The 140331-nt window shown below is 47.4% G+C and overlaps 6 protein-coding genes and 1 long non-coding RNA gene across 30 annotated transcripts in view; 3 read left to right on the top strand and 4 right to left on the bottom strand.

Moving 5' to 3' along the window:
* The window catches only part of XIRP1 (xin actin binding repeat containing 1), a 9375-nt gene extending 5085 nt beyond the window's left edge, over positions 1-4290 (top strand). Inside the window, exons 2-3 of one of the 2 annotated variants that reach the window (XM_084986517.1) lie at positions 1-1514; positions 1942-4290. The exon at positions 1-1514 is cut by the window's left edge and continues 1832 nt beyond it. In XM_084986517.1, the coding sequence (XP_084842643.1) occupies positions 1-1514; positions 1942-1950 (1523 nt within the window). In that variant the 3' untranslated portion in view covers positions 1951-4290. 2 annotated transcript variants of the gene reach the window in all.
* Positions 4033-11127, bottom strand: LOC146397263 (uncharacterized). 3 transcript variants are annotated; one of them, XM_084987820.1, is made up of 2 exons: positions 10725-10863; positions 4033-8431 (listed from the first exon to the last, which is right to left on the bottom strand). In XM_084987820.1, the coding sequence occupies exon 2, from the start codon at positions 6750-6752 to the stop codon at positions 6282-6284; it is 471 nt and encodes a 156-aa protein (XP_084843946.1). In that variant the 5' UTR covers positions 6753-8431; positions 10725-10863; the 3' UTR covers positions 4033-6281. The 3 variants fall into 3 exon arrangements, 1 of the variants encoding a protein (XP_084843946.1); XR_014822765.1 differs by lacking the exon at positions 10725-10863 and adding an exon at positions 11088-11127 and having other exon boundaries at positions 8190-8431; XR_014822764.1 differs by lacking the exon at positions 10725-10863 and adding an exon at positions 10963-11040 and having other exon boundaries at positions 8190-8431.
* An 8561-nt stretch (positions 11128-19688) lies between these two features.
* Positions 19689-23610, bottom strand: LOC106505568 (uncharacterized). Its single transcript, XR_002338214.2, has 2 exons — positions 23520-23610; positions 19689-19906 (listed from the first exon to the last, which is right to left on the bottom strand). It is a non-coding gene; the product is annotated as an uncharacterized LOC106505568 (long non-coding RNA).
* A 3098-nt stretch (positions 23611-26708) lies between these two features.
* On the top strand, positions 26709-38707 carry CSRNP1 (cysteine and serine rich nuclear protein 1). 2 transcript variants are annotated; one of them, XM_003132123.5, is made up of 5 exons: positions 26709-26843; positions 33311-33557; positions 35389-35648; positions 36137-36451; positions 36547-38707. In XM_003132123.5, the coding sequence occupies exons 2-5, from the start codon at positions 33347-33349 to the stop codon at positions 37525-37527; spliced, it is 1767 nt and encodes a 588-aa protein (XP_003132171.1). In that variant the 5' UTR covers positions 26709-26843; positions 33311-33346; the 3' UTR covers positions 37528-38707. The 2 variants fall into 2 exon arrangements, with proteins under 2 accessions (XP_003132171.1, XP_084843942.1); XM_084987816.1 differs by having other exon boundaries at positions 26709-29254; positions 32082-33557.
* Positions 38708-41502: 2795 nt separating this feature from the next.
* Positions 41503-74661, bottom strand: TTC21A (tetratricopeptide repeat domain 21A). Of its 13 annotated transcripts, none has more exons than XM_013981474.3 (29): positions 74474-74661; positions 73083-73212; positions 72179-72289; positions 71319-71485; positions 69332-69454; positions 65292-65449; positions 62332-62416; positions 60341-60439; positions 59188-59377; positions 54784-54881; positions 54430-54630; positions 53799-53928; positions 51533-51690; positions 51110-51325; positions 50067-50305; positions 49248-49320; positions 49045-49155; positions 48583-48721; positions 48310-48413; positions 46634-46822; positions 45623-45733; positions 44571-44652; positions 43655-43805; positions 43266-43427; positions 42941-43133; positions 42627-42851; positions 42037-42157; positions 41800-41867; positions 41503-41701 (listed from the first exon to the last, which is right to left on the bottom strand). In XM_013981474.3, exons 1-29 carry the CDS (start codon positions 74498-74500, stop codon positions 41624-41626), a joined length of 3939 nt encoding a protein of 1312 aa, XP_013836928.3. In that variant the 5' UTR covers positions 74501-74661; the 3' UTR covers positions 41503-41623. The 13 variants fall into 13 exon arrangements, 10 of the variants coding, with proteins under 10 accessions (XP_013836928.3, XP_084843933.1, XP_020927338.2 ...); XM_084987807.1 differs by having other exon boundaries at positions 45623-45697; XR_014822760.1 differs by having other exon boundaries at positions 44571-44887; positions 49045-49320.
* Positions 74662-74706: 45 nt separating this feature from the next.
* On the top strand, positions 74707-85884 carry GORASP1 (golgi reassembly stacking protein 1). Of its 5 annotated transcripts, none has more exons than XM_084987818.1 (10): positions 74707-75371; positions 76761-76982; positions 78703-78783; positions 79351-79554; positions 81254-81340; positions 81485-81615; positions 81838-82045; positions 82790-82940; positions 83369-83536; positions 83795-85884. In XM_084987818.1, exons 4-10 carry the CDS (start codon positions 79426-79428, stop codon positions 84046-84048), a joined length of 1128 nt encoding a protein of 375 aa, XP_084843944.1. In that variant the 5' UTR covers positions 74707-75371; positions 76761-76982; positions 78703-78783; positions 79351-79425; the 3' UTR covers positions 84049-85884. The 5 variants fall into 5 exon arrangements, with proteins under 5 accessions (XP_084843944.1, XP_013836932.3, XP_003132169.3 ...); XM_013981478.3 differs by having other exon boundaries at positions 74707-75762; XM_003132121.5 differs by lacking the exon at positions 76761-76982 and having other exon boundaries at positions 74707-74860.
* On the bottom strand, positions 85885-136713 carry WDR48 (WD repeat domain 48). Of its 4 annotated transcripts, none has more exons than XR_014822761.1 (19): positions 136630-136713; positions 124984-125124; positions 122736-122814; positions 120740-120822; positions 120493-120622; positions 118201-118289; positions 117439-117540; positions 111684-111908; positions 109928-110002; positions 108627-108729; positions 106992-107089; positions 101291-101398; positions 100865-100961; positions 97486-97581; positions 94654-94759; positions 93631-93718; positions 90940-91841; positions 88438-88630; positions 85885-87908 (listed from the first exon to the last, which is right to left on the bottom strand). XR_014822761.1 is itself a non-coding variant. In XM_084987815.1 (19 exons), the coding sequence occupies exons 3-19, from the start codon at positions 122791-122793 to the stop codon at positions 87813-87815; spliced, it is 1824 nt and encodes a 607-aa protein (XP_084843941.1). In that variant the 5' UTR covers positions 122794-122814; positions 124984-125124; positions 136121-136713; the 3' UTR covers positions 85885-87812. The 4 variants fall into 4 exon arrangements, 2 of the variants coding, with proteins under 2 accessions (XP_084843941.1, XP_003132167.3); XM_084987815.1 differs by having other exon boundaries at positions 90940-91016; positions 136121-136713; XM_003132119.5 differs by having other exon boundaries at positions 90940-91016.
* Between the last annotated feature and the right edge of the window lie 3618 nt (positions 136714-140331).

The raw sequence follows: 140331 nt of genomic DNA, 5'->3' as shown, positions 1-140331 counted from the left end.
TGGCCGAGAAGCAGGGGTCAGAGGTCACAGATCCCACAACTAAGGACAAGGCACGGTCCTGCACCTGGATGTTCATGTCCCAACCCCCAGCCAGGCCAGAAGTTTCCCAGGAGCAGCACCTTCAGGTTAGCCAGGTCCAGGCTGGGGAAAGACAGACAGACAGACACGTCTTCGAGACCGAGCCTCTGCAGGGCTCAGGCCGTCCCAGTGGAAGAGGGCTGATACGATACTGCAGCAGAGTGGACATCCCTTCAGGGCAGGTGTCTCGCCAGAAGGAGGTTTTCCAGGCCCTGGAGGCAGGCAAGAAGGAAGACCAGGAGTCCAGGGTCATCCCTGAGCCCATTCCAGTGGGCTCTGTGCACAAGTTCACTTGGCTCTTTGAGAACTGCCCCATGGGCTCCCTGGCAGCTGAGAGTATCCAAGGGGGTAACTTCCAAGAGGAGCAACCTGTGGGCTCCTCGGCCGACAGAGCTCTAGAGAGACAGGAGACTGCAGCCGAGGGGACCCTGCGGACTCTGCATGCCACACCTGGCATCCTGCACCATGGAGGCATCCTCATGGAAGCCCGAGGGCCAGGGGAGCTCTGCCTGGCCAAGTACGTGCTCCCAGGCCCGGGGCAGGGCAGTCCCCAGGTTCGGAAGGAGGAGCTGGTGTTTGGCGAGCTTCCCAGGATCATTCGCCAAGTGCTGCGCCGGCCAGACATAGACCAGCAGGGGCTGCTGGTGCAGGAGGACCCAATGGGCCAGCTTCAACTCAAGCCGCTGAAACTGCCAGCACCAGGCAGCAATGGGAACCTTGAAGACATGGACCTTGAGTTCCAGCAGTTGCTGGCTTGTGGCCTTGGGACCTCGGTGGCGAGGACTGGGCTAGTGATGCAAGAGACAGAGCAGGGCCTGGTGGCACTGACTGCCTACTCTCTGCAGCCCCGGCTAACCAGCAGGGCCCCGGAGAGGAGCAGTGTGCAGCTGCTGGCCAGCTGCATAGACAAAGGAGACCTGAGCAGCCTGCATAGCCTGCGGTGGGAGCCCCCGGCTGACTCAAGTCCAGAGCCAGTCAGTGAAGGGGCCCAGAGGCTGCCCCCAACAGAGAGCATCATCCATGTCCCCCCACTGGACCCCGGCATGAGGATGGAGAATCTGAGGAGACCGGGAGCCACCCCCTGCCCCCCACAGGCCACGGGAAAGGCAGTCCCTCTGGCTGGGGCAGAAAAGCAGGAAAGCAGGTGCACGGGACAGAAAGGGATGGCAGCTTTGGGAAAGTCAGAAGGAGCCACCACTGTGCCCCCAGGGCCTGGGGCCTCAGACCTCCAGGCTGCTATGCAGAGTCTGCGGACAGCAACAGCCGAAGCCCAGAGCCTGCACCAGCAAGTTCTGAGCAAGCACAAGCAGGGCCCTGCCCCTGGAGTTGCCTCTACACCCACTCAGAATGGTCTTCAGCAAGCCACTGGGACTGCCCAGAGTAACACCAAGCTTATGGCGGGAGGTGACCCCAGGATCCCAGCAGCCCCTGGAAAGGTCAGTGGGGAACAGAAAGCACTACCTGGAGAGCTGCCTGGGGGGTGGGTGACTATTCAGGATGGCATCTACACTGCTCACCCTGTGAGGACCTTTGACCCACCTGGGGGTGTCCGGCCTTCTGAGAGAGGACCCCTGCCAAGGGGCAGGGAGACTGCCCCCACATCCCAGCCTCCCAGCCCATTCTTGGAAGGCCCAGTTCAGAGTCTCAGGCCTGAGCAAGAGGAGCCTGGGGGCTACACACAGAAGGCCTGGGAGCCTCCAGAGAAGGTGATGGCAGAACATGGCCCAGGGGGCCTCCGAGCTCCAGAGACCACCCTGAAGGCTGCCCCTTTAGCCCACCACACACTGGCCTCTGGGCCTGGGGCTGCAGGTGCCAGCCTGCACTCCCATAATGCCTCTGTTCCTCCTCCTCCTCTTCTCCCAGCTGCTGTGACGAGACCTGACTTTCCAGCCCGAGCTGGCCATGATGAGGACTCCAGCCAGCAGGCCTCCAAGCCCCCACAGGACCCCCTTCTCTACTCCCACAGCAGCCCTGCTGGCCAGAGAAGCCCTGGGGAGTCACAGGCAAAGACCCTGAAACTGGAGCCCACTACATGCCCAAGGAAGAAGCCCCAGCTGCCCCCCAAACCTGCACACCTAAGCCAGATCCCTCTTCCTCACTGGCTGCCCAAGCCCTTAGCCCCGTCTCCCAGCACCTCTAAGGAGGAGGGGCAAGGAAAATGCAAACAAGGTGAGACTGGTACAGCTGACCATGATACCCAGCCAGCCAAGGCCCCCACCACTGCAGGCCAGGGCTGCATACCTCTGGCTAGATGCCCCACTGGACAGAGCCCACCCAGCCCCCCATATGGCCCCAGCACCACAGCCTTCAAGCCCACCAAGAGCCAAGCTATGAGCAGCAACAACCAGAGCCCTGAGTCCCCCAAGCTTTCAGCTCCCGGAAGTGACCCCACCTCACTGCAGCAAGGCCTCAGCTCCCCAGGAGAGAAGTGCATGGATGGCTCCCAGCAAGCAGCCCCTAGAAGTCCTGAGATCCTGCAGGGAAGCCAGCAAGAGCTCCAGGGCCTCCTGAGTCAAGTGCAAGCCCTGGAGAAGGAGGCCAAAAGCACTGTGGATGTGCGGGCGCTTCGGAGACTCTTTGAGGCTGTGCCCCAGCTGAGAGGGGCCCCTCCAGCTCCCGCTGCCCTCCACAAGCCCGAGGCCTCTGTGGAGCAGGCCTTTGGGGAATTGACGAGGGTCAGCACGGAGGTGGCCCTGCTGAAGGAACAGACCCTGGCCAGGTTGCTGGACATTGAGAAGGCCGTGCACAAGGCCCTCAGCTCCATGTCTAGCCTCCAGCCTGGGACTAACACCAGGGGCCATCCCCAGGGACCCCCAAAGGACCATAGTACCCACAAGGTCAATGTCTCAGACAGCAGTAGAGCTAGGCCCAACTGCCCAAGCCAGGAGGTCGGGGGTCCAACTGAAGTTCGGAGCCAAACCGATGGTACATGCCCTACTGAGATCTGGAGTCAAGCCAAGGTCAGAAGTCCCACTGAGGCAAGAAGTCAAACAGCCCTGCCCACCTCTACCACCAGGAGGCTGGACACATTGAGAGAAGATTGGGGCCTCCCTCGAGTATTACCTCCCAGCAGACATTCACCCTCCTCCCCAACCTTCATCTCTATCGAGTCAGCCACAAGGAAACTTCCAGAGGCTCCCAGACCTCAGGGCAGCCCTGAGGTCTCAGTGAAAAGCACACACCTCAGCCAGGATGTGGGCCAAGCTCAGCTCCACCAGAAAGATGTCCAGGACAAGGCCAGGAAGAGGGAGGCCACCGAGTGCTCTGGACAGCCCCAGCCTGCTCCTGCCTCAGCCAGCCCCCTGCCCACTGGGCGGCAGAAGAGCATTCTGGAGCTGCAGACTGGGCCAGGTGGCTCCCAGTGCTACAGAGCCACAAGAACTGTGAATGAGCAGCATGAGAGGGTGAACCAGTGTGGGAACACAGCACTCACATTCCCCACCATGGTCACGGAGCCCACAGAGCTAACCAAGGGCCCAGACCCCCACCTCGGGCTCCACACCTCCCCCTTGATGAGGCAGTTCCTGCGCAGCCCAGCCGAGCTCAGCGGGGGCCTGGCAGAAGCAGGGATGGCGCCTATGCCCTGCAGCCACTTCCAGCCAGCAGCTCAGTGAGCCCCTCAACCTCCCACCACCACCTCCCACCCATCCCCCGGGCTCCGGACGGAGGTGGGTGCCTACCTTTTGCACACGTGAGGAAAGGACCAAGAAGAAAAGGCATCTGCTGAGATTGTGGGCAGTTTCTTTTTCATCGGTTCCGTCCATCATCTGCATTCTTGCAAAAGAGGGAAAAGAAAACTGCAAAGATGCTCCCTGAGTTGCCCAAGCACAGGAACAGGACGGGGGCTTATGGCTACCAGTGGAGGCTATGATATGTACAGACAGGCGTGCCAACACCAGTGAGTCTGCAAGCCACTACGGGAGACAGTCCTTGAGTCACCCTCCACTTTCAGCCTTTTTTTCTTTTACTATGAGTCTTCTCCTCCTTAATTCCTGGAGAGAAGAAGGACAGCTGGACAAGGGATTGGTCTCTGTTTCACATTGATCCTAGGGCCCCTTCATCACCATCTTCACTGCTCCAAAGCTCACACAGAAAAGGCTGGCAATCAGCAATGTCCCTAGAACCCAAAGCTTCCCTCCACCCCCACTACCCCTCACTCTGCCCCTCAAAAGGGAAGGACACGGTCTGAATAAACCCAAGTTTTATTCCCTCCTCCTTGTGTCTGAGTGTGTATCTGTCCCAGAGTCTTGGTTCTCACTATGAGAAGGAAAACATCCACATCTCCAGGTGCCCCGTTTTCCTGGCAACAGTAGTACTGGAAGGCTCTGAAAATCCACTCCTTCCTCTACCATCTTGGTTGGGAACCAGAAAGGCCTAACTGTCCCCCATTCTCTTTGCTCTCTACACCACCACACATACATACCATGCTGCCCCTCTACACCTGGCTTCCCCCTGGAGGTTTTGAACATCACCCCAGAGGGGAATTTGAACAGACTCCTGCTCCAGAGTGGAAGAACGGCCCTGCCAGGCCCAGGAAGGAGGAAGGGCCATAAGCCAGGAGAACTCCAGTGGCCAAGAGAGCTGGGCCACTTCCTCCTGGTCAAGCCAGGTGCAATGTGCAGAGCAGGGGTTCCTGGGAAGGGGAGAGCACACACCCGGAACTGGAGAGCCAGAATGAATTGGTGAAGGGCCCTTTCCACACTTTCAAAAAGCACTGAGCGCCTCCAGCCTGCCAGGCTTGTTCTAGGCAGCAAGGGACACAGAGGTGAGGTCTAATAGGGTCAGTCTCTCAGGGAAATGACTTTCTAGAATAAAGAGGCAGAAAGACCATGAATAAACAGGAAAAAATTCAGATCAGGAATACAGGTGATGCACCTGACTAGGCCACTCTCCATTTGGGGATAGAAGTCTTAAAACATGATGATGTGACAGTGATAGGTGAGTGCCTTATAGAATGTGGCTAAGGCAGACCTTTTCACCTGAGATCTGAATAACAAAAAGCAAATTATGGGAAAATTAGGGGGAAGCATCTGCTAGGAAAGGGGAGAGCACAGACAAAAACCCAGAGATGGGAGTGAATGTAGTTTCTGGATTTCCTAGATACCCATCCAAAAAGGAAGGGGCTTTACCACTTACAGGGGTTACTCCCCCAATACACACAACCTGCCCCCCACAAAGTTAGATGGGAACTTGTGCACACTTTGCTTCAGTTGAACAGGTAGACTCCCACCCAAGCACCAGCCCAGGGCTCAGCCCGCCACACCCCTCTCAGCTCCCTCATTGCCCGATCCACTGGCAGATGGGTTCCCCTGGGGCAGCAGAGCTGCGAGCTGGAAGCAGCCTGTACTCTGGAAGACTGTGGTGTGTGGAAGCAATTAAGATAGCAAATCTACCTACCTGGGCCTATTACACATATCGCTATAACCCCCTCAGCACATGTCCCCCTCCTCTACTGGCTGTGGAATCTCACTTGATTACAGGGCCCGGCAGCTAATAATATGACTGTTCTTGGTGTTCTCATTTGTATGGGCATGATCATATTGTGAAAATTAAATGAATTAATATACGTAAAGTGCTTGGAGCTATGCCCAGCATCTAGAACACAAGGATGTTCACTTTTAGTCTTGTAATTATTAGCTTTAATCTCTTTTCTCACCTCCAGGTGGAGTCCCTGACTTGTGCATCTCAGTAATCTTACCGTTTATCGTAAGTGTCTAGAAGGCACTGCATAAATGGCAAATAAATGAACACATAGATGAATGAAATGATTCAGTGAATTCACTGATTCATCCAGCTAATATTTACTGAGCACGTACTTCTTGCCAAATTCTGTCAGGGTGCTGAGAATAGAGATGAACATGGCAGAATATATCCCGGACTTCGTGGAATTTAGGGAGGACAGTAATTTATAAGCGGAGAAGATAATTTTAGAAAGGAGAGGTACTGTGAAGGAAATAAAGCCAAGATCAGTCCACGAGAAGACAGTTGGCAGTTACTTTAGCTCAGATGGCTGGGGAAGCATCTCGGCAGAGGTGACCTGAATGACAGAGGAGTCAGTTCTAATGGCTAGAGGTGGTAGCCTAGTGGAAGAGTTGGGAGAGGCTGGTAGGCGGGTGGTGAGCGCGCACCAAGGAGAGCTGAGGCCGCTCATTGCGGCCTGGCCCAGTGCCCTGCACACCTGCTGTCACACCTGCCGCCTAGACCTAGGCGGTGCCTCTCCCCTCGCGGGGAAGGGGCGGGGCTTGAAGCAGTGCCGGCCGGAGGCGGAGTTTAAGGCGCCCAAGCCACGCCCCGGCGCCCGGAGTAGGCGTGTTCCCATCCGCTGTCGCCAAGGTGACGATGACGTTACCCAGGCTGCCTGGTTCAGAATGTTTCCGGCTGTGGTAGCCGTTGCTTGGAAACACCCGGCAGGCTCGCAGCCAGGGGCCGGCTCTGCACTGCAGACGCTGGACGCCAGTACGCGCCGTCCTGGCCGGCCCTTGCTCGGAGCCGCCCTCCCGGATTCCAGAAGGATGCCGGTTCCGGTCCTCACCCAAGTCGCGGCCTCGCCCCGGGATCGTCCCTCCAGCCGGCGCCTCTCCCTTCTCCTTAATCCTTGTCACTGTCTCCGTTTCCTGAATTTGTCTACCAGTCCCCATCTTCACCGCCATCACCCTGCCCAGGACACCATCCATTCCCCCTTTCCTGGACCACTGCCATAGCCTCCTAAGTGGTCTGCATTCCTTTGCCCTGTCTTTACAGGCTGTCTCCACCTGGTACCTAAAGCTCTTATCAAAAGTTTATCAGACCAAGTCACCCCCGTATGACACCCTCCACAGGCTTCCCAGCTCACCCAGTCTGAAATCTAACTCTTCTTAGCGGACTGTAAGACCAGAAAGACTTGCCTCTGCCGTCCAACTTAATTGCCCTACTCTCCTCCTCACTCAGATCCCCCTAGTTACACTGGCTTTCCAGATCTTCTCAGAACACACCAAGCTGATTCCTGCCTCAAGACAGCCTTTGCACTTGCTGAACCCTCTCTGCCTGCAAGTCCCTTCTCGGTGCTCTTTAGTGGCTGGGCTCCTTCTCTTTCAGATCCCAGTTCAAATGTCTCTCCAGCATGGTCTTTCCTAATCCATACCTCCCCTGCGTCCCCCCACCTATCCCAACCACCAATCCTACTCCCCCATCTGTAGAGGTCTTCCTCCAAATTATCCTGTGGGGTTTTTGTTTTTTTTTTTTTTTTCCTGAAGACAATATGAAATTATCTTGCTCACATATTTGCTTGTTTAACGTCAGTGTTCTGGATGCTATTCTTGCACAGCAAACCACCTAAAATCTAGTGGTTAAAAAAAATGTGGAGTTCCCACTGCGGGGCAGGGGGTTAAGAATCCAACTGCACTGTACAGCAGAATTTGACAGAACATTGTAAATAAACTATAATTAAAAATTTTTTTAAAAATAGAATCTGACTGCAGTCGCTCAGGTCCCTGCAGAAGTGCAGGTTCTATCCCTGGCCTAGCACAGTGGGTTAAAGCATATGGTGTTGCCACAGCTGCAGCTGGGATTCAATCCCTGGCCTGGACACATCTGTATGGCTGCCCGGGTGTAGCCATAAAAAAAACAAAACAAGATGCAAACTATTGCATTTGGAGTGGATAAGCAATGAGATTCTGCTCTACAGCACAGGGAACTATACCTAGTCACTTATGATGGAACATGATGGAAGATAATGTGAGAAAAAGAATGTGTATATATATATGCGTGTGACTGGGTCCCTTTGCTGTACAGTAGAAATGTACAGAACACTGTAAACCAACTATAACAGAAAAAAATAAAAATCATTAAAAATATTTAAAGAAAAAAAATAAGTGTAATTATACAATGATCGACTCAATGATAATAAAATACTATCCTAACAGTGAAGAGAAAAAACAAAACAAACAAAAAACCATTTTATGATGTCCATGAGTTCTGTGGGTCAGGAATTTGGACAGAACACAGTAGGAATGGCTTATCTCTGTGCCATGATGTGTGGGGCCTCAGCTGGGAAGTCACAAAGGCTGGGGGTAATTTGACAGCTAGGGTCTGCAAACATCTGAAAACTCACTCATTCAAATGTCTGGCAGTTGATGCTGGCTGTAGACTGGGACCTCAGCTGGGATGTCAGCCAGAACACATACGCATGGCCTCTCCGTGTGGTCTGGGCCTCCTCACAGTATGGTAGTCTCAAAGAAGTTGGACTTCCTGAATTTCATCTCAAGATTCCAAAGGCATGTGTCCCAACTAAAAAGGCAGAAAGTGTATTGCCTTCTATGATCTAGCCTCGGAAATCACACAAAATTACTTCTGCTGCATTCTGTGAATCACAAGTCTGCAAAGATTGAATGGAAGGGGTATTAGACACCTTTTGATGAGGAAAAGGCAGCATTCTAGAACATGTAGCCATCTTTGGAAAGTGCCATCCCCACTGCCAAGTCTTTCGCCACTGGAATATCATCTCCATGGCAACCACTTCTCATTTGTTAATTGTTGCATCTCCAATGCCTAGGATGGTACAAATGTACATAGTAGGTGCTCAATCTTACTAGGTGTTTTAGAGTGAACACTAAGAAGGTTTGTCTTTCAAGGAGTCATTTGAACCCAGTTCTTCAATGCTTAAGTACAGTTCCTAGAGTTCCAGTTGTGGCTCAGCAGAAATGAATCTGACTAGTATCCGTGAGGATGCAGGTTCGATTCCTAGCCTCACTCAGAGAGTTAAGGATCCAGCATTGCCATGGGCTGTGGTGTAGTCACAGATGCAGGTCAGATCCCGAATTGCTGTGGCTGTGGCGTAGGCCAGCAGCTACAGCTCTGATTCGACCCCTAGCTTGGAAACCTCCATATGCTGTGGGTGTAGCCCGAAAAAGACACACAAAAAATTCTGTTAAGTATAGTTTCTGCCCTAACCCTTGATTTTGGCCTGGTCTGCTCTGGAGGAAGCCCAGTGTTTGCATTGGAAGGTGGGAGTCAAGTTTTTTGTTTGTTTTTTGTTTTCTGGCAGAAATTGGAGGGTGGGGGAGAAAGGGCAGTTACTTGGGATTAAGAAACCCATAGCCAAATGAGACTCTGGAACAGTGTTCTACTGTAAGGGGTGTTGAAAACCCAGTCTGTTTTTTCTCATCCTAGACTCTAGAAATGTCCAGGTGAGGATTGTGGTTTTGTCCTCTGGGCCATGGGGAGCAGGAAAGCAGCCTAATGGGAATGGAGCTTTGGAGAGGTGCCTCAGGCAGCACAGAGAGGGTTGCATTAGCTACAGGAGCCATTGCAGAGATCTGGGCAAGAGGTAGCCTTGAAACAGCCCACATTTCTATTAAGGCACAAAAACTCTCCCTGGTTTGTGACTTACTGAAGGACCTTCCATTTGATCTTCCTGAAGTCCTAAGGCCTGCACAGTTTCCCCTCTTGTTTTCTCCTCTAGGAAGGGAGAGCCAGAGAAGGCAGCTCAGGCTTCTCCCAGCCCCACCTCCTCTCATCAACCAATGGCTTCCCTTACCCCCTCCCTTCTATCTCCACTGTGGCTCACAAAGAGTTTGAATGTCATCCTCGCAACAGCCAACCCAATGCCCTTCCCACCTCCAGTGCCACCCCCAAACTGTCAATCCTGCAGTCCAGCCCTGCAGTGGCTCCACACCACCTCCACCATAAAATCTACACTCCTCAGGTCATTCAAGCCCCTTATTGTACAGCTGCAACCTGTGTTTATAACCTCTCCAGCTCCATTCTTCCAGGTCCTTTAATGCTCTATCCAGGCTGTGTCGCACAACCCTGGCTTTGTCCAGGGCCAGCAAGAATGGATGGAGCCTCAGGTCTACAATACTTCAGAGGCCCATGAAAATGTTTTAACTTCTCTTAAAATCAGAAGAAAAAAAATTCTAGGTAGAAGAAAATGGCTTAATATATAACATTAACACATTCATCTTTCACCACAGTTATAAAATACATTTTTTTTTTTTTTAGGGCCGCACACATGGCATATGGGGGTTCCCAGGCTAGGGGTTGAATCAGAGCTACAGCTACCAGCTTACACCACCCACAGTAACGCCAGATCTGAGCCGCATCTGCGACCTACACCTCAGCTCACGGCAATGCCAGATCCTTAATCCACTGAGCAAGGCCAGGGATAGAACCCGAAACCTCATGGTTCCTAGTTGGATTTGTTTCTGCTGCTAGATGCATGGGGTAGTTCCCGAGAGGAAGAATCAAACCTGCCACTGCAGTGAAAACTGTCAGATCCTTAACCTGCTGAGCCACAAGGGAAATCCCTATATTCTTAAAATATTTTTTTAAGGAGGAAGGAACCCATGAAGGCCAAAGTGCCAAGGGCTTGCAAGAGTCTTAATGCAGCCCCCTTATTTCCCCCTGTTGTCATTTCTGGAATACTTGATGTTGAAGACACCTCTTTGCGAGACAGCCTCTTTCTGAGGCAACCTCTTCAAGGAAACAAAAGTCACGGAGAGTGTCCTTCTCTGACTTCTTAACCTTACCGCAGTTCCGTAGCTTGGAAAAACGCCTTTGCCACCTTTCCATTTTGTGAGTCCCCTCCCCCACCCCTTCACTGCCGGTACCTGCTACTCACGGATCCCCACACACCCTTCATCTCAGTCTTAATGGTACCCGCTCCCCACCTGTGGCACAGGTGCCAAATCAGATGACTCCCTAACTTTGGAAGAAAACTCTGGCAGAGGCTCAGCCTGGCAACACTCCGCCAATTGCCCCCGGTTCCAAACTGGGAGCTACAGACGCGGGGGTACTCCGACCCGGCGAGGAGCGCGTGCGCGACTGCGCGACTGAGGGCCGAGGGGGCGGGGCCTCGGGTCTCGGGGGGCGGCAGCTCAGCCTCGAGCCGCTGCCAGCTCCACCTACCCGGATCAGAAGGAGGAAGCTGGCTCAGCGCGGCCGTTCCCTCCCTCCAGCCTCCAGGAGCTCCGCCCCTCCCTCGACGCAGCCTCCTACTTCTCCCCTACCGCCTCCCCCGTTAGTTTTCTTACGAAAAAGTGCGGCTGAAAATTCCCAGAAGGTCCCGGATGTGAAGTCATCCCCGTGAGGTCACCGAGCTTGGTTCCAGGAATCTGAAGTTTATGGGGGAGGAAGGAAAGCGCCGAAAACAAGGGAGCCGGGGAAACGAAGGAGCCGTGGGTGTTGTCGGCTGGCTCCCTGGCTCCGCTGAGTCCGACGCTCCGTCTCCAGCCGGGTAGTCTGACCCCAGGAGAGGTTCGATGAGAAAAGATGCTTCACTTCTTGCATAGTATAGAAATGCCAATTGAAACCAATATACTGATCCAAAGAGTATTTATAGCCACTGTTGGGGAGCGAGGTAGGGTGGAAGAGAATGGGAGAACAATTTGGTAATAGGACCAGAATTTTATTTATTTTTATGGTTTTACCTTGTGGCATAAGGAAGTTCCCAGGCTAGGGATTGAATCGGAGCCCTACGCCACAGCACCGCGCCAGATCCGAGCCGCGTCTGCGACCTACACCACGGTCAGGGCAAGGACGGATTCTTAACCTACTGAGCAAAGCCAGGGATCGAACCAGCAACCTCATGGTTACCAGTCGGATTCATTTCCTATGCGTCACGGATGGGAACTCCCAGGATCACAATTTTAAATAAACATCCTCTGACCCAACAACTGCACATGTAGTATGCACTAGCACCTTTTCTAACTTACCTTGGAAATCACACTGTATCACTTTTTCCACATTTTGTTTATTACACGTGGTTAAGGCTGGCCTATATGCGAGGAGGAAGGAATTAGATTCCACCTTTTGATAAGAAGAGTGCGAAAGAATGTGCACCCAAGGAAGTTCCTGCCATATCGGGTTAAGGATCCAGCAGCATTACTGCAGCTGTAGCTTAGGTCGCAGCTGCACCTGCTATTCGACTTCTGGACCTTCAGTATAGTCCGGTCTGTATGCGGGTGGGGAGTGGGTTGGGGAATGTGCAGACATGTTTTAAACCATCACTAGGTTATTATTTTGGCCTCTTAGTATACTCTAGCTTCTAGTAAGTTAATTATCTTAGTAACTTACTAGCTTCTAGTAAGTTAATTATCTCACTTCTTACCTTTCAGCTCCAGCTGGGAGGTCAGAACTCCATTGAATTTGGTAAGGTCCCGCCCCCTCACCTCTCCCAGTGAACCGAGGGCCCTGTTCACTGAAGACCTCAGTAGACGGTATAGAAATGAATTTACTCTTGCAGGAGCTGGCCCTGGACATTGTGCTCCTGTTTATTGGATGACATCCCTGTTGGCCCCATAGAAACCACCATCAGAACATGGGAGAATTGTGAGTGTGAGAGGATAGGAGTAGAGCATGGCAGGGTCCGCTACATAGACAAGCAATTTTGTTCACAAATGTTTTATAAATGTGAAATCAATGATCATTTCCACAGAAATACCATCATCACGGCCTGTAGGTGCACCTGTACTACCAGAAGTGAACTGGCTCTTTCAGGTCAGCTCATAGTAAAGAGAATGCCATTGATTGTAGTTCAACTTGCTAAGAGAGTTCCACACCATTTTCATGTGATTGTTTACATGTGTTTTTCCTTCTTCTTTTTGTCTTTTTAGGGCCACACCCTCTGCATATGGAGGTTCCCAGGCTAGGGGTCAAATCGGAGCCATAGCTGCTGGCCTACGCCACAGCCACAGCAACATGGCATCTGAGCCACATCTTCAACCTACACCACAGCTCATGGCAATGCCAGATCTTCAACCCACTGAATGATGCCAGGGCTCAAACCTGCATTCTCATGGATACTAGTTGAGTTCGTTAACCCTGAGCCATGACGGGAACTCCTTATTTCCATTTTATTGTTAATGTTATATGACAGTATGGCCCCAAATCATAAAAATGGATCAGTAGTTCCAAAGAAGTTCATTAAAGCATAAAAGTAATATCGAAAATAGCTGTAATATGAAACATGATCGCATATACCAGGGTAAATGAGTTTGTAGAATGAGATAATTTTACATAAACAGAAAAAAAAATGTGACTCAGAAAGACAGATATGGGAATTAATATTAGAAAATGGGATTTTGTTAGTTGGTAAGTATTTCCTCTAGTCCTGAAGGCATCATCTCTTATGAAACTTTGCCAAATAGTGGCAGGAAGCCCACTGAGACTTTTGCATCCTCTTCACGTCGGAGCCTGTAAACTAGTTAGAAAACCAATGAAGTCTTTCCATGATATGGGCAAAATGATAATGTCCAATATGATTAAGATGCATTTGTCACTAAAGACAGAGAAAAGATCAAAACAAGAAAGGCATCATTAAAACTGTCCCACTTGGGGGAGTTCCCGTCGTGGCGCAGTGGTTAACGAACCCGACTAGGAACCATGAGGTTTCGGGTTCGGTCCCTGCCCTTGCTCAGTGGGTTAACGATCCGGCGTTGCCGTGAGCTGTGGTGTAGGTTGCAGACGTGGCTCGGATCCCTCGTTGCTGTGGCTCTGGCGTAGGCCGGTGGCTACAGCTCCGATTCAACCCCTAGCCTGGGAACCTCCATATGCCGCTTGAGCGGCCCAAGAAATAGCAACAACAACAACAACAAAAAAGACAAAAGACAAAAAAAAAAAAAGAAAACTGTCCCACTTGGGAGTGCATGTTGTGGCTCAGTGGTAATGAACCCAACTAGTATCCATGAGGATACAGGTTCCATCCCTGGCCTCTCTTGGTGGGTTAAGGATCTGGCATTGCCATGGCTCAGATCCTGTGTTGCTGTGGTCACCAGCTGTGGTGTAGGCTGGCAGCTGCAGCTCTGATTCAACCCCTAGCCTGGTGACTTCCATATGCCATGGGTGAGGCCCTGAAAAGCAAAAAAAAAAAAAAAAAAAAAAAATCAACTTACAGTGAAAACCAATACAATCCAAACTATGACATGTAAATTCAGTCATAGGCTACTGAGGAAAACCAGAGCAAGCTCCTGGCAAAGTTACTTTATTAAACAACACTTTGATGTCACATAAAATCAATAGCAGATAGTGTGAAAGAACACTGGCCATCCTTAGTGAGTGCTAGCAGACAATCAGCTTTATTGTTGAATACAAACCACTTGTAGCAAGTCTTGTTCATTGTTGATCCAGAATTTATTCCATCCCTTCTTTTGTTGTTGTTGTTGTTGCTGTTATTGTTGTCTTTTTTAGGGCTGAATCCAAGGCATATGGAAGTTCCCATGCTAGGGGTCAAATTGAAGCTGTAGGCACAGGCCTACACCACAGCCACAGCAACACAGGATCCGACCTACACCACAGCTCATGGCAATATCTGATCCTCAACCCACTGAGCGAGACCGGGAATTGAACCCGTGTCCTCATGGATACTAGTTGGGTTTGTATGGATGACCCACAATGGGAACTCCCCATCCCTTCTTTTTTGATAATAGATTTCTGATTTTGATCTATGCACCAAGGTCTCAGGCAACTAATTAGAAGTGGTCTAAATCAATCATGACCAGCCCATTTCCCACTTTCCCTTGCTGCTACATGAGACCCAGCTCTGGCCAATGAAACAGGATGGAAAGTCTGCTGAGGATACATTTATGAAAAAAAAATTTTTTTTAATGAGTATACATGCTAACCTTCTTCCTAACTTAACCATGGTCACGATAGCTGGAGCTGGGCAGCCATCATGCAGATATAAAGCAACCAGCACAAGGTTAAGGCTGAGAGAATTCCAGAGACACTAGCACTGACATTACTGAATGTCAGTGGCTGCCTACTTCCAGCCTTCCTGTTAGAGTACACAAGTGAACTGTACTGTCTAGATTCTATTACTGGCCATTGAAAGCATTCCTAATGAGTGTACCACTGATGTGTCAGCTTACCACATATTTTCCAAAAACACAGGAGAGAAATGTATCTGATGCTTTATTTTCCTTCTTCCCCTTCTTTTTCCTTTTTTTTTTTTTTTTTTTTTTTTTTTTGCTTTTTTAGGGTCGCATTTGCAGCATACGGAGGTTCCCAGGCTAGGGGTCGAATCAGAGCTACGGCTGCCGCCCTACACCACAGCAATGCCAGAGCTGAGCCGCGTCTGTGACCTCTATCACAGCTCATGGCAAGGCCAGATCCCACTGAGCTAGGTCAGAGATCAAATCCACTGAGTGAGGCCAGGGATCAAACCCATATCCTCATGGATCCTAGACTGAGCCAGGATGGGAACTCCTCCATCTTCTTCTTCCTTTTTTTTTTTTTTTTTTGGTCTCTTTGGGGCCACACTCGTGGCATATGGAGATTCCCGGGCTAAGGGTCGAAATGGAGCTATAGCCAGATCCAAGCCATGTTCTTCTTCTTTTTTTTAACTTGATGATTTTTTGTTCTATTTATCACTGAATTCCTTCGCAAGATTAGATGAATGAGCTTCCGCCTTCTAGTTGGGTTCAGCCTTCAGGAGCCCCAACAGGGAAAGGAGAGGGAACAGAATGACATCAAGGCCTTCAGTCGTTTAGTTTCCTGCCTTGAATCTCCGTGGGTTGGATGCATCCTTCAACAGGGGATACTGACCCTCCTGGTGCAGCCAGCCCACTCTACTCAGTTCTTTTCTTTCTAGTGCCACCCTTCCCCCCTCCCCATTTTCCCTTCAAGCCTATGGGTGGTAACAGCTCTGCTGCTGCTCATCTAGGTTATTGCACCAACCCTTAGTGTGCTCCTACACCACCACATGTTTGTAAATAGTCCCTTTGTAAATAAGCTTTCCTAAAATGATCCTATTTTGATTGTGCCATTATCTGTTGGTATGCTGACTGATCAGATTTTAAAGAAAACACACACACACAGACACAAGCTTGCATCTGAACACCAACCACACACCACTGTATTCACAAAGACCAGCTTTCAAGAAACAATCTGGCTCCTAATCTTGATATGTGTAGACACAAATAGCAAGAAGAGTCAATGCCCTCCATTCATGCCTCTCCAACTATGCCTTTTCAGATTACTGTGCAGAGAAATTGACAGCAAGTAAAAGACACTGTTGGGCAAAGTATGGTGGCCGCTGAGGGAAAGATATTCACATGAGGTTTGTGGCATCAACAGCTTTTTGCTGTACATGGCCAAAACTTCAGGGTAAGACTATCATCATTTTTCATGTTGAGGATATCAAGGATTTTGTTTTGTTTGGGGGTTTTGTTTGTTTGTTTCTGAGGCTATCAAAAATTCGAAGAAAAAACTGTGGTGCCAAGGCTCAGCCTTTGAGAATATGACTTTTTCCCTATATTTGAATGTTTTCTTTTCTTGGTGGAGAAATAAATCAATATAAAGGCAACCACTAGAAAAATTAAAAACAGACTATAAACCATCAAATCATCATACAAAAATACAAACACATGTATGCACACACAGAGATATATTAAAGAAACCCAAAATATACATATGTATAGTTCCTGTCGTGGCTCAGCAGTAACTCGACTAGTATCCATGAGGATGAAGGTTCAATCGCTGGCCTCACTTAGTGGGTTAAGGATCTGGCATTGCCGTGAGCTATGGTTCAGGTCACAGAAGTGGCTCAGGTCCCGTGTTACTGTGGCTGTGGGCCAGCATGTCCAGCTCTGATTTGACCCCTAGCCTGGGAACTTCCATATGCCATGGATACAGCCTAAAAAGACAAAAACAAAAACATATAGAAAACAGAGGAAGCATTAAAATAGAAAAAGCAGAGTTCCCATCATGGCTCAGTAGTTAACAAATCTGGCTAGCAACCATGAGGATGCAGGTTCAATCCCTGGCCTTGCTCAGTGGGTTAAGGATCCGGCGTTGCTGTGAGCTGTGGTGCAGATTGTAGGTGAAGCTCGGATCCTGCGTTGCTGTGGCTGTGGCCAGCAGCTACAGCTGTGATTTGACCCTTAGCCTGGGAACCTCCATATGCCGCAGGTGTGGCCCTAAAAAGCAAAATATAAAATAAAATAGAAAAAGCAACAGAAGATAAGATGACAGAAATAAGTGTAATACATGCCATATCAGGAAATGTAAATAGGATAAACCCATACTTATAGTAGGATCATAAAACAGATGATCATAAAACAAGGTTCTCTTGTATGTTGTATAGAAGAGACACATCCTTACGAAAATAACTCAGAGAAGTTAAAAATAAAATATAAACCAAGGTATACAAGAAAATACTGAACTAAGGCTTCAATGTTACCATCAGTCAAAGGCAAATTCAAAATAAAAATGCTGGGAGTTCCCTGGTGGCCTAGCAGTTAAGGATTTGGCATTCTCACTGCCGTGACTTGGGTGGATCCCAGGCCTGGGAACTTCCACATGCCACAGGTGCTGCCAAAAAAAGAAAGAAAGAAAAAATAAAAATGCTAAATGAGGAGCTCCCACTGTGGCACACTGGGATCCATGGCACCGAGGCATTGTAGGTTCAATCCCTGGCCTGGCACAGTGGGTTAAGGATCCAGCATTGCTGAGCTGTGGCATAGGTTGCAGATTCAGCTTAGATTCAGTCCCTGGTCTGGGAACTTCATATGCTGCAGGTGCAGCTGGAAAAAAAATGCTAAATGAGAGAAGAGGACGTTAAACAGGAGAGACAGCAGTTTTTAGAACTCTCTAGGCACCAAAGAGCATAGCTTCAAAATCAAGAATAAGATATGTAGAGTTCCTGATGTGGTGCAACAGGAATCGGTGGCTTCTCTGGAGCAGTAAGACACAAGTTCGATCCCTGGCTCCAAACGATGGGTTAAGAATCTGGTGTTGCAACAGTGGCAGCTAGGTCACAACTGTGGCTGGGATCTGATCCCTGGCCTGGAAATTCCATATGCTGCAGGGTAGTCAAAAAAAAAGAATATGATATGAGAGTTAAGGTAAACCAAAGAAAAATAATATATATACAATATATGAAAAGCAAGCAGAAACTGAATGAAAACAAGAATGCATTTTAATCGACCTCATCAGCTTAGGACCTATCAAGAAATAAAAGGAATGTGGATAATCTGAATTGTAATTCAATGATAGAATGCGAGGTACAAAAATGTCAAAATACTAGCAAATATAAATCAACAGTACCTTCAAAGAATCATTCATTATATACAAGTAAGTTCATTCTAGAAATACATCTGGTTCAATATTAGGGAATCTCTAATAAAATTGACCATATTAATAGATCAAATGAGAACTATATATAACATCTCAGTAGTTGCCAAAAAAGACATTTGACAAATATCCCACATCCATTTCTGCTTAAAACAAACAAAACCGTAACAAAATAGCAAAATTATGAATAGAAGATGTGACTGAAAAATGCCCAACTATTAAAGACAATCAGAGAATTCAGGATAATAGAAGTTTCTAAGGCTAACATACACAATTCAGCAGCCTTCCTTTACCTTAAAAAATAAAATTTATCAGAAAGAAACTGCAGTTACAATAGCAATAAAAAAGACAGAATATTCAGAAAAATATTTAAAAGATTATAAGGGCTTTGATGAATATTAAAATTATACAGAGAACATTTTATACCGGAGCTGTTGAATAGAAAGACACAATACAATAAAAATGTCAGCGCTCAATTAAAATATCAATTCAATGTGATTCTTTTTTTTTTTCGCTTTTTAGGGCCGCACCTGCGGCACATGGAAGTTCCCAGGATAGGGGTTGAATCAGAGCTGCAGCTGTCAGCCTGCACCACAGCTGGTGACCACAGCAACGCAGGATCTGAACCGCATCTGTGACCTACACCACAGCTCATGGCAATGCCGGATCCTTAACCCACTGAGAGAGGCCAGGGATCAGATTTGCTTCCTCATGGACACTAGCTGGGTTCGTGGGTTCTTTACCACTGAGCCACGAGACGGGAAATCCCAATGTGATTCTAATTAAGATACTCATAGGATTTTTTTTTTGCCACATGGGGAGCTTGTCAAAAAATGATATGTAACTCAAACGGGGAATTAAATAAGGAGCCCAGAAAACCCTGAAAAAGAAAAATAACACGATGGGACTACATACCTCAGATTATAAAACCTATCACGAAATTGTAATTTGTAAAGTAATTTGGTGCCCAGAGATGTAGTAACAACCCAGTGGACCAAGGTAGAGAAACAGAAACAGATCCCAGTACACATGAGAATTTAATTTCTGTTTAAATCAACTATAATTTTAATACAAAAAATAAACAAAGCACATTTGCCATAAAAATAAAATAAAAAACTTTAAACAAATTTCTGTTTAAGGTGACATTTAAATTAAAAGAGAAGGGAGTTCCCCTTGTGGCTCAGTGGTAATGAACCCCACTAGTATACATGAGGACCCAGGTTCGATCCCTGATCCCACTCAGTGGGCTAAGGATCTGATGTTGCCCTGAGCTGCAGTGTAGGTCACAGGTGCGGCTTGGATCTGGTGTTGCTGTGGCATAGGCTGCAGCCTGATTCGACCCCTAATCTGGGAACTTCCATCTGCCTCCAGTGTGGCCCTAAAAAGACAAAAAAAATAAAAATAAAAACAATTTTAAAAAATAAATTAAAAGAGAAAGGTGGTAGGAAAATTAACATCATTTGAGGGAAAAGTAAAGTGTAAAACCTATATCATTCCTTAAGTCAAAATAAATCCCAAATGGACAAAGGATTTTATATGTTAAAAATAAGACCATAAAACTCTTGAGAAAAGAATAGGTGAATTTATTGTAATATTATGATAGGGAATGCAGCACACAAAAACCAGGATCCCTAAGGTAAATATCTAAGAACTTTGGCTACATAAAACTGTTAAACTTTCGCATGATAAAACATACTATCAATCAAGTTACAAAGCAAACCAGGATTAAGTTCCACATGTGTGACTGCCAAAAAGGCTCATCTCCTTCATCCTCAAAGGCCTAAAAAAACACAAAACAAGAAAAGTATATAAACCAGTGGTTTAGAAAGAAATGCAAATGGATTATAAGAGCCTCAACTTCACTCATAATTAGAGCAATGCAATTACAACAGTAAGATCTCTTGGTTTCTCCTAACAGATTGGCAGAGATCAATAAATTTGATAACCACTCAGTGCCAGGGAGGGTGTTGAGCAACAGGCATGCTTGAATACTATTGGCTGAGAGTAAAACTGGTATAACTTTGGGAAAGGCGATTTGGCAATATCTGTCAAAATCCTTTGACCCAGAACTCAACTGCTCAGATTTTCAATCCACAGATCTACACTAAAAAGTCTTCCAGTTTAGGAGTTCCTGCTGTGGTTAAAGACGCAGCATTGCCGCAGCTGTAGCACAGGTCGCAGTTGTGGCTTGGATTTGATCCCTGGCCAGAGTTTCTGATTCAGGGGGTCTGGAGAGGACCCAAAAATCTGCAAATCTTACAAGCTGTCAGGTGATGCTGATACTGCCACAGCTTTAGCTTGTTTCAGGGACTAGGTTGGGTGGAGGGATGGGGCCTTAGAGAGGTGAGTTCCTTCGAGGGAAAGGAAGAAGAGGCAAAGTGGAAAGGAACAGGACTCTCCCCCGGATTTGGGTGAGAAGAAGGTAGTGGGGTGGGGTTGTCCCCAGAGGGATGTTTGAGCCACCAAAGGAAACAGGACCTTAGTCCCTGTTCTCAGCCTCACTGAAGACTCCTCCCTTCCCTCCCCACAACCAAGCAAACATCGCAGCGCACTTACTCTTGGTGAATCCACAGGCATGCTTAGGGGCATGTTAGCCATGATCAGAAAACATGGGCTGCAGATCAGAGAACCAAGCCGTCCTGGACAGAGGAAGGCATCCCCATTCCTCAGACAAACCTCAGAAGTGGCATATGGGAGAGTGTCCCTGCTGACTGAGGGTGATGTTCTCCTGGGGATTTAGCTGCTTTGATTTGGTTTTGAAACCAGAATTGGTGCTGGGAAAACTGGATATTCACATGCAAAAGGATGAAGCTGGATCCTGACCTTAACACTATACACAAAAATTTGCTCAAAATCAATAAAAGACATGAATATAAGCGCTAAAACTATAGAACTCGTAGATGCAAAAAAAAATCAACCTCTTTGCACCTAAGAATCATGGTGGTGGAGTTCCCATTGTGGCGCAGTGGTTAACAAATCCGACTAGAAACCATGAGGTTGCGGGTTCGGTCCCTGGCCTTACTCAGTGGGTGGTTGGGGATCCGGCGTTGCAGCATTGCCATGAGCTGTGGTGTAGGTTGAAGACGAGGCTCGGATCCCGAGTTGCTGTGGCTCTGGCGTAGGCCGGTGGTTATGGCTCTGATTAGACTCCTTCCCTGGGAATCTCCATATGCCTCGGGAGTGGCCCTAGAAAAAGCAAAACGACAAAAAAAAAAAAAAAAAAAAAAAAAAAAAGAAAAAAAAAGAAAAAAGAAAAAAGAAAAAGAATCATGGTGGAATAAAATTCTTAGACTCATTGAAATGGAGAGAAACCTGAACACAACCTGTGAGCCCCAGGTATCTCTTACTGGTCAGGAGGTAGAATTACTGGTGGAAGGCTGAGAACAATGGCATTGATTTCACACACAATGATCGTCATCCCTTCCTCTCCTTCTTTTATTAAAGACTAGCGTAGTGTAGTGTAGTGATTCAACCTTAAGTGTAGAACTTCAAATTTTTTTTTCTTTTTAGGGCCACACTTGCTGCATATGGAGGTTCCCAGGCTAGGGGTCGAAAAGGAGCTACGGCTGCCAGTCTACGACACAGCCACAGCTCATGGCAACGCTGGATCCTTAACCCACTGAGCGAGGCCAGGGATCGAACTCGCAACCTCATGGTTCCTAGTCAGATTTGTTTCTGCTACACCATGACGGGAATCTAGAACTTGAATTTTTACATATGTATATGCTTGTCCAAGCATTGTCTAGTAAAAGACAACAGAACATCTCCAGTACCCTAGAAGTCTCTTTTAAAAATTTTTTTTTAATTAATTAATTATGTAGGAGTTCCTGTCGTGGCACAGTGGTTAACGAATCCGACTAGGAACCATGAGGTTGCTGGTTCGGTCCCTGGCCTTGCTCAGTGGGTTAACGATCTGGCGTTGCCATGAGCTGTGGTTTAGGTTGCACACACGGCTCGAATCCCGAGTTGCTGTGGCTCTGGCATAGGCCGGTGGCTACAGTTCCAATTGGACCCCTAGCCTGGGAATCTCCACATGCCGAGGGAGGGGCCCAAGAAATAGCAAAAAGACAAAAAAAAAATTATGTATTTACTTTGGTCAAGCCCATGCATGCAGAAGTTCCCAGGCCAAAAACTGAACCCATGCCACAGCAATGACAATGCCATATCCTTAACCCACTGTGTCATCAGCAAAGTCCCCCAGAAGCCTCTTATTGCCCTTCCTCATCAATATTCCCAAAAGTTAATTTATCTATCACTATGCTTTAGGTCCACCTGTTTTCAAACTTCATATAAATAAATGAAATCATAGTTATTCCTCTTTTATGCTTGGCTTCTTTTATTCAACATAATGTTTTTGATATTCATTATATGAGGCAATTAGTTTTTTTCTTTTTCATTGTTGTGTAATACCGCATTGTATGATAAATCACAATTGTTTTTTCTTTTTTTAGGGCTGTACCCACAGCATATGGAGGTTCCCAGACTAGGGGTCTAATTGGAGCTACAGCTGCCGGCCTACGACACAGCCACAGCCACAGCCATGTCAGATCCTAGCCACATCTTCACCACAGCTCACGGCAATGCTGGAATCCTTAACCCACTGAGCAAGGCCAGGGATCGAACCCACAACCTCATGGTTCCTAGTTGGATTCGTTTTGCTGCACCATGACAGGAACTCCCAAATCACAATTGTTTTTACTCATATTGCACATTGTGTTGTTTCTAGTTTTAGGCTGTTACAAGTAAAGCTGCCATAACATTGTCTTTCAGGGCACATAAGCACTTTTTTTTCTCTTGGGAATATACTGAGGATAGAATTACAAGATCATATGGGAGTTCCCTTGTGGTGCAGCAGGTTAAGGATCCATCACTGTCACTGCTGTGGCTCAGGTCGTTGCTATGGCGAGGGTTCAATCCTTAGCTGGGGAACTTCTACATGCCACAGGCATGGCCAAAAATAAAAAAATAAAAAAATAGAATTACAAGATCATGGGGTTTGGCCTTAGTAGGTACTGCCAAATTATTTTTCCGAATGGATTGTATCAACTTACCCTTCTAGCAACAATGTTTGATAAATGTCAGTTTTCAATCTTGTCATATTTGGTACTTTTTTAAACTTGTCCTTTTAATTTTAGTCTTTTGGGTGGAAATGCATCATTAATTTTTAATTTTTACAAGTAGTAGTAATTTTTTACTTAAAATTGGGTGGTCCACGGATGGTGAATGTTTGAGAAACCTGTCAGACTCTCCTAAGTATTCAGAAATTCCCTGAGGCTGTGTGGGTGTGTTTCTGCCTATGTATGTGCCCACAGTCACAGATGGATGCTGCTCCAAACCCCACCCTCCTTCCTTGGAACAGACCCTGAATTTCCCCACCAACAGGAAGAGCTTACTTGGGATCCCAGAGGAAGATGTTTCTCATCACCAGCAACATCTGGGGAACATCTGGTGAGCCCATCCCAGACAGGAGATGCTTTTCTAGAGAAAACACATCACTTATTTGATTCTTTTTATTCCTCTATATTTTCCCTAATTCTCTCCTTCTCTTCCTGCCTCCCAACCTCCATCAACCACTGGGCTCCCTATTCTAAGCCCCCACTCCAGTCCCTGCCAACTCCCTGCCTTGGTCTCCGTCCTGTCTGGTTTCCCTCATACACAGCCCACAGGATGCAAAGTGAGGCAGCCTGAGAGACTCTCATTCACGCTAGTGCCCAACACTGCCCAGTTCCTTGATGAGCGGGCAGCATCTTCTAGAAACTAACTCAGGGAATGTTGAAGGTGGTGGAGTTCTCTGGTCCAGTGCTCCCATTTTACAAATGGAAGACTTAAGGAGAGAGAGAGAGACAAAGAAACAGACAGACCAGAGAAAACTAGAACTTCATTATAGGTCACAGAGACCCCCTTTGTCCAGGGGACCTGGCGAGAGGATTAGAGGCAGGAATTCGGAGGCAGTGGAACAAATGATTCCTTGGGACCAGAAAGCCCTACAACCCAGCAGCCACAGGAGACATCACAGCTGAGTATTTGAAGGGGGTAGGAGCAAGTGGGTGGCCACCCACCACATAGCCCTAAGGGCTGAGTCACCTCTAGCAAGGGACTTCTGAGCTGTCAGCCACACCCAGGGCTTCAGTGTAGAAGCTGTATATGCTGATGACCCTTCCATCTCCACTTCCGGCCCTGCCCTCTTCTTGAGTCCCAGATCCTTGCACACATTTACTATGCAGACCTAATTTATTCAATACGTTCTCAAGGAGCACAGAGGACAGTCAGTCACAGCCCCTGCCCTCCTAATGCTCAAGGACAACTCACAAAGAAATGCACTAGGAAACCATACAGCGAAGTGGGATGCAAGGCAGGTACAGGCCGGAGATTAGCATCTTTGGAAGTTTAAACCAGGATGAGCAGAACACACCCCCAAAACTGACTGCCGGCAATCAGGACTGGAGTGCAGTTTGTGTGTGTGTGTGTGTGTGTGTTTGTGTGTGTGTGTGTGTGTGTGTATCTTTTTGTCTTTTTAGGGCTGCACCCATGGCACATGGAGGTTCCCAGGCTAGGGGTCGAACCAGAGCTGTAGCCTCCAGCCTATGCCAGAGACACAGCAATGCCAGATCCGAGCCGTGTCTGTGATCTACACCACAGCTCACAACAATGCCAGATCCTTTACCCACGGAGCGAGGCTAGGGATCAAACCTGCAACCTCATGGTTCCTAGTGGGATTCATTTCCACTGCGCCACGATGGGAACTCCTGGAGTACAGTTATCAAGGGCGTGGGCTGGAGCACAGAGGTAAGGATGCAAGAAACTTAAGGAGGTATAGAACTGAATATCTCATGTGTAAATTAAAACTAGTGTGGTTGTACCAGTATTACAAGCACAATGTACAAATAAAAAATGTGCACACATTAAAGACATTATCGTTAAGGAGCAGGGAAAGGAGTGGGACAACTCACAAGGAAATGCACAGGCATTTTGAAGAGAGAGGTGAGGTTGCAAAGGTAGGCAAGGGCCTGATTATTCCAGCTTTGTAGGTATGAAGTTGAGACTTCATCCTGAGAGCACTGGGAAGTCACTGGAAGGTTGGCTTCCGCTGTCCAGCCACCTCCCCCAGAAGGCCCCCCCAGGTACATACATTCAGTGCATCCAGGAAGAACAGGAGCAGTAGCTTCCCCCTTACATTCTTCCTAGGAAAAGGAAAGGGCAGGCAGACCCCCTCTTGACCCCCTCTATAGACACACCTGTGGCCGTTAAGGGAGATCTTTCCATCATCTGTACCCCAGATGCCAACCAGGCAGAACAGGTCACCCCCACTGCTCACCTGGAGTTAGGTAGAAAGCAACCCTGAGGGCTGGACTAGTCACAGACAGCACTCATCTAGGACAGTCAGAGAAGAACCCAGAATGCAGCGGGAGCCAGACTGGGAGGGGGAGGGTCAGGAGCCCACGAAGTCTCCCTGGAGGAGGCAGTGCAAGTTGAGACCTTAAGGGCGTTGGGATTTTGCTAAGCAGTGAGAGAACAAGAAGGCATTCGAGGTGAGAGGAAAGGCTGCTGCAAAGGTGTGAGGGTGGAAACGCTCAAGAGACGTGGTGGGTGGTGGTGGGTCGGATCTGACCAGGGGTTGGGAAGATGGGTGGAGGGTGGGCTCCTGGGCCAGAACTCGCCGCGGAGACATGCACACACTTTCCCAGGCGCAGTAACATTGGAGGAATTGGCCCTTAGTCAGGAAAGGCCTTGGCGGGAGCAGAGCAGGCAGTGGGCCATTTTAAGTGGCCAGGGTCTGGCTCAGAAGAAACTACCCTTCTCTCTTCCTTTTTTTTTTTTTCTTTCTTTTTTTTTTAAGGGAGGGATGGGGTGGCGGTGGGGTGGGGGTAAACTGGTTCCAGGAATCCCTAGCTTTGGGCTTCTGCAGGGTTTCTCGCCCGTGCGCAGAGGTGAAGGTCAGGCCCAAGGATGACCTTCTCCCCCACCCTCCCCCCCCCCCCGCCCCGTCCCCACCTCCACTCCCCTCCTCTGGTTCATCTCCAGGTTACTTTCCAGGCGGATGGGGGCGGGTAGGGAGGAAGGAATATTTGATTGGATTATAGTAAACTGCCTCGGGCAAGGTGGGGGTAAGGATGTATAGGAGGCCTCGGCTCTGCCACCCACGGATGGCCTGAGGTACGCTCTGCATTGCTCTGGGCCTCAGTCTACCTATCCGTGAACTGGGGCCGTGAAGAGAGGTGGGGATCTTTACGATCCTGCTCTGCCGGCCCGGAGCTTCGGGGATTCTCCAAAAGTGTGTGCGGAGGAGAGCCCGCGGGATTGCGCCGGAGGGGCGAAGGAGGGGGCTGGGGGTGGAGAGCGCCAGCGGCGCTGGCGCGAGGTCAGAGTCCGCAGGGAGGCCTGCGGCTGCTGCGCCGGCTCGGGAGGGGGAGGAGGCGGTGCCTCCGGGGCGGGGCGGGGCGGGGCGGGGCGGGGCGGGGCGGGGCGGGAGGCCCGGCGTGCGTCAGCGCCGTGAGCCCCGGAGTTTTCCACTGACGAGGAGGGCGGAGTTGCGGGCGGGGCCGGGCGCAGCCAGTCTCCCGCCGCCGCCGCTGCTGCCGGACGCACAGAGAGAGAGGGGCTGCTGGGCAGATCGCTGCCGGCTGAGCGAGCTAGCGAGCGCGGGGTCGCCGTGTAGGGGGCGTTCCCAGCCGGGACGCAGGTCGCAGCGTTGCCCTTGGCGAGCATCCGGATCTCAGGTCAGTGTCGGGGGCTTCAGACCGGTGGGACAGACTTTAGGAAGGGGGCGTCCCGTGCGGGGGGCGCTGCTCCCCGGCCCCTGCCGTTTTCTCCAGCCACCTTTGCTCGGGCGCCAGGACGAAGACAGCCTGGCCCCGGACCGCGCGCCACGGAGGAAGTCCGGGCCGGGAGCCGGGGAGGCGACAGTCTCAGGTTTTCCGCTCCCCTCCCCTCCCCCGCCCCGCCACTGGGACCCCAAGAAGTCCCTGTGCCCCGAGCCTGGGGTGAGTGGCAGCCGAGCCGGGATAGCGCGCGGGTGGCGGGGTGGCGGCGGGCGCGCGTCCCGGGTGAGTTCCCTTTTGACCCAGTTGCCTGAGAACTTTTCAGAAGTTCCTCGCGTGGCCGGAGCAGGTGACATTTGTCGCCTTCCTCCTCGGGCTCCCCCCGGGGGCGGGTGCCGGGGCTGCGGCGAGTGCCCGGCGCCCGTCAGGGAGGGAGTGGAGAGAAGAGCGAGGAGTGAGGCTCCGTGAGTCACGGACCCCTGGAGGGAGGGAGGGATTATGTCGTATGCTCACCTGTTTGTCAGTCACCGTCACACGCAGAGGCCACCGCTGTGAGTCACGGGCGCAGCTACACTGGCCACCCGCGGGCACACGTAGGCTTCTCCCACTCACGGCTCCCTCCCCAGCACGTACTTCCTCCTGGTCCTCAGTTTACCCTCCCCGGGGGCCCCGTTAAGATGCCCACACCACAGAGCCGTCGCACACACTTAGTCACTCCTACTCCCTGGCACAGTCACGCACAGCCCACACTCATGACACAAGAGGGTCCCTGCCTGGCTCCACTGCCCACCCGACACCTCCACTCCGATGCCTCACAGTCCTCTGGAGCGCAACTCATCACTTACCCCAAATCCTCAACTTCACTGGCCTCTTTGGTCCCCAGCTCCAGAGGTCACCAAGTTCCTGCCCCCTTTCTCCTAAGCCTTTGGCCTGTCATCTCTCACCTAGCTCTGGTCCAACTGGTCACACCCCCTCCAGTCCTGAGCGGGAGCCATCTTTTTAAAATGCAAATCTGGTATGTCACTCCCTACTTAAAACCTTTCAGTGGCTTCCTGAGCCCTCAGGCTAAAGCCTGCTGTAACTGCCCAGGCTCCTGAAGCCCCCTCGCAGGCTGCCCCTTTCCCCTCACCTCCCTAGCTCTCCCTCCTCTAGCCCCCACTCTGGTATTTTTCCTACTTCCTCTCCTTTCCTTGGAGATACCTGACTTCACCTAACCAGGGATATCTTGCCTTAGTGGAGTGGAACAAAATAAATACCTAATTTTAACTTCAAAAAAAAATATCCCTCCCACTCTCCATTCCAGCACTCAACACAGTTTGTAACTCTAATTATACTCCATACTCCGCCCCACTAAACTCACAGCTCTAAGGGGGCAGCACTAGTGTATGTCTTACTCTGTGTATGCCCAGGTGCCTGACACAGTGCTTGGCATGTCCTAGGCGCTCAATAAATATTTGTTGATTGAATGAATAAATGAATGAGAGTGAAGGGGCCCCGCTTAGGTGGAGGAAGCGTTCACTGTCAGGTGCAATTTCCCTTCTGCAGGAGCAATTGCCTCATGTAGCCAGCAAACTTTTGGCACCTCCCCAGTGCCAGGCCCTGGAGGCCAAGGCTGAGGAACTGTCCCCTCCCCCCGTCACTTTCTGAGGGTTGGGTGGGGGAGGGGTGTGCCAAGGCTTCCTATCTGCTTTCTTTAGGCTGTCCTGGGTGTTTTCTAGCCAATTCCCTTGGGGGCATGAGCTGCTCAGAGGTGCCCTCCCTTTCTCCCAGGAAGTAGTTCCTGAGGGTCCAAGGTCATGTGACCCCAGGTGTTGAGGGGAGCTGGCTTGACCAAGGCCTGGGGCTCTGAGGTTAAAGGACACATTCTTCAGATTCCTGAAAGAGGTTGGAGGCAGATGAAGGTGCCCCCTTCCCAATAATAGCTCTGACTGGGAGCTGGAGCATTGGGACTGCAGAGGTCGAAGAGGAGTTAGTGTGATTTTTCAGAGGCCTGGGCATTTCCCCCGCCCCCCAAACAGTCTTTGTTTGCTTGGTATCCAGGGTGAGTTGGCCTTCCCTGGGTTGACAATAGTGTGGCCTGAGTGTGCAGTTAGTTGTGGCAAGTTGGGTGAAGAAGCGCCCCCCCCTCCGCTGGCTTGGGCTCTGGGCTCCTGTGAGTGGTGATGCAGGGCGGCCTGATTCTCAGGGCCCAGGCAGATCCCGGAAGAAGCTTGGTTCTCTTTGATTCAGGGCCTGTCTCCGGGGCTCCAGGGGGTGTGGTATTTCTGTCTGAGCCAGCTCCTGGGAATTGCTTTTCCTTCCTACAGGACCCTTGGAGGGGGCTGTGCTCACCCTGGGAACGGTGCCATGGTCAGGATCTTGATTCCTGGGTAGCTGCTGGGGGCCCCTCCCCCACCCTCTGACTCACTGTCTGACACTTTTCTTGGACTCTTTCTCTATCTTTCATTCCTTTTCGACTTGGCCTCTCCTTGTCTCTTGACTGAGTCTTTTTGTCTCATCTGCCTCTGCCTCTCTCTCTCAGCCTCTGGGTTTCCAGGTGGGATGGCAGATCACAAGAGCCAGGGGCTCTTCCTCCTCCCACAATATCAGGGAGGAGATAATTTCTCATTTTCAGGTCTGCAGATTTTGCTAGGGGCTCATCACCAGAACCAGCATCATGGCTGTAGGTTCCCTGTGTCCGTTTCCCTGTCTGAAGCCTTGAAGTTTATAACCCCCTCACCTGAAGCTCCCATTCTGTAGACATCCCTGAGGTAGAGACAGGCTGTGTGGCTTGAACCTGCTTCCTTCACTCTGTTTACTCTTGGAGAATCTCCTGACATGCCTGTGTTGGCACCTGCCTGCAGCCTGAGCTTCCTTTTCCTGCCTTCAGAGCTGCCTTCTTCTGGGTACTATTCTTGCTGAAACCCTCTGGTCCAGGCTGGGGGATGGGCAAGGGCAGCCTCCTCCCCCCCACCAACTTAGCTGTGGCAGGAGTGAGAGAAGGGCACACTGACCAATGGCCTCAGAGACCTCATGTGCCTAAATCTTCTTTCTGTTTATACCTGGTCTGCAGCCAGGTACCTACCTCAGTATATCAGACTCTATTCCAGGCACAGGCACAGTGCTGGCCATGCAAAAAGCCCTCAGCCTAGCTTGAGGGAGATGAGTAGTGAGGTGAGGCCATTGCAGGAAGGACCATATGGGCTGTGATGGGGGAATCCCAGGGCCCCTGGGAACCCAGAGAGGCCTGTAGTGGGAAGAGTGAGGGCTTCAGGGAGGCTCTCGTGGAGATGACTTCTAAAGGGAAGTGAGGCTGGGTTCCAGCTTGTGCAAAGGACAGGAGGTGAGCAGATATTGGCCATTGTGGCAACTGCGAGTTCAGCTGGAGTATAAAGTAAGGGGGCTAAGGAGAGTCTTGCATGATGAGTCTTGGGGGGGGGGGGGCAGCAGCCTGGTCTGCTTTAGCCTTTCTTGGGGCAGGCTCCACTAAAGGGAGCTGTGGATCGATTCTCCATAGGTGGGTGATTCTGCGTGTGTAGGTAGATAGGCCTTTAATCAAATCACTTTGGCTGCAGGGTAAAGAATGGCCATGGGGAGAGGGCAGGAGCAGGGGCAGGGGACATGAGTAGTAGCAGTGGGACAGAGATACAGGGGTAGTAAACTTTCAAAACTGAAGGTGACATAGGTAAAGTGCACAAAGTACTTGAATCTTATGTGTACAGTGAGATGAATTTTTACAGCTCTAGCACCCATAGAACCCCCACCCAGATCAATATAGAACATTTCCAGAGCGAGAGCCCTCTCCCCACTGCCGAAAATTCCCTCATAACTGTCCTCAGTGCGTGCCCTCCCCACCGTCAGAGTAACCATGATTCTGCCTTGTATCATCACTGGTTGGGTTTGCCTTTTCTTGAACTTCATTCACATTTAATCTTGTGTCTGGCTTCTGTCACTCAGTGTGCTATCAGTGAGATCCATCTGTGTTGTGTGTATCCAGGAGCTCGTTCTTTTTTTCTCAGTGTAGGATGACACATTCATCAAGCGTTTACCACCATTCTAAGAACTTCTACATGTATCGATTCCTGTAAACCTGCCAACCCTGTGAGATTGTAAGACAAAGAACTGAAGACACGGAGAAATTAAGGAACTTGCCTAAGGTCACTCAGCCAATTGCTAGCCAAGCCAGGGTTCAAATGTAGGCAGTCTGGTTCTGGGGCCACAGTTCTTAATGCCACACTGGGTGGCCTCCGTGATACCCACTGAGTCTGTGTCTGGCCTTGTGTAGATCAATGAGCTAATGTGTACTTCCAGGACGGGGGAGGGGTGGAGGTTGCTGGATGTGGACGGAGGGAGACAGGAAGGAGTTGAGGATGACTGCAGGTTTCTGGCTTGAGTAACTGGGTGGGTGGCAGTGCTGTTACTAAGATAGGGAACACAGGAAGAGGAACAGATGGTACAGGGGGTGGGGAGCAGAGACAAGGGGTTCGATTTGGGGCCTGCAGGATTTTATGTTTCTAAGGGATGGCCAGGCAGAGAGACCAAGTGGGCCCTTAGTTTGGGTGGGGGATGTCTCAGGCTTAGGCATACAGTTAGGGAGGCATTTGGCACCCTTGTAGACAGCCTCTGAGGTGTGAGAAAGGATGGGGTCTCCCAGCAGGATTGTGGGGACAAGATGCATGGGTGTGGTCTGTCCCTGTGTGTTTCTGTGTCTGAGTGCCTCTGTGCTCTGTCCCCGTGTGTGTGTGTGTGTGTGTGTGTGTGTGTGTGTGTGTGTATGCCTGCCTCTGGGCCATGAGTTCCCCCATCTCCTGGGAGAACGGGCAGCTGAGAGCTGGGTTGTTTTTGTTTGTGGTTTGACCCCGGGAGGTGGGGGGTGGGTGCCAAGCCTGAGAAACTATTTGCTGAGAAGCCCCCGGAAACACCTGTGCGTCCTCTTCCCCTGGGCCCCGCTTTGTTGGAGGGTTGGCAAGTTGGGGAGTTTCTCTTGCTGCTCTTGTGCCTGTGGGGAGAGGCTGTCCCTGGGATGGATTTCATCCACTAAGTTGGTTGACAGCACCCCGCCTGGGCCTAGGGTCCAGGCACTTGGTGGGAGGCTAGGCAAACGGGAATAGAGGTATTTCAAAAGGACACCTGAGTAGGGGAGATTGCCAGCCTTCTGGTTGGTTTTTCCTGTTCTCTCTCATTTCCTGCGATGGTAGTGGGGGAGGGGCTCCCCAGCACTGGGGCCTCCGCATCGTTTCCCCTTCCTCCTGGTGACCTCCTGGGGCCCAGCCCCGAGTGCTCAGGACACGCAGAGAGACAAGGTAGCTGGGCTCAGCCCTAGGGACCGAGTCCTTTGGGGATTCCCAAGCAGTGGAAGGGGATGTTCTTTGCAACAGCATTTAGGGGAAGGAACCCTGAGTCCTCTTCACTCCAGGCCAGCCAGGCTGTGGGAATCTCTGGTTGCATTCCCATAGAGAGAAGGCTGAGACCCTTAAAGGGGAGACACTGCCAGCACTGTGCCCTGGGTGCTTTCGATCACCCAGCTACAGGAAGGAGAGAGTGTGACATTGTCTTGGCTGGTCATTTTCACTAGAAGAGAGCCCTTTTTTTTTTTTTTTTCTCCCCCAGAGCAGGGTGAAAAATAATTTCCATAGAAAGTTAATTCAAACAAACAGGGTTAGATATTAGGAGTAGACGGCAAGATTAAGGTGAATTTTGAAGATCAAACAGGAGCTATTCAAGAGACATGAAGCCCAGGTGACTCTGACCCCACAGTTAGGCCTGGAGGCAGGGGACTTCTCCTGTGTGGGGGGGTTTCTGAGGGAAAGTCTGAGCATCTCCATCACAGGAGAGAAAGGGCTCAGAAAAGTTCTACCTCTAGGAATTGGAGCCAGTGTCAAAGCCAGCCTGTTCCCTGGAGTGCGCTGGGTCAGCCTGGCCCCGAGTGAGGGCCCACTGCCAGTGTGTGCAGGGTGGCGTGTCTGAGGGTGTGCTGGGGGCAGGAGGAGGAGGAGGAAGCAGAGCCACTGTACGAGGGCTGTGCAGACGGCTTCACACACACACACACACACAAAGGCACACAGATGCAGCCGTGTGAATCACCCAGCCAGTGAGTCAGCCCCCAGGATTCCTGTCAGGGAAAGAGCAGGACAGGCTGAGGTCTGGTGGTCCATCTGGCAGTCTGGCGTATGTGTGCGTGTAGGTGGGCTGGAGGAGCTAGTAGGTCAGGTGCCTGGTGCTGTCCTGGGAAGGCTTTGGGCGGATGTGGCGGGAGTCTGCAAACGCCAGGATGAAGATCTGGACCTGGGTGCTCCCTTTGTGCAAAGAAGCCCCCTGGAGACGTGGCCGAGGCACGGAAGTCTCCCTGGGAAGGCCTGGGCCACCTCCGAGGGTGGATAGGAGAGGCGGGCACCCATCTCCTGCCCTCAGGCCTGCCGCCTAGAGCTTTCCCCTTCCCATTCCAGGCTGTCTGTGTGGACCCCAGAGCGGCCCTCACCACCATGACGGGGCTGCTGAAGAGGAAGTTTGACCAGCTGGATGAGGACTCCTCTTCGCTCTGCTCGTCCTCCTCTTTGTCTTCCTCGGGCCGCTGCTCTCCTGCCTGCTCTCCGAGCTCTTCAGTCTCGCCGGCCTGGGACTCGGACGAGGAGAGCCCCTGGGATCAGATGCCCTTGCCTGACCGTGACTTCTGTTGCCCCCGAAGTTTCACCCGTGAGTCCCTCTGCCTGGGCACCCCCATCACCCCACCCCCCCCTTTTCTTCCTGAAAAGGAAACGGGGGGCCTTGAGGGAAGTCATCCTGACCCCTGGAGGTCGTGTCCCCATGGCTTTGGCTCCACACCTCATCCACTTCCCATCCTACAGGGGTCATCAGCAAATGCCCCCTGTCCAGAGGCCCTTGGGCCCAGCCAGATTCACCTCTGACCTTGGGACTCTGCAGCCTGGAAGTTGTGATGTTCAGGGCAGGGTTCTCCAGTGGCCCTGGGGCCTTCCCACCCAGCTCCGTCCCTCAGTTCCAGTTTCGTTTCTCCAGCTGGCTCCCTGTCCTCTACCAGCTGAACTGCTTGAGTCCCACACCCCTGGCTTCTGTGCTGTGGGGCTTGTCAGGCCGGTCCCTCGCCCGGCAAAATGCTGCTCGGCTTTGCCTGAACACAGTGAAAGGGTTTTTCCCAGTTATTTTTCAAGCTTGTGTAACTCCAATTCCAAACTGACAAAGATGGCCCTAGAACAGTATTTCTCAACCTTGTTTCTCACTGTTGCACCCCCAACCCCAAGAAGCCCCTTTAGACATTTCCCCCCTAATCATCCCCACCACGATATCTTAATACCACAGATGTGTCTACATATATACTATATGCATATCTGTGCACTGTACACAGAAAAGTATACTTTTTAGGAGATAGAATCTAACAGTACATTAACTAACTAAACTACTCTGGGTTTACTCTAGAAATATAAGGATGATAAGGATGGTTTAAAACTATAAAATCTAATCATATCGTTTACCAAATGACTATGTCAGAGGAGGAAAAATATGAGCGCTGCTTTAGATACTGAAAGAATATTTGACAATATGTAATATTCTCACTAGATTAGACCCTTGATATAAGAATGAGTGGATTCTAAATGACAAATATATATATATGTCTCAACCCGAAAACTGGCATTACAATTTATGAGGAAATATTGGCAGCCATCCCACTAAGTCAGGAACAGCACGAGGATACTGTCTGTTACCACTGTTTGTTAACGTTGTTCAGGAAGTGCCTGCCAATCCAATTACAAAAAGAGTGAGAATTATATGTATTGAATTGGCACCAACAGAATTGCCACCCTTTATAGGTGGTTGACTACCTGGTGAATTCAAGAATCTGTATATAGAAAACTTTTCAGAAGGGAATTCCCTCAGGTAGCTGGGTACAAAGTTAAGATAGTGTTTAAATAGATGAAACTGCCAGAAGTTGACTATTTTATGATCATTTCTTATGGTTCGACCTAATAAAAATCAACCCTAGACCACTGTATATACTGAATATGCCAATACATACCTTACTAATCAACATATTTATAAGGGGTAGACCTTTCTAAGCTTGTTGGCAAAGTGCAGAAGCTAAAGATCAGTCTGCCTTTGGTTACATAAACCTTAGAAATTATTTTGTAAAAGGCCATATAAATACAAAAATAAAAGACTAAAATAGTTTCACATATAGGTTAGACAGATGATTAATGTCTAAGCTATATAAAAAACTCCTATAAATCCATTTTTAAAAGCTATAGAAAACTGTACAAGGGACCTGTAAATGGCCACTATAGATGGGAAAGAAATTTAATCTCATACATGCTCTCATTTGAACTGGTAAATTACCAGCGTCAATAAGGGTGATGTTGGATTTTACCAGTTCCAGTCTCAGCCAGGTTGGCTTCTAAACTCAGATGCATTTCTTTCTGGAGGGTGGGTAGGGTATGAGGAGGCCCCACCTCCTGGGGGTGGGGCCCTGCCTCTGGGAGAGCTCATGTCCGCCTCTCCCCTGCCTGCCTTCCAGCCCTGTCCATCCTGAAGCGGGCCCCCCGGAAGCGCCCAGGTCGTGTGGCCTTTGATGGCATCACCGTCTTCTACTTCCCTCGGTGCCAGGGCTTCACCAGTGTGCCCAGCCGTGGTGGCTGCACTCTGGGTATGGCCCCCCGCCACAGTGCCTGCCGCCGCTTCTCCCTGGCCGAGTTTACGCAGGAGCAAGCCCGGGCACGGCATGAGAAGCTGCGCCTACGCTTGAAGGAAGAGAAGCTGGAGGCACTGCAACGGAAGGTGGGGAGACCCTCTCCTTCCCTGGCCCTCACCCTGGGGCCACTCAAGTTCTAGCCTTGGGCAGGAGGGCGGGCCTCAGGGTGAATGTCGATGGGCTTGTTGTGTATTTGGGGAAAGAAGCCCATGGGGCTGTGATAGGCTTGATCAGGGTCTGCTGCTGAATCATCTGCAGGCAGTTGAGTGTGGAAGGGTTCCTGTTTGCTGCAGGCTGAGTGCTGTGGTGCTCGAATCTGTCTGACCTCACTGGGGAGGGGGAGTGGATGGGACTTGGGGAGGGGGTTTGTTCATGAAGTAGGGAATGACATGAACAGGGGCTCTCTTTGCCACTGCCCTGAAGGCGTGTTGTTGGCTCTCCTGTTCCCTATGGCATCCACAGTGCCCAGCCCAGAGTAAGCATGAGGGGGCATTTATTGAGTGACCGATGCTACAGGAGCCAAGACCACATCCGTGTCTGCCTCTCACATCCCTCATCTCTCCCCTGGACACAGCTTTCGGAGGCTGGGGTACCCAAGACGGAGGCTGGCCTGTCGCTTACAGTGGACTCCATAGATGATGCTTCTGTGGAGGAGGACTTGGCAGTGGCCCTGGCAGGCGGCCGGTTGGAGGAAATGACCTTCCTCCAGCCCTATCCAGCCCGGCAGCGGCGGGCTCTGCTGCGGGCCGCGGGCGTGCGGAGGATCGATCGTGAGGAGAAGCGAGAGCTGCAGGCCCTCCGCCAGTCCCGGGAGGACTGTGGCTGTCGCTGTGACAGGGTCTGTGAACCTGAGACCTGCAGCTGTATCCTCGCAGGCATCAAATGCCAGGTATGGAGCTGGGCCAGGCTGGGAGGGCAAGCCTGAGTTTGGGGCTTCTCCGGGCTTCGCCAGATCCTTACCTCGCACCTCCGCTTTCTTTGCAGATGGACCACACAGCATTCCCCTGTGGCTGCTGCAGGGAGGGCTGTGAGAACCCCAAGGGCCGTGTGGAATTTAATCAGGCGCGAGTTCAGACCCATTTCATTCACACACTCACTCGCCTACAGCTGGAGCAGGGGGCGGAGAGCCTTAGGGAGCTGGAGGCCCCTGCCCAGGGCAGCATACCCAGCCCCAGTGATCAGGTCCTGGCCCCCTCATTCCCACTGGCTAAGCCCCCCATGAGCAGCAAGCTGGGAGACAATAGCTGCAGCAGTGACATGACCGATTCGTCCACAACATCGGGCACCAGCGAGGCCCCTGATGGCCCTGCCCACCTGACCCTGCCTGGCCCCGGCCTCCAGCCCAACATGGAGGATGACAGCCTGGCCCGCATCCTGAGCTTCAGTGACTCCGACCTGGGTGGAGAGGAGGAGGAGGAGGAGGAAGGGGGTGTGGGCAGCCTGGACAACCTCAGCTGCTTCCACCCAGCTGACATCTTTGGTACTGGTGACCCTGCTGGCCTGGCCAGCTGGACCCACAGCTATTCCAGCTCCAGCCTTGCATCAGGCATCCTGGATGAAAACGCCAACCTGGATGCCAGCTGCTTCCTCAACAGTGGCCTTGATGGGTCAGGGGAGAGCAGCCTCCCCGGCCCCCTGGTGCCAGGCAGTATGGACGCCGGCCAGAGCAGCTCAGTGGACCTCAGCTTGTCTTCCTGCGACTCCTTTGAGCTGCTCCAGGCCCTGCCCGACTACAGTCTGGGGCCGCACTACACCTCCCGAAAGGTATCTGACAGCCTGGACAACCTGGAGGCACCCCACTTCGCCTTGCCTGCCTTTTCTCCCCCTGGGGACACCAGCACTTGCTTCCTGGAGTCCATCATGGGCTTTTCCGAGCCAGCTGCAGAAGCCCTGCCTCCCTTTGTGGACAGCCAGTTGTTCGAGGACACTGCCCCGGCGTCGCTGGTGGAGCCTGTGCCTGTCTGAGGGTTAGGATGCCTTTTCCGAGCCCCAAGAGCCCTGTTGCTGCTTCGTTGTCATTTGGGGGCTCCCTGAGGTCTGTCTGTAACGGTCTCCCGTCGGCTGGCTCCCATGCGGGCACTCCTAATTTTTGTGTAACACTCTGGATTGATTTATTTATTTTTGTAACTTTCTATGCTAAAAGGGGGCTGTGGAGGGGCTTTCTCTTCCAGCCACCCAGAAAACCCCACCCCATCCCCTCCTGGCCTCATGCCCACCCCATCTCTTCCACTTCCCGTCTCTTCCACTTCAGTGGCACATGCTAGAAGCAGGAAGGAATGTGGCTCCCCTGGAGCTTTGCAGACTCCTTTTTGGTCTTGTATGATGTTCCTTAGCCCAAAGACAGCCACCCAGGGCTGAAATCAGCCACTTCTTATGGCTTTTCCTGCCACCCTGAGCCCTAGACCCATGGGTGGCTGAATCCTCTGGACTGTGAAGACTATAATTTATTGCTGTAATTTATTTGAGACTAGGTGGCTGGTGGGCAGTGCTGGGGTCAGGGTAGGGCAGAGACCCCTGTGAGTCCCTGGCGTCCCTTCGCCAGGGCTTTGGTTAGACAAGCCTTCTGTCTAATGTGGCAGCTGCCCGGCTCCGGATGGCCGAGCAAGCAGGGGCTGGCCCGGGACAGCATCTGGGCAGGAGGAGGGGCGGGGCTGACCAACCGTGACCAAAATCCTCTTCTGCCCCACGCAGCCCCTTTCTTTCCTGTCCTCTGCTCCCTTCTGCTCCCCTCCCCAAAGGCCGCAGCCTTTATTCTGAGCCCATCAACGTAGGAGAGGAAAGCAAGAGGCCCAGAGAGGGCAGGGGCTGCCTCGGGGCCCACAGCCCCGACCACTCTCAGGGCTTTATGGGCACTGCAGTCCAGCCTGGTCCACCTGCCTGCACCTTAAGGCCAGTAGGCCAGGGGTGAGAGGTGGCTCCTTATGGCTTTCATGCCCTTTGTTTGCTGATGTTAAATTTTGCATCATAATTTCTATATTGTCCCTGAGTATTAGAGCTATAATTTATTCATTTTTCTCTGTGTCTGTGCCAAGAAGCCCAGGCTCTGGGCCTGCCCTCTTGCCTGGGAGGCCTTGCCAGCCTGTGAGCTTGTGGGAACACCTTGTACCTGAGCTTACAGGTATGAATAAAGAGGCTCTATTTTTAACAGTGTGGTCTGCGTCTGTGGATATGGGAGCACATTTGTGAGACCAGGAGCACAGGTACACCCTCAGGAGGCAGTGGGGAGGGAGGGGGAGATAGGCCCTGCTGGGCAGTCTGGACACCGAGGCTGTACTACAATGCACTGGGTCTCTTCCCATGCCAGCCAGTCAACTTGGAGACAAGACGCTGGCTAGAAGAGGCTGGCCAGGCCAATGGAGCAATTTTCCCCTTGGATGAAGCCATCTCCAGCAGTCCGCTGGGCCAAGGTGGGAGCAGCAGCAAGGCAGTCTTGGGACAGGGCTGTCTGCTTGGTATGGGTATGGGTATACTTCCCACTTACCCACACTCAGCTGGGGCCTAGCCCTGAGGGTGAAGTCATCCCCTCTAGGTGGGGGAGGCTGTGGGATGTGGCTGGTGCAGGCCTTGTGTGGGACTGAGTGGCCCTGGGGACTTGAGTACCGGAAGCTGCAGAACCTCATCCATCTGCACCCGCCAAACCTGTCTGACCTGTCCCTGGCAGCTTGGGCCAAAGGCCAGAAGAGCAGGCTGCACCCTGCCCCCAGGAGCCCCAGTCTAGGGGTCTGAGGAGCAAGGTTGACCTCCTCGCCAGAAATAATGATTGATACAAGTGCTGGGGTGGGGGCGGGGGACCAAAAAGAGTCCTGACTGCACCCAGCATAAGGAGGAGTGCCTGAAACACGCAAGCCTCTGGTGCATGTTTCTGACTTCCCATTCTGTTTTCATGTGTCTGCCTCTATTTCCACATGCTTTATCCTCTCCTTTTGCTAGTTCTGTCACCCTTTAGGTATCTATCCCTTGCCTTGGGACATGTGTGGACATGGTTAGGTGACCATGTTGTCAGTGGCCATTAAAGAATGCATGGCTTAGAGTCTGGCCTCTGGTGGGGGTGGCCTGTCCCTGGAAGTAGCTTAGGTAGGGACAGCCTAGTCTTCAGCATCTCAGGGTGGAGTACCCAGTATATCAAGTTGTCTCGTGTCCCCTCTCACTGATCCCTGGGAGCCCTTTTGTAGAGGTCACTCCAGCATGCAGACTCTCCAAGGGTCCGGAGACTCTGCTCCGATCAGCCTGGGGGTCTGGGTGGCAGCTCCCCACAGCTTCAATATCCTGGCTGGAAGTCCTGCAGGCTCCTACCCCGTGGGTACAGTGCACGGCAGGACTGAGCCTGCCCACTCCCCAGTGAGGGCCATAGGGTGACTTCCTGGGGTTTTTCTCTCAACATAACCCACCCCAAGAAACTAGGTTGTAAAGCAGATCATATAATAAAGGTGGCTGGCTTCCCACTGGTATGGTGGTGGAAACTTGGGGAAAGCGTTCCACATCACTGACTCATACCAAGGGACCATGCATGTGACCAGCAGTATGTTATAAAAACAAGGCTTGCAGCCATCAAGGATGACATGGGCTGTTCTAGAAGGGACCCTTACTCATTCGCTGTTTCCAAACCTTAGTCATTGGGCAAATTCTCTTGAAAACGTTGCCATATCTGCATTTTACTTATACTAACTATCGTACTTTATATCAGTTACAGCAATATGCTTAAAAGTTAGAACAATTCTAGGTAACAGCATGTACAAATTCATAGGTTTGTTGTGCTGTTTTTCTCTATTATATAATGATATTTAAACAGTTATTAAACTTTCAAATGTTTGCTGTATATCATAGGCAGGGATTTGTACCATGATTTAGGAACACACAGATCTAGTCTAGTTTCCTGCCACATATGGGGACACAGACACGGAGGAGAAGGTCACATGGGGAGGTTCTAGGCCTCCTGACTCCCAGTTCAGAGTTCCTTCCCCTGAGGTCAGACTGGCCTATTACTGCCATCCCGAAAAACAGGAAGAGGGGTATTGGGAGCACAGCAAAGGTGACCTCTGTCATCCTTTTGCAGTTACAATTAACATTATTCATCTAGGAGTGCCCATTGTGGCTCAGCTGAAGCGAATCTGACTAGCATTCATGAGGACGCAGGTTCGATCCCTGGCCTCACTCAGTGGGTTAAGTATCTGGCGTTGCTGGCGTTAGGCCAGCAGCTACAGCTCTGATTCGACCCCTAGCCGGGGAACCTCCATATGCTGTGGGTGTGGCCCTAAAAAGACAAAAAACAAAACAAGAAACATTATGCATCTAAATAGAAACTGCTATCATCTAAATAAAACTAAATAATAACAAAATAAAACAAAACAAAAAACATTATGCATCTAAATAGAAACTACTGCTTTTGTCCCCTTAGGTGTTAAAAGGGATTCAGGAGGATGGATTCATCTTTTACTAAAGCTGAAGTGGGAACTAGTTTTTCATGGGATAGATTTTCTTACTCGAGGCAAAAGTAATCAGGTTTGTCCCAAAGTGGTAAGGACCAGCAGTGGCCTACTGAAGCCTTGGGGAGGAGACAACAGAGTGTATGGGCAGAGTGGGCCTGTCTGAGCCCACTGCCAAGGAGGACGTGTGGGTAGCATGGCAAGGAGCAGCAGTGACTTCTCTAATCCAGGATTGTGGGGACTAGAGGGGAGAGGGGAGGCATTAAAGGGCTGACATAAAAATATTAAAATAGCTGTAGGGTATTTTTTCCATCACCTCTTTGCTCTCCTCTGCCCCCTGAAAGTCTAGGATAAAAGTGTGGCCCATCAGAAGTTGCCCAATGAGGCCAGCAGAAGCTAACCTGGTTGATAATCTTTCCTTCCCAGAGCAAAATTACTTCTTGTATCTTAAAAACAGAAAGTTTTAGGATATCCCTTAGACCAAATTAGGCATGATTCAAATAAACCACACATAATATAGAAATGAGAAATAATATCTTATTTTCTGAATCTCTTCTCCGCTGACCCAGTTCCCACCCCCGCCATGAAACTTCTGTAGGTTGACAGCTTCCACTTGCCCTGGCTCCCACTGACCATGGCTAGGGCCTCAGAGAACCTTGGGCCTTTTTCAAAATTTCTTCTCTGATTTTGGGGTAGCTGGGGTGCTCTCTGAGGACCTGGGACAAGGGAACAGAGACAACAGAAAGGGTGTGGAACATACAGCAGGGCTCCCTGCCACTGCACCAAGCACCCCCTGCTGCTGTCGGGGGCTTACGCTGTGGCAGACTTCGATGGCCTCCACGAATCTCTTGTCCTTCAAGTAGTTGAAAGCAAGTTTGAAGCCTGTCCAGGGGCAGGGAAAATACAGACAATGGGTGGCACCCTGATGACCTGAGAACCCCTCTGGTTCCCACAACAGCCAGAATACAATCCTTAGGTTGTAGGGTCAGAGGGGTTGTTCTTTGGCCCAGCTCCCTCCTGCACCCAGGAGTGCCTTGCCTGGCTGCCTTACCGATGGCAGGGTTGGCATGATGACTGTACTTCCAGGCCAGTTCATAGTTGGTGGCTGCGTCCTTGTAGGACTGTTCCCTCTCCATGATGAAGCCCATGTATTCGTAGGCCTTGCAGCAGGACTGCAGGGAAAGCCGGTCAGAGCTTCCCAGGAGGGGAAGCCACATCCTGTCCCAGTCCCCAGGTGATACCCAGAGGGGACAAGGCATGGGCAGAGGTTGCATTAACCCAAAGCACTCAGGGTCTCCAGAAGAGGTCTCCTCTTCTCAGCAATTCAAGGCTGCCATGACCCCTTTCCTCCGCAGCTCTCCTGCTCCAACCACAAATACCGCCCCTACCTCATGAAGCTGTCCCATCTTTCTTCCCCAATCTGGGGTCCCCTTCAGGGCTGCAAACCCCCCCTGGGCCTCCTCTTGCCTTGCTTTGCACTCTCATCCTGCTCTGTAGTCCACGGGCTCCCTCTCCACCCATCTCTTCTCATTTTGTTCCTACCCGACATCTGTTTCCAAAGTCCACATGCCCCTACCGGGCCTCCTGCCCCTGGTATCCCTGGCTTCCCCCCCTCCACCCTGACGGCGGTGGACCCCTCACCTTGTTGTACTGCACGCAGCGCCGCAGCAGCTCCGAGGCTAGGTCGAACTTGCCACCTTGGCAGTAGATGTCAGCCAACAAGAGCCAGCTCTTCTCCAGGTCGTCGGCCTCAGCCAACGCCCACGGGGCCTTGGCCAGGCGCTTCAACTGTGTTCGCGCCTTGGGGACCTGCTTCAGCAGCGAGTAGGCCTGCGCCATGGCCAGCAGGGCGGGGACGCTGTCCTTCTGCGCGGGTGGGAAGCAGGCGTCGTCGCGTCTGGCCCTCCCTCAGCGCCGCCCCGCAGCCCGCCCTCGCGTCCTGGCAGCCCGCGCACCTCAGCCTGGGCCATATCGATGAAGGTGCCCAGCGCAGCCTCCACATTAGCCTTCTCCCGGGTGGCCAGCAGGCATAGGCTCTGCAGCAGCCGCAGCTGGGTCTGGCCCGAGGCCGACTGCGGGTAGAACTCCCGCAGCAGCTTCTCCGCGGTGCGCACGCCGTGCCGCTCTGACTCCTTTCTCTCCAAGGAACTGTGGGCATCAGAGGGCGAACCAGCAGGCCTGCCTGCGGGCCCCTGCCCGGCCTCCACCTAGAGGCCGCAAGCTCTTCCCCCCTGCCACGCACTCCCACCCCTGCCCCCCACCAGCCGGCCAGGCCCTCACTTGCTCTCAGGCACCAGGCTCTCAAAAGCCTCTCCGCCCACAATCTCGTTGTCTGGGTTCAGACAGATCTGCACCATGCAGTAGGTAGCGCTCTGGCCCCAAGTGTTGTCCTTGCGCGCTTTGTTTAGGAACTTCAAGGCTTCGTTGGGCTGCCCTATGTGCCTGTAATGGAGGTGACGCCACAAATCAGATAGGGAAACTGAGGTCTGGGGAGTGTGGGGGACATACAAGGATCACTCTGTGAATCTGCACAGAGCAGGGGCTGGATCCTTGGTCTCCCTGCTTCCTGATAGGGAAGCTGAGTTTCCACTTTCAGGGAAGACATGCAAAGCCCAGCATGTCTTAGGGAGAGCGTCCTGCGCATAACGCATCCGACCACACCAACTCACCAGCAGTAGATGCCTCTGCAGTAGTTGAAGCCTGGCTCCAAAGGCACCCGGCTGGACATCTTCTTGGCCAATTCAAAGAAGGCAGGGGCATCCTCAAGTTTGCCACTTCTTCGTAGCAGATCAATTAGTTTGTTCAGTACAGGAAAATTGTCTAAAGAGAGCAGAAACTTCCAGGCTGTGATAACCAGTAGCTGAATCAGGCAGAGAGAGGCAGGGAGGACCAGGAGACACTACCCAGCAGGGGCATCCCAGTGTCTCCAGTGTCTCCAATGATCTCCAGGGAGACACAATGAAGTAGGTACTCTTACTGTTCCCATTTTACAGATGAGGAGACAGGACACAAAGAAGTTAAGTCATCTGCCAAAGGTTACAACTGTTAAGTGGAAGACCAAAAATCAAACCTAAATGGTCTGGCTCTGGGACTCACACTCCTAACAGCTATGATCTGCTGGGCCTCTGGGCAACTCTGCTGTAGGCTTGGCTACGACTCCAGCCTGAGCCTCATGTCTGGCCCCCCTTCCCTAGCAAGAAGGGGTGGTTTTATGTTGCAGTGAGTGGGAATGAGCTACATATCAGGTGAGAATTTCCTGTATTTCTTTTGAGGTGACCTCAAAAGAGGACTTATGTTGAGCCCCAGTATCTGTGATTTGGGGACAGACAGGCTGTCTTGGGTCCAGTGCCAAGCACTGCCCTGCCTGAGACCAGGAACTGGCCCCTTGGACTTGGGAAGGGCCAGCACGTTCCACTGGGACTTTATCAGTTTCCTGCCTCTCTGGGAACAATCAGAGAGGAAGGGGCTTCCTCTGCCCGGTCAGGAAGGAGGGGAGAGGGCCCACCCTTCTGGGGAAGAGTGGCCCTGGCTTGGTGGGAACTGACACAGGCAGTCTCAGTGGGCAGGCTCGATATAGGCAATTACCTGGCGCTTTCTCCAGGACTTGGTGGTAGAGGTTGATGGCAGCTTCGTATTTCTGCTTTCTAAACATCAGGTCAGCCATCATCTATCAAAAAACACGATGAGGAGTTCCCGTCGTGGCGCAGTGGTTAACGAATCCGACTAGGAACCATGAGGTTGCGGGTTCGGTCCCTGCCCTTGCTCAGTGGGTTAACGATCTGGCGTTGCCGTGAGCTGTGGTGTAGGTCGCAGATGCGGCTCGGATCCCGCGTTGCTGTGGCTCTGGCGTAGGCCGGTGGCTACAGCTCCGATTCAACCCCTAGCCTGGGAACCTCCATCTGCTGCGGGAGCGGCCCAAGAAATAGCAACAACAGCAACAACAACAACAACAGACAAAAAGACAAAAGACAAAAAAAAAACAACAAAAAAAAACCACGATGCTGGGATAGCAGCTTGCATGGACATGGCAGGGAGGCAGAGGGGGCAGGGTGGGTAAGGAGGGAAGGTAGGAGTGGACTTCTGAGTTAGCCTTGCTGGGTACTGGGAGAAGCCACCATGGGAGAAGCCCAGAAGGTGGGGCCTGCCTAGGGAGGGGGAGCCTGGGGGTGAGGAGAGAAGTGGGAAGGAAAAGCCGGGGGTAGTAGACACATGGAGTTAGCCCCTATACCCATGTCTGAGACCTGCCAGCTCCAGGCAGTGAGGAAGAATGGGGGTTCCACACCTCTGCTGGCATGGCCCTGGAGGTGGTCTGGGTGACAGGGAGGCAAGGGGTAGGTCTGGGAGAGCTTTTCCCACACACTTCCTGAAGCCCCAGGAACCTGTCCCACCCTGGCCTTCACCGGTGGGTGTGGTTTCCCCTGGAGTGAATCAGCCTTGCCACCTCCCAGCAGACTGGCCCGGGAGGTTGCTGCTGCCCCCTGCTGCCAGCCCACTCCTGCCGTCTGAAGGGCATGGGTTCAGTGCTAAGTCCCCTCAGGGGCGGGTCAGCTGGGCACCTGAGGTTATGGGGCTGGGAAGCAGCCCACATGTGGCCTCTGGGACCCTGGGGAGCACAAAGAAGGCCCAGAACCTCTTACCACAGAGGCCATCTCATGGTTCTTCTCGGTCTGCAGCAGGATGTCACAGTGCTGCTCGCACAAGTCCAGGTGACCCTGCAGCAGGTAGAGGTGTGCCAGTTCCAGCACCACCTAGACAAGACCGGATATAGTAACTAACCAATGCACATCATGGGAAACTCGGGGACCCATGCCTCGGTCCTCAGACCCCATCTCTTTCAGCTCTGCCTGCACACTATGTCTCTGATCCCCTGCCTTTCTCTGCCCCTCCATTTTTCTCACCCAATACTCCAGGCATACCATGCCTTTGACGAGCCATCCTCTGAGAGTCTGGACCTGGTTAACTCATACTAGTCCTTCAGCTTCAGCAAACTCGTCTCCTCTGGGAAGCTCTCTGCACCCCAGACTCCAGGAGAGATACTCCTCTTCTGAGTTCCCGTAGTGTCCTGACCCCCAGGGGGGTATCACGTGGTATTAGAACTGCATATGTACTTGTCTTTACCCTGGGCCCAGGGGGGAGACTATGGGTAGGGACAATGTCTCCAGGGCCTAGCACCTGGCTTGCACAAACTGGGAATTTGTTCAATAAGAGCACATTAGATAAATGAATGGGTCACTAAACTCTTCATGCACCCTCCTAACATAAACTCCAGCCCCCATTCCCTATTTGGAGCCACACCTCCTGCATGACCTAGTCCAGGCTTCATGCCCAAAGAGCCTCCAGCGGCCACACTCTTGTTGTCTCTCCACCTGCATGGGGGACCTGAGAACGCCAGAGTAATGTGCAGCATCTTTCAGCAATGCCTTTCCCACTTTACCCTCCATAAGTGGTTGTCCAAAATGAGGCTCTGGTCTGGCTCTGAGAGCTGCAGTTGTTGAGGGCCCTGGGGTCGGCTGGAGCAGGTCCCCCACACCAATGGTCCGTGCCCCTTGCAAGGAGGTACAGAGAACTGGCCTCTGCCCCTGGTTAGGGAGTTCTGCAAAGCTTCATGCCCCAAGAGAAGGAACAGGGTCTCGCTCTGAGGACTCCACCTTATTGTCAGTGGGCGAGTAGGAGAGGGCGTCCTTATAAGACCGCACTGCCTTGGCATACTCCTTCTCTGCCAGGTAGTACTCTCCAAAGTGGATGCAGATGGAGGCTGCCAGTTGCTTCTGGGAGGGGATCATTTCCGGTTGCTCCAGGGGAACACGCTTCAGGATCCGAGACTGAAGGTCCATGGCCTTGAGAAACCAGTAAACTCAGCATCAGAAACCCAGAGCCCGATGTGCCAGATCTCAGGCCTATCCATAGCAAGTTCCCAAGCTCTCATCTCAGAGTCGGCCATCTTAGAAAGGGCATCTCAAGTGTCCTTGAGGAAATCTAGGTCACTCTGGACAGGCAAGGCCACTAGCTGAGTACCCAGGAGGCAAGCTGGCACTGCCTCTGGGGCAGGAGTAGAAGCAAAGGCACTCAAACAAAATACTCTAATGTATTTGACCTGTTTACCAGTTTCCATAACACATTGGCACTCACTGTGTCATATCTGCTTCGGCTGCTCTACAGGCTAGAACAAGCACACAGTAGGGATTTGACACAGGCTGTGTTTTGTTTTGTTTTGCTTTGTTTCTTTTCAGGGCACACCTGTGGCATATGGAAGGTCTCAGATTAGGGGTTGAAACAGAGCTGCAGCTGCCAGCCTAGGCCACAGCCACAGCAATGTGGGATATGAGCCACATCTGCGACCTATGCTGCAGCTTGCAGCAATGCTAGATCCTTAACCCACTGAGTGAGGCCAGGGATCAAACCTACATCCTCATGGATACTAGTTAGGTTCTTAACCCGCTGAGCCACAATGGGAGCTCCACACAGGCTGTGTTTTGATGGGTGCTTTCTTTCTGAATATTGCCCTGCTGGGAATTTAAGGTGGCTCCCACAAATGTCTATGACATGCAGTGATCAACTGAATAAACAGAGAGCATCGGGGCAAGAGGAAATGATGATGCCAGGGTTAGGTTTTGGGAAGTGGGCACAGATCAGCCCTTGGTGCCCCAAGGGCCAGAAGGAAGAATGGAGATCCAGAGGGAAACGAGTGGATAAGTCATCTGAAGCAGTCAGAGATGCTCTACAACTACAGAATGCACCTCAGAGGCAAGTGCCAGGCCACACCTTTGGATAGGAAGCGTGAGGAATGCACGGAAAAAATAGGCAGGAGTCTCCCATCAGGGGCAATCCACTGGAGAGAGTTTGGGTTGGGACAAATCAAATCTTAGCTTCACCATTTACTAAGCAGTGTTACTTTGGGTACTTTTCTTAACCTCTTTGAGCTTTATCTGTTACACAGGAGTGCCACAGTGCTTATCTCAAAGAGCTACTGTGAGAATTGAATAAGAAAGCAAAAAGCCTAGTACAGAACTCAGCACAGAGCATTCAAGGCCTGGGAGCTGCTGGCATTGTCCATTATTATCACCACCAGCATCCTTGAGGACAAAGGCACTCTCTTACTCCCTGCCTTCTCCAGCCCAGCCCAGGCAGGCTTAGAGCACTTCCTTGCTCCATCAATCAAAAAAGAGCAAGGGTGGGGGAATAAATGGAAGGTGGAGATCAGAGGTGTAACCTAGATCCTCTTTCGAAGACCAGGCTTCAAGCCTTCCAGACCTGCAGTCCTTTCCTATCTTCTGCTCCCATCAGGAAACGGCAGATAAAGAACTGGAGTCTACTTGTCAATTACCTTGTTCAAAGTTTCCATCACGTCTTCCTTTTTATGGCTCTTATAAACCTTTGCCAGCAAGAGTAAGCACTTGACATCATTCATCATGGACGGGATGTCTTTGACTGCAAAATGGAAGCTCAAATTAGTACGTTCTGGCCCCTGGGAAGTGGGGGATGGGGGAGCAGGGGGCCGGGCTCAGAGCCCCAGTCAGTGCCCACTGCCTGCCCCATTCTCCTGGAGGCAGTCTGTGTGCTCGGGAGGCTAGCAGAGTGAGTGAGGATGCTACTTCACCGAAGTCATGATCCAGTGCCTGCTTCAAAACTTTTTCTGCTTTGCTGAACTTTTTTAACTTCAGGAACAGTTCAGCCAGATTACAGCATAGAAAGTCTTGTCCGCTGATCTTCTGGGCAGCCTCATAATAATTAATTGCCTTAGTGCAAACAGGAAATATTGGCATCAGGTCTGGTTCTACACGGGAGCACCTCACACCATGTGCCTTTCTGTGGCCACCACACCTGTGTGTCCCTCCAGAACACAGAAGCCTCAGATGCAAAGGCCTCCCAGAAGGCATGGCGTAGGACTCAAGCCTTAGCCTCAGCAGGTGGGGGTGGGGTGCAGAGTTGGTGAGACCTGCTCTTGGCACCCCATTCAGTGGGGTCTCCCCTCCTGTCTAGCCTCCCATCCATGCATCCTCCTCCATCTTCCCTGCTGGGCCACCCCTCCCTACCCTTTCCCACCCTAGCCCAGCCTGACCTTGGTGTACTGGTGGGTCTTCACATAGGCTTGCCCAATCCTGCTGACCAGGGATGCGTCGTGTGGGTTTTTTCTGTAGGCCTCGTCGTAGACCTCCAGGGCCTTTTCAGGCTGGTGGGGAGAGAGTCAGGGGTCTCTCTCCTCTCTAACTGAAGAAGTGAGATTGGGGGGCCATCTGGCAAAGCCATGAGGCCTTCACTTACCTCCTGAATGTTCATGAAAGCATCACCCAGTAGCAAGCTAGTTTGGGGCCCAGGCAGATGTTCACAGAGTTCCCTGCAAAAGTAACCAAAATCTTAGCTCAGTCCTGTGAGTCCTTCCTATTCCTGAATCCATCTCCTCTTCTTTCCCATTTATCCTGGCTGACATCCCTCCATCCATTCATTCATCATCCAATACTTACTGGCTCATAAGAGGCAAGCGCTAGCTCCTTTAGTCCAGCCTCTGCTCATCTGCCATCTGGACCACTGCCAGCACTTCCACCCACTCCTCTGGCCTCCACCCCCAACACCCCCGGGTCCTTCTTCATGAAGCGGACTGCTCTTTCTAAACCTCCAAGGTGACCATGTCACCTCAATGTTTATTGGTTTCCCACTGCTTGTGGCATTGCCTCCTGCCCCTGATCTAGCACTTCCTTCCACTTGAACTGCTCAGATGGGTTTTGCCCGAGGAAGGGGACGAGGAAGGTACTCTTGAGGTCACAATGTCGAATCGTAGAGACAGCAGCTTGGGGCTTCCCGTTCGCGCTCTCTATCCTCCTTCACGCATGGTCACATCCGAGTCACTGAACATTTCCTCGGGGACAGGCAGAGCCAGGAGCCAGGGCAGAATCACTCCTCTATCCTCAAAATCCAGCAGTCAGCCAGCCTGACCGACATATCAGACTCAAATTCTAACCAGAGGAAATGCCCTCCTTTCATCAAACACACTCGGAAGAGCCAGGCTGAAGAAGACAATCTGGAGACAACACTCCCGAAGGTGCCACTGGGGCCGAGGCTGTCTGTGTACAGCCCGGAGCTCACCGGTAACACCCGATGTAGAGGCGGATGTCCTTGTGGGTCTGCAGGTAGATGCTGGCCATCTTCTCCTTGGCCTCCATGTAGTAGGGCTGCTTGGGCGTGATGTTCCTCAGCATGCTCAGTGCCAGGTCCACGTTCCCTTTGCTCAGGACCAAGTCCACGTTGGCGATGGTGATGCGGATCTCCTCCGGTGTGCCGCTGAACTCGTTGATGGCGTCCTGCATGATCTTGGTGGCCTCGTGCTAAGACACGGGAACCCAAGAGACTCTCACTTGCCATCACTCACCACACCAAGGAGAGGATGGGCCACCTCCACCTCAGAGGGGCAGGAGGGAGAGAGCCCCTCAGCATCCAGGGCTACAGTTCCTGGAGGGCAGGGCTGGCTGGGAGGCACGAAACCCCCGCCTGTAAGAACTTGTTCCAGGGCACTGCAAAGTCTCTTGGCAAGTTCTTCCTATGGGAGACCTACAGAGGCATCTCTTTGTCCTTTCCTGCTTTCAGCCAAAGATATGTTAATGTTATGGTACAGTGTACACAAAGGTCTACATGAATTATATCTCCATTATATTTGTACCCTTGATTATTCTAACAGAGTTACTCTCTTTGCTCACTTTGGTGCTTCCAGCCTTTGCCCAGCTGGCCTTCTAAGGCCCCAGGGCTGCCTCATACAATTGAGAAGGGTGGACACTGCAAAATTCCAAGGGGACATAACTGGAATCCATTGGAGCTGTGCATTGCCCAACCCGCACAACCACCTGTGACAGCCCTGGTGGGCCTATGTGCTCCACCTCCCTGAGATCTTCCTGGGGACAGTGAGATTGGCAGGGGACAGATCCTGTAGGACTCAGTAGGGTTTGGGCTTTATCTTGAGAGCAATGGGAGCCACTGAAGCCTTTTAGGCAGGGGAGAGGGATGCTCCCAAATGAATAAAGGCTCAAATAAAGCACAAGAAAATATGAGCCAGAATTACAAGGCCTGCTGCCCAAGCCCACCATAGACCTCCAGCATGCTCAAGCACTAAGGAGAGGGAGCATGGCATTTCTTACCAGCTCCCCGTTCATCCGGAGGGCATCCACCAGTTCCAGTAAGATGGACACCCGCTCGCTGGGCTGCACTGAGGGCCCTCGGAATTTCTTGTTTTCTTCCATCTTCAGGGTTGGTACATTTATGATCATCTTCAATGCCTTTATGGCTTCTGGGTAGTCCCCAGACTTGTTGAGGGCCCTGGCCTTGATGAAATGGTAGAGGGGGTGGTCTCGGACCTAAAGGAGCAGAGCAGAGTGTGGGGTTCGAGCTCCTGGGGGGAGAAAGCCACAGGCACCCCCTTGAGCCCGCCCTTCCCTGCCTCTGGGGCTGAAGGAGGTGGGCAGCTCCTAGGGCTCTCGACAGAGTACAACCCATACAACACAGAGCTGTAACAGGCTGGGCTATAGGATGCTGAGCAGGTGACAGAGCACAGGGACCCCCACCTGGAAGTTGTGGCTGATGCCCAGCTCCAAGCAGTGGGAGCACATGGCAAAATTGCCCTGAGTCAGGTAGATCTGGGACACAAGGAGGTGGGCGTCCACGGAGGTGGGGTCCAGCTCCAGACAACGCTGCAGGGTGCTCTGGGCATTCTCAAGCTCTCCTAGAATAATAAACAAACCTCAACATCCAGAGATTCCCTGGGGACTCTCAGGACCCGCTATATAAAGACAGAAGGAATTTTACACATTCTGTCACCCAGAAATACCCAAGGTGGGCATTTTACCCAGTTCTTGACAGGGCAAAGAATTTGACTCAGGGGTCGCTTCCTAAAATTCAAACTACACAGTTTTTGTCTTGACCCAGACAAAAGCTAGGAAATGCAAACCTTGGTGTGACACCTCCCTTCTCTCTGTACCCTGAGGGAGATGGCTAAGTCACTTCACTGCTCCATCTGGAAGCTCAGGGGAACACTTAAGTCTCAATTCTCACACTGAAGAGCAGAACAAAACCTAATAATAACAGCAACTGTAATAGCCACAACTTAAGAAGCACCTGTTCTATGCCAATGCAGGCAAAGCACTTTAGAAAGGCTGGTTGAATACTTGCCCAGCCCTGCAAGGTTGGTTATTATTACACTTGTCTTTCAGATGTAGGACTTGAAATTTTAGTGATGTAAGTCACTCAGCTTGGAGGAGACAGAATCAGCATTGAAATCCAGGGCCGTCAGCTTCTGAGGCTGAGCTCTGAATGCTGAGAGGCCTCCCTGCAGTCAGGCTGGCCCATAGTGGGTGGCCATGGCAGCCCAGGGGTGGAGTACAGTCCCCTGGTGGGACAGCGCTCCTCCCTCTGTAGCCAGGCCCCTCAATAGCTCCTGCTCAGGGTCCATCACCTGGCAGGTGGGAGCACTGGGTTCTGGGTCCCAAACTCCCTGCTCCTTCCCTTGTGCTGCAGAAATGGGAAGATGTCACCATGACAACTAAAGTAGCTGGAGACCTTGCTTTGTCCCTAAAGCCACTGGCAGCTGCCAGCACCCCTGTGCATTTGTGTGTATGTGTTGGGATGGGCTTTCTGCCCTCGCCTTGTACCCTGGAGACCTTGAAGTTGTGGGAGAACCTGGCCCCCAGATGAACTGGAAGCACCGAGGATGAAGACTGCAAAGCTCTGGACAGAGTACAACCCATACAACACAGAGCCAGAGAACATGCCACGGCATTCTGGAGCCTTTTGAAGCCTCTGGACATCAGAGATCAGCCTGGCTTTCAAGCAGATGGGGGTAAAAGGCCGCAGGGGGCAAGTACTTCAGAGGACAAGTACCCACGGAAGGTTTCCCCCTCTTTCCCTTCCCAGGATTGGGGATTTGAGATGGGAGAGGCTGGATGGGGACCATTCGAGCTGCTGGAGGCTGTGAAATTCTAATGGCACAGGGTCTCCCCTCCCCATGACGCCTTCTGGACCACCTTTTATTTATTTATTGGCCACACTGTGGCATACTGAAGTTCCTGGGCCAGGGATCAAACCCGTGCCACAGCAGTGACCCGAGCCATACCTGTGACAACACGGGATCCTTAATCTGCTGAGCCACTAGGGAACTCCTCCTGACTACTTTTTTTTTTTTTTTTTTTTGCTTTTTAGGGCTGCACTCGAGAAATACGGAAGTGCCCAGGCTAAGGGTCAAATAGGAGCCACAGCTGCCAGCCTACGCTACAGCCACAGCAACATGGGATCTGAGCCGTGTCTGCGACCTACACAGCTCATGGCCATGCCGGATCCTTAACCCAATGAGCAGGGCCAGGGATCGAACCCACATCTTCACGGATACCAATCAGGTTAGTTACTACTGAGCCACAATGGGAATTCCTTGACCACTTTTTAAAAACTAGAACCTGCCATCCAGAACCCCTTCCCTGGCTCTCATAATCTCCATTTTTGCAATCATTGTCCTAACGACAATACTACGTTTATTGTCTACGTCCCCTTACAAACTCGGGGATGGAATTTTTGCCTGTTTTGAGTACTGCCGTCCCCCAGGATCAGAGCAGCGCCCCCAGGATCAGAGCAGCGCCGGCATGTAATGCAATTTCAGTGGCTATTACCTGGCACAGATCAAGTAAGCAATTAGCAAAAGGCCAGGTGGGAGAGACCCCTGCTGGTGAGAAGTCAGGAAGGTGTCAGGGGTAGTTGGGTGAAGCCACAAGGAGTGGGCCAACCTGGTGAGGGTGTGTGTGTGTGTGCGTGCGCCCCACCGACCACAAGGACCCACAGGCTCACCTGAGAGATACTTGACCTGGGCCATCACATACAGCGGGTCGATCAGAGCTGGTGCTACCTTGACTACAGGATTCAAGATTGCAGTGACTTGTTTGAGAAGCGGAGACACGATCTGGCCTGGAGACCGGGGCTATAGGAATATGAGGGTCTGCCTGTATGGTGTGCCCTATTCCAAGAGAGACTCCTGGAACGCTTAGAGAACACTCCTGAAGGAATCTTACTTTATTCCACATGTATTTACCATCTCTTTGGTACTACCTATTACTAAAGCCATTGTGCTTTAGTTTTGTTCACTGTTGGGTCCCCCCCTACCTAGCATGGCATCTGGTACATGGTAGTGCCATCAATAAATATGTGTGGAATGACATTACAAGGCATGGGGGGGGTGGTTACTAAGGCATGTAAGTAATGATCCTTGCTCACAAGAAATCTTGATTGGCTGGGAAAGCAAGACAAACAAAGACCAACATACTTCTTAGAAGACATCTGGAAAAAAGGGAGCCCAGTTCTTCTCTAGGATAAAGGCAGGGGCAGGGGCTGGTGCCCTGCTCCTCCAAGTGTGGTCCCTGGACCAGCCTCTATCCAGATCTGTCCTCCAGATCCCCCACAATCAAATGCCCCGTCCTCTAACCTGCTTGGGGCAGAAGAGCAAGTACTCCTTGGCGATGCAGACCAGGAAGAGGGGGTCAAGCCTTTCCAAGTACTCAGAGCCCAGGGGGAGGGCCCGCATGCTGGAGAAGTGCAGCTCGGCGGCCTCCTTCAGCAGCGCCGTGACCTCCTGCTCCCCCTTGTGCTTCCTGGATGCCAGGAGGGCTTGGAGGAAAACCAGCACCTGTGGGAGGCAAGCCCAAGTTTTGGAAGCAACATCTGCTGGGCAGAGGGTGAAGCAGAAGCCCAGGCTGTTTTGGCTGCTCTACAGGAAACGGTGAGGGAGGAGGGTGGGGACACCATCCTGGAACAACCCCAGCCCCCAGAGAGCTCTGACCTCAGACTTCCCAAGGGACTGCTGCACCTCCTTCAGAAATTCCAGCTGGTGCTCAGCCTCCTCTAGGTGACCCTCTAAGATCTGGCACCAGGTGATTCCTGGGATGGGACAGAATAAGGATGAGCAAATGCTCTGAAGCAGAGCCAGTAGGACAGTGGGCCAAGGGGAAGTGATGGGACAGCAGATAGCAGGGGACCTTTCCAATATCTTCATGAGGAGTAATACATGCTCGTGATAAAGAATTCAAATCGTGGAAGTTTCCTTGTGGTGCAGTGGGTTAAGGATCTGGCATAGCCACAGCTGTAGTGTAGGCTGCAACTGTCATGTGGGTTTGATCCCTGGACCAGGAACTTCCACATGCTGAGAGTGTGCAGCCAAAAAAATTCAAACCATAAGGCAGAGTTTGCATTGTGGCTCAGTGGATTAAGAACCCAACATAGTGTCCCTGAGGAAGCAGGTTTGATCCCTGGCCTCACTCAGTGAGTTGGGGATCCAGTGTCGCTGCAAGCTGTGGCACAGGTAACAGATGTGGTTCAGACATGGCATTGCTGTGGCTGTGGCTGTGGCGTAGGCTGGCAGCTGTAGCTCTGATTTGACCCCTAGCTGGGAAAGTCTGTATGCCACACATATGGCTGTAAAACGGAAACAAAACTAAACACAACAAAACCATAAGGCAAGAAAAAACATCCCTAAAGTTCATACCCTAGTTTTAACCATGTCTCTCTCTAGAAAGAACCAATATTAACAGTTTGGGGTATATTCCTTCAAACATCTTTTGAATTACTTATGTGTTATTAATACATGCCATATTCTCCCATCAGTTCACACAAATCTACCCCACTCTCTTTAATGACAATATAATATTCCACTCTGGTTGTAACTATTTATTTAGCCATTGCCCTACTGAAGGACTCCTCATTCCATATTTGGTTTCTTTTACAATGCCATGGTCAACATTTTTGTGTGTTCTAATTCCTGAAGTAGAGTTGATGGGTCAAAGGGCACGCATATCTAAAAACACTGATAGATAAAGACAGCCTGTCCTCCAAGGATATCTGAATTAATCCTACTGCCAAGAATTTGAAAGTGTGCTTTCCCCACAACTTCATAAACATGCTTACTCACTACCAATCTAAAAAGTGAAAAGTAAGCCTTTTTTTTTTTTTTTTCTTTTTTTTCTGCACCCACACGTGAGGAAGTTCCTGCGCCAGGGATTGAATCAACGCCACAGCAGTGACAACTCTGGATCCCTAACTGCTAGGTCACCAGGGAACTCCCATAATAACTTATTTTAATTCACAGTTTTTTATTATTAGGGTAATTAAACATCTTTTCATATATTTAATGGCCTTTATTTTGCAACAGTGAATTTCCTTGTTCACAGCTTTTTTTTTTTTTTTTTTTTTTTTTTTTTTTTTTTTTTTTGTCTTTTGTCCTTTTAGGGCTGCACCTGCGGCATGTGGAGGTTCCCAGGCTAGGGGTCTAATTGGAGCTGTTGCTGCTGGCCTACACCACAGCCACAGCAACGCCAGATCTGAGCTGCGTCTGCGACCTACACCACAGCTCAGAGCAACACCAGATCCTTAACCCACTGAGCGAGGCCAGGGATCGAACCTGCAACCTCATGGTTCCTAGTCAGATTCGTTTCCTCTGTGCCACAATGGGAACTCCTTGTTCATACCTTTGCCTGTTTTTCTTTGGACTGATAGCTCTCTCTCTGTATATATATGTTTTCATATACATTCATATTTTCTTTATATATACCCTTTGTTACCTTTTCCATTAGTTTGCTTTTGGCCATTTTTTTTCTTTTTAGGGCCACATGTGCAGCATATGGAAGTTCCCAGGCTACGGGTCGAATCGGACCTGCAGCTGCTGGACTACATCATAGTCACAGCAACTCAGAATCCACGCTATGTCTGAGGCCTACACCACAGCTTGTAACAATGCTGAATCCTTAACCCACTGAGCGAGGCCAGGGATCAAACCCAAGTCCTCATTCATCCTAGTCAGGTTCATTACTGCTGAGCCACAGTGGGAACTCCTCTTCTTCTTTACAAGACATTCCTTGGCCATTTTGGTGCATTTATTCCTGACTGTCTTCCTAATCACCATCTTGGTTTTCAATTGTATCCATTCTACAATTTGGCTCATCTACGGAATTTCTTACTTTGTAATCATATTTTTAATTTTCAGCAATTCTTTTTTGCTCTCTGTATTTTTTTCCTAGTAGCATGTTCTTTACTTACTAACATAATAACCTCTAGAGCCAGGCAACATGGGAGGTGTTTTGAGGAGGGAAGTCTTTTCTGTATCTGGCCTTGACTTTGCTCTTCAGAGAGCCACTGGTTTGCATGTTCCCCTCAGTGCCTTTTTCAAATTGCTAGCTTTATAATAAGACTAGAGGGACAGATATTAGCAACCAGGGAAGATTTCCCAAAGTGTTAAGGTCATTGATTTTTATCAGGCCAGCTAAGATGGGTGAGCCCAGAACACACTGGAGAGGGCTCAGCCTAGGCTGGAGTGTGTGGAGCAGACATTTGGACAAACTGACTTCCCTTCTGGCTGACTGGCCGGGGCTTCCCCTTAAATGAGGAAGTGGGAAAGGACTCAGCCTGGCAGAGGAACATTTGGGGGGCATTTTGCCTATGTGCCCGGCATCGAAGTCTTTTTGTTCTTCATGTCCCTGATGGTGGTAGGACATCACTGGGGGCTCTGTCCTGCTCCCTCCTGCCCCATCACCCAGGAAGAGCCTCTTTGGTTTCATTCTCTTGGTCTTTAATAACCCTCTCGTTATCTTGGTGACTGCCCCATGGCATGTTCTGTTCCCAGCCTTTGGGGAACCTGAGCTTATGTTTCTCAATTTTTGTTTTTTCCTTTTTTTCTCTCTCTTCTCTTTTTATGGCTGCACCTGTGGCATATGGAAGTTCCTGGGCCAGGGGTCGAATCAAGCTACAGATGAAGCCTATACCACAGCCACAACAATGCTGTATCCAAGCCACATTGCAACCTATGCTAAAGCTTGTGGCAACACCAGAACCTTAACCCAGTGAGTGAGGCCAGGGATTGAACCCACATCCTCAGGAGACAATGTCAGGTCCTTAACATACTGAGCTAGAACAGGAACTCCAAGTCTACTCATTTCTTGAGCTGACCCATCTCTGCCCATGCTGGCTTGTAGACTTCTAGAGCTGCTTGGAGCTTCCATGTACTGGGTGCAGTCTGCTTTCTATCTTCTAGATATGCAAAGTTCTGGTCCAGTAAAGGCACTTTTCCCTGTTTCTGGGCTGCAGTGAGGACTGATTATTATTGTTACTATTATTATTATTTTTTTTAGGGCCACACCTGCAGCATATGGAAGTTTCCAGGCTAAGGGTCAAATTAGAGCTACAACTACTGGCCTACACCACAGCCACAGCAATGCAGGATCTGAGCCATGTCTGCGAACTACAGCACAGCTCATGGCAAAGCCAGATCCTTAACCCACTGATCGAGACCAGGGATTGAACCCGTGACCTCATGGATACTAGTCAGGATCGTAATCTGCTGAGCCACAACGGGAACCCTAGGACTGATTATTTTTTTAAAACATCGCCCATGAGTTTTGTGGGATTTGGGGAGGGAGGAAGAGGCAATGACTGAGGAATCAGCCTGACACGCTGAATGGGAAATCAAGACCAACCACTCTGATTCCTTTTTTGATTGTGCTGACCACATGAGGAGCCTGGTATGTAGAGAGAAGTGACTTGCCCCAAAAGCCACAACTCCTCAGAGCCAGGGCAAGAGGCCAGCCTGCCTGGACACGGGTCATAAGGCTAGCTCTACTAAAATCAAACACTGTTGTGTCAGCTTACACTAGAAACCACAGGTTTGAGGGTTCTGTGTAAAAATGAAAACTGGATTCTGGAAAATTCATCTGACATTTATATAAAGTGTGTGTGTGTGGCGGGGTAGATGGGAAGCATTGGGATAGACAGAAAGTAAAACTGTCAAAATTACTCTCTCTGGTGGCCTTTCAGCTCAGGGGCCTGCAGAGGTGGATTCTACAGAGGGACAGCTGGAGGTGTGGGAACAGGGTATGCTAGGAGTGCTGCTGTCTCCAACACTGGCCTGGGGAAGCCTGAGAGGGGGAGGGGCCACCTCTGCATAATGGGTAGGGTGTGGATATCAAAGGTCTGATGCATATCAGAATGGCTTGGACCAATTTCAAGAATTCCTGTGCCTCTTAGGTCCATACTTGTGGATTTGTGGAAAGGCACCCCATCATACAAAGCACCCCCTAATTTGCACACCCTCTGGGGAGAATGCTTCCCAGCCACTGTCTTCTGGACCCCTGGAGGCCACCCTGCTTGGCTGACCACCCCCTCGCCCTGCCACACCCCACCCTGCCCAGCCTGCATTGACCTGTCATGGCCATGCCACTCTTGCTTAGTTTCATGGCCTCCGAGTACCATAGAGATGCCTCCTTCACTTGATCCCGCAGGATGAAGAGGTAGCCCAGCTCTGTGGCCACGTGGGCGTAGGAGGATGTGGCCCTGAAGGTTCGCTCGATGAAGCTACACACCAGTCGCAGAATCACCTGGTGCCTCCCACACTGCCAGGCACAGACAGTGAGAAACTGGTCAGTCCAGCCTGTCTGAGCAAGGTCGCATCACAAATGGGGGCCACTTTGGCAGCCCTGGGGGCGGGGGTTGCTCAGGAGAGCCCAAGAGGGACCCTGTGTCAGGCAGTCAGGTCCAGGTAGCTGTTCACCTCCCAAAGAACCCCCTGCTGGCCACACCTGTGGAACCTGCCTTCAGTCTCTGAGGGACCCGGCCCCTGTCTGGCCACAGCTGTTGTTCCAACAGCTCACCAGGAGGTTTCTCACAAAGTGGAGCTACATGAGAGAAATGTTTCGTGTCCCACTGATGGGAAGTGGCCTTGAAGGCTGCGAGCAGCCACATTCCCTGCCAGGTACAGAGAATGAGGCAGAGGGAATCAGACACAGTTGTGGAGGGAGAGATGATGTCCCAGTGGCCTCAACTCTCCAGAGCTAACCTGTCCTTATGGAGAGTCCTAGTAAATCTTGCTCTGGGCTGAAGGGTCTGACAGCGACAGAGTGTTTGGCCGTCTGGTCTGTTTGCACCTTGCCTGGTGTCAGAGTGGCCTAGGCAAGCCAGTCTCCCCAGGTATCTTCCACAAAATGAATATGGGAGTTGGGTACCCCAGCACCCTGAGGCTGAGAACAGATGTGGCTCTGCTCCACTGAGGCTGTGACGCTGCCCTCTCTCCCTAAATAGAGTGCCTCCCACTCAGACAGGCCTTCAAGATCTCATCTCCCTAATCTTCACAGCACCTCTGAAGGGCATGCGGGCACAGGGTACAGAGCCCACAGGATACAGTTACTGGCCAGAGGCAGGCAGGGGCCCCTGGGTCTGGGCTGCGAGCCTGAGAAGTCAAGTTTGAGCCAGAGACAGGAGGGGTGGGAGCCTTAGGGAGCTTCCAGGGGGATCTCAGGTGTCCCCGGAGGAACTCAGAGAGAAGCCTTAGTTCAGAAATTGGGGAGGAACCTTCTTACCAGTCTGCTCACCACAAGAATTTTTTTAAGATGGAGGCTTGGATTTTGGGGCTCTCTTGTCTCCAGTGCGTTAATCAGATTTCTAACGTGCTCGGCAGCCTGTGGGTACAAAACAGACAATCTCAAAGGCGGGATGGAAAATGAGAGTGGGGCAGAGGTTTTCAACCCCCGCTGCCCATGAGCACCTGCTGGGTTATCTTTTTTTTTTTTTCTTTTTTTTTTTTTTTTTTTTGCTATTTCTTGGGCCACTCCTGTGGCATATGGAGGTTCCCAGGCTAGGGATCCAAACGGAGCTGTAGCCACTGGCCTACGCTAGAGCCACAGCAACGCGGGATCTGAGCCGCGTCTGCAACCTACACCACAGCTCACAGCAACGCCAGATCGTTAACCCACTGAGCAAGGGCAGGGACCGAACCCGCAACCTCATGGTTCCTAGTCGGATTCGTTAACCACTGCGCCACGACGGGAACTCCCTGGGTTATCTTAAAAACACCGGTGTTCCCGGTGCCAGCCCCAGAGACTCAGATTCAACTGGCCTTGGGTGGACCCAGACTTCAGGAGTTCTTTGGAGCCCCACAGGCGGAGCTTTCAGGAACGTTCTTTACCCTGCAGCTGACACTGCCCCTTTGTTCATGAATCTGTGAAGAGCAGCTGTCCTCTCAGACACACGCAGGCAGGGCCAGGAGGGAGCTGTCACGGGGCCCTCATCGCAGCCCACCAGGCTGGTGGCAAACCACCTGGGTTGGCCCAGGAGCAAATGGTCAGGGCCAGCCCCTGGCCCCAAACCTCTGCTCTGTTTTGACATGAGTCACCGCACTGATGCCTCTCTGTCATTCTGTAAGTCAGTGTGGACTGCCCAAATTTTCCAGTCCAGCAGACGAAGGGTCAGAAAGGTTAGGTAATTTGCCCAAAATTACCCAGCCAAGGAGGTGGCTGACTGACTCCAAAGTGTGTGCTCCTTTCAGTGGACTTTTCTGCCCACTCTCTGCGGGGGTAGGGAGTTCTGAGGCCCCAGCTGCAAAGAAATGCCAGAAGAAAAAGATGGGGTGGGGTGGGTTCTCTCTGCTCAGTAAGCACGGGGCATCCTTCAGGCCAGGCCCTGGGAAGCTCTGCCCAGGGCTCCGTGGTCTTGGGGAGCTGAGCACAGGCCTGCTCTCTGGTTCCCACCCAGGGCCAGTGCTAGGGACCTTTTTGAGGATTCCTCCCACATACAGATGTCGCCCTCCACCTCCCTCCACCCCACGAGAGCCACAATCTCAGAGCTGGGCAGAGGGAACCAGAAACTTCCTCTTCAACTACGACCCCCAGGCTTCTTAATTTGTCACACTCCCTGTAGAGGCAATGTATTTATTCAAAAGGCAATGTTCTGGCAGAAAACACAAACTCTTTCTTGAAAATAAGAACCTGTCTGCGCATTAAGGTTTTCATTAAAAATTCTAGGTGTTTGTAACAGCAGTTAAGGACTATCTGGCATTTCTTTGGGAAACTTAGGAATAAGTTTGGGGCCAGGTAATGCCTGGTCAATACTTGAGCAGTTCCCACCCCCCAAAAAAAGGATTTCCTAAAATCTGAAATGCAACTGTATGTTCTATAAGTTAATACGGAGCAAATTAATGCAGTGTACCAGGCATTGTACCAAGTTGTTCCACCTGTCCTCTCATTTAGTCCTTATAGCAACCTCACAGAGTGAGTGGAGTTATTTCCATTTTACATATGAGGATCTTGGGGCTCATCCAGGTGGAAAAAACCTGCCCAGTGTCACACGGGAAACAAGCAGGAGAACCAGAGTCAGCCTCACTGCCGGCCTTTGGAACTGTGTGGCTTAAAGACCAAACCAGAGCAGAGTTCTTTGGCAGGAACTGGGGGAGGAGGGGAGGGAACTGAGATCCAGGGAGCCCCTCCAAGGGGTGGAGGGGTGCAGGTGCTATGAGGGGTCCCTCCTTGACTATGCTGGTTTCAAGGCTGAACTTCTGAATCTGGAAAGAACTTACTGTGGTTATGTTCCCTTCTCTTGCAAGCTCATGCACAGCTAGAATTTGGCAGGCATCAATGTTGCTTTCATCTTTTTCCAGGATTCTAGAAGAGGAAGAGGAGCCATGTGAGTTGAGCATGCTCAGAGGCAAGGCTAGGATGGTGGGGCAGCAACTTCTGATTGTCTCCTAAAATCTATTCTCCCCTCCTCTAAAAAGAAACTCCCTAAGTTGGTGGGGTATGGGGCTACAGAATAGAGACTACATTTTCACTTTATAGCCCAAGGGTGACCATGTGAGTAAATTCTGGCTAAGAGGTTATAAGAGAACGTGCCCAGTGTATATCCAGTGGTGCTCTTATGAAATACTTTCCATTTCTTCTCTTTCCTCCTTCTTGCTGGCGGGAATGTGGACCATGTGAGCAACATCCTAGGGACAGGCCAGCAGTGAGACAGAGGGGGGCCAGGACCCTACAGAGTTAAGCAGTTGTTCCAGCCCTGGTCCACCACCCAGACTTTTCCCTGAGAGAGGAATAACATTTTCTGTTATTTAAGTCATATATTTTCTGCTGTCTTTATGATGCAAACCCATTTATAGTCCAACAAACATAGACTTGACCATGGTACCATGGTCTAGGGGGGCTAGAGAGGTGTTTGGGGGCAGCTTACAGCTATAAGATGGAAAAGGAACCTTGGTTTCTCTCATGTATTATTGCAAAGATGCAGCTTCTGAGTATACTGTGGAGTTTTCAATATTCTGTTTCTTTATGGGGAATTTCACATTTTTCACCTTAGTCAGGGAATGGTTCTTCTGCTTAATAGAGGGTTACTCAGGAGTTCCTGTTGTGGCTCAGCAGGTTAAGAACTACACAGGGTCCTTGAGAATGCAGATTCGATCTCTGGCCTCACTCAATGGGTCAAGGATCTGGTGTTGCTGCAAACTGTGATATAGGTCACAGATGTGGCTCCTATCTGATGTTGCCATGGCTGGGCGAAGGCTGGCAGCTGCAGCTCCAATTAGACCCCTAGCCCAGGAACTTCTATACACTACAGGTGCAGCTTTACAAAGAAAAAAAAAAAGTAGAGGGTTACTCTAATTGACATATAAGGTTCCCATATGACTATGCACAGTCAAAGAATTCTAAGCATTTATGATGGCTTTGAAGGCACTGTGAACTTCCTAATTTGGAAATTTAAAAAAAAATTTTAAATGATATATGGACTAAAAAAGAATCAGAATGGACATTAGAGAATTCTTAAAACCAAATGAGAGTGAAGATAATACACATCCAAATGTGTAGATAGTGCTAAATGGTACCTCGAGAGACATCTACAGACTTAAATGCTTATCTTCTAAAAGAAGATTAAGAATGGATGAGCCAGGCATCCAACTTCAGAGTTAGACAATGACAACAGAGTAACTTCACAGGAAGTAGTTGGCAGAAAATAATAAAGAGCAGGAATTCATAAATTAGAAAACAAAGATATAACAGCATTAACAAAACCAAGAGCAGTAAAAGACATGAATTATTTTAACACCAGTGAATAAAATAAGAAAGAAGTGAAAATAAATGTTAGAGATGAAAAGAGAAACACACCTGCAGAGAGCAGAGATTTGAAGAACGATGAGGGGACTCTATGAGCTGGGAAAGCCTCCGTGAGGGAAGGCGTCCGGTGTTGGACTCAACAACCCCTTGGCACCAAACACTGTTTCCTCACAGGTGGGGGTGGCAAGGCCTGGGTGGGGAGGCCCCACACACCCATGGTCATGGCAATTAGCCAGGTGCTTCCAGGTATCCAATGGGCCCAAAGCAATGGGCCTCCAAAGCAAGCTCTTGACCCAGCTCCTGCCAAGAACACTGGCAGGTTGACACTGGCAAAGAGAGGGCAGCTGAGGGCCTGCCCAGGCCTGGCACAGGCTGGACTCACTTTCAGTTTCCTACCAGCGCCTCTTGTAAGCCTCAAATTCCAGTCATCATCAGAAGAGTTATCCCTCCACAGGGAAGGAAGAGGTTTGTTTGCATTTTTTGTTCTTTTCCAGACAATTTAGTAACAGTTTGTAGTGGGCACACAGAAAAAAAAAAATGCAGTCCATTAACTCTTTGGGGGAACAAAATTAGTAATACACATTTTAGGATTACTGTGATAAAAACAGTTAAAGCCAAAGAGTTTAAAGAGATATGCTTCAGTTATCTAGAAAATTCCACTCTCAAAAAACCCTCCATTAAACATGCCTCCCCCAAAGCCATCTTCATCTCTGTTCACAGTGAGTTTTGCTTCAGGATCACCATATACTTGGCTTCTGGCTTCTGCAAGTCCCCATAACTTCTGAACTCTCAGCCACCAAGGACCTTTGTCCCCTGAAGTTTTTGTTAATGTGTATCACATCCATAGTTTTAAAAATTAAATAATACAATAATCCCTCTCTCCCTTTACTCTCCCCTTCCCCCACTCTGCAGAGAACTCCTATCACTCTTGTTACTTTGGGCTCCTTTGGTAGTTCCTTCCACCTGTCTCCTGCATCCTCTTGCTTTTACCTCTTGATAGGTCTTTTTTTTTTTTTTTTTTTTTTTTTTTTTTTTCCACACCCATGGCATGTAGACGTTCCCAGGCCAGGAAATGAACCTACACCACAGCTGTAACCAGAGCCACAGCAGTGTCAACACCAGATCCTGAACCCATTGAGCTGTGAGGGAACACCAATAGGCCTATTTTTTTATTCTTCCACAGCAGGGCTCCACTGTTGGCTTCCTATTGTGACACGTAAGTGTCCAGTTCATGTCCATCCTCCCCCAACTCCCCCTCCCAAAAGGATCAGGTCACTATTCGTAACTCCTGTTGACAGTATTGACTTGCTTGATCCAACATGTCTTGCTCCATCCAATAGACAGTATCTCCCATCTCCCCACCGTGTAAGATGGGAATGTATTAGCCTCCTGGGCTGGCAAAGGAAGGAAGCAGCAGGTTGGCCCTGCCCCTCACCTGTGTCCTGTTTCTACAGTCTGTTCCCAGTCCTGCCGGGCCAAAAACAGCTGCATCTTTAGGACCAAGGCGGGCAGGAAGCTCCCCGAGGTGACAGTGATTTGATTCACCACCTCCAGGGCCCCCGAGTAGTTCTGCAGCATCATGAAGTACTTTGCCTGTGGAAAGCCAATGAGAAGAGCCCCGTCAGTAACCACAAAGGATGGGGGTGGGGTGTCAGTGTCCCTACCAAGACGGGAACCATCATCCAGAGTGACAAATCAGGGTCCACAGAGGTCTTGGGTTCCTGGACAGGCAAGGCAGGGGCTCCAAGAACCAGCTGAGCCCTGAGCAGGCCTGGGATAGAGCATGGTCATGGGGGCGGGGCACCCCTCCGGGGGGAAGCTGGGGTTGCCGGGAACTTTCCAATTCCACAAATGGCCCAGCATTTCCCATTCACTTTGCTGCAGTTCATCACTGAAAACTGCTCACTAGGGCCAGTGCAGCAACGAGGAGTCAGTTAGGACTTCAGGTAACCCCTTCCTCCAGAGCAAGGCTGTGTGCTTTTTCTCTGTCAAGGCCCATGGGGCTGGGGTCATGGCCTCTGCAGCCAGCCAGCCAGCAGGCTCTCCTGGGTGAGTCACGACACAGATACTAGTGGGGCAGAGGGCAGTGCTCCCAAAAGGCTTGAAATTGGACTCTGAAAGGATGGCTTCAGCCTACAGTAAACCTCCATTAAGAGACTTAATAAAAACAAGAGGAGGATTATTTGAAATAAAGATTCAAGCATAAATGTGTTCACTGTAGCACTCTTTTAAGAGTACAACCAAAAACAATCTCAACATTGGAGTTCCCACTGTGGCTCAGTGGAAACGAATCTGACGAGCATCCATGAGGACGCAGGTTCGGTCCCTGACCTCACTCAGTGGGTTAAGGATCCAGCATTGCCGTGATCTGTGGTGTAGTTTGCAGACATGGCACCGATCCCGCATTGCCATGGCTGTGGTGTAGGCTGGCAGCTGTAGCTCTGATTCGACCCCTAGCCTGGGGAACCTCCATATGCTGTGGATATGGCCCTAAAAAGACAAAAATTAAAAAATAAAAACAATAAAAACAATCTCAACATCCAAACAATAAGAGGCAGGCTTGGCAAATTACACTAGGCCCGCACAATAGGGGCCTGGCTTTATGTAGATGTTCGTAATGACAAGTGCGTATGACAATACCTCATATGAAGAGAAATAAACCAAACAGTAAGATGCCCTATGATTACAACTACATGAAATAACCACACTATCTTCCACCCCATTGTGGGTGCTGTGTGTTACCACCTTCAGGGCCAGGGGAGGTGGCCACTGACAGGTCCTGGGGCAGCCTCCCTCCTGGGGTCCCCAGTAGCTGCAAGGGGCAGCCTGGTACCAAGTCATAGCCCTCCCTGAGGGCAGCCTACAGCCAGCATCTTGTCAGTGAGGGGTCAGTGAAGGGCCATCCCAGCTCCACAATTCTAAGCAGAGCTGGCTGAGGCCTTTGCTGGGGATGCTTCACAGCCCCAACTCTCTCTTCACCCAGTCCTGCTTCTTTCACTTTCCCCCCAAGTGTCAGTCCCAAAGGCACAACCTGCTTAACCTCCTGCAGGATAACCACATGGCCTTTGCTCTGTAGAAAACCACCTCAGGCATTCCCTGAACCAATGCAGAAGAAAGATTATAAGACACTGTCCTAAAATGTTAACATGGGTTGCTTGGGGGTGGGAGGGTTAAGGATGCTAGGGTGTTTTTGGTCCTTTTAGGGCCACATTCACAGTATATGGAGATTACCAGACTAGGGGTCAATTTAAGCTGTAGCCACCAGACTTTGCAGCAGCCACAGCCACAGCAATGCCAGATTCAAGCCACATCTGTGGGCCCATGCCATAGCTTATGGCAATACCAGATTCTTTATCCCACTGAGGAAGGCCAGGGATTGAACCCACATCCTCATGAGTACTAGTCGGGTTCTTAACCTACTGAGGCAAAACAGGAACTCCTAAGGATGCCGTTTTAGTTAACCTTTTGACTTATTTTTATTTTTTTATTTTTTATTTTTAGAGCCACACCCACAGCATATGGAGGTTCCCAGGCTAGAGGTCAAATTGGAGCTGTAGCCACCAGCCTACACCACAGCTACAGCAACACAGGATCCAGCCCACATCTACAACCTACACCACTCATGGCAACACAGGATTCTTAATCCACTGAGCGAGGCCAGGGATTGAACCCAAATCCTCATGGATACTAGCTGGATTTGCTTCCACTGTGCCACAACAGGAACTCCCCTTTGACTTTTTTTAGACTTTTTTTTTAAGGCCGCACCTGCGGTATATGGAGGTTTCCAGGCTAGAGGTAGAATCGGATCTGTAGTCTGCTGGCCTACACCACAGCCACAGCAATGCCAGATCCAACCCACATCTGTGACCTACACCATAGCTCACAGCAATATGCAGATCCTTAGCCCACTGAGCAACGCCAGGGATCGAACCCGTGTCCTCATGGATACTAGTCAGATTCGTTTCTGCTGAGCCACGATGGGAACTCTGACTTTTTTTTTAATGAGAACGTACTCATTTTATAAGCTAGGTGTACATCATGACTATATACAAAATCAATCAGTAACAGGACCTAGTATACATATTAGGGAAATCTATTCAATACACTGAAAAAGAATATATATATATGCATATGTAATGTAAGGCTGATTCACTTTGCTGTATACCTGAAACTAAAACAATATTTTAAGTCAACTATATGCCAATAAAATTTATTAAAAAAAATGAGGGGGCGTTTCCATCATGGCGCAGTGGAAATGAATCCGATTAGGAACCATGAAGTTGCAGGTTCGATCCCTGGCCTCCCTCAGTGGGTTAAGGATCTGGCATTGCTGTGGGCTGTGGTGTAGGTCACAGATGTGGCTTGGATCCCGAGGTGCTGTGGCTGTGGCATAGGCCGGCAGCTACAGCTCCAATTTGACCCCTAGCCTGGGAACCTCCATATGGTGTGGCCCTAAAAAAAAAGACAAAAAAAGTCAAAAAAAAAAAAGGAGTTTCCATCATGGCTCAGGGGAAACGAATCTGACTAGTATCCATGAGGACTCAGGTTTGATTCCTGGCTTCACACAGTGGGTTAAAGATCCGATGTTGCCCTGAGCTGTGGTGTAGGTTGCAGACATGGCTCGGACCTGGCATTTCTGTGGCTGCGGTGTAGGCACAGCCAGCAGCTGCAGGTCTGATTGGATCCCTAGCCTAAGAACTTCCATATGCTGCAGGTACAGCCAAAAAAAAAAAAGAAAAAAGAAAGAAAGAAAAAAAGGAGTTCCCGCTGTGGCACAGTAGGTTAAGAATCTGACTGCAGCAGCTTGGTCACTGTGGAGGTGTGGGTTTGATCCCTGGGCCAGCACAGTGGGTTAAAGGATCTGGCGTTGCTGCAGCTGTGGCATAGGTCACAGCTGTGGCTCAGATTCAATCTCTGGCCTGGTAACTTCCATATGCTGAGTGTGCAGCCATAAAAGAAAGAAGGAGAGGAAGAAAGAAGGAAAGAAAGGAAAGAGGGAAGGAAGGAGGGGAGGGAGAGAGAAAAAAAGGAAAGGTGTATAAAAACAAGAGAACAAGAGGATGGTTTTTCTCACATAGACTGATTCAATAAGGATCAGATCAGAAAAAAGGAATAATTGAAATTAAGATCAGAAAAATACAAAGTACATAATATCCCCCCTCTCTTATGGCCAGCTAAGTGAAATTAACAGATGAGATGAGAAGGTGTGAAAGAAGGATGCAGAGAAAAGGGGCAGTGGGTGAAACCGAGAGGTAAAGAGAGAAAGCCCGCCAGAGCCCAGGGCGCCCAGCCCCCGAGAAAACATGTCGCAGGAGATGGAAGCAGACTGGGCAGGAAGCAGGGAGCACCAGGGCCACTCCATGACCCTGACCATCTCCAGGCCTCGGCTCCTCACCCACCAGGTGGGAGGCCTGGAGACTAAGGTCCCCGGGTGGGGACACTCCTGCTTCCCCCACTTCCCCCGCTACTGCCTACCTTTCCCATCAGCCCCAGGACATCTTTCGTGTCCTGCATGCCTTGCTCCAGGTACTTGATGGACTTCTTCACCGTGTGGGGCTTGTCTGAGCTCAGGTCCACCCAGCCTCTGAGCATGCAGCCCTGGCATGAGAACAAGGAGAAAGATGAAGTCCTTGGGCCTGCATCGCCTCCACCCAGCCTGCCTCTCCTGCCTCACGTCTCCACTCCTCAAGGCCTTGCAGGCACCACTGCTCCCAGATCCCAGGGTAGCCCTACTCTTTCCCAGCCAGGTTTTCATACCTACTGTTTCTTCCCCAGGAATGCCCTGGTGCAGGAGCCCCCAAACTGGATCCCTTCACCTGATTATCCATCACCAGTCTTTATCTATTTTTTTTAGTTTTTAGGGCTGCATCCTCCCTTGGCATATGGAAGTTCCGAGGCTAGGGGTCCAATCAGAGTTGTAGATGCTGGCCTATGTCACTGCCACAGCAATACGGGATCAAGATACATCTGTGATTTTCACCACAGCTCACAGCAATGCCAGATCCTTAACCCATTTATTGAGGTCAGGGATCGAACTTAGTCAGGTTCGTTACTGCTGAGCCACGATAGGAACTCCCACCACCAGTCTTTAAAACTCAGACTGGGAGGCTCCTCCTATAGCAGACCTTCCTTGACCTCCAGGCTGGGGTGGGGCCTGCCCCTTGACTCTTGCCCCTTAAGGAGCTGCTGCCACCTGTCTTGTCATTGCCTGTTTACTTTATACTGGGGTGAGGGCTCCAGGGCAGGGACACTCCTGCTCCCTCTCCTCCTGAAACCAGCATAGGACCTGGGCTGGACCAGAAGCCAGGAGTGCCCTCTGAGTGGGTGAGCAGCCATTCCCAGCTCACAGGCCTGGCTGGCTTCTCTCCAGCCTCCCCTCCCTACACCTCCTTCACCCCCCCCCCACCCCCACTGCTCCCAGTAGGTGTAGCAGACCAGTCCTGGGAGGTACGATCAGAGGGGCACTTGGATCTGCTCCGAATGATCCCTCATGGCCTAGAGCATGTTTCTCAATTCTTTTCAGTATTACCTTCCTAAGGAGTCTTTTAGGACATTTTCCCCCAATCATTCCCCCCTGCCCCGAAATGTTAATATCACAGATATACCATCTAACTTTTGTGAACTATGTGTGCCTCTGCGTTTTATATACAAACAGCAAGAATTTTTCACTCCCTCCTCCAAGAACCGATTTTCACTCCGTTGGGTGCCCTGCTGAGATGCACAGCCTAGACTGAGGCTTCAAATTCTACCAGATGTACAGTTCTATGGCACATGAGCTCCACTGCGTGTGAATCCACAGCATGTGAGATCTGCCCTGTGATGCACCATGGACACACAGTGGATCACTGCAAAGAGGGAACATAGGCCCAGTGCAGCCAGCTCATCTTATTTTTCAGAACTAGGAAATCTGGACTTTTAGATAAAAAAAAATTTTTTTTTCTTTTTGTCTTTTTATAGCTGCACCCACAGCATATGGAGGTTCCCAGGCGAGGCGTCAAGTTAGAGCTGTAGCTGCCGGCCTACACCACAGCCACAGCAACACCAGATCCCAGCCGCGTCTGTGACCTACACCACAGCTCACGGCAACGCCGGATCCTTAAATCATTGAATGAGCCAGGAGTCGAAACCACATCCTCATGGATTCTCGTCGGGTTCCTTAACCACTGAGCCACGATGAGAACTCCATAAAAAATCTTCTGATTTTTAAATGTCGGCAACTAATTCAAGATTTAAAAAATATATAGTGCAGGCTATAAAACACTTATCTGCAGATGGGACTCCATGGAAAAATGCCAATGTATACTTGGCTAAACCTGAGCCAACGTGATGTGGGCCCTGTTGGTGTCTGTGTGTGGTCCTCTGCCAGCACCAGGGCCCTCTGTGGGAGTAAGGGCCACCCTTCACAATGTCTTTGGATGCTGCTTTCTTTGGCTATTGACCCCACGATGCCCATGGCGGGTACCTCTCTGGAGCTGCTGGAAACCTTCAACAGGCGATCAGTGTATTCCTTGGCCTTGTCATGGCAGCCTATGAGCCAGAGGAAGAGGCCGGCATGGTACAGTGCAGTGCCGCTGGCTGTCTTGCGGATTTCCTTCAGGCTACTCTCAAGCTCCTGAATCGCCTCTCGGTCTGGGAATCCGAGAGAGGAGGAAGAGAACAAGTTAGGATGCGGAGGTCTTTCTGGTCCTGTAGGGGACACTGAGGACCCAGGGGACTGCCCCCGCACACTCTGGGCTCCCTCAACACATGGAGCCGACTACATGACAGTCGAGGGTCTGGGAACCAGCAACACTGGCTCCCGTGATGCCATGGGAGCTGCCCAGGCCTGGACTTGGGTTTGAGGTTTGAGATTTATTTTTTTCTCCTCTGTGCCCAGCACTTTGTTGTGCAGACGATTCCAACCTCAACTCCCCATCTCTACAATCCATTCTGGGTAGGGAAACAGCAGTGTGTACACGGTATCTCGGAATCGCTCCCTGACTTTAGAGAGGTGGAGATTAAGGGTAGAACTGTTTATACTGGCTTGGTTTTTCTTGATAGGATCTTGGCAAAAGAAAACAGGGTATCTCCCCAGCTCTTGGGTTCTGGAAGGAGGATTCCTCCCACTGTCATGCTCTCTGCCTGTGGCTCCCATTCAATTGTGTATTGGATCTTCTTTGAGGTCTCCAGGGGGAGGGGACCGGCAGCCAGTTATCACCAGCCAAGGGGATCTGCAGTCACAGGTGCACACACCTCTTGCAGCAGCCTGCAAGGGGCTATGTCTCTGGAGTGGGGCTCCTTTCCCCCGCTAGGCCATGCCAAGCTGAGCACAGCTTCACTCACCGATGGTTTCACAGCACTTGTGAGCATAAATGAGGGCCATGGTGGAGCACAGGGACACGTCTGGGTGATTCCGGATGCTCTCCAGGCTGCTGATGGCATCCTGGATGCGCTCTGCAAAGACAGCCCACATGGTTATGCCCTGGGCTCCATGCTCAGAGGGTAGGCGGCTCCATGGCAGACATACACTTGACCCAAGTCTTGGTACCATCTGACCCAAGGTTGGACTAACTGGTCCAAAAGTTCCCTAATAGCACAAGTTCCCTGAAGGCTGAAGCTTTCTGAAAGGGTTGCTGGCACCATGGCCCAGGAAGCCAGGGGATTGAGGGCTTGGAGCTGAGAGATGTATGTACGTGTAAGCGCTCACAGGGATACTTGTGGGTGGGTTCTGAAGAAGGACCCCTGGGAAGTTCCAACTAGCTGTTCAGAGCCACCAATTATATTTATTTTTTTGTGTCCACAGACTTTGACCATGGGCAGCTCAGCAGGCCCCTGGCCCAGGACCACTTTCCGAATGTCAGTGAGTCAGCACCTGCATCGGCCCCACTCCTCTCCCTGATCCTGTCCCATAACTGCCTGTGCCCACACCTATCACTTCTTCCCTTTCCTGCACTACCAGCTCTCAGCTTCCAAGCCTGGAATTGGTTCAATAATCATGCAGTCACCTCTCCACCCACTCCTTTTACAGACAGAGAAACCGAGGTGTAGAGCAGGGGTAGTGAGCTCTCTGAGGTCTCAAAAGTCAACTAGATATGGATTACACAGCCTTCTGCGGATGAACCTGGGACTCTAGTCACTGCGTATAAGACTGTTTCCATGGGAATATGACTGGGGTAGAAGTAGGCATCCAGGTGGAGCCAGCGCACCAGTGCGCTGTTGACAAGTTGACGAATTGACAAGTCCTTACCTTCCATGAGGACTCCATAGGCTTTAAAGAACTGCAGCACGGGATCATTGTTGAATTTTTCCAGGCCCACAGCTGCAGCCTGCTGCATGTGGCGGAAATACCTTTCTTGGCAGTAGTAAATGATTCCAGCCTATGAGAAGGAAGACACAGGTGCAACAGCCCCAGTTCTTTCTGTCTCTGTTCTAACCCACTGCCTCCTCTATTCCCTTCTCCCTCTCCATTTCTGTAAAGAGAAGAGAAAGACTATTCAGGCCTTATCCTGTTCCTTCTCAGCCCTAGGAACAGCTCCATATATTTTCCCTGGGAAGAAGTTTGGAGATATTTGTTTTGGAATTAACCACAGATTCTGGTTCAAATGTGATAGAGAATTCAATTTAGGTTTTGCCTTAGGAATGGAATAAGGGGGAAGAGAGAGGACTGATAATAAGAATCATGACACCAATAGAGTAACAAGTTACTGTGAGCTAACCACCTGTTGGGAAGTATATCAAGGGCTTTACCCATTATCTTATGCATTATCCTCTCCCTATCCTTCACAGTTAAGGAAGCCAAAGCCCAGGGAAGCTGTGGCTTGACAAAGGTCGCACAATAATAGGGGCTGAAATTTCAAAGTGAAGTCTCACTTCCCCTAAGGTTTGTGGGGGTTGGGGTTGGGGATAGATGTGGTTGGATTGTATACAGCCTTGTGGGCCATATGAAAGAGCGCAGACATCATCCTGAGGGTAAGAGGAAGCAGCTGGAATGGTTTTAAGCACAGAGGAGTGGAGGGAAAGTATTCAGATGGTTGCTGTGTGTGTGTGTGTTGGGGCTGTTGTTGTTGGTGGTAGTGGTGGTAGGGGTACTGCTGGTGAAGAGAGCTGAAGCAAGGAAACCAGTTGGGAGGGGACAGTCGTAGGTGCCTGGAGGGGAGATGGTGGTGATCCTGGGCTAGGAGATAAAAAGTGGATGATTTCAGGAGATAGTTAGGAGCTGACAGTTCCTGCCCATACACAGAATCTGGAGATGAGTATGGGGAAGAATAATAGCTGGGGGATCAAATGGTGGTGACATCCACTGGGGTGAAGGACACAAGAGGCACAGGCAGGGGGAGGGGAGATAATGGCAAGGTGATGGAGATAGCTTTTTACACTTTAGTTTGGAGGAGCTCGGGGATAGGACTGGGTGGGGATGATAATGAGGGGCTCAAAGTACACAGAGAACCCTAGAGAGGATCCGCTCGCCACGGAAAGAGACAAGAAGGGACCATGACCGCCTGAAGAGGCTGAGGACAGTGAAATATGGGTAGGGGGGATGGTAAGAGCGGTCATAGAAGTGACAGGAGAGATGCAAGGCGCGGGGGATCACCGGGCCAAGGGTGGAGAGTCCTGGGTGGGAGTGCCGGGACCACGCACCATAAGAGAGGAGTCATTGTTGCTCATCTCCAGGCGCCCACGGCTCCGAGTCCGGGCCTGGGGGTGCCTTGCGAAGCTGGATTCTCAAATCAGGGTCCAGGACACACCTCTCTGGGCCGGAAGTCGGAGGCGCGCGCGTCCTTGGAAACAGAGCTGCCGGCCGCTTGCTAGGGGCGTCAGAGTCGGGTGGGCGTGGCCACTCACCCACGTGACAGGCGCTGCTAATCGAGCGCGGAGAGGGCGACTCCGCGCAAGTGACGCCTAAGTCGGCCTCCAGGGTGGGCTCCGCGATTCTGGACACCCGCGCGGGAGCCAACTGTGACTATGGGCCTGGGCGCCAGCGCCGAGCAGCCCGTGGGCGGCACTGAGGGCTTCCACCTGCACGGGGTGAGTCGCCCCCGCGGCGCTGGTGAACTTGGAGCAGCGCCTACAGCTACCCCCCGGACGCCCGATCGCCGGCCCGGGGGCTGCAGTGACCGGGTCCCGGCTCTATTGTGGCTGCCCGGGGGAGGATGGTGTCCCTTTCCGGTGGGAGCCGCCGGCGAGAAGCGACCCCGCGGCCTTCCTGGGCCCCAGCCGGTCTGCGGCCGCGGTCCGCTCGGCGCCAGCCCCGAGTGCCAACTCTGCAGGAAGCGGGAGCGTTTCCTGGTCGGGTCAGGCCGCCCCGAAATGGCATTTCTGGCGGGTGAAAAGTGAGTGCACCAGGTCCGTACGGGACGCATTTGTGCACTTGGGTCACATTTATGATCGCCTGCTGTGCACCTCACTCTGTGCTAGGCCTGGACAGAGAGCCAGCAACGCTGAGGCCCCGGCGATCCCCGTCCTTGGAACCAGGGGATCTGGGTAACCTAGTGGACGCCAACTTCCAGGGAGCACGCCAGCGCGCATCTCGTCTGTGGTGGGATCGAAGGGCTTACGGGGGGTTGAGGACCAGTGAGAATCAGCCAGGAAAAGTGGGAGCGGGAGAGCCAAGAGAATGTGGCAGAGGGCTTGGGGAGAGTTTGCAGCAGGGGTAGGGTTCCCAGGTGGAACTTTGCAAAGAAGCGGGGTAAGGCCACGGCTGAGAATGTGCCCTCGGTGTGGCCCCAAAGGGGCCAGGATGAGCAGTCCTGGGGAAAGTAGAGATGGGTTGGGTTTTTAGAGTCTGAAGGTGAGGAGGGGGGCCCGAAGCCAGATGGAGATTTGGGGTGTTTTGTACAGCGGAGAAGGAGGGGTTGTAACAGAGTTGACAAAGGCAGGAGGGTCTCTGCCTTCACCCTTGTGTGCTGTTGATGACTGCAGAGATGGGGGTAAGCAAGCCAGCTTGTCAGTTTGGTAGTGGCTGTTGAGTGGTCTCTTTATTGTTATGGGAGATTCTGTTAACAACTATGAGGTTAGGGGGCGGGGGTTAAAGGAGGGGTTTCCTAAAAGGAAAGCCAGGACAGGCACCTGCCTGGAAAGGTCTATAGTGAAATGCCGGCAGCCAGAAGAGTCTTCCAACAGGTTTGATGGAAGGCAAATTGAGAATATTGACAAGGAAAGGGGACAATGGTAAGAGCGAGGACAGGAAGGGCCTACTGGAAAGGGACAGAGTAGAGAGTGAGGAATTGGAGATCTTCCTTCACAAAAGTTTTTTTGTTTCATACGTGTAACTTTATTTAAAATTGTTTCAATTGAGGTATAGTTGATATACAATATTATATGTGTGCGCAATATAGTGGTTCACAATTTTTAAAAGTTATACTTCATTTATAGTTATTATAAAATATTGGTTATATTCCCTGTGCTGTATAATATATCCTTATAGCCAAAACAGTGATTTTTGAGCACGTGCTCTGTGGCAGGTAGAATTCTAGGCACCAAAGATAAAGCAATGAACAAAACAGACTTCGTCCCTATTCTCATGGAGCTTACATTTGGATGCTGGCAGGGAGAGGAGGGACACAGACAAGAAATAGAAATATATGGTAGGTGGTGATCCTTGCTAGGGAGAAAAAGAAATAGGATAAGCAGATGCAGAATGAAGAGTGGATGCCGTTTTAGATGGGTCAAGAAAGGCCTCTGATCAAGTAACATTTGAACAGACACCTCGCAAGGAAGTGAAGTGTGGACAATACCGATATTTGGGGGGAGAGCATTGTGGGCATAGGGGGGCCCTGAGGTGGGATTGTGTTTGTGCTTGAGGAGAAGCAAGGAGTTGGGGCTGGTGTGCTTGGATGGTGTGGCCTGTGTAAGGAAAGTGGTAATGGAGAGGCCAGGTTGTGTGGGGCCTTGCATGTTGTATTGAGGGTTTCGGATTTTGTTCTAGATGTGGTGCCATCAGGAGGTTTTAAATGGAGGTGTGACATTAACTATTTAACGTTTTGAAAACCGAAGAGCAAGTGTGCTGCCTTCTCTGCATTTGGGGGTTCCCACTGTGTGCCAGGCACAGCGAAGTCGCTGCCTTCAGCAAGCTCACAGCAGTGGAGGATTCACCAGGAAATGTTGCAGGGCAGCGGGCAGGAGCGGGCTGTGAGTCGGATTTCCTGAGGTCAGACTGTTGTTGAATAACAGAGCTTTTCCTCCCCTGTCAGTTGGGGTTGGTGAGAGGGTTAAATGGGGGAAGCCAGTGGTGCAGTGCCCTGGTGCCCAGCCAACCCTCAGGAGGTGGAAGCTGCCATCATTGTTAACCGCATTAGGTGCCCTGATGGGAGATGTGGGGTGGGGGAGCATTATGAAAGCCGCACGCATCATGGGACTACGGGGTCAGGTATGACAGGAGCCCCCAGGGAGAGCCAGACAGAGGGCGGCACTAGTTTCGGGACTGTGGGTGCAGTGGGCAGCGGTGTGCATGGTTTATGCTGTGGAGCCATGGTGAGCCATATCAAGGCCCAGAGCAAGGGCAATGGAACACAGCCAGACCAAGGACAAGGCCACAGGAGCGGGGAGGTGGGGGTGCTGGGTGGGCTGGGAGAGGGCTGGGCCTGTGCCCTGGGGCCTGAGTCTCTGAGCCTCAACATTGAGAGTAGAAGGCAACTGGTCTCTGAGCAGGGTTTTTAATTGATGGAGGTGGAGTGGCCCAGCACAGGGAGGAGCCGCTCCCTGCCACCTCTCCCTCATTAACTGTCCTCTGATTCCCTAGATACCTGGTCCCAGCTTTCCCCTGAAGGGCTGGAGACAAGCTCCAAGCAGCTGCCCTCTGGGCCAGGCCAACTAGGGCTGGGATTGGTATCTGGCCTCACCCTCAGTGAGCAGCTTCTGGAGGTGGAAGGAGGGGGTCTCTTGGTGCCATGGCCAGGAGGGAGTCCTGATTCCAAGGGCAAATTGGCTTTGATCCAAAGCCTCAGTGGTGAGCTCTCCTTCAAGGAGACTCTGAGGACTGAAGGGGCTGATGGGTGGCAGAAGCCACAGGGCCCTCCCTTCAAGGAGGCACCCAGAACCTGAGGCCAGATGAGCCCTGTGCCTTGTGTGCTGGGGCTTGTGAGGGCATCGAGCTCTAACAGCCAAAGGCCTGAGGGTGTGGGGCCCACCTTCTGTCCAGACCTGGGATAAAGGCTGCATTGTTTGAGCAGCCCTGTGAATGGGGCCTTTGAGATGGATCGCCACCATGGCTGCAAGCCTGGTTTATTGTGCTTTTGGAGACATTAGATGGTGAAGGGGTGACATGTTGCTGCCCATCAGACTCCCTAGCTTAGACTCATTCTGGGTCCTGGGGTCCGCTCTCCTCAGCCACCCCTCCTCAACAGCTCTCATCTTCTGTGGGACTGAGCTTGGATCTGTCACCACAGGGTCTGGGGCCTTCCCCACTCCGTCTTTCTAGGCATAGCCCTGGCTCCATCCATCCTGGGACATCTAAACTGCAGTGCACATCTAAACCTTTCTGGTAAACCCTTCTGGCTTTCCAGCCTTCCAGCCCAGTGCTTAGGGGTAGCATCCCCATGGGTTTGCACCACCCTGTTCTCATGTGGCCTATTGGTAGTTCCCAGAGATACTTGTGAGGTATCTCTGCAAGTGTGGTCTCTGGATCATGATCAGGAAAGAGTCATTTTCTAAAAGAGGAAAATGTGTGCCCTGGAAGATAGCAAGAGAGGATGGAGTGAATCTTGGCCATGCCTGTGTGTGGCCTGCCTGGAACAGTTCATATGGCCACACACGTCCGTATGTGTCTTCACTGGGACATGGGGAGTGGTGATGGTGTCTAGAACTGAGGGCGGGGGGGTTTCTGGGAAAGGCCAGAGTCAGCACAGTGACCGTGGCTTCTGCTGGCACAGGTACAGGAGAACTCCCCAGCCCAGCGGGCAGGCCTGGAGCCCTACTTTGACTTCATCATCACCATTGGGCACTCGCGGCTGGTGAGGCCCCCCTACTTTGCTTGTATGTGTGTGGGTGTGTGTCCCGCTGTCTCACAGGGGCCCCCAGCCCTGCTTCTTTCTCCCTTTTCTGCTGGAGGGAGGCTGAGCTCCATCTCCCCTTCTTCCAGGGCAGCACTGGGCCTGGATGGGGGCCCTGCCTGGAGGTGAGCCCTCAAGGGTGGGCTGGAGGCAGGTGGCCTTCTGGTGCTGGCTGCAAGGCCTAAGGGGCCTGCCCAGAGGGGCTTGAGAACTGAGGGCTCTTAGAAGGGGTGGCTCAGAGTGAGCAGTGCTGTAGTGCTCTGGCCACAGAGGGCTCTTTGCTTACTTTGTTGTATTTTCCAGTGGGTGGGGGCCGGAGGGAGGAAGGTTTAGCAGGGCTTGGGGATGCCGGGGTCATTGTGGCCCAGCCCTGACCTGTGGTCCTGAGCCGAGCCACTGCCCCGGCCCAGCCCTGCGGGGGCAGCTGGCCACCAAAGCCCTCGCCCCATGTCAGATTCAGACTTGTCTGGGGGCCCCTGGCTGGGTGTGTGTGGTGGGTCCCAGGAATCAGCCCCGCTGCCCCCGCAGAACAAGGAGAATGACACGCTCAAGGCCCTGCTGAAGGCCAATGTGGAGAAGCCGGTGAAGCTGGAAGTGTTCAACATGAAGACCATGAAGGTGCGAGAGGTGGAAGTGGTGCCCAGCAACATGTGGGGCGGCCAGGGCCTGCTGGGAGCCAGTGTGCGCTTCTGCAGCTTCCGCAGGGCCAGCGAGCATGTGTGGCATGTACTGGTGAGTGGGGGCGGGGCATGCGGGAACTGGGGTGGGGGGGTACAGGGGGTGGGGGGGACCCTTGGGAGAAGCCAGCAGCCAATGGGTCTATTAGAGAGTTCCGAGGGCAGGGTGTGGGCTCCCCCACTCCAGTGTCCTGGAGAGGGCAACTCCTTGTTACCCGAACAGTGCCCTGTGACTTGGACAGTTTCCCTCTAGACCTTGGTTTCTTCTTTGGAGAGGTGGGGGTGCCATCTACTGGAAGGGTGGTTGTACTGCCAGGATGCTGCTGCTTAAGTCTTTATCGTAGTGTCTTATCTGGTATACTCTATATCAGTAGTGTGTGTTTTTGGCAGGACCCCTGAGAGCACCTTTGGGTGCTGGGCTGATGCCTGGATCTGAACTTTAATGAGTCACCATGACTGGGTTGTCACAGATGTTTGTGTCTGTTCGCAAACACACATGTACACGGGACATGCACCTTTATTCATGGTGCCCAAGTTCTCAAAGGCTCAGTTCTATAGCTTGGTAGATGGAGGGCGCCTTGAGCTGGAAATTGGCTGATCTGATTTCTAGCCCCCTCTATGGCTCACTGGCTTCCTGGGGGAGTCTTCTCAGCCTTTTTAGCCTGCCTCAATTTGTCCATGAGTGCAATGGGGGTAGTGATACAAATCCTCTGTGTCTCCCTGGGAGACTGGGAGATTGATGGAGCTTTCCAAAGAAAGGCAATCCTTGTACCCGCTTCTCACCATTTTCATCTCCGACACCCCGTCCCCTTGCAAGGATCTTCAGCTGTATGCCTGCAGCAGTAACAGCAATGTAGTTGGGCACTTGCTATGGGCCCAGGTGTGGTTTTTCATCCTCTACAAATTTTTAAATTGAGGAGTAGTTGATTTACAATATTATGTTAGTTTCAGGTATACAGCAAAGTGTTTTATATATATATATATATATAATATTTTATTTTTTTGTCTTTTTGCCATTTCTAGGGCTGCTTCTGTGGCATATGGAGGTTCCCAGGCTAGGGGTTAAATCAGAGCTGTAGCCGCTAGCCTACGCCAGGGCCACAGCAACTTGGGATCTGAGCCGCATCTGCAACCTACACCACAGCTCACGGCAACGCTGGATCCTTAACCCACTGAGCAAGGCCAGGGATCAAACCCGCAACCACATGGTTCCTAGTCGGATTCGTTAACCACTGAGCCACAACAGGAACTCCTGATATTTTATAATATATATATTTATATTTCAGATTCTTTTCCACTGTAAGTTATCACAAGATATTGAATGTAGTTCCCTGTGCTAGACAGTAAATCCTTGTCATTTATTAAGTTTATCTGTAGTGGTGTGTACATATATAATTTTTTAAATCTTCTCAGCAACGCTATGAGTAAATATTATGTATCCCACTTTTAATTGTGGGAAAACTGAAGCCAAGGGGTTAAGTGTCCACAGCACCCAGGTTAACAGCTTGTTGAGGGTGGGGTTGGAACCAGGTCAGATGTGGGAGCTCAGTGCCCTGAGCCCTGCTCGGTGCTGTCCTCTGCTGGGCACCCTGTGGACCCAGGGGAATCAAGGGCTGGGTTGAGAGAGTCCTGGCTTGTGGTGCTGGCCTGGGGACAGACAGATGTCCTACTTACCAACTGGAGAGGCAATTCCTCCCCCCCACCCGCCCCAGTAGTAAGGCTGATAATTGGATGGTCCATGATTCTTTCCTCAGGATGTGGAACCCTCTTCGCCTGCCTCCCTTGCTGGCCTGTGCCCCTACACGGACTACGTGGTTGGCTCAGACCAGATCCTCCAGGAGGTGAGGAACCCTTGGTCTGCCCCACCTCCCCGGCCCATGGAGGGGTATGGAGAGATGGGTGCTGCCCATGAGAAGCGTCTTGTTCGGTGAGGCTTCCCGCCCGGACGCCGGGAGCAGGACTCAGGCGCTGTGTGTCTGTCATAGTCGGAGGACTTCTTCTCACTCATCGAGTCCCACGAGGGGAAGCCCTTGAAGCTGATGGTTTATAATTCGGAGTCCGACTCCTGCCGGGAGGTGACTGTCACTCCCAATGCAGCCTGGGGTGGAGAGGGCAGGTACTTCCTGGGGTTGGAGGGCTACAGGGTGGGGCCGTGGGGGGGCCTGGCCAGCGGGCATGGACTTGGAGTCCCACAGTGGGGATGGAGGGTTGGGCCCTGGGCCCAGGGGTCCTGAGGCTGACTATTGGTCTGGGAGTCCACCTCACTGCTGATAGGTGGGGGTGGCAGGGATACAAAGGGCTGTGGGACAGTCCCTGGAATGTTTTTGGCTTTTCGCAGTCTGGGCTGTGGTATTGGCTATGGGTATCTGCACCGAATCCCAACCCAACCCCCAAGTCACCACAAGAAGCCACTTGGTGTCCCGCCACCTAGCACCCCACCACCTGGTACCCCACCACCTGGTACCCTGCTGCCTGGACCCAACCCCCAGGACTCTCCTGTCCCTCCTGGCCTGGAGACAGGCTCAAGGCAGGGTGACTATGTGGAGGTATGTGGGGAGCACCTGCCAGCTGGGGGGAGGGGCAACTTCATGTGGGCAGAGGGTCCTGCAGCTGGAGACAGAGGAGACTGTGAGCTGTCCTCACTGGGCCCTGTTGGTGGAACCCTTGGAGAGCCACCTGCTTAAGGGACCCAGTGAAACCTACTTTGGTTCTTCTGCTGCTTGGGTCTGGAGGCGAGGGTAGTGATGAGGCACTGGCTGTCATTTTCACTTCAGAAGTAGGGAACTGAGGCACAGGGGTGGGCGGAGCCTCATTTTGTGCCTCTGTGAAGCTGTGGTCAAGTTGGGCCAGGGGCTGGGTGTCTGAGGACTGAGAATCTGGTCAGGTCTGCAGGGAACCTGCCTTCAAGGCTGTTGAGCAGGTCTTCTGAGTGCCTTGGGGCTAGTGCCTAGGGTCTGCGCAACATGGGGGCACTTGGGGACTGCTTTCCAGGCAAGGACTTTTCCTGTGGATCACAGATAGGGCCCTGCCAAGTGGGCCCCTGGGGCTGCTTGGCAAAGCAGGGAAGGCACCCGTAGCCATGACCACACCACATGGGAGGCCGGCTGGTCTCCTCTTGCCTAACTTCACATCCGCTATAGAGGAAGCAGCAGATCCCCAAAGCTGTTTGCTCCTTCCAGCTGAGCGGTGCTCTTGGGCATGGGCTGGGGGTTAGGGTGGACTACACTGTCCCAACTCTTCCCACCCCCCACCCCCCCAACCCATTCTTCTTTTGCCCTGGCCACCTCCAGGCCCTGTTGCAGGCACCTGGCTCCTTCCCAGAGGAACAGCTTCCTGGGCCTGAGAGTCCTGACCACAGCACTTCAGGCCTTGGCGACTTTCCCTGTTCCATGGAGATTCCTCTCCAGCCTCCGCCCCCACTGCAGCGAGTCATGGACCCAGGTATTGAGCAGGCCAAGAGGAAGCTAAAGGCCTACAAGCCCTGTGCTGGTGTGGGCCCTGGGCAGACTGGCTGAGCCTTCCTAGCTCATATCCACCAAGATGGTTCAGATGATCTGATCAGCGTACTGATGGAGAGATTGCTGTCCAGACAAGAAAGGTAGCCTGTCCAAGGTCACACAGCACACTGGGCACAGAGCAGCGTCTGTGCCCTTGCCACTGGACTATTACCATGATACCTAACCCCAGACCCCTTTCTTTCCTCAGAAACTGGCAATAGGGTACCTCTGGGGTTGTCTGGGGACATCACTATGGACTCAGATTAGTCTCTGGCTGGGCCAGATGCCCCAGGAACAGAGCAGAGTAAGCCCAGGGAGTTGGCCTTCCAGCTGTTGGTCTGTGCTGGCAAAGAACAGTACCCCTTCCCCTAGGCTTCCTGGACGTGTCTGGCATCTCCCTCTTGGACAGCAGCAATGCCAGTGTCTGGCCCAACCTGCCCTCCTCCACGGAGCTGACCTCCACGGAGCTGACCTCTACAGCGGTCTCAGCCTCAGGGCCAGAGGACATCTGCTCTAGTGGCAGTTCTCATGAGCGTGGTGGTGAGTGGCCAATGCCTTCAGAAAAGGCCCTCAGGTTGTGGGGAAGGTGACCTTTAGTTTCTCTGCTGGGTTAGAAGCTTGCCTGAGGGTGGAAAGCAGCCACTTCAAGGCGTTGGTACACTAGCTTTCCCATCTCCCACCACCTCGGGGGGATGGGATTTGGGTGGGAGTGGGGCGGGGGGGTCAGTGGGGTTACTGCCCCAGGCCACCCAGGCCCCAGTTCTGTGAACCTCCTCAGCCTCACCCTTTGTGTTTCAGGTGAGGCCACATGGTCTGGGTCAGAGTTTGAGGTCTCCTTCCCAGACAGCCCAGGCACCCAGGCCCAGCCGGACCACCTGCCTCAGCTGACACTTCCTGATAGCCTCACCTCAGCAGCCTCACCAGAAGACGGGCTGTCTGCCGAGCTGCTCGAAGCTCAGGCTGAGGAGGAGCCAGCAAGCACAGAGAGCCCAGATTTTGGGGCAGAGGCCGAGAGGGCAGCGAGCCAGGCCCAGCCCTCCACCCCCAAATAACACCCTGGGCTATGTCAAGGCCCTTTGATGGCATTTCACGAGGCCCAGGAATGGGGAAGCAGCTCAGGCCACACCCTGTGGCCCAGCTGCCTGTGTTATGCTTCCTAGGCTGCACCTCCAAGTGCTGTGCAGGGGAGGGTTTTGTGTCCACTCAGACCCTACTGGTCTCTAAGAGATGACCTCCCAGCACTCATTCTGCCTGATGGTCCTGGCTTTGAGGAATTGGGCTCTTGTTTGAGAATCTCAAACAGGTACTTCTGTGGTGGTAGGGGGCTGGGAGCAGCGCCCAGAATAAGTATGTTTTCCAGGAGCTGGGGTAGGAGAGAAAAGGATTCTTTGCTGCTTGGGTGGCGCATGGCACCTCAGTGGATAGAGTAAGAGGAGGCCATGGGCCTTGGGCAAGGGTATCATTTGGCCCTCAGATCTATTTCTTGCTCCTCCTCTGGTCACTATAGCTGCACAGGAGGTAGCAGGGTCCAAGCACCATTAGGTGTGAAGATGGGGTGACAGAGGAAGGGGTTGGTGTGGAGTGTTTGCCTCATTCCTCTGTGGGGCTTGCCTTGATTCTTCCTGCACAGCTCAGACAGCCCTATTTATAATGGAAGCCCCTCTAAGCCTTGGGGACTCCTACCACCCCAACTACTGTCTCACTCTGCTACACTACACAGGTGGCTCAGGCTGACCACATATGCCAGTCATGGTTGGAGGAGAGGCAGTGAACTTGCCCACCTCTCCTGAGGGAGGAGGGTTGGGAATTCTAAGCCCTTCAGCAAAGACTCACCTACCCTTGGACCACGATGCTTCTTCTCTTCTACACCCCACAGATATTAGTGCCCCTAGTTGTGACTCCTGTCAGCATATAGACTTTTACAACCATCTCTTCTAAACACACGAGTCATCCAACCAGCCTCAGTGGTAAATAAAAGCTACAAATTTAAGTTCACCATCCTAAGCAAACTCTCAAAGCTGGTCCTCCTGACTGGATCTCTTTACACACAGTTCCCACCCCAAAGGGGAATGAGGGGCCTAGATAAGAGTAAGGGCCCTTCTTTCTCATAGTGTGGGAGGGGGCTGTGCTCCTCACCTCCAGGGCGTTGAGGGGCTAAGACTAGGTTGGGTCTTCTCTTCTGCCTGGTTCCTTCAAGAAGAGGGCTCCCTCCAGGGAAGGCCCCTCATCACTTCAAGGCCTCTCTTCTTTGGCTAGAGTCCCCCACCTTCCCACAGCCCTTGCAGCCTCTGGCCTGGCTTTCCAGCCTAAGCCCAGTTGAAAATCCCACTTTCACCACTTGCTTTGGAATGTCTGCACTTATAGGGAACCGTTGCTCAGAGGACTGCTCGGAGTGGGGGAGGGGGGCCCACAGAGACCAAGTATATGGAGGGAGGGCCCCAAATTAGTAAACATTTCATGTTTCTAGCACCGTGACTGCTTTTAAAAAGCAAGCCTTTGTCAGGTCTACCAGAGCAGCTGATAAGCCTGCAGAACAGGGAGGCATTGTGTCCAAAGCCAATGCCAGAGCCTGGTTCCTAAATTGTCTGGGAGCCCAGTATCCGCCTACAGGAATCTAGGAAGTAGAACAGAATCACCATGGGCCTGTTCTGAGACCAGCTTCCCTTCACTATAGCCTGGCAGTCTGACCTGGAGTCACCCTCAACCAAGGGACCTGGTTTTCCCTTCCTCGTTGTTACACCCCCCCCCTAAACTGGGGAGGTTAAAATGGGTATCAATGCTAATTATTTCCAGGGTAAACACAAAACCAGAAGTTTCTTACTTTCTCTGTAGCCTGCTATGAAGGAAAATGACAAGTGAAAAAAATAAATGTGTACTACACTTTGAAATATTTTAACTAAAGCCTTTATTCTATACAACTGTGAAATACAGATTTTTACCCTTTTGGCATTGCAGACTGTCAAAATTTCTGGAAACTATTACTGGTTTGACTGGAACAACAAAAAAAAACCACAACCATGCTGGGGGTCAGATCTATGACAGGAAGGGAGCGCAGTCACCCCTTGAGGCCTGGCACATAGGGCGGCACGGCTCAGTGAGACCCTCGTGCAAACACAACTGAGGGCTGGTAAATGAGTTTTTTTGTTTTTGTTTTTTTCCCGACATTAATTCACAACTATTGCTAAAAAATGTGCACCAAAAGCGCACTGTTGTATTCAACAGATAGAAAGGATTTTTTAAAAAAGAAGCCGGTTGCTCTCTGTGTAAGGGAGAAAGATTCATCGGAAAACGTGGCATGTCTTTGCTCACTTCTTCAAAGTGCTGGAAGCAATGACCAGTCCACTTTCCAAAGGAGGCTGACTAGCAGTGAGGGAACCCTGTCTGTACAGTTGTGCGGATCAGAATATCTCGGATAGTAAGTCTGGACCCAGGCCCCATCAGCTGCTTCCAGCTGAACCTGTGAAGATGTAGAAAAGAAAAAAACCTTCCCAACCCCTCCCCAGTCCCTGCTGTTGGGGGTACAGGCCACACACAAACTGGGGAGGCAACTAGACTGGAATAAATTGCCCTCTGAAGGCACTTGTGCTTCTGGCTTCATACAGGAGGCTTGTCTTAACAGAGTTTTATGGGGAGTGGGCTACTGTTCTATTCTGAATACAAATGACCTTGGGGAGAATCAAAGTATTTTTTTCTGCCAAAAGTTGAAGTGTTTATCCCCAATAAGTTATATTCTGTACAAGATCCAAATGATTCTATGAAAGCTTTAGATTGTTAGAAAGAACAGTGAAAAGAAATCTGGATACAAGTACAACAACAACACAAACTGCATATAAAACTGGAAAAACAAACATATACTTTCAGAACATGAATATCAAATTAACTCACTATGATACCCTTTCGCTCTGACACCATAAATATTAGGTAGCATTTAAATGAAGTTAAAATCTCACCATGGTCTTAAGTTTTGATGGTGTCATGCTGCTAATCCGGAGCTAGAACCTGTGGTGTCACCTGGCTTTGCCCATAAATATAACAACACAGTGGAGGAAGGAGTAAGAGAGCTGGGCCTCCCTGTGGCCGCCGCCCAGTCCAGGCACCATTGGGGCAGCATTGCTGGGCACAGGCTGGGCATGTTCTAGGCTGGCAGTCCAAGTGCTATGATCCAGCACCTGGAATTTCAATAGATCTTCCTACAAGAACACATCTGAGATCAATATTAAAAACAAGCCCAACAATAATCATTTATTATGAAATGGGCTGGCCCTCGAATTGTGCAGTAGCAAATTCCTATTCAAAATAACTGTCTTAAATGGTGAAGACAACTTGTTTTTGTTTTTTGGTTTTTTTTTTAATGACAAACTTGGCAAAAGCCTTCATAGGTACTGCATGAATGGAATGTACTCTTAGAAAAGCTACAGAGTGTGTGGATTTGGAGTTGAAACACAGTTGACAGATGTGGCCCTACCAATGTGTCTCTAACAAGTGCTAACAGATCAAGATAAGGTCCTTTGAAACAAAAGGAGGAAGCAAAGTCTGCACTGGCCTGTCGTCAGTCCTCTGTACATCTCACAAGACATAGCTTGGGGCTCTTCTGCTCTGCACGCAGCTTTCCTGGGGATAGCTTAACCTACACATGGAGACTGGTTTCTATATTACATCTCGATTAGTCACTTCGATTGAAAGAGAATCTCAGTCCATACCAAATCGGCCGTTAGAAGTCGTGTTCCCGTTGGGGCTCAGTAGGCTTCCTAGGACTACTCTTGGGGCCATTAGAGGAAGGTCAGTAAATGAATACCCAGAAGCATTCGCCCCCTCTTCACGTGGACTTCTGACGATAATGGAGGGTGAGATCACCACCACTCTTCCATATGAAGTGTTTCACTGTTCGAAGGTCCATATTTGGATCCAACACCTGAATAGCAAAAAATAAGTACTAAAAAAGGTGTCTGAGGCTTTTATTACTAACTCTGGGACTTCCCTTGCCCACACACAAGATGTGCACCTCTATGGCTAGGCCAGACACACCATGTTCAGCCACTCCTCTGAAGAAATGCCGTGAGTGCATCTTCACTGATAACATCCCCATTGATGTGCCACCTACCTCCACTTCAGATCTTAAACTAAACACGGCAGAGGCTGCTCTGCAAATCGAGATGAGCATGTCTTTGCCAAGAAAAAAATGCCACCAGCACATCCAATTTGTCTGTGTGCATTTAAATCTCCATGTCTTTTCCCTGAAAACTGCTCCAAGGGTAAGTGAAGCTAAACAGCCTTCCAGGACAGACCTCACAAATAGATGGGAGAGACCCAGCATTCTTTACAGTCTCTCGAAAAGCAGAAGCCCCTAAGGCAACAGACGTGGAAACTATAATCCCACCACATTATGAAATTCTGAGCCCCAGGGCTGGAAAAAATTCGGTAGTGTCCTCAAGTCCACCTACCTGGTCCTGGCACAAAAGTTCAATTTTCTCCTCTGCCAACACAGCGATATCCTCTTCTTTTTCCTGTTCTCCTGGCTTTTCATTATTAGAAGAGCTAGTGGTTTGAGACTCGTTATCCAAGTTGATGATCTTCTCATAGACATGTTCCATTACTTTCCGAACTTGAAGCATATCACTAGCAGAGAGTCTATCTCTGTAAAAAGCAAGGACAGACTGGGACATCAGAAAATCACTGGATATTATTTCTTCCATATTCTTTGGTGTTAGCGTTTGATAAAGAGAAAACATACCACAGAAACATAAACTAATAAATGCTCTTAGTCACTGCCTTAATCCATTTTTAGAATTGCCAACAGATTTTCTGTAGTGTCCTCCTAAGACACAGATTACATACAACTAAGTGAGATTAAATACATGTTCTTGGAGTTCCCGTCATGGCGCAGTGGTTAATGCATCTGACTAGGAACCATGAGGTTGCGGGTTTGGTCCCTGGCCTTGCTCAGTGGGTTAAGGATCCGGCGTTGCTGTGAGCTGTGGTGTAGGTCACAAATGCAGCCTGATTCTGGTGTTGCTGTGGCTGCGGCACAGGCCGGTAGCTATAGCTCCGATTCGACCCCTACCCTGGGAACCTCCATGTGCTGAGGGTGCGGCCCTAAAAAGCAACGAAGAAAAAAAATTAAAAAAGACCTTCCCAGAGCACGAGCAAATCCAATGCTACCGGAAGGGAAGGCAGCACCTGTTGCTTACCAAGCTCCAATGATGCACGTGCTCATGTCTCCCTGGGCTTCCTTCCACAGCCAAGACCTCGAGTCGAAACTGATCTCTAGACCCACAAACCACCAGCTGGCTGGGCAGCTCTAGCTGGATGTCCCAAAGGCACCTCAAACTCTACATGTCCAAAACTAGATTCAGCAACATTTTTACCCCCAAACCTACTTCTGTATCTCTGACATCAGTTAATAATAATCAAACCAAGTATAGCTCAGGTTCATAGTCTGAAAACCATCCTGAACTTTAGTCATTAAATCCAGTTGAAGTGGGAGTTCCTGTTGTGGCATAGCGGAAATGAATCCAACTAGGAACCACAAGGCTGCAGGTTCGATCCCTGGCCTTGCTCAGAGGGTTAAGAATCTGGCGTTGCCATGAGCTGTGGTGTTAGGTCACAGACACAGCTCAGATCTGGTGTATCCCAGCAGCTGTAGCTCCGATTAGACCCCTGGCCTGGAAACGTCCATATGCTGTGGGTGTGGCCCTTCAAAGATAGATAGATAAATCAATCAATCAATCAATCTAGTTGAAGTGATATCTAGAACATGCTTTAAAATAATCCTGTGTGGAGTTCCCTTGTGGCACAGTGGGTTAAGGATCAGGCATTGTCACTTCAGTGGCTTGGACCACTGCTGTGGTGTGCATCTGATCCCTAGCCTAGGAACTTCCACAAGCCATAGGCATGGAGAAAAAAAACCTGGTGTATATGTGAGTAGATAGGTGAATTTGGTGGTTCGGAGGGTAGGTAGAGGTACAGATGAAACAAAATGTTTAGCTGTATGTTGATAATTACTTAAGCTGTTTGATGGGATAACAGAATTTCATTCTCCTATTCCCCCTTTTGCATATGTTTGCAAGTATCCCTAACAAAAGGTTTTAAAATCTTGCTGATTTTACTTGCTGGGATGCACATCAGGGAAACCTTCAATGTCCTTTCTGACCTCCCTCCTAGCAACTCCGGCCACCACTCCATCCTAAACGGTAGCTACACTGGTTCCTGTCAATTTGAATATCTCATGCAGGCTCCTAATTCTACATCCCTAATCAAACTATTTTCTGGAATATTTCTCTTTTGAAGTTCTACCCATCCTTACATGTCTAGCTCAAATTCTACATCCTTCAAGAAACCTTTCTGGCCAGTTCTAGGCAAAAATTCATTTCTTTTCCCACGCTCACTGTTCCTTAAGTATCCATAAAAGCAGTTATTATACACAGATTGTGTCCTAAATTATGAATTATGGCAACAGATAAAATCCATGTCTTATCGGAGTTCCCGTTGTGGCCCAGCAGAAATGAACGCAACTAGTATCTATGAGGATGCAGGTTGGATCCCTGGCCCCTGCTCAGTGGGTTAAGAATTTGGTGTTGCCTCAAGCTGTGGTATAGGTCCCAGATATGGCTCGGATCTGGGGTTGCTGTGGCTGTGGTGTAGGCTGGCATCTGTAGCCCCAATTCAACCCCCAGCCTAGGAACTTCCATTTGCCACAACTGTGTCCCTAAAAAATAAAAATTAAAGAATAAAAAAAAAAATCCATGTCTTATTTATTTTGAAGACTTGCAACTGGCTACAATAGGTACTTGAAATGTGGTTAAATTATATAACCTTGCAATATTATGAAATTAGCCTTAGATCTATTACTTGCCTCCTTTGCTATAAAAGCAATTATAATGGATAAAAAAAACTCTCTGGAAATTAATTAGATCAAGGTATCACTCAACATTTCATTTACTTACTTTTTTAAGGTTTTTGCTCCTGAAGATGCATGAGGTTGGAGGTAGAAAGGAATTTTGTTGAATTTGGGCATATTTTTCTGAAACATTAAAAGTGAAAAAAGGTAAAACAGTTTCTATTAGCTGACAAACTAAAATGATGTCAAGAGGAAAACATGACTTATAAGTTAATAGTTATTTTGTCATTAAAAGTGACTTTCTATGAAACTTATAGTGAGGTATGAAATCATCTATGTCAGCCTTGAGAAAAGGTATCAGAAAAGTATAATGTTTCATTTTTGTAATGAAGAAATATGTAAAGATAAATTATATGCAATGTCAGTGGCAACATGAAATTATGGCCTGGCTCTTCTCAAATAACAATTCAAGGTATTAAAGGGAAAAAAATTTTATTTTAATTCTTTCAGCCATACAAACCAAAAATCTCAATTCTACATTAAAATGCCCAAACAAAAAAATTCAATGTCTTGAGAGGAACCCACAACATTCACCTTTGAGCAAAACCATACACTCTACGCTGGTGAGGCCCACAATCCAACTCAAAAGGTCGATCAAGTCTTCCCACTTCTTTTTCCCCTTTGACATCAGGTTGAGGTCTTAGGTTTTAAATAAGAGTAGAAACTTCAGCCAACCACCTAGATGTCCACCATGAAGTAAACCACATACTTAGATGAAGGATAAAATTAACTGGTCATCTTTTCTCTGGGTATTAATCCCCTCCGAGCCTCCATGTCATATCCTGTCTGGATGTCTCCTCTGAGGAATAAGCCACAGGCCTAAAGTCAGCAATGCATCCAGGTGAGTTTCACTCAAAGGAAGTAGTGGTTTATGGGGAGCTCGGACTTAGAGAAGACCATAGAATATCCATCAGGTGTCAGACTGGTTTTAAGTTCTTGGAGGTATATCTGGGACAGAAAACAAATTTTCTGAGGGTTCTAGAGATTAAATCTTTTTTCATATGGCTTTAGAAGTATACAAAATAGGTCAACAGCACATAAGAGAGTCTAGAAACAGACCCATGTATATATAGAAATTTAGTATATGATAAAGATAACATTTCAAATTAGTAGAAAAAGGATAGATTATTCAATAAATTGTGTTGGCAGTGACACTGGCTATCTGTCTGGAGAGAGTTATCATCCTACATCACACCAAACAATAAATTCTAACAGATCTAGACATAAATCACTATCATAAACATACTAGACGAGAATACAGAACATATTTGCTACTTTGGAGAGGAAATAACCTAAACAAGACATGAAACTCACAGCTATAAAGGATCAATCTGGTCATATAAAAATTGAAACTTTTTGTCTGCCAAAGAACACCATGAACGAAGTAAAAATTCTATTGAGAGGCAAGGTAATAGTCAAAGGGTTAATATTCAAAACGAAGAACTCCTACAAATCAATAAGAAAGACAAATAACCCAATAGAAAACTGGTAAAGAATACAAACAGGCAATTCACAAAGAAGAAATGCAAGTGGCCAATATGAAAAGATGGTTAACCTCGTCACAAAAGAAAAAAAAAAACAAAAACACATTAAAACAAAGAGAAAATAGTTGCCTATCTTTCAGCAAAGATTATAAGTATCCAGCGTTGGTGAGGGTGTGGGATACTGGGCACTCATACACTACTGGTGAGACTGTAAACTGGTACAGCCTTTGTGGAGGGCAATTTGCCAGTATCTATCGAAATTTAAAATGTGCATACCCTTTGATCCAGCAATTCCACTTCTAGGAATTTATCCTAAAAAGTACACAAAGATATATGTACAAGGATGTTCACTGAAGCATTGTTTGTAATAGAAAACATTGGATACCACCTAAAAGTCCATTAACAGGGACTGGTTAAATAAATCATGTTACATTAAACAATGCAACACTAGGCAGTCATTAAAAAGGAATGATCCATATACAGATGTGAAAAGATGTCCAAGATATATTTTTAAGTGGAAAAAAAAAAAACCCAACCAAGTTACAGAACAGTATATATAATAGAGGATTTTGTGCAAAACAAAATGAACTATACACATACATATACACACACACAAATAATATATGCCTGTGTATGCACAGAAAAAAGTATTAAAGGCTATGCATTAAATATTAATAGCTACTACCTCTGGGGAGAAGAACAGAGAATGAATGGAAGAGGAGTGACTGGGAAAGGGATGGGGATTTCACCTTATTATTTTCTTTGATAAGCACATATTATTTATATAATTAAAAATAAAAAGATATATAAATAATTATCAATACCTCTTCTGCAACTTTGGAATTGCAGGGAAGCAGAAGAGGATTTCACTTGGCAGTCTAGTTTTTACTAAAGACTATACAGTCTAAAGCAGTTCTTTTTTTTTTTTTGGTCTTTTTGCCTTTTTGAGGGCCACTCCCGCGGAATATGGAGGTTCCCAAGCTAGGGGTTGAATCAGTGAGCTATAGCCGCCGGCCTATGCCAGAGCCACAGCAACGTGGGATCCGAGCCTCATCTGCGACCTACACCACAGCTCACGGCAACGCCAGATCCTTAACCCACTGAGCAAGGTCAGGGATCGAACCCGCAACCTCATGGTTCCTAGTCGGATTCGTTAACCACTGAGCCATGACGGGAACTCCTAAAGCAGTTCTTAATTTTCTTCATTATTTGGAAAAAAATAAAAGGGCAAAGTGGGAATGGAGGACACTTACATCCACAGTGATGTCAATTACCCATTGTGGCACCGTCTCATTAAGAAGCATGGACTCAGTCTCACCACCAGAATCTCGGCAGAGCAGCCTAAACATAATCCATCAGGTAGTAAGTGACGCAACAAGCACAGATGACAAAGTCATCATCAATATATTTTAGAGGGTAGGACCCTTATATCCTCATTTAGGATGACCCCCTACTTGACGGCTGAGGACTTAAAGTACAGCCAGGCAGAATGACTCACTGTGCTAAGAGGGGGAGCAAGTCCTAAAACTTAGGCGCCCCCAGTGCCAAGACCAGGCATCCACTACAGCTGCCTCTGAGTTCCTGGGTGAGGACAGGAAACCTGGGTGTAGGCAAAGCACTCAAGAAAGGTTGCCTGTCAGTGCTACAGCACACAGCACAGGCCTCCACACAAAATGGGGGTCAGGATATTTTTCATAACCATACTCTCAAGAAACGACCATAAAAGAAGAGAAGTCTGCCCTCAAAGGCAAGACAAACATTTTTCTTACTTCTGGCCCTTACTAGTAAGCTTCCCCATGACTCTCCCTGGAACTTCCTGGCAATGTGGAGGTGAAGCCAGTCGAGCTTTGGCCTGCAGGGACTCATGAAGGACTGCTTCACCCTAAGGTTGGGCCACTGTTGGACACAACAGTTCCCAGGAGCAGACCAGTCCATCTTACCTGGCCCAGCTTGAGGGAAGTCATCTACTCTGACACTGTCCTGAGGGTGGGGACTTCTAGTGATGCCATCCCTGACCCTGGCAGTCACACCGGTTATATGAGAATAAGTAAGTGTTTCCTGCAGACATACTGAGAAGCTGCCTCAAGGCGAGGTATCAACCTCATCTTAACACCAGAGGCTCCGCTCTCAATTAGAATGGGGTCTGACAGCATCAGACACCTAACTATTTCATGGAGATGAAAGCCTCCAAAGCTCTGACAGCCTAGAAGTTAATGATAAATACAATCAATACTTCCTGGCAAAAAGGTTACATTCTCAGCCCTTCTTACCCATACCTGAACAGGGTGCGACCTCCCGCTTCACCAAATATCACAGGGGTGTGTGGAGGAACTTGGAAATAGCCATTCCCCTTCTGTACTCGGTTCTCCTGTTCCCCATTTACTAGGAAAAGATAAAATGGTGTTAGTATTCTGAGTTAGAGCTAAAAACACAGATTCTAAACATTTTGTTTCCACAGAGTCCAATCATTGTAAAATTTTTTAAGTCAGAGGTCCTGTAAGTCAGCCAAGCCAGAGTCAGAAATAAAGTCCTGAAGTTAAAGTCCTGAAAATAAGAAATATGGCAACTTGTGATGTCCCTCATGAGAAATGACTACATTTCAGAGGAACTTAAGAGACTGTCTGAGATTTGAAACAAAAACATAACTGTGTACTTCAGCCATGAGGAGGTCTGGGACAACCTCTTTATAAATAATGATCTGCTCTTTTGTTTGGGGGGGCAGGTAAACCACCAAGCACAGAAAAATTTCTTGTGCCAGAAAAAAAAATTTTTTTTGTTTAATGACAGCTATAACTAATGGCAGAGGTATTAGTGAAAAATAAAAACCTCAAATAAGTCATAATCTCATTTTTATTGTTCTTCGGAGATTTCATTTCATTCTGCTTTCTTTGTAATCTTGGGAACCTAGTGCAGGTGACCCCTACTTAAGCGCTGGCTTGTTCATAAACACTTCCTTAACAAACCTGGAAGCAGCTTTGTCCTCTGTAACCTTACGGCACTCAGAACCTCTCTCACAGCATCAACTCTCTGATCTCATAATGCTGATGCAAGCAGCCCTTTGCCCAACCAGAATGCCAGTCCCTGAAGGACAGGGTCCACGCCAATTTATCTTTATTATCCTCACCTGCAACTCACTACTGGCCTCCGAACACTTGAGCTGCTCACCGAGTATAGTCTAAGCAACTCTTGAGTATGCACTGAGCATAGTGCAGATGTAGCAAGAGATTACCAGACAGGTGGAGCCTGCAGTGTCCTGAGCTCTGGTAGGGCCCTGCCCTGCTACTGTGCAGTATAGTATGCCCTGCCTTTACTATGGCAGTTTGAATTTAAGGATGATTTGGGATTTCCTGTAACTTCTTTACTCCCTCAACCAAAGCCTGGATCCAAGAGGTACTGACTGTACCGCTGTTTTTTGTTTTCTTTTTTGGCTACACTATAGTTGCGGCAATGCCAGATCCTTTAACCCACTGTGCCAGGCCTGGGGATCGAACCTGCAACCTGGAGCTGCAGAGACACCACCAATCCCATTGCACCACAGCAGAAACTCCTGTACCACAGTTTTTTGATTACTTAATCTTTATTGGCTACTTGGGCATCTGAGGGCACCCTGTCATGTCATAGATGGAGAAGACAAGCCAAGAATAGGAAATGACATGCCCATTGCTACATAGCTGATAAATGTTAGAGCCCATATCAGAACCTAGCTTTCTCAACCCTCTGAGATCTTTCCACTGAGTTTCTCTGGCTCACAAGCCACTGTAAAATTCTGAAGGGGAGTGAAGTGGGTCACGTGACACAAAAGAAAAGCCATCAAGAGTGGGGTTAGTGCCCTCTCTGACAAATAAATCAGGACACTAGCTTTCAGAGAGGCATGTCATCCTTGCAAAAGAGATTTAAACTCCAAAAATCCTTATGGATGAATCACTCTCTGGCAGGACAGCCTCTGGCAGGAGGTCCTCTGTTACTGCTGATATAAGTAGGCAAGTTCAGAGACTTTTCGGAGTTAAGTCCTCAGTGGGGGGTGGGGAACTCAAGGACTCTTCAACTAGCTGTGAAATTTTAAGTGCTTTCTTTCCTTTTTTCTTTTTTTTACCTTTTCTTTAATCATGTTGAGCCAAAATCATACAATTGAAATTCTCCTCTGCTGCCCAGAGTAAGCTACTGCCACTGCCTATGGCACACAAAGCTTTTGAATGTCCTCCATGGCATGAACTCTTTTTTTTTTTTTTTTTTTGGCTGTGCCTGTGGTATGTGAAAGTTTCTGGGCCAGGGATCAAACCTACACCACAGCAGCGACAATGCCAGATCCTTAACCTGTTGAGCTGCCCAGGGAACTCCCTCAATGGCATTAATTCTTTACACATATTCATTCACTTATCCTGACACTTCTCAGTTGGGATTTTATTTTTTGGGCCAAGTTCAGGTACTTTGCCAGTCTAGGTAATATCTACATTTCAGGCCAACATGAAGTATGACTACAATTCTGAGACAGCTACTTAGTCAACATATCCACTGATACCCTGAGAAATATCTTTGGAATAAGCTGCTAAAGCTGCTTACCTTTAAGGACAGAAGTCATTTGAATACACAGGGTTTATTCTTTTTTTTGGCTTTCTTCTAAGGGTCACACCCATGGCATATGGAAGTTCCCAGGTAGGGGCTGAATCTGAGCTGTAGCTGCCAGCCTACACCACAGCCACAGCAACGCTGGATCCAAGCAGCGTCTGTGACCTATATCACAGATCATAGCAACGCCAGATCCTTAACCCACTGAGCGGGACTAGGGATTGAACCCAGGTCCTCATAGATAGTGGTCAGGTTCGTTACCACTGAGCCACACAGGAACTCCTACACAGGGTTGATTCTATATATCTTCGGTAGTCTCACTGACTAAAAGCTCTCTTGGAATCTCAGTTAAGACTGGATGGATGTTCTTTAGGATGTGGAAGGGAGGGCAATAAATTGGGCATACCACAAATACTTATTATGTCACACTTTAGCAAATGCTTTAAAATTTAAAAAAAACATTCTCAGAACAACAAACGATCTAAGTATTCTTAACTTTCGAGTAATTTTTTAATCAATTATTCTGATATAGAAACACGAACCATGGTTTACTTCATTTTCTTCTTCATCCATTGGATTCACATGTGTTCTAGGCCAATATTCTAGAAGTGCCTGGAGTAAAAGCCCTCCTAAATTCACTGCAAAAGAGTTAAAAAAGAATAGAAATGGAAAAGAGAATCATTAGATTTAACCTAAAAATAGATGGAAAGAAATAAAAATTAAAAGTTTCCACATATTCTTTTTTTTTTTTTTTCTTCTCTTCTTTTCTTTTTCTGGCCACTTTGTGGCATATGGAGTTCCTGGGCCAGGGATCACATCTGAGCCATAGTTGCTGCAATGCCAGATCCTTTAACCCATGGTGCCAAGCTGGGGATTGAACCTGCACCTTGGCACTTCAGAGACATCATCAACCCCGTTGCGCCACAGCAGGAACTCTAAAAGTGTCCACATATTCTGGTGCTACTTTTTTTTTTTTTTTTTTTTTTTTTTTTTTTTTTGGCTGCAGCATGTTGAAGTTCTCAGGACAAGAATTAAACCTGTGCCATAGCAGCCACCCAAGCTGCTACAGTGACAATACCAGATCCTTAACCCACTGCACCACAAGGGAACTCCATGATGTCATATTTTTAACCCAATGCCAAGAATGTATAAAAGCAAGTCTTTAGAGATTTTTAGAAGTCTATTAAAATTTTACCTTAGAATGTTTAGAGCAGTGATAATATGAAGCAAACTGATATTCTTTCTGGTTTTGCAGATAAAGCCATTCTTCAAAAATGAATAAACAAAAACAGCAATTGTATTTTTAAAGGGGCTAGTTTCATATAAAGCCACTAAACTATATTTATATTCATCAGGTATTTATACATGCTACATACTTAGAATACTGATCAAAGACGTAATCAGCAAAATATAATAGACTCTTGGGAAGATGAGTCTCTTCTCACTATACACAAAAATTTATTCAACATGGATTCAAGACTTGAATTTAAGACCCAAAACCATAAAACTTCTAGAAGAAAATATAGGCAGTAAGTTTACTTTCAATGATTTTGGAGATTATTCTTTGGATCTTACACCAAAAGCATAGCCAATGAAAGCAAAACTAAACAAGTGGAACTACATCAAACTAAAAAGCTTCTGCACAGCAAAGGAAATCATCAACAAAATGAAAAGGCAACCTACTGAATGAGAGAAAATACTGGAAAATCATGTATCTGAGAGGGGTTAATATCCACAATATATAAAGAATTTATACAACTTAATAGCAAAAAAACCCCTAAAAATCTGATTTAAAAAATGGGCAGAAGACCTGAACTGATATTTTTCCAAAGAACACATACAGATGGCCAACATATACATGAAAAGATGCTTAACATCATTAGCCACCAGGGAAATGTTAATCAAAACCACAGTGAGATATCACCTCACACTTGTCAGAATGGCTATTACCAAAAAGATAAATAACAAATGCTGGAAAGTATGCAAGGGGGGGGACGACACCTGAGCACTATTAATGGGAATGTAAATTGGTGCAGCCACTGTGGAAAACAGTAGGGCAGTGCCTTAAAAATAAAACTATTACATCATATCTAGTAATTACACTTCTTGAGTATTTATCCAAAGAAAAGGAAAACACTAATTCAAAAAGATATATAGGACTTCCCGTCATGGCACAGAGGAAACGAATCCGACTAGGAACCATGAGGTTGCAGGTTTGATCCCTGGCTCAGATTACGGTAGCCAAAATATTAGAAATAACTTCATTGTCCACTGATGGATGAATGAATAAAGAAAATGTGAGGGAGTTCCCTTTGAGGCACAGCAGAAATGAATCTGACTAGTATCCATGAGGATGCAAGTTCAATCCCTGGCCTCACTCAGTGGGTTAATGATCCAGTGTTGCTGTGAGCTGTGGAATAGGTCACAGATGTGGCGCAGATCCAGAGTTGCTGTGGTTGTGGTGCAGGTTGACAGCTATAGCTCTGATTCGACCCTCCTGGGAACTTCCATATGCCACGGGTGTGGCCCTTAAAAAAAGAAGAAGAAGAAGAAAAGAAAATGCGATATATGTAGAGAGAAATATTTTTCAGTCATAAAAAAAAAAAAAAATGAAGTCCTGCCACTTGTTACAAGGATGACTGAACCCTGAAGGCATTAGGGTTAAGTAAAGTAAGTCAGACATAGAAAGGTATGATCTCACTTAGATGTAAAATTTGGGAGTTCCTGTCGTGGCACAGCAGTTAATGAATCCGACTAAGAACCATGAGGTTGCGGGTTTGATCCCCGGCTCGGATTACGGTAGCCAAAATATTAGAAACAACTTCATTGTCCACTCGGATTCTGTGTTGCTGTGGCTCTGGCGTAGGCTGGCAGCTATAGCTCCGATTAGACCCCTAGCCTGGGAACCTCCATATGCCGCGGGAGGGGCCCAAGAAATGGCAAAAAGACAAAAAAAAAAAAAAAAAAAAAAGAAAAAAGAAAAAAAAAAGAAATTTGAAAACAAAAAAGGCTCCCCACCAAAAAAAACCAAGCTCATATACACAGAGAACAGATTGATGGTTGACAGACATGTGGGGTAGAGAAAGGGACAAAAGGGGTAATGGGGGCGCGGGGGGGGGGGTGTGTGTCAAAAGGTACAAACTTCCAGTTACAAAATAAATAAGTGGAGTTCCCACTGTGGCATAGAAGGATCAGCCGCGTCTTGGGGGCACTGAGACACGGGTTCAATCCCTGGCCCAGCACAGTGCGCTGAAGATCTGGTGTTGCCACAGCTGCGGCTTAGGTTGGGCCTGTGGCTTGGACTTGATTCCTGGTCCATGAGCTCCATATGCCACTGGGCAGCCAAAAAAGAAAAATAAATAAATAAATAAATAAGCCATGGGGTTGTAATATACAGAATGGTGACTATAATTAATAATACTGTATTGCATATTTGAAAGTTGATGAGAGAGCAGATCTTAAAAATTCTCATCAGAAAAAAATTTTTTTCTACCTATTTCTGTGATGGATGTTAACGATTTACTGTAGTGATTATTTTGAAATATATACAAATATTGTACATCTAAAACTAATATATGCCAATTTTTTTTTAATTGGAGGGAAAAAAAAAATCTGTTTCCCAGCTTCACTTTCCCTAACCTAACAGATTTCCAGAATGGTTTAAGGGTACAGAGTGTGTGCCATGATTAACTGTTAAAGCTAAACCATAGACTAAGAGGAAAATCAAGATTGTCTAAAACATTTAACGTAGAATACTATTTTCCATTCCACATGAACGAATATATAGATTTCTCGAAAAATTATTTTTAAAAAACCCCATATATCGTTTAAAAACAAAAAAAAAGTGAGCATATAGCAAAAAGCTGCACAGGTCCACCTTCTCCTTTTGAAGGAGGGAGAGTAGGAAGGACACAAACTCACGCTTTGGATCTGACCCATCAGGGCTGCTGAAGCCAGCGTCTTTTGCAGAAACCCAAGCAGCAAAACAGTCACTCTCATCCAATGTAATTGTCAGCATCTATACAAAATAAATAAATAAATAAATAATTTGTTAGAGGCATTCTATTTGAATACATTTTCCAAATAAGTCTCTAAACCCTTATTTATTTGTACTATATGACTAAAGTGTTAAGCCACTGATTCAAGAACCAAAATGTGTCTTGTACGATTCAATGCAACTACAATTTAATATACTGGGTGGGGTATGAAAATACATTTAAATTGTTTAAATTTCCTTTCCTCTCATATCTAAAAACATAGTACTCTTTAACCTGTAATACTTAATTTTGAGCTAAATTAGAAATTTTCAACTATCCCAAATTATACAAATATCAACTATTAACTTACCCCTGTTTTCAAGTCTACTGAGAACCAATTTGGTACATATACCATCTTAAATCTTTTCTTAATTTCATCTTCAAAATCCACTTTGCCCAGATCTTCAACTTTACATGCCTATATATCAAAAAGAAAGTATAATTACCAATATTAAGTGGTCAATTGATTTGATTCTGACTTAGCTACTCAAAAATTTACATATTTGCCTAAATAAAATGGCATTTAAAATACATCACCAAAAGGGTGTGGTCAAATATTTTTATCTCAAAGCATTTTATCTTTCTTTATTTTTTTAGGGCCACACCCGCAGCTTATGGAAGTTTCCAGGCTGGGGGTCAAATCGTAGCTGCTGTTGCTGGACTACACCACAGCCACAGCAATGCCAGATCTAAGCCACATCTGCAACCTACTCCAGAGCTCACTACAATGATGGAGCCTTGACTCACAGAGCATGGCCAGGGATTGACCTACATCCTCAGAGATACTAGTCAAGTTCACAACATGGTGAAGCACAACAGGAACTCCCTCTAAGCACTTTAAGAGAATTGCGAAGCTCAGACAACAGCTATAAATACAGGCAGCAATTTTAAGTTTCTCTTTCTTGAACATTATAATCTTTCTCATTCACTCCTTAAATACGTATGCTCCCCAAAAGTATGTCCTGAACTTCCCCTAGTACCATGGATCATTTTCAATCACAACTCATCTCAATCCTGAACCATGTTACAGAATGCTCCCTCCACATCTTCATCCTAACAGCAAGCTGGCTCTTTCCAGAGGGTCTCATCTCATCAGTTATCTTCTCAAAGGGTGACTTTATATCTTCTCCTACATCCCATAACTCCCTAATGGCATATAGAGACCATCATTCCACCATCTCCAAGTAAAAACTCCTACTTCTTTGGGCCTGCTATCACTGAGTTGCAATAAACTGAACCCCTTTTCCTCACTGCCATCTAGCAACTTCTGTGGTCATCTTCCCTCATTCACTGGAGACTGGAGCCCAGCTCAATGTCTTGCAACTCATCTTGAGTTCTTGCTTGCATCCTGGACATGAATACCTACACGGACATCACACAGGACATGATGGCCTTCCAAATTCTTGACAGTATTCCTACTATAAATATACAGTCACGGAGTTCTGCTGTGGCGTAGTGGGTTAATGATCCAGTTTGTCTCTGTGGAGGCACTGGTTTGATCCCTCGCCCTGTGCAGTGGGTTAAGGATCCTGTATTGCTGCAACTGTGGCGTAGGTTGCAGCTTCGGCTCAGATTCGATCCCTGGTCCAGGAACTTCCATATGCTGTGGGTGTGGCTAAAAGAAAAAAAATTAAATAAACAGTCATTAACACTTCTTGGGACTTCTGTTTCCAAAGTCAGTTCTCCACAACATCTCTGTCAAATATTTACTCCCCTCATAACTCTTACCTTGCCATCACCTTCCTCACTATGCTCAGCACAAGACTCTGACCTCTACTCATCAAAAAATCCCCTTAACTTTCTCTACTGTTCTTCCTGGTACAAGAAAAATCATGTCCCTTCTTGCTGTATTCTGGATCCCCTCACTTCTTGCTTCTTGGGAACCTGTACTATCATCTACCTTTTCATGTCTTTCCTGGTTTCTGCCCATGAACAGTGAACCATGACCAAATTTCTCCCATCTGAAAAATACCTAAACAGCAAAATAAAGCCTTTTTTCCTTGACCCTTTCATTCCTAAACCCTCTTCTGCTACTGCCCTTCCTGCCATTCTCACCAAAGTCAAATTTCATCCAAGACTGTCTCCACTCAAATTCTGTTTCTTTACCTCCCAAACACTACCCAACCCACTCCATCAGGCTTTTGCCCTTAGGTCTTGCTAGAAAGTGCTCTCTTCAGACATGATTCTCTTTATTGGCGAGATCCACGGGGCACATTCCATTCCCTATCTTATAGGAACTCTCGGCAGGCAACTCTAACCACAAGCTCCTTTCTGAAATGCTCAATTAGTCCTTGAGTGGCCATCAGCTCTTGGTTTTCTCACTTTTTATTATATACCTTTGTGGTTCCCTCTTTCTCCAAAAATTCTTGCAAGGGAAATGACTTGGTTTCTTCTATTTTAAGTATAGATGTATCCCTTGGAAACTCTGACCATGGCTCTAATTATAATCCACAGCTGATGACTGCTGACCTCATTTCTCCAGCCCAGCTCTTTTATCTGTGCATTAGGTTGTTCGGCTCTCTGCCCAGCAAACACCTTTACTCAGACATCCCACAGAAACTCAAATCTGCTGTGTTTCTTGGCAAGTCCCTTTCCCTCAACAACCTTTTTCTCTTACATTCTCTATATCACTTACACTCACCAAAAGAATCCAGAAACCCAGGCTTAATCACCTCCCCTTTTTCTTCATATTTCCTTTTAACCAAGCATCACTCTTATCCACAGACCTCAATATTTTTCTAATCATTCAATTTTTCCCATCCCCTTTGTTTCTACCCTAGTCCAGATGAATATCTGATATTTTCCCAGTACTAGTGCAAACAGCCTCCTAGGTACTATGTGTCAGTCACTACAATACTTATCAAACACCCCCTTAACATCACCAAGAAATAGCTACTACCCAGATTTAAGGAACAAAGACAGAGCTAAGCATGTTCTGAAGATCACTTGGCTAGTAGCTGGTAGAGCCAAGGTCAGAATGTAGTTCTGTCAACTCTGAGCCTATGATCCTAAGTAGTCCTGACTTGAGTGCTTCTGTTTAATGTCATGTCCATTCTTGAAACTTCAAGGTCTAGTGTCTGAATATAAGGAGCTGTTAGGGACATAAAAATGTCAAAGACAGAGCATGCCAGCTCAAAGCCCCATCTAATCAGAACTACCTCCTATTCAGACAGCATTGACTGTACTAAGATTTCAGCTAATTAAGACCAAAAAGACATCAGATTCATAGGCAGAAATCAGAGTGGCTGACCCAATTCGATTTTGTTAGATATTCTGGAGAACATCAGGTGTAGGGCAGAGTGAGGTGAAGTTCAGCCACAGGGCAGAGCTAGGGCCACATCAGTGGTGGAGTAGCTAAGTTCCCGCTGATGAGGTCCTTAGGGCTGCTCTCAATCCTCCTCTCCATGGGACCTGTCTCTGAAACAAATGTGAGCTTCTAGTCCCCTGATAAGCACATCTCTACTGTAGAGAAAAACCAACTGGACTTTTGGAGTCTGCTGCAATTAAATTTTCCACTCAACTGAGGCCTCTTGTTCTGAAGTCATACTCACCAAGCAACTGTTTTTTTTTTTTTTTTGCTATTTTAAGGCTGCACCCATAGCATATGGAGGTTAGGAGGTTCCCAGGCCAGGGGTCAGACTGGAGCTGTAGCCACTGGCCTATGCCAGGGCCACAGCAACGTGGGATCCGAGCCATGTCTGTGACCTACACCATAGCTCATGGCAACGCCGGATCCTTAATCCACTGAGCGAGGCCAGGGATGGAACATGCATCCTCATGGGTCCTAGTTGAGTTCGTTAACGGCTGAGCCATGAAGGGAACTCCTGCCAAGCAACTGTTCTGTAACGTGATTTCCCACATAGCTGCCCCACAGGGAGGGAATGTCTTAGTTAGGCAAAGGTTTCTATTCAGAGACAGTCCCCTTTCCCAGAAAGAAACCTGTTTACACTATTCTTTAGATCCAAAAATTAAGCAAATCTCTTCCTTATAACCAGGAGCCTAATCAAAACACCAGATCTTTTAAATTCTTCCTTTAAAATATACCTAACATCTGTCTCTCTCCCTTTTTTTGGCTGTGCTTATGACTAATGAAAGTTCCCAGGCCAGGTATGGAACCTGTGCTGCAGTTGCAAACTGCACCACAGCAGTGACAATGCCAGATTCTTAACCTACTGCATCATAAGGGAAGTTCCTCCCTTTTTTCCCCCTCTTTTTTTGGATCAAATCGTTTTATTGAGGGAGTTCAAGGGAAGGGCTGGGAGGACAATGAGATCCGAAGTCTTTGGCTCGGCCAAGATCTCTCCAAGGCTTCACAGTAACCAAAAGTCATTTGTCTCTTCCTTTAGATCCCCAAGACATCATGCTTAAGACAACTGACTTCTTGGAGTTCCTGTCATGGCACAGTGGAAACAAATCTGACTAGGAACCATGAGGTTGCAGGTTCAATCCCTGGCCTTGCTCAGTGGGTTAAGGATCTGGCACTGCTGTGAGCTGTGATGTAGGTCACAGACAAGGCTCGGATCTGATGTTGCTGAGGCTGTGGTGTAGGCCGGTAGCTGTAACTGTGATTCAACCCCTAGCCTGGGAACTTACATATGCCGCTTATGTGACCCTAAAAAGCAAATTAAAAAAAAAAAAAAAAAAAAAAGACAAGTGACTTCTTGACTTCCAGCCTCTCTCCTGTTATACATACTACTACTGCTCTAAACAGAGGGTTTTCCTGCTCTAAAATCATCTAAGATAAAGAATCTTTGGGGAGTACTAAAGAAAGGCCAAGTCTGGGGCTGAAACTCATGATTTTTTGGGAAATGACTTGAATCTCATCTTTCATCCTTATATCCTGCTACTCCCTTATACTTACTCTGGTCTCTAATTACACAAACCTACTCACCTGGCCCTGAGTAAGCATGTACATTCCTCTTCGGTGCCTCTGTCATTCATTCCCTCTTCCTAAAATGCCCTCCCATAATCAATTTGCTAGAATACGTTAAGGCCCTATTCAAATGATTTTCCTCCACCAAGAAGTTCTTCCAATTTCTCCAGTTCTAAGTAATCACCCTTGCCCACAAGCTATCCTGCACTCGGTTTATTCTTTCTCTATAAGACTTTCACCTTCCCCTACTCTTGTCCCCCCTACCAGAAGGGATCATGAGATAGAATATTCTGACTTTTCTGTCATCTATGACCCTCAACACAGTTCTCTGCACAATATTCATTCAACACAGGAAATATTTATTGAACAAATATACCAATAACACTAAAGAGGGACATTTGTCAGGATTCTAAAATCAAACTCTTCAGTCTGCCTAAAACGTCTTCAGTGCTATTTAGAATGTGGTTGAACAGCTTAATACATTTCAATTGTCTGAGGAGTAACTGTAAGTTGACCCAAAGTAGGAGCTGTGCTCACAGTGATGACTATAAATCCTGAGAAATGGCCAAACGTATTTGGTGCACTCTGGCAGTTCTAAACCTGGCGTGATTTTGCATCCCTCTTCTTCCTTTCTCCCCCTAAATACTTGGCAATATCTAGAGACATTTCTGTTTGTCACAGCTGAAGTAGGGGATGAGGATGAAGGTGGTCACTGGCATCTACTGGGTAGAAACAAAGGGATGTTCCTAAACATCCTAATATGCACAGGACAGATCCTACTCCTCCCTCCCACCTGCAACAAGGAGCTGTTGGGCCCAAAATGTTAACAGTATAAAGGACTCAGAATCCCGATGTACTCATTCTAGGGGAAGGCAGCATAACACAGTTTGTAATACACTAAACAGAAAATGGTTCCATTCAAATTCTGGGTACTTAAAAAGATAAAACAATAGCCTTATCTAATTTTCACGTAAGAAAGTATCCACTCCAAATTAAGGCTGCAATTAAATCCTTATTTATGTATTGTCTGTTATTTTACAAACACACATGAACATACACACAAATACACAGACTATAATAAAAAAGTAAAGAGCTACATAATCCAACAAGCTATATTTAATTACAAGAAGATACTTACCTTCAATACATCCCAATACGCCACATTATTATTGGTATCTTTGGTTAATATATGCCTCTTATCATTAAGAATGTGACACTGAATAATGCTAGCACCCCCTAAAGGAAAAAAATCCACATAATTAGCAAAACAATCCTACATTTAAATTCATAGTATGCCAAAAATGTTAACTGGCACGTAACAGAATGTAAATCATACTCGTCCCTAGAAAGGAGAAGGGAAATCAGAAGACCATGTAATTATATCTAAGGCAATTTAGGGCCAATCAAAGAAAGACTGATTTTAATATCACATTAGAGAAGACTCTTCATTCACTTCAAAGGGCTACTACTGGAAAAGGCAAAGCCCTTAATAATATTTTACCCACTGGGAAAAGTCCAAATGATGGAAATCTCCGAATTAGTTTCATCTCTCATTAACTTTTGCTTCCCATCTTCCTTCGCTTTATGCCTCTCGAATAAAGGTAACAGCACAGACTAACTACAGATAAACGCACCATTCAATACTCTAACCCCAAACTCTGACCTTGAAGAGAGAGCTGCGACTCCCAGTTGGAGTGTGTACCCTTTCTGGCTTGTGCCAAAAGACATTAAACCTTATACCTTGTACAAAGTGGCTGCTGGCTTTACCAAGACCATGATTCTTTTAACACTGGGCAAAAAGATTAACTCAAGAAAGCTCTCTCTTTTTTTTTGCTTTTTATGGCTGCACCCATGGCATATGGAGGTTCCCAGGCTAGTGGTCAAATCAGAGCTGCAGCTGCCGGCCTACACCACAGCCACAGCAATGTCTCCCAGCAGCATCTGCAACCTACACCACAGCTCATGGCAATGCTGGATCCTTAACCCACTGAGCAAGGCCAGGGATGGAACCTACATCCTCATGGATACTAGTCAGATTTGAAGAAAGCTCAATTTTTAAAGTCACTAAAAAGCATTTTAAAAATATCTTTTTTAGGAGTTCCTGTCATGGCTTAGTGGAAACGAATCCGACTAGGAACCATAAGGTTGTGGGTTCGATTCCTGGTCTTGCTCAGTGGATTAAGGATCCATGAACTGTGGTGTAGGTCACAGACTCGGCTTGGATTTGGCGTGGCTGTGGTGTAGGCCGGCAGCTGTAGCTCCAATTAGACCCCTAGCCTGGGAACTTCCATATGCCACAAGGGCGGCTCTAAAAAGACAGAAGATAAATAAATAAATAAATAAAATCTTTTTCTTCTATTAAACCAATTAGGAGTTCCCATCATGGCACAGGGGTGATGAATCCGACTAGGAACCGTGAGGTTTTGGGTTCGGGTTCGATCCCTGGCCTCACTCAGTGGGTTAGGGGTCTGGCATTGCCATGAGCCGTGGTGTAGGTCACAGACGTGGTTCCGATCTGGCATTGCTGTGGCTGTGGCTGTGGCTGTGGCTGGCAGCTGTAGCTCTGATTAGACCCCTGGCCTGGGAACCTCTATATGTCACCGGTGCAGCCCTAAAAAGACAATAAAAAAAAAAAAAAAAAAAATTACTATTAAACTTCGGTTGACATCAAAATTACATTTAAAGGAAGGTCATCTCCCTTATTTTGTCAATCTCTTAGTAACTATAATCAACCTCAGTAAAAGGTACAATACCTTCCAATATCCTTACTTACCTTTAATAACCTGGTCAGGCTGTGTACACAGGGGTGTTATAGGATTTGTACAGTCATTGTCATAATCTCCAGAGGCTCTAAAATTATGAATTCCCTTCAATGTCTAAAGGAACAAAATTTATGATTTAATTATCTTATGCTTTATAAGCATTGCCAATCCATTTAAAGCGGCAAGAAAGATAATAAATGGATGAAAAAAACTCAACAATAACAACATCAACCAAAAATACTTAGTCACAAAGTACAATTAGATACTACCATGATTAAAAAAATAGGACAAATATTAAGAAGAGAATGTTGTCTTTTTGGAGAGAACAGGGGGTACTCTTTTAGGTAAAGTTATGTTGATCTCAAATTGGCAAAATAAAATTTAGACAAAAAAATATAACTTTTTTTTTACAAGTACAGAGAAAGACCACTTGACCTGCATATAAACAGGAATAAACACAGTTTCTCTGTTATTATCCACCAATAAAGTCTGGTAAGCAAGAAAACTTAAATCTTCTTCCATTAAGATTTATGAATTAATAGTACTTCTGTGACTTCTCTCTACGTATCCCCTATTTCTATCCCTGTTCTTCACACTACAAAGAAAAGGAAATGAATTTGAAAGAATTCCTGCTTTCTTTCATGTTTAGAAAAACAGAATCCTAACGAATTTCCCTGCTGTGTTGGTACTTAGGCTGCCTCTTTTCAAATGCAGCTTCATGAGGTTGGAAGCTTTATTAATCTTTACTGGGTTTTTTTTTTTTGTTTTTTTTTTTTTTTGTCTTTTTGCCATTTCTTGGGCCGCTCCCGCGGCATATGGAGGTTCCCAGGCTAGGGGTCTAATCAGAGCTGCAGCTGCCAGCCCATGCCAGAGCCACAGCAAAGCGGGATTGAGCTATGTCTGCGACCTACACCACAGCTCACAGCAACGCTGGATCGTTAACCCATTGAGCAAGGGCAGGGATGGAACCCGAAACCTCATGGTTCCTAGTCGGATTCGTTAAACACTGAACCATGACGGGAACTCCAATCTTTACTGGTTTTATCAGGGAACAGTGCCTATTCTAAGCACATCAAATGTATATCTTGGCTCCTGACAAAGAAATCAGAAGCTGCATTTTGACTATGATCTTAATTTTTGTATAATCCTTAGGATCACACCTGCATTCATAAGGGCTTTCAGATTTCTGCCACAGTCCCAAAGCATGCAGAGAGCCCGGCTCATATTGAGCATTTGCTACTGGTTCCTGGCAGGTCTATGATAACAAACCACATATTTATAAACCTTTGCCGGTATACAATGGCTCACTTACCCATTTATTTACTGTAGACTTCGTTGTTGCAACCCAGATGGCAGGAGGGGGGTCAGCTGATCTATCAAGCTCCATCTGAAAAGAAGCACAAGAGTATTGCTTTGCAGAATGCTGACTCTTCTGAATTGCCAGGACCAGCTATATATTATTAAATATCAACTCCTTCATTCAACATATTTGTGAGTTGACTATACCACAGCATGTGTTAAAAGCTAGGGATGTAAAGAAGTATGAAAAAGTCTCTTTGCTAAAGGAATTCATAGCCCTATAAAAGTGTAATAAGGGTGACCTCTTGCCAAAAACAGTAGCCTAAAGTTTTAAGTGTGGTTAATTTAAAGGTTTTACATGAGTATAGTCAAAAGGATGACTTGCCATAACCTTTGGTTTTGCCACTCTTTTGTTTTCATGTTCTTAGTAACAAGCAAATACATTTTTTTTCTTTGAAAATGTTGTATCAAAACCCAAAACAAAATAACCAGTCTAACACAGCAAAAGTGAAAAGTGTCCACATAATCCATTGCCCCCCCCTTGCCTAAGGAACACAAATGTACACTGTGAAGTTTACTGCATCCGCCTGTATTTTTAAAATACTATACATATAAAAATACACATGTACCTATTTATATATTATGCAAATGCAATCACTCTACATTTGCCCACTATTCTTCTTGCACCAGGAAATTGCAAGTTTGGAGACACAGGGACCAGCTGAACCACTAGTAAGCAGGAATCCTCTTCAGTTCAAAGTGATGTTCCTTATAACATGGTTATGCCTATGCTAAATTCTAGTCCTTTTCTCCATATCCAAGAGATCCTGGCAGCTGCAGGACTCACAGTGCAGTGTTTTTCTTCCACGCCTGCCTGTCTCTCCCCATCAGTGTGCTTCCTGTACACATGCTGTGTCTGTAGGACTTCAGCCTCAACGCTCTTGCTTCCCTAAAGGATTGTTGGTTGTGTCCATTAGGTTGTGCCATCTGCTTTAAGGAATGGCACTTGGCCACTTTTATGTGAGCTCTCAGACCGCAGGCAGCCTCTCAAGTGTCTAATTTGATCTCTAATTCCTCTTTCAGCCCTTCCTCCTACACTGTGGTCTAGGTTTCAGATGTCACTTAGTTTTATAGATAATGGATTTGTATCTGCAGTTCTTTTTCTTGTTTTCATTGTTGTTTTCAGATGCTTTCTGAGATGCTGTTTTTATGCCTCTCTTTTAAATCTGGAAATCTCCTCACTATTGTTTTAATGTACAATTCTGTGAACTGCAAGACCAAACATTTTGTCAAATGGTAACTAGCCATTTTTTAGTCTAGGCTTCACTTTAAGCAGGTGTCAATACGGATGGCTTCTCAAGTACCCTTTTACCCACCTCCCAGGACCATTTTGAGGTAGTGATGGTTTGGAATATGAGTGACCTCACTCCCTCTTCTTCACAAGCACCTTTCCACTCTCTCCTCTTGAGGCAGTGGACACATTTCTGCTTTGCTGTCTGCTCATAGGTACCTGAACTCCTCATATTCCTCCTCCAAAGACAGAAGAGCTCAGGAGCACTGTGGGGCTGCCTCACTAGGATTTACCAGCAGGACAGCCACCCATTCATAACATATCTAAGAAGTCACCATTTCTTCCACAGGTGACTAACAATTATGTCGAAGTATCTTTTTTACAACCCTGCAGTTGATTCACATTCTAACATCAATTTTGTTCTATTTGGCTAACATGTGTAATAATCTTAATTATAAATCTAAAGCATGTGACATACCTTGAGAACTGGAGCTTTTTCTTCACAAATTAGCACTCGAATGTCAGGGTTTCTTAGGTCTGTACAATAAATCTTCCTGTCCCTTCCTCCAGAATACACGTGTGTGAAGGCATCATTGACCTGCAGAGCCCAAACGCCTTCATCATGCACTCGGTATGTTGCTATACACCTCTGCTGGCCAAGGGACCAAAGGCGAATTGTCCCATCAGAACTGCCGGAAAGGCACTGGGAACAAATAAAGCTAAGGTTAGAAACCAGCCAGCATTTCCTATTTCTTGTGCTTTGCACTTGGCTGCTCTCCTGACTCCACACCATCGAACACACACCTCTAACAACCTCTATTCCTGCTTCTGATAAAGACTTTCGACAATCACACGCTGCAGGCTGAAATGAAGACAATAGCACAGGCTCAAGCAGGGGAGCCCTCTGGGAAAACTTCCTCTGTCCTCTATACCTGGCCACCTGCAGCATTAGCATCTCTTGGGAACATGCTAAAAATGTAAATTCCCAAGTCCCATTCCAGATCTAATGAGACAGAAACTCTGGTGGGGCCAAGCAATCCATGTTTTGACAGGCTTTCCAGGTCATTCTAGTACGCCAAGTCTGACAAGCACTGTACTAGGCAAGCAAGCCTTTTGGAGTCCTGGAGCACACCTCTGTTTTGTCAGTGCCTTCACAGCTCTGAATTCCTGATGGCCTGCCAGGTCTCCTGGATTCTACTGAGAGGACCCCAAAGCAAAAATCCAGGCTTGCTACTTAATCTCTGTGACCCTGGGTAATTCCCACATGAACCTCAAGTTCAATGTCCATTAACACAAAATGTGGACCCTTAGCATTCAAAGTCAACACTGGAAATTCTGACAATTTCTAAAGGCTTAGGACTGTCAACTATATAGAAGTTGCTGGCACATAAGTCAAGGCTGAGCACATTGTGAGTATAACAGAAAGGAAATCAACCACTCCATGTTTGCATTCAGCATGCCTGGTATTCTCTCCCAGTTACTGTGGTGACTTGAGGAAGGGGACAAAAACTTATTCTTTGGGGGAAAAAATGGCCCCAAGGAGAAAAGCAACTGCTGGTGCTGATGTATGAAATTAAGTAGGCAAAGAGCTTCCAAGAAGAGACGATAGTCAAGGGCTGGGAGACCTGGATGTTTGAATAGATGAGACCTTCAGGAATATTAAGGGTTTACTGATCTGCTCTGTGACATGACAGGGCCATCAGAACTCTGGACATGTTTAGTTAAATAAACACATACTTGGAGTTCCTGTTGTGGTGCACTGGAAATGAATCCAACTAGTATCCATGATGCAGGTTCAATCCCTGGCCTCACTCAGTGGGTTAAGGATCCTGTGTTGCTGTGGCTGTGGTATAGGCCAACAGCTGTAGCTTTGATTCGACCCCCAGCCTGGAAACTTCCATATGCCACAGGTACGGCCCTAAAAAGCAAAAAATAAATAAGTAAATAAAATTAAAAAAAAAAAAACCAAAAAAACACATACTAACAGACTCCCCTATAAGCTGTCAGGAGTACCACTGCCTTTTAAAAAAAAAAATTTTTTTTTAACATTTTTGCCTTTTTAGGGCCACACCTAAGTCATATGGATGTTACCAGGCTAGGGGTCAAAACGGAGCTAAAGTTGCCATCCTACATCAGAGCCACAGCAATGCCAGGCCAGGGATTGAACTTGTGTCCCCGTGGATACTAGTCGGGTTTGTTACCGCTAAGCCATGATGGGAACTCCACCACTGCTTTAATTACCATTCCAACTAATTCACAAGAGAGCCAAGAGACTAACCAAAAAACAAACTGTCAGGAGTTAAGGTCACAAGCAGACCTTCATCACATGTGTAGGAGCACTGTGGCAATCTAATAGGGAGAATGCAGGGAGGAGCTCCCCATTCCAGGAAGAGATGTCACTCTTGGGTAGCAAAGCTGTTAGTAAAGCATTGATCACTCAGATCCTAGACCACGTATCTACAGGGAGTAAGGTCCAACAACTTTAGTATAAGGAAGGCAAAGATGATGGGTTGGTAGTCTTTGCAGGCTGGGCAACTTGCAATGATAAAGAGTTAAGTCCCAAATCCAGAAGGCACAGCTGAAAGCAGATAAGGAAATATAGAGTGTATTAGAGTTCTATATGACCCCTGATACAGAATACAGGGGTGATATAGAAATAATCTCTGATGGTAGTCAGTATTCTAAGATTGCTAAAAAGCAGACCCCCAAACAGACAGTAATCATTTTAAAGTACAGTGATGAAGTTCCCTTGTGGTACAGTGGGTTAAGGATCTAGCATTGTCACTGCAGTGGCTTGAGTTGCTGTGGTGTGGGTCTAATCCTTGGCCTGGGAATTTTTTATATGCCACAGGCACAGCCATAAAAAAAAAAAAAAAAAAAAAAAGGTAATGTATAATGCTCATGAACATCTCTGCAGATTGGGTATTATGGTAGAGGATGCGCCTATTTTATAGCAATTCTAGTGCCTGATGTCCTATAGGAGCCAGAGGAGTCATCAAGACATTTCCCACAGCCTCCACCCTTCCACTGAGTAAACATGAAGACTACTATATTATGAGGTGGCTTCCTGGGACTAAGAATACTCCAAATGGTTCTGCTAAGTCACCAGAATAGGGACTATTAGGAAAAAAGATTCTATAGCCTGAACAGGTGCTGTGTGTTTCTGCTCATGTTGATGAGAGGTAACAGTGTACTGGAGCCAGGTTACTGTTGACCAACACAAAGCGTTTTTGGAATGATCACTTAAACATAATTGTAATTGTCAAAAGAGAGCAGCCTAGTGGCAAGGTGGGGCTAAATGTGGCTTAGTGCTCAGCGACCCCTGGACCCATAAGCTAGGTTCAGCAGCACCTGTATTAAGAAGAAAAATCCTGTGAGTGACATACAAGGACGTGACCGACTTGAGCTAGATGACTGGTTGTCCCAGCTCCTCAAGAAACTGTCCAAGCGAATCCAAAGAATGAAAAATCCAGGTGGCTTGGCCTAGTAATATGGCACCAATCAAAACAACTGCAATGTTGACAGACCACAAATAGTAAGATATGCTAAATATCTAACTATAACAAAGGATGTGATGTAATAGGATGACATACGTGGGATTCGCTGGCCTACACACATCTTTTTTTTTTTTTTTTTTTTTTTTGGTCTTTTTGCCTTTTCTAGGGCTACTCTCTCGGCATATGGAGATTCCCAGGCCAGGGCTCCAATCAGAGCCGTAGCCACTGGCCTACCCCAGAGCCACAGCAACGCGGGATCCGAGCCGCGTCTGCAACCTACACCACAGCTCACGGCAACGCTGGATCCTTAACCCACTGAGCAAGGTCAGGGATTGAAACCGCAACCTCATGGTTTCTAATCGGATTCGTTAACCACTGCGCCACGACAGGAACTCCAAGGCCTATACACATCTTATACATATACATATATCGTATGTTAGACGCTTTCAGGGCAACTCTGTCGGATGCAATATAAACTCTGCCAGTAACTGCTAACTCTCTTCCATATTGCAAGAGTTTGAGAATCAGTAAGCAAAGGTTCTTTTTTTCTCCTCTCTTTTTCTCAATTGAGTAGTTGTCTACTTGATCAATTCCCCAATATAATTGCCATGCTCTTGGTGGTTAAATTTACATTTAGTCTCTAGCTGCCAACAATAAAAATGAATGGAGGTACTACAGGAGGAATGATATCTGCTCAATTATGCACTCTAAGGCTGAAAGGCAGCTTTTATTTTTATTTTTAAATTTTATTTCATTTTTCTTTTTCAGCTCCCACCCCCACCCACTGCATATGGAAGTGCCCTGGCCAGGGCATCGAATCAGAGCCAGAGCTGCGATCTACGCCACAGCTGCAGCAAGGGTGGATCCTGAAACCACTGCACCAGGCCAAGGATGGAACCAGAACCTCCACAGAGACAAGTTGTATCATTAATCCAGTGCACCACAGCAGAAACTCCAAGGCAGGTTTTAAAGAAGTATCATATCACTGTCTCTGCTTTCAGTAAGTGCAGCTAACCTCAGGAGAAGTGCATTTGTAACTATACATGCTACTTATATCATCTTAGGTAAAAAGACATTAATAATTGTCTATAAAGGAAACAAGGCATAAAGTGTAACAGATAGGAGAAGATTTAAGAAAAGTCTACCAAGACCACAGCCCCCTTCTGGAAACCATCTTGTCCATAGCCCCAACTTAAGGGCAGCCCCATGGAGACCATATGATCCAGCTCAATCCTGGACATGGACAACTATCTTCAGTGTAGCCTAGCGCCTACTGCAAGACAGTGAGGAGCTGACTGCATTGGGCTTTTTAGACTTGCATGAAAATGCTGCTACAAAGAAACTCAAGAGTTCTAGAAAATGGCATGGCTTACAGGTAAGAATATACTTATCATTTCTACTCTTCTTATCAACTATCCTAAATATTATGATTTCCACTTTGCAGATGAGCCAAATAAGGACTAGCAAAGAAGACTCCTCTCGCCGAGGCCACATAATACATTAACCTCAAGATCCTTTCATATCTCCAAAGACCTTCACAGACATCTTTAAGCCTCTCTGCCTAGTTCTGAAAAATGATTTCTTTCCTTTGGCCAGTTTTTCGAACTTTCCTTTCACCTCCGGAGACACAGGTTTCTCTAATTAATGTGTGTGGCAATCTCCATGACATAATTTCCACAAGACTAACACACTGATGGTTGTTTCCCATCTCATCACATTCCTACTCTCCCTCTTCTTTTTTTTTTTTTTTGTATTTTGTCTTTTTGTTGTTGTTGTTGCTATTTCTTGGGCCGCTCCCGCGGCATATGGAGGTTCCCAGGCAAGGGGTTGAATCGGAGCTGTAGCCACCGGCCTACGCCGGAGCCACAGCAACGCGGGATCCGAGCCGCGTCTGCAACCTACACCACAGCTCACGGCAACGCTGGATCGTTAACCCACTGAGCAAGGGCAGGGACTGAACCTGCAACCTCATGGTTCCTAGTCGGATTCGTCAACCACTGCGCCACGACGGGAACTCCCTACTCTCCCTCTTCTAACCCCATCATAGTCAGTACCAATTATCCCTGCCCTATGAAAAAAAGGCAGGGTTATGTGGTAGAGGTATGTCATACACAACATAAAATGGTGCTCAGTTTTTGTTTATTATCAACACTGATGAAAGTTTATTTTTCTACTGCTACAGAAGAGACAGAATTGCGATTTATAATTCACTAATTATGTGGCCAACAGGGTACTAATACATGTTCAAATGTTACCAAAATGTTTTTCTTTGAAGTGCTGACTCTAAGTACTATATTAAATAACTAAACCTCCAGACCATATCTACATAGTCAACTGATGAAATCTGCCCTGAAACCAGACCCCCCTGTGAAGGAATTTTCCACTTACTACATTGCCAGAGAGCATTCAATACCAAAGCTTCCTTTTGCTTTGCAGAGGGAACATTTTAAATTATTTTAGCCTAAACATATAAGTGCACATATCACCTACGTTAGAATTATTCTTAGGAAATCCCTTCTTTAGCCTTTATTTAAAAGTGATGCAAACAGAGTAATTTCAAAATGGGGATTATTTTATGTGCAACTGAGTATTTTAAGAATTTAAAAACTAGACCAAAGTTTATAGGTGTGGCTTTTGGTTCAAACCAACCATGTAACGATATATAAAGTGGGGGAACTTCTGTTGGATGAAATTTTTGACAAGGACAGTAGGTAAATGTTCATGTGAACTGCATACCTGTGTGCCATCTCTGTTCAACAGCAATGCTTTAACATTATCTGTGTGCCCTTTAAGCTTCATTAGTTTTGCACATGTTCTTGGATCCCATACTCTTAAAACCTGTGAATTTTAACAAAGGATTACACAAACTGAGTATATACATAATCAAATTTAAATAATAGATGACTTTTGTAAATTAAATAACTATTAAATTCTAAGAGGTGTCTAATTCCAATAGACAGGTGTCCAAGGCTCCCAACTTTTTTTTAAGTAGGAGAAAGCCTTTTTAATGTCAAAAAATGCATAGCCCTAACCGATACCACCAGCCACCCATCACTATACACGACAGTAATTATACAGTTAGACTCTCATGTGCTCAAATAAAACATTTTAGTATCCACCAGGCAAAACCACTGTCTATGTATTCTGTAATTACACAGATCAAATTATTTTGGTTTGTTTTCTTTTTTTTTAAATTTAATTTTTATTTTTTTTGTCTTAGGGCTGTACCTGCAGCATATGGAAGTTCCCAGGCTGGGGTCAAATCAGAGCTACAGATGCCAGCCTATGCCACAGCCACAGCAATGCCAGATCTGACCCACATCCATGACCTACACCATAGCTCACAGCAACACCAGATCCTTAACCCACTAAGCAAGGCCAGGGATCGAACCCATGTCCTCATGGATACTAGTAGGGTTCATTAACACAGAGCCACAATGGGAACTCCAGTTTCTTTGTTTTCTAGTGTTAAAATATTCACTTTAAGTTTCCCCTTACCTTCTCAGTGGACCCTGATACAATGATTGTTCCCAGTTGATTCATGGCCAGGCTATAAATGGAATCTTTGTTCCCACTTAAAGAAGAAGCTATTAAGGATAAATGGAGCTAAATGTTAAAATCATCAGCTGTTTAGTAGCTAGTCAGCACAAACTGCAAGTTTAATTACTCGATTTAGAAAATCTTATCTTTAACATTACTCTAAGGAAACGAAATCTACCTACAATGCAGATAATTCTAAATAATAATACTGTTAACAAAATTAACAGCTCTTCTTGAGCATACACAAGTGCTCAATAAATATTTGCTAAAATGAACTGTACAGCCATTTAAAAACTATCTGCATAAGTACTGTATTTTCAGAGATATACATGTGCTAATACATATGAAAATTGGTTAAACTCACTATGTACAAGAAAACACAAATCAAAAAAAATACGATTTTCACCTACCAAGTCAGATAAAAAAAACAAAGCAATATTTAATTCTCAAAAAATAAAGTTAAAATGGCACTCTCATACATTATTTGTGGAAGGATAATTTGGTACAACTCTTCTGGAAGGAAATTAAGTAATATATAGATAGAATCATATTCATGTTCTCTGATTCAGAACCCAACCCCACTGAAGTATGTTTATAAAATAATCTATATGGTACGATCCTAATTTTACAACAAAGAATAAGTAAAAACAACAAAATACTGAGGTGTTATGAATAAAGGAATGCATGTAAAGTATTTAGAAAAGTAACTGCTTGTATTAAGTGCTCAATGTTAGCTGTTAATATTATTTCCAGAATTATATTTAAAAAAACTTTTTGATATGTCTAATTTCTAAGCAAAACATATCTGTTGCAGAATCTATAACCACTAACTAAGTCTGGTCTTTGACCTGGGTACAATCTTACTATTTTTTTTTTCTTTTCTTTTCTTTTTTTTTTTTTGTCTTTTTAGGGCCCCAACTGTGGCATATGGAGGTTCCCAGGCTAGGGCTCAAATTGGAATGGTAGCCATTGGCCTATGCCACAGCCACAACAACGCCAGATCCGAGCCTCATCTGTGACTTACACCACAGCTCCAGGCAACATCAGATCCTTAACCCACTGAGTGAGGCCTGGAATCGAACCTGCATCCTCATGAATGCTAGTCAGATTCACTTCCACCGAGCCAGGATGGGAACTCCAACAATCTTACTCTTTTTGCTTTGTTCCTGCCTGTGAGTGTCTCTTTCAGGAAGGCCTTACATCTAGAGAGAGCTAAATGATGTATCATGACAGCCCCTGGCAGACTGCACAGGTGAAAAATCACAGAGAACAAGGGGAGAATAGTGTTTGACCTTCACATATTTCCTGAGAAAAAGGACAAAATAATATTCAAGAAATTATAAACACCAGTCTCCCAACTTGCCCTTCATGGTACATGCTAGGTTATACAAGTTTTAATAGCTGTGGCAACATGAGTATTCCCCAGTCATGACAAATTGGACCTATTATGTAGGGATCTAGATAGTTCAGGCCCATATCCTGAATACTGACCCACTAGGCCAGGCTTAGCTGAAAATGCTCCTAAGAATCTCTACTGACACCTTCCTTAGAGTACTCTAATAGGCTGGGCTAAGTGTGAGGCCAAATTTCAAGTCTAGACTTGTTTGGGTCTGACTAAGTCATCTGAGATCTCTTAGGCTGATGAGGCAACCATGCTATTAACCTGCTGTGAATACCTCTGAATTGCCTCTAGAAGCAGCCCAGCCTCCCCGAACTCTTCTGGAATTGGCTGGATTCTTTAGGGCAGCTGTGAAAGTGTCATGAAATATCGGCACTAAAAACCTTTCTTTCCTTTGGGTATTTTCCAAGTTGGCCATTAATTCAAAGACTTTTGGTATATGGTTAACATTTCTAAAGTCAAAAACTGCCAACTTTGCCAAGTAATCACAACTTGCATCAATAATATCTGCCTAGAGTATGGCTTTTGGCCAGACAAAGCTGTGGGATATACAAAGTAACAGGACAGATACTTCTATCCTATAGGAGCTTACACTTTAACTAGGAAGCTAACACACGCACATGTGCAAAAATAACCAGGTAACAGCTGGAGAAGTTACCATTTTTAGATGCAGTGAGGGACTAGCTCTTTGTTGTTCAATCATACTCCTGGTAGCTAGAACACTACAGGTGGAAGCATTCTCAAAATATAAACGAGTGTTTCAAGGCAACCCTATCAAAGATGTTTTATAAACCATTTTCTATTTATGTCAATTGGACCACTTTCAAAGAAATTTTTTTCAAACACCTTACTTGTGACAGTGTTATTTGAGGCAGTCAACGCTGTTAGAGTATTCACATCCCAAAGGAATATTTGTCTGTCCAACCCAGCCGATGCTACCAGTTCTTTATCCTTGGCATATGCTAAGGCCTTTACGTAATCCTGAAACAGAGCACACATACTATGATCTGCTCTGTAGAGAAATAGCAAATGAGCCACATAAAGCACTGAGATCCCAGTATTACACTGAAGATACTGAAAACTGTGTTAGTTGTTTACCTTATGTGTCCTTAATGTTGACATGCAGAATCCTTTATGTGCATTCCATACTTTTACTGTTGTGTCAGAAGAAGCAGATATTACTAGAAGAGACAAAGAATTGACACACCCTTAGTAGTGTGACTTAGTACCATTTAAAGACTTAAAACAATGTAACACTGTCCCATAGTTTCATAGAAATAAAATGTTCATACATAAATATATATTTGAATGTTTATAATATTCTTAACATCATTTCAAACATCTTTATATTCATACATGCACTTATACATATCTAAAAGCTCTTTCTAAAACCTACTGCATTTTTGTCTCAAATATGTGTGTGTGTAAGTGTATATATGTATATGTGTCTACATATATATATATAATATAGGTACACACACACACACACACACACATATATATGGCCATATCCATGGCATGTGGAAGTTCCTGGGCCAGGGATCAAATCTGAGCCGCAGCTGTGACTTATGCTATAGCTGTGGCAATGACAGATCCTTAACCATCTGCACCACAGTGGTAACTTTTCAAATATTTCTTTCAACAGGCAGGGCAAATTTTTTTTAATGTTCCAGCTGAAGGGGCAACTAATCTGATTGAGAAAAATTTCTTTAACATAGACTGCAAAACCAAGAAATGGATTTTACATAAGAACAAAAAAAGAGATACTAATAAGGCTAAAAGAATACATAATGTATGAGTCTATTTATATACAGTGAAAATGCAGGCAAACTAATCAATAGTATTTAGAAGATATAAGAGCAGTTACCTTGGGACAAGGGGTAGTGACTGAATGGCTGGCATAAGGGGGCTTTTGGTAATCTGTTTCTTCTTCTTCTTTTTTTTTGGCCTCCCCCTTGGCCTGTGAAATTTCTGGGGCCAGGGGTTGAACCCACACCATGGAAGCAACCCAAGCTGCTGCAGTGACACCAGGTCCTTAAGCCATTGTGTCACCAGGGGAGCTCTGATAATCCGTTACTTTTTTTTTTTTTTTTTTTTTTTTTTTTTTTGTCTTTTTAGGGCCTCACCTGCAGCACATGGAGGTTCCTAGGCTAGGGGTCGAATGGGAGCTGTAGCCACCAGCCTATACCACTGCCACAGCAACATGAGATCTGAGCCTTGTCTGTGACTTACACCACAGCTCATGGCAATGCCAGATCCTTAACCACTAAGTGAGGCCAGGGATCAAAGCTGCATCTTCAAGGATGCTAGTAAGATTCATTTCCAGGGAGTTCCCGTCGTGGCGCAGTGGTTAACGAATCCGACTAGGAACCATGAGGTTGCGGGTTCGGTCCCTGCCCTTGCTCAGTGGGTTAACGATCTGGCGTTGCCGTGAGCTGTGGTGTAGGTTGCAGACGCGGCTCAGATCCTGCATTGCTGTGGCTCTGGCTTAGGCTGGTGGCTACAGCTCCGATTCGACCCCTAGCCTGGGAACCTCCATATGCCAAGGGAGTGGCCCAAAGAAATAGCAAAAAGCCAAAAAAAAAAGATTCATTTCCAGTGAGCCACGACAGCAACTTCTGGTAATTTGTTTCTTGATGTGGGTATTCAACTTGTAAAATCTTATTGAGCTGTATTCTCGAGGTGTGTGTGCTTTTCTGTATGTATATTATACCTCAATAAAGAAGCTTATATATGGAGTTCCCGTCGTGGCGCAGTGGTTAACGAATCCGACTAGGAACCATGAGGTTGCGGGTTCGGTCCCTGCCCTTGCTCAGTGGGTTAACGATCCAGCGTTGCCGTGAGCTGTGGTGTAGGTTGCAGACGCGGCTCGGATCCCGCTTTGCTGTGGCTCTGGTGTAGGCCGGTGGCTACAGCTCCGATTCAACCCCTAGCCTGGGAACCTCCATATGCCGCAGGAGCGGCCCAAGAAATAGCAACAACAACAACAACAACAACAAAAAAAAAAAAAAAAAGAAGCTTATATAAAAAATGAAAAAGATATCAAATTGAATTAAAATCTCCCAGAAGCCCAATAATCCAAAGAAATACTTACATGTTTTTCCATTACAACAGAGTACGATGTCATTTACCCAATCAGTATGGTGTTCCATAGATGCTATATATGGATCTTGCTGAAATTAAAAGAAAAATCATAAAAAGGTCATTAGTTTTTATTAGATGAAATATCTTACAAATTATAGACATGTATATATTTGCCAATTAATGTGACACTGCTCTGAGGTCTTAAAATTGACAACTGAATTCAGAGTAGAATTTCATCAAACAATTAATGCTTCCATATGATAGATGTAAATAGAAGTTTTGTTTCAGGACAGTTTTGTTGCTGATGAAAGCCTAGGTTTCCAGGACAAATGCTTAATTTTTTATGCCTTAAGTAAGGCTACAAGATCTGGGTCAGGGACAAGTGCAATAGGAAGAGGTTCACTAAAAAGGATGGAACATGAACAAATCTGCAGGCTGGGGGATCTGACTCAGTAGTGGTGAAGGCTCAAAGCAGACAGCATAGGCAGAAATGAAACTGATGAAAGAGGTGAGGAGTCTAGCCTGACTGCAGAGGGAGATAGATACACTTCTGCTCTTAGCTTCCTACTGCTGTTTTCCCCTGTGAACGAGATGTTTCCTCATAGTATCTACAGTCCTTCAGAGAAGAAATGGAAGTCGAGGGCTAAAGGATCACTATTTCAATTCAGCAACTCAAAATTTTTCAATTTCTTTCACTTGGCTTAATTACCAGGAGAGTATTTAGTTACATCCTACGTCGAAGACAAGACAAAAAGAATAGCTCTCTACAAAGCCTGTTTGAGAAATGGTGCTATTCAATTTTGTCATAAAATCAAGACCAGGAGGAGATGTCTGAGAGCAAGATAGGCACCTTTTTAGATTCTTCCAGGTTAGTTCTTGTGACTGTTTTTCTTAATTTGTTTGAAATACTGTAAACTTCCAGGAAGATGACATTCCAATTCAAATATAAATTCCAAAAATCACTCCAGAGCCACAGTTTTCTTACTTTCCATGTTTTTAACATTGGGCCACCACTGTTTCCACTAGTTAAAGAATTCAAAGCCCACTGGACCAAAGTCCATTTAAAGAAGCTATCCAGGAACTGTGCAGAGTAGTGGTTCTTTTTCAGACAGAACATGAGACTTGAAGAGCTCACTAGAAGACACAGACTTAAAATGAAAGATTCAACATCAGGGTTTCAGTGTTATATTGGATTCCTACTGTCACTAACTAGCTATTTAGCCATGGGTTTCTTTGAGCCTGTTTTCCCATCTATGAAAATGGATTATAACATCTGCCTTGAAGGATTATTGTGAGAATTAAAACATTGGATATGAAAGTGCTAAGAATGTCTGGTACAGAGCTAGGAGTTCAAGAAGTGCTCCTTCTCCTTACCTGAATCTTCATTTCTATGTCATTCATAACATAGGCATTTCAACAACAACAACAACAACAACAACAAAAGGAGCTCCTTTCCATTTGACTGGGGATTTATCTTTATACCTAATTAAGTCCTATTCTCTGTTTTCATATTTTTACACCAATTGTATACAACATAATAAGGCCCTATGGACTTTGTGGGCACTCTAATCATCACTTTTTTTTTTTTTTTTTTTTTTTTGGCTTTAGAGGACCACACTCAAGGCATATGGAAGTTCCCAGGCTAGGGGTCAAACTGGAGCTGCAGCTGCCGGCCTATGCCACAGCCTCAAGAGCATGGGATCTGAGCCATGTCTACAACCCACACCACAGTTCACAGCAATGCCAGATCCTTAACCCACTGAGAGGGGCCAGGGATCGAATCCACATCCTCATGGATGCTACACAGATTTGTTTCTGCTGCAGCACAACGGGAACTCCTCTAATCACTTTTAAATGAAGAAATCAAATATTTAAGGTTAATTATAAATATAAAAGCATATTCAATCTTTTTTTATACTGAAAATGGTTGCCAAGAAGCTTTTAGGGAACACATTTAAAACAGAAGAATAAATCGTTGAAAAGAATTCCTCCATCAGACAAATCTCCTTACTTTTTAGAAAGAGTTCTTATCACAAACCTAGTTTATAGAGTCCCTCCCTTAGCTAAAACATTTCTGAAACTCCCATGGGGTGTTTTCCTCAGAGGCTTACTGAATTCTGGTAACTCTGTCTTTATTTATAGAATGTGCCAAATAATTCAGTGCTCAAAGAGATTAAATCTGAAACTGTGAAAGGTGCCATATTAGACCAAAATTTACTGAGTACAGATTTAAAATATAAATTTAATCCCTGCCTTACCTTGTGCTGATTGACACTCCATATTCTTATAATGGAGTCTCGACCAGCCGTGAAAAGTCTGTTTAGTGCTGGGTCCAGCTGTAGGGCATTGACTCCATTTCGGTTGTACTTCTCCACTTCATCTCGAATAACATAGGAAACCTGACAAATACGTCAAGATTGGCTGTTTATGAAACTATAAAACACGTGATAATAAAATGTAGCCTACTAATGGCCAATCTGAAATTCAAAATCCTAAGTTTTCCAATATAAAACTTATTCCCCAATCCAATAAAAATTTTATTTTACTCTATACTGACTAGAGGCCTGAGGAGAGAAAAGTGACATTAATAATTAACCAAGCAAAATGAAGTTTTGCACACCAATAACACAAAAAACTTTTCCTTCAGGGCACTTTCCCATATTTTGTTATTGTTGGTAACCCCTGTCTGTTCTGCAAGAAAACCCTAGAGAACCAACCCAAAGCAATTACAATTAAGAAAAACTCAACAAGCTGGCTGGCAGCCAAAAGCAAAACTCCTCTAGTCTAATGAAATAACCAGTTAGAATATAATACATGGGGACCTCATTTATAATAGCAACCAAAAGAAATATCTAGAAATTCCTTTTGCAAAAAAGATACATTATCTACAAGACAAAGTATATAAAAGAAAACCTTGAATAAAGGAGACACGCCATATTGTAGCACAGGAAAATTCAAAATAAAAATTTTTTTCCTAAATTTGTGAATCTAACCTGACTTTGGTCAGAGTTTCATTGCATTTCTTTCTGGGAGTTGACAAAATATCTTAAAAGGCATATAAAGCTACCAGAATTACAATGGAGGACCACAGGAGGAATATATAAAAGGATCAATGGAATAAAACAAAATTTAGAAACATATTTTCCCATTATACATTTTTTATTTTGATATAAATAGTATTTCAAGTCAATGAAGTCATGATAAATTATTTAACAGATTATCTAGGGACATTTAGTAATTCTATTGGAAAACATAACATCCTTTCTCCAAATCTCAACCAAAATAAATTTTCACATAAAGATTGAAACTTAATACTCTAATCATAAAAATACTTTCAGAAAGTATTTACAGAGTCTCTACATAGAAAAGGCTCAGGTAACATGACAAGAAAGATGGCAATTCTTACAAAGGAAAAGAGCAATGCTGATCTGACCAAACACAAGCCATAACTTTCAATACATATACCAATGTTCACAGCTGTATTATTCACAATAGCCAAAGAATGGGAACAATCCAAATGTCCAGCTGACATGGGATAAACAAAATATGGTGTATCAACACAATGGAATATTACTCAGCTATAAAAAGGAGAGAATACAACATGGATGAATATTAATACATCATGCTAAGTGAAAAAGGCCAGTTACAAAAGTTCCATATATTTTATGGTTCTTTTATATGAAATGCCCAAAATAGGTAAATCCACAGTGACCAAAAGTAGAGTAATGGTTGCCAGGGGCTTGGAGGAGAAGAGAATGGGGAATAACTACTCCTGGGTATGGGATTTCTTTTGGGGGTTAACAAAGATGTTTTGGAATTAAGTGATGAATGCACTTTGTGAATATATTAAGAATCACTGAATTATATACTGTAACAGGGTAAATTTATGTGAATTTCATCTCATTAAAGCTGTTACTTAGAATGTCAAAAAATAATGAGCAAAGTAGAGTTCCCACTGTGGCACAAGAGGATTGGTGGCATCTCTGTAGTGCTGAGACAGGTTTGATCCCCAGCCCAGAAGAGTGAGTTAAGGATCCAGCATTGCTGCAACTGTGGTGTAGGTCATAAGTGTGGCTCAGATCTGATCTCTGACCAGGGGCCTTCATATGCCATGGGGTGGCCAAAAAAAAAAAAAGAGTAAACTTACAAGGCAAACACCTAACTGGGAAAAAAAGAAGTAAATACAAAAGACAAAAGTTTATTCTTGATAACATACGACAGATTCCTTTGAAAACAAAAGAGGAGCAAAGATCATGAACAGGAAATTTTTTAAAAAGAAAAGAAAATGGTCAATAAACACATAAATAGAGACATGAAAAAGGCCAGGGCTGTATATACAAAGACAAGGGTGTTGTCTTAACCCAGCCTTCTGGGTGCAAGTAACTATAACTGAAATCTACTCAAATGAGCTTAAATTTTTTTTTTAAGGAGATTTTAAGATGAGAATTTAACAAGGACACAGAACCCAAGGGCAGGAAATACAATATGACTCATAAGAAACATTTTAAAAATAAAATCATGGCACTTCTCTGCTGAAGCTTTTCACTGCATTTTAAAGTCAAGTACAAATTCCTCACATGCTTTGCTCTACCCTCATCCTCACTCACCTCAACTAACTTCCCCTACTCTCTTTCATGACAGTCACACTAAACTCCTTCCTGTCTTCAAACACATCAAACTCTTTCCCAACCTAGGGACTTCAATTTTTTTTTTTTTTTCTTTTCTTTTCAGGGCCACATCTTAGTTCCCAGGCTAGGGGTCAAATCAGAGGTGCAGCTGCCAGCTTATACCACAGCCACAGCAAGGCCGGATCCAAGCCATATCTGTGGCCTTTGCCACACCTTGTGGCAACTCTGGATCCTTAACCCACTGAGCAGGGCCACGGATCAAACTCACACCTTTAAGGACACTAGTCAGGTTCATGGGTTTGTAACCTGCTGAGCCACAATGGGAACTCCCAGGGCCTTCAAATTTACTGTTCCCTGTGTCAAGAAGATTCCTCACCTCTCCAATCCCCACGGGAATACTATTCCCCCAGCTTTCATCTCATCTTGCTCACCTTCACCCTCCAGGTCTTAGCAGAAAAGTCACTTTCTCTAAAAGGTCTTCCCTGATCCCTTTCCCCTATCACTTCCACTCATTTCTTCTGCAGTTTTTACTACCCTCCATATCTTTTTTGTTATATCTTTTCCATTAGAAGAAGAGCTGCAAGAGGGCAAGGAATTTGCCTGCCTTGTTCCTCCCACCACTGTATCCTCATTACAGTTTCTGGCATATAAAAGGCATTTCATAAATATTTGTTGCATGAATCAGATATTGAAAAGCTATCAGGGAACAAACTGGCTTCAAGGTCACTTTCAGTATCTCTCAAGGTCTTTTTCTCTGGGGCATCAAGGCCCCTTATTTGCTTTTCTTTTTTTTTAATTTTTTATTTTTTTGTCTTTGTTGTTGTTGTTATTGTTGCTATTTCTTGGGCTGCTCCCGCGGCATATGGAGGTTCCCAGGCTAGGGGTTGAATCGGAGCTGTAGCCACCGGCCTACGCCAGAGCCACAGCAACGCGGGATCCAAGCCGCGTCTGCAACCTACACCACAGCTCACGGCAACGCTGGATCGTTAACCCACTAGCAAGGGCAGGGATTGAACCCGCAACCTCATGGTTCCTAGTCGGATTCGTTAACCACTGCGCCACGACGGGAACTCCTCTCCCCACAATTTTAGAATCTTCTCTTTTTACTTGTTTTTTTTCCCCCCTTGGGGGAGGTCTTTATCATTATCATTTTTACCTCCCCCCCACTCCTTGTTTTTCCTTTTTTGGCTACCCCTCAGCAATATGGAGTCCCAGGCCAGGGATCAGATCCAAGCCAAAGCTGTGACCTACACTGCAGCTATGGCAATGACAGATCCCTTTAACTCACTGTGTCAGGCTGAGAAGTGAACTTGCGTCCTGGCACTGTAGAGACGTCACCAATCCTGTTGCACCACAGTAGGAACTCCCATTTTTTGGTCCTTTTATGAATCATTTTGATTTGCACTTTGAAAGTCCTTTCAATCCAGAAACTTTCAGCTCTGGGAAATCTTAAATAAATTCATTAATAATGGTCTCTGTTTTCTTTGCTTCTTCTTAAACTCTCATCAATCAGATGTTGGAACTTTCAAACTGATCCTTCCTTTATGCATTCCAAGTTCTCTATCCCTGTTTTTTTGCTTACCTTTGTAAGACCTCCTTTACTATTGCTTAACTTTGCTATTATTTTTTTTAGTAAATTTTAGTATGATATACAAAATAAGAACAATATCTTCAATAAAGAAATAGCTATACAGTTCCTGCTGTGGTGCAGTGGTTTAAGAATCCGACTGCTGTAGCTCTGGTCACTGCAGAGGCGAAGATTCAATCCCTGGCCCACAAAGTAGGTTAAAAGATCCAAGGAGTTCCCGTCGTGGCTCAGTGGTTAATGAATCCGACTAGGAACCATGAGGTTGCGGGTTTGATCCCTGGCCTTGCTCAGTGGGTTAAGGATCTGGCATTGCCTTGAGCTGTGATGTAGGTCACAGACGTGGCTCAGATCTGGCATTGCTGAGGTGTAGGCCTGTGGCTACAGCTCCGATTAGACCCCTAGCCTGGGACTCTCCATATGCCACGGAAGCGGCCCTAGAAAAGGCAAAAGAGACAAAAAAAAAAAAAAAAATCCAGCATTGTCACAGCTGTGGCTTGGATTCAATCCGTGGCCCAGGAACTTCCATATGCCTCAGGTGCAGCCATTTAAAGAAAACAAGAAAAAAAAATTGGGAGCCCTCCTACACTGTTGGTGGGAATGTAAATTGGTGCAACTACTATGGAAAACAGTATGGAGGTGGCTCAGAAAACTAAATATAGAAACTACCATATGATCCAGCAATCCCATTCCTGGGCATATATACAGATAAAACTACAATTCAAAAATATACATGGATTGCTATATTCATACCAGCACTATTCACCATAGCCCAGACATGGCAACAACCTAAACATCCACTGACAGACGAATGGTTAAGAAGATGCAGTACACAGAGAACAAAATAATGCCATTTGCAGCAACATGGATGCAACTAGAGATTCTCATATCAAGTGAAGTCAGTCAGAAAGAGAAAGACAAATACCATATGGTAGCACTTATATGTGGAATCTAAAATATGGCATAAATGAACTTATCTACAGAATAGAAATAGACTCAAAGACATGGAGAACTGACTTGTGGTCACCAAGGGGGAGAAGGGGAAGGAGTGGGATGGACTGGAAGTTTGGGTTAATAGATATAAACTTTACACTTAGAATGGATAAGCAATGAGATCCTACTGTATACCATAGGGAACTCTGTCCAATCTCTTGGGACAGAACATGATGCAGGATGATATGAGAAAAAGAATGTTGTGTGTGTGTGTGTGTGTGTGTGTGTGTGTGTGCGCGCGCGCGCGCACACGCGCGCGCGTATGACTGGGTCACTATGCTGTACAGCAGAAATTGGCACAACACTAAATAAACTGTACTTTAAGTAAAATATTGATTAAGCATCCATCAGTTGCCATGCTCTATCTAAATGCTGAGCATACAGCAGTGGGCACAGAAGCCCTCCTGGAGCTTTCATTCTAGCAGGGGAAAGAACATTCCAGTGGGGGAAAGATAGCAAGTTAAATGAGGTTTTTTCCTCAGGATACAGGCAAGCTTTGCAGGTAGAACAGATGGAAGTAAAAGAAAAGCAGAAGGTGCCAGATACAGAAGCAATAAATGAGTGAACAAAATCTTGGAAAAATTTCATTTAGGCAAAGTCAAGAGCACAAACAAAGGCAGAGAAATGAGGAGTCATACCCGTCTTGATTTGCTTTAAAAAAAAAAAAAAAAGAAGGTACTTATAAGGACTCTTCAAGGGATGGGAAGGCAGACCTTCAGTAGGAAGTATGCATTTGGAAGAGAGAATTAAAAGGACTATGACAAGGAGAAAAACAACAGGGTAGCCCCCGCGGTGGCAAATATCTGCTTAGGTTACACTAGGAGAGTCTCCTTCCAAACTCATTCGGGTTGGTGGCTGAATTCAACTCCCTGTAATTGCAGGCCTGAGGGCCCTGCTTCCATGCTGGCCCTCAGCCAGGGCTCCATCCTTGCTCCTAGAGGCTGCCTGCAATCCTTCTCATGGTTTCTATGTCCCCTCTCCGGCAACAGAGGGTCCCTCTCATGCCTCACATCTCTGACTTCTGTCTCTAGCAGAGAAAGTTTTTTCATTTTTAAGAGCTCACATGATTAGATTGGGCCTACTGGGATAATCCAGGATAATCTCCCTATTTTAAGGTCTGCAGCCTTAATTACATCTGCAAAATCCTTTTACTCATGTACCCATAACATATTCACAAATTCCAAGGATTAGGGCATGGGCATTTTGGCAGGGGTGGGGGGAGCATTCTACCTAAAACAGTAACTAAACAATTTTTTGTGTGAAAACAAATGTGGATATATTACATTCACTTGGAATGAGTACAAAATTATATATATATATATATATATATATTTTTTTTTTTTTTGGTCTTTTTTTGCTATTTCTTGGGCCGCTCCTGCAGCATATGGAGGTTCCCAGGCTAGGGGCTGAATCGGAGCTGCAGCCACCAGCCTAGCCACAGCAACGCGGGATCCGAGCCGCGTCTGCAACCTACACCACAGCTCACGGCAACGCCAGATCCTTAACCCACTGAGCAAGGCCAGGGACCGAACCCGCAACCTCATGGTTCCTAGTCGGATTCGTTAACCACTGCGCCACAACGGGAACTCCCAAAATTATATTTTTACAAATAGAAGGAAGACCTAAAAGCATTCATTTCAGGCTCACAAAGAGGACACTCTGGGTTATTCCTCCCAGCTTCCTCAAGGTTTTTGCATTAACTCACCTCCACTTGGATGTCTAATAGACATCTTAATCATGGCATGTCCCAAAACAAGCCCCTGATAGTCCTCTCCAAATGAGCTTTTCTTGTAGTCTTCCCCATTGATGGAGTTAATGGCAACTCCATTCTTCCAGTTGCTCAGGCTCCTAACCTTAGTGCCATCCTTACACCAATTTCTCTCATCTCACTTCCTGTCAGCAAGTCTTGTCATCCAGAATTCAACCACTGCTCACCACCTTGGGTGGAGCCACTATCATACTGCATCTGGATTTCTTGCATAGCTACTAGTCTCTGCTCTGCCATTGCTCACCTAACAGTCAGATGACTCTAACAAACATATTTCTTCTGCTCAGAACCCACCAACTGCTTCCCATCTCATTCAAAAGGAAAAGCCAAAACCCTCACAATGGCCTGTAGTGCTCTACATAATCTGGCCTGCAGTTACCTCTCTGATTTTATCTCCTACGCCTCTTCTCCTCACTCACTCCACGGCAGCCACAAAGGCATCTTTATTATTCCACAAAGAGGCAGGTACATTCCCATCTCAGGTCCTTTGCATTCAATATTCTCACCGGGATGCTCTTCCCCCAGGTGGCAATCTCAGTTCCTCATTTCCCTCATTTCCTTCAGATCCCTACTCAAAAGTCAGCCTCTCAGGAAGGCCTTCTCTGGCCACCACATATAAAATTTCATTTCCTCCTCCTCTGCTGCCTATCACTTCCTAATCATTCTTTGACCTTTAAGGGCTATTTTCCCCCAACATTTTATTATGAAAAGTTTAGAGCATTTATAAAAGTTGAAAGAATTACACAGCAACCATCCATATACCCCTCACATATAATCAACATTGTCTGGAGATCTCATTGTGGCTCAGTGGGTTAAGAAGCCAACAATGTCCGTGAGCATGTGGGTTTGATCCCTGGCGTTGCCCAGTGGGTCAAGGATCCGGCACTGCAGCAAGCTGCCACGCAGGTTGTAGATGCAGCTTGGATCTGGTGTTGCTGTGGCTGTGGCAGAGGCCGGCAGCTGCAGCTCTGAACTTTCATATGCCACAGATGCAGCCATAAAAAAAAAAAATTCTATATTTGCCTTATCTCATACCCATCCATTATATATCTAAATTCACACATTTGTCTGATCATGTTTTCTCCCCTTCTCCTCATACTCACCTCCAGTCTCCTTAGAAGTTGAAGATGGTTGGGTATGTGCCCATTCTTCATTATGTCTACAATTAACAAGCAGTATGTTTGGACAGTTCTCCACTTTTTTTTCTTTCTTTCTTTCTTTCTTTCTTTTTTGCCACACCCAAGGAATATGGAAGCTCCTGGACCAGGGACTGAATCCAAGCCTTAAGGTGCAACTTAAGCTGTGGCAATGCTGGATCCTTAACCCACTGCACTGGGCCAGGGATTGAACTGGTGTGGCCACAGAGACAAGTCAGATCATTAACCCACTGCATCACAGCAGGAACTCCTGCACTGGTTATTTATTAACATTATAAGTCTCAAGGGCTCTTTCTGGTCTACTATTTAATAATGGAGCTCGGAGCTTCTGCGTCTTGGTACAAAACACAGAGAGCAAAGAGGCAAAATATATCTCTGTAGTCATATATATTTTATCCAAAATAGATTTTTTTTTTTTTAAGTTGATAAGAGCAGGAGTTCCCGTCATGACTCAGTAGAAATGAATCTGACTAGTATCCATGAGGATGCAGGTTCGATCCCTGGGTTTGCTCAGTGAGTGTTGCCGTGAGCTGTGATGCAGGTCTCAGATGTGGCTCAGATCCAGCGTTGCTATGGCTGTGGCTGTGGCCAGCGGCTACAGCTCTGATTGGACCCCTAGCCTAAGAACCTCAGCAGAAACAAATCTGACTAGTATCCATGAGGATGCAGGTTGGATTCCCGGCCTTGCTCAGTGGGTTGAGGATCTGGCGTTGCTGTGAGCAGTCGTGTAGGCTGCAGATTCTGCTCAGACCTGGCATTGCTGTGGCTGTGGCCAGGCCAGCAGCTACAGCTCTGATTTGACCCCTAGCTTCGGAACCTTCATATGCTGTGGGTATGGCCCTAAAAAGACAAGAAAAAAAATTATTAAGAGCAAAGAATGTCATAAAAAGTTAAAAAATACAAAGGTTCATGTATTTTGAAGTAAAAGACACCCTGTTTCCTGTCTTACCTATAATCACATAATGCAATATTCCATAGATATCACTGTTGCTATCCTTCCAGACTTTGAAAATGCACTATTTCCTCTGTAGAAAAGGGACCATGCTATGTTGATTTCCTATTTTGACTTCTGGACACCTTTCCATTTTAATAATACAGATCAAGCTTATCTTTCTAACTGAAAATTAATCTACTGTATGAATGTACCTAATTTATCTGCCAATTGACTATCAATGAACATTTAGATTTTCAGTTTTCACAATGACAGGATTTCTATAATATACACCCTTGCATATTTAGAGAAAGATACATACATATGTACTTTTGTAAAACAATGTTTTAGACAAGGAAGAGCTACATCAAAGAGAACGTGACCTGAATTTAAAAATTTGATAAACAACAAAACACCAAACATTGAGTATCATGACTCCATTTAGAGCAAAAAAAAAAAAAAAAAAAAAAAAAAAAATCACACAAGTCAGATACACATACATGGTGCAGTATAGAACATCAGTTTTCAACCTGTGACAACTCTGCCCTCCAGGGGACATCTGAAAATGTCTAGAGTCAATTTTGGTTGTCACAACTGGGAAGGTGCAAATGTCTAGTGGGAAAGCAGGATGATGCAAAACAACAGCCTTCCCACAATAAAGAATGATCCAGCCCAAGATGTCAGTATCGCTCAGAGTGAAAAACCCTGGGCTAGGACTATATATCACACTCTCCAAAGCAGTTTTCTTTGAAGAGTGGAGGACAATTATCGTTTATACTTTTGTATCATTTGTGGGTTTTATTTTGTACTTTTGCAGTGAACATGCACTAGTTTAAAAAACACTTCCATAAACAAAAGTTCTCCCTCATGATGAGATAAAAACAATCTCATGGCTTCTCATTGGCTTTACACCTTAGTGACAAATTTTGAATGCAGCTAACAAGACTCCCTGAATCTTCTCTGCAGCACACTAGTCTTAGGTGGTTCTTGAATGCTCTTCCTAGGAAGCAGCTTCAAGTCACTTCATCAATCTTATAGCAATACCTATTAAGAATGAGGTGCTAAGTGCTGATCCCCAAACTCTAGTTCTGTACTCCAATCAGTGAAGACTGAAATTATCATCTCCCTCATTCTGCATACAATAGCTCACATTCGGCTTATTAAAACACTCAGTTTTTCCACACATGCTACATACAGCTAATTTACATTTTCTCCATCCTGTACTTTTATGCTTTATAAGACTAATTCCAAGAAACTAAGACATCTGATTAGCTCTCCTTATTTCCCTAAGGAGTGTACCCACTACTCCAACGTCTAGAATATAATTAAATTAAAATTCTGAGTTGCATTTTAGTCAGGAACAGACTTTACCAACTGGCTTGGATGCTGGGGTTACTTAAATCCCATAACCGATGCATTTAAAAACAACCTAGGAGTTCCCGTCCTGGCTCAGCGCTTAACTAACCGAAATAGCATCCATGAAGACACGGATTTGATCCCCGGCCTAGGATCAGTGGGTTAAGGATCCGGTGTTGCCTTGAGCTGTGGTGTAAGTCGCAGATTCGGCCTGGATTCTGAGTTGTTGTGGCTCTGGCACAGGTCGGGGTGGGGTACAGCTCTGATTGGACCCCTAGCCTGGGAACCTCCATATGCTGCAGGTGCGACCCTAAAAACATAAAAAAAAAATAAAAATAAAAAATCACCTAACAGGGTAAGCTACTTCAGATTTTTACTAATGTCATCCAATGCAACAAACATCTAGTGAGTGATTAGGACACTGTACTGATCAATGAGATCAATAAAACAAAGAAGTGAACTGGCCAGGGGACTTTATGGCCTAGAGCTATTTCTTGGGGTTACCTCAATGAAGGAAGCCCTTATGTAGACTACCTATTAAACAAACACTCACTGATTTCAACCTGTAGAACTACAATGCTGAGTTTTACAAAGAAAGCCCGGTTGTTACTTATTCCTATACTCTCAATTCTTTGTACATTTTAGGGCCTAACCTAAGTGCTCAGTAAATGTTTAACGAGTAAGTGCACCGTACTATATACAAAATACCTGCAGGTAAACACCTCTAATAGGACTTTTTCTCCTTCCATCGTTTAAAATAATAGGTAACAGTACTCTTAAACATTCCCAAAACAAAAGCGTATTCACAAAGGGATAAAACATACACAGAAATGTTAGGTAAATCTTTACCCCTGGATAATACGTCAGAGAAACAGAAAAGATTCAAGGATGCATACGGAAGATAAAGAAATTAAATTCCAAAAGAATGAGAATTTTAATTCCCCACTAGCACCAGCACACTCCCACATCGTTTCTACCTCGTGGAGGAGAAAACGCCGGCATAAAAAGAAGGCAGGGGGCTCCGCAGAAGCCCTAGGGGGCTTAGCCGCCCCGCCACGCCCCCGCTCGGGCCCACTCTTTCCGCCACTCGGTCGCCGTGGAAGCAACCGGAGGCCTCTGCTCCGACGCGGCCCGGCAAGCGCTTAGCAGACAGTAAAGGGGGAGGCAGGTGGGCGGGGAACAAGCCCAGCCCAACCCCGCAAGCTTCAGCCTAAGAAAGAGCGGGCGACCCAAGACTCCGGGCTCCCAACCGAGCGCCCAAGGGTCCTGGGAGTGGTTCTTGGAGGGTCCAACCGGTCGCCCCCCACCCCCCGCCCCTTCCTTAAGCCGTTAGCGCTGCGGCCCCACCCCTCGCCTCCGTTCGTGCCTCGTCCCACTCGCCCCAAGCCGCTACCCCAGCCGACTGAGGCCCGAAGCATCTGCTTGCTAGGGGTGGGCCCGGGGCTGCCAACCACAGCCGGGAGGTTGAGGAGCCGGACTCCCCTACCTGCACTTTCCTCCGCCCTGCCGTGTTCTGCCGGTGATGGGCCGCCATCTTGCATGTTGACACTCCTACGTCACTTCCGGAAGTGGCTCGGACCGGGCCTCTTCCGGAAGTCCTGCCTCTTCCCTTTAGCCAAGGGCTAATTGTTTCTGAGGCCCGTGTGGCTGTGTGGTGGAGACGGCCTTAAATGCAAAAAATGCTGATAGAGAAAGAGCCCCTTTTTGAGCCGGGGTAGCAATCTGAGTCCAGCTCTGGGTAGACCCGAACACTGGCTTGCGCAGTTCTCCCGAGTGTGTCTTCCAGAGCCCCAGTAGTTGTAAGAAAAGCGCTGGAAGAATTAATGGGGGAGGTGGGCACCCGAGAGGCCACCTCCATCCCCTCAAACTTTCGTGAGCAGCCAAGGGAACCGACAGATTTCCCATGTAGTATCTAAAAAGGTGTTAAACTATAAACCGGCCTGAAGAAGGAGATACAGAGGTGACCCCATTTTCAGGAGGTGCAAAGTATCCATTTAAATAAGAGATAAATTGATGTTATGACAAAAACATACACACTAGTTAAAGTTGTATACAGAGATGACTTTCTAAGCTCCAAATCTTCAAGGAGTTGGGGCACACTCTAGTATCTAATTTAAATCATCTTTTATACTGGAACAGTTAGACCTTTCTGGATGAAGGTTTAACTTGAAGTTTTCCTGACATTAAGCATAGGTCTTGGGTAATAATTCATGGTCAAAGGCTAATAGTTTGGCCAGATGGTCAAGAACATGGAAAGAGTGAGACTGGAGCATGGATAAGGAAGTTTTGGAAAAGGCTATGGTGACAGACCTTGCAGTGTGAATCTGAAGAATCATATAGATGAAATGAATTGCCTTTATTTTTCTTCCTTTTTTGACCACTCCGTGGCACATGGAGTTCCCTGGCCAGGGATCAGATCCAGGGCACAGTTGTGATCTATGCTGCAGGGGCAGTAAGACCAGATCTTTTAAACCATTGTGCCAGGCTGGGGGTTGAACCTGCTCCATGAATTGCTTTTTGGATTAACCTCAGCTTGCTTTTTCAGGCTCAGTGCTTGCTTGGTGGAGTCATGAATGAAGTGACAATGGTAACAAGATTAGCATTGGGATCATCAAGCCACTGCTGAGTGTGCAGTTTCTTAGCACCAGGGACCAGTCCTGAGCTGGTGATATACCTCATGTTCCAGGAGGATCAGCCAACCACTTGAAGGCAAATGGATTCCATGGGCCCTCCTCGACCATTGAAGAAGCAATACTTATTTGTCCTCTCTGAAATGTACTTACTCTGAGTTTAGAATTGCTTTTCCTGCTTTCTGTACTCTATCAGTACCACCACCTGGGAACTTACTAAATGTTTTATACACTGTCATTGTGTCTGACACCATATTGCTTCTGATCAAGAAATTCATTCTGTGATGAAAGAAGCAATGCAATGGGCTATTGCTGGTAGAATTCGTTGGTTTAATTGTACAGTCTATCACCAAGAAGCACCTGGTCTTATTGAATACTTACATGTGGTGCTTTCTGAGAGTTAAGTCTTTTTGGTGCTGTGTTATAGGATGCAGTATATGCTTAGAACTAGTGTCTAACATTTGGTGCACTTTCTTCGTATTCCTGTTAACTATTGCTATATAACCACCCCAAAACTTAGTTTTTAAAAAATAACTTCAACATTTTTTTTTGCTTACGAATCTGTAATTTGTGCAGGGTTCAGTAGGGACAGATTATCTCTGTTCCACTTTCCTCTTGATGCCAGTTTTGGCAGCTAAAAAGTTGGGAGCTGGTATCATCTAAAGGCCCACTCCTAACATGTCTGGTGACTGATGCTGAAGCTGTGGCCAGAACCCCACTCACAGCCTTTCCACAATGCTGTTTGATTCCTCACAGCATAGTAGATGGGTTCCCAGGGCAGGATTCCAAAAGAGAGAAATCCTGGTGGAAATCGTAATGCCTTTTCTAGAATAACAGTGGAAGTCCTGCAGTGTCACTTTAAATCACATTCAGTTCATAGGACTTAGTAAGTTACTAAGGCTGGTTATATCTAAGGGGACTCCATTTTTTTTCCCCCTGTGGTGTGCAGTGACTTGATTTGGGATCTCAATTCCCAGACCAGGGATTGAATTCGGGCCACAACAGTGAAATTTCTGAGTCCTAACCATTAGACCACCAGGGAACTCCTAAGACTCCTTTTTTTTTTTTTGTCCTTTTGCCTTTTCTAGGGCCACTCCCACAGCATACGGAGGTTCCCAGGCTAGGGGTCTAATCGGAGCTGTAGCCACCAGCCTAGGCCAGAGCCAGAGCAACGCGGGATCCAAACCGCGTCTGCAACCTACACCACAGCTCACGGCAACGCCGGATCGTTAACCCACTGAGCAAGGCCATGGATTGAACCCACAACCTCATGGTTCCTAGACGGATTCGTTAACCACTGTGCCACAACGGGAACTCCTTAAGACTTTTTTAATTGGAGAAATGTCAGGGAATTTGTGGATATGTTTTTAATCCACTACATTTCCATAGGCAAAAATAGTGGACTTGGGAACAAAGGAATATTTTACCTAATTACAATTTTGTAAACTGCTATTCTCTGAGATTTGGAACTTTGCTGGTTTAGAGGTTTGTTACCAAAAAAAAAAAAAAAAAAAAAAGGAATTATTTCAACAAGGCTGAACATGTTTCCAGTGGTTCCAGGTTCCAGTAATTTGGAGCTGGGACTGCCACCTAACCATTTTGCTTGTCTTGTGTCACTGAATAAGCAAGAGAAATAGAAGAAGGTTATGGTTTGGGTGGAAGTAATTAACCCTGCTCATGAAGCAGTTTTGCTCGTATAGCTTTAAACAGAGGGGTCCACCAGACACTCAGATCCCCTGGAAATGAAGGTATTGGTTGAAAGTAAAGGGAAAACAGAAAGGCAGAAAGCAAGTCATAAAGAGATGTGAAGTTCTCACGACTGGGGAAAGAAACGAGAGTAGTCATCTTTCTTTTCCTTTCTTGATACAGCATGTGTACTCTTGTGTGTTTTAACTTGTATTTTCTTTCCTCACCATTTATTTCTCTATTATATGTAGGGTATGCTATTGTTGGTAGACTTCATTATTAAGTTGTAGAGGAATAGGCAGCAACTAGAGGTTCTAGCCTTAAAAATGGATGAGGGACATGGTAACTGATGAACCACTGGGTTGACTCTCTTGAAGGGTGACAGGGTGAGTGAGCACACCTTTGTGTAAAGGATAGCTGCAATATTTTAAGTGGCAACCTTTTTTGAAGTATTAGCTTTGAAAGTGGTAGTTATATTATATTGATGTTGGACAGCCAAAGGGATGACTTTACATTTTTTTCCTTTTTTTTTTTTTTTTTTTTGGCTTTTTAGGGCTGCACCTATGGCATATGGAGGTTCCCAGGCTAGGGGGCAAGTCGGAGCTATAGCTGCCAGCCTACGCCACAGCCATAGCAACATGGGATCCGAGCAGTGTCTTCGACCTACAGTACAGCTCACAGCAACACCGGATCCTTAACCCACTGAATGAGGCTAGGGATGGAACTTGATTCTTCATGGATCCTAGTCAGATTCGTTAACCACTGAGCCACAAAGGGAACTCCCTACATTTGGTATTTTTGTGGTTTTATTTTCTGATATCCATCATTCAAGTTCTCTTTCTGTGTTTGAGGAATTCCCCACTATGTGTCTT

This window comes from Sus scrofa, chromosome 13 (genome assembly GCF_054392235.1).
Source record: "Sus scrofa isolate SSC_HxYL_T2T_F1_AM1 chromosome 13, Sscrofa_HxYL_maternal_Yorkshire_Landrace_v2.0, whole genome shotgun sequence".
NCBI lineage: Eukaryota > Metazoa > Chordata > Mammalia > Artiodactyla > Suidae > Sus > Sus scrofa.
Note: the sequence above shows the minus strand (reverse complement) of the source record. Positions and strands in the feature narration are given on the sequence as shown.

Excerpts from the sequence above, each read along its gene's own strand:
- LOC146397263 (XM_084987820.1), bottom strand. The coding sequence starts at position 6,752 with ATGGATGGTGTCCTGGGCAGGGTGATGGCGGTGAAGATGGGGACTGGT.
- CSRNP1 (XM_003132123.5), top strand. The coding sequence starts at position 33,347 with ATGACGGGGCTGCTGAAGAGGAAGTTTGACCAGCTGGATGAGGACTCC. Across the intron at positions 33,558-35,388 it reads TTGCCCCCGAAGTTTCACCC|CCCTGTCCATCCTGAAGCGG; the intron begins GTGAGTCCCTCT and ends CCTGCCTTCCAG. Across the intron at positions 35,649-36,136 it reads TGGAGGCACTGCAACGGAAG|CTTTCGGAGGCTGGGGTACC; the intron begins GTGGGGAGACCC and ends CCCTGGACACAG.
- TTC21A (XM_013981474.3), bottom strand. The coding sequence starts at position 74,500 with ATGAGCAACAATGACTCCTCTCTTATG. Across the intron at positions 73,213-74,473 it reads ACAATGACTCCTCTCTTATG|GCTGGAATCATTTACTACTG; the intron begins GTGCGTGGTCCC and ends TCCTTCTCATAG. Across the intron at positions 49,156-49,247 it reads CTTTCATGAACATTCAGGAG|CCTGAAAAGGCCCTGGAGGT; the intron begins GTAAGTGAAGGC and ends TCTCCCCACCAG.
- GORASP1 (XM_003132121.5), top strand. The coding sequence starts at position 74,798 with ATGGGCCTGGGCGCCAGCGCCGAGCAGCCCGTGGGCGGCACTGAGGGC. Across the intron at positions 82,941-83,368 it reads GCAGCGAGTCATGGACCCAG|GCTTCCTGGACGTGTCTGGC; the intron begins GTATTGAGCAGG and ends CCCTTCCCCTAG. Across the intron at positions 83,537-83,794 it reads CAGTTCTCATGAGCGTGGTG|GTGAGGCCACATGGTCTGGG; the intron begins GTGAGTGGCCAA and ends TTTGTGTTTCAG.
- WDR48 (XM_003132119.5), bottom strand. The coding sequence starts at position 136,677 with ATGGCGGCCCATCACCGGCAGAACACGGCAGGGCGGAGGAAAGTGCAG. Across the intron at positions 110,003-111,683 it reads AAAAAGCTCCAGTTCTCAAG|ATGGAGCTTGATAGATCAGC; the intron begins GTATGTCACATG and ends GCTTCTTTTCAG. Across the intron at positions 88,631-90,939 it reads GGAGCAAAAACCTTAAAAAA|AGATAGACTCTCTGCTAGTG; the intron begins GTAAGTAAATGA and ends TGCTTTTTACAG.